Below are 144,179 nucleotides of genomic sequence, written 5' to 3'. Positions count from 1 at the left end.
GTATATTCTGTTGATTTGGGGTGGAGAGTTCTGTAGATGTCTATTAGGTCTGCTTGGTGCAGAGCTGAGTTCAATTCCTGGGTATCCTTGTTGACTTTCTGTCTCGTTGATCTGTCTAATGTTGACAGTGGCGTGTTAAAGTCTCCCATTATTAATGTGTGGGAGTCTAAGTCTCTTTGTAGGTCACTCAGGACTTGCTTTATGAATCTGGGTGCTCCTGTATTAGGTACATATATATTTAGGATAGTTAGCTCTTCTTGTTGAATTAATCCCTTTACCATTATGTAATGGCCTTCTTTGTCTCTTTTGATCTTTGTTGGCTTAAAGTCTGTTTTATCAGAGACTAGGATTGCAACCCCTGCCTTTTTTTGTTTTCCATTTGGTTGGTAGATCTTCCTCCATCCTTTCATTTTGAGCCTATGTGTGTCTCTGCACCTGAGATGGGTTTCCTGAATACAGCACACTGATGGGTCTTGAGTCTTTATCCAATTTGCCAGTCTGTGTCTTTTAATTGGAGCATTTAGTCCATTTACATTTAAAGTTAATATTGTTATGTGTGAATTTGATCCTGTCATTATGATGTTAGCTGGTTATTTTGCTCGTTAGTTGATGCAGTCTCTTCCTAGTCTCGATAGTCTTTACATTTTGGCATGATTTTGCAGTGGCTGGTACCGGTTGTGCCTTTCCATGTTTAGCGCTTCCTTCCGGAGCTCTTTTAGCGCAGGTCTGCCTGGTGGTGACAAAATCTCTCAGCATTTGCTTGTCTGTAAAGTATTTTATTTCTCCTTCACTTATGAAGCTTAGTTTGGCTGGATATGAAATTCTGGGTTGAAAATTCTTTTCTTTAAGAATGTTGAATATTGGCCCCCACTCTCTTCTGGCTTGTAGGGTTTCTGCTGAGAGATCCGCTGTTAGTCTGATGGGCTTCCCTTTGATGGTAACCCGACCTTTCTCTCTGGCTGCCCTTAACATTTTTTCCTTCATTTCAACTTTGGTGAATCTGACAATTATGTGTCTTGGAGTTGCTCTTCTCGAGGAGTATCTTTGTGGCGTTCTCTGTATTTCCTGAATGTGAATGTTGGCCTGCCTTGCTAGATTGGGGAAGTTCTCCTGGATAATATCCTGCAGAGTGTTTTTCAACTTGGTTCCATTCTCCCCGTCACTTTCAGGTACACCAATCAGACGTAGATTTGGTCTTTTCACATAGTCCCACATTTCTTGGAGGCTTTGCTCATTTCTTTTTATTCTTTTTTCTTTAAACTTCCCTTCTCGCTTCATTTCATTCATTTCATCTTCCAGGGCTGATACCCTTTCTTCCATTTGATTGCATCGGCTCCTGAGGCTTCTGCATTCTTCACGTAGTTCTCGAGCCTTGGTTTTCAGCTCCATCAGCTCCTTTAAGCACTTCTCTGTATTGGTTATTCTAGTTATACATTCTTCTAAATTTTTTTCAAAGTTTTCAACTTCTTTGCCTTTGGTTTGAATATCCTCCCGTAGCTCGGAGTAATTTGATCGTCTGAAGCCTTCTTCTCTCAGCTCGTCAAAGTCATTCTCCATCCAGCTTTGTTCCGTTGCTGGTGAGGAACTGCGTTCCTTTGGAGGAGGAGAGGTACTCTGCTTTTTAGAGTTTCCAGTTTTTCTGCTCTGTTTTTTCCCCATCTTTGTGGTTTTATCTACTTTTGGTCTTTGATGATGGTGATGCACAGATGGGTTTTTGGTGTGGATGTCCTTTCTGTTAGTTTTCCTTCTAACAGACAGGACCCTCAGCTGCAGGTCTGCTGGAGTACCTGGCCGGCCGTGTGAGGTGTCAGTCTGCCCCTGCTGGGGGGTGCCTCCCAGTTAGGCTGCTCGGGGGTCAGGGGTCAGGGACCCACTTGAGGAGGCAGTCTGCCCGTTCTCAGATCTCCAGCTGCGTGCTGGGAGAACCACTGCTCTCTTCAAAGCTGTCAGACAGGGACATTTAAGTCTGCAGAGGTTACTGCTGTCTTTTTGTTTGTCTGTGCCCTGCCCCCAGAGGTGGAGCCTACAGAGGCAGGCAGGCCTCCTTGAGCTGTGGTGGGCTCCACCCAGTTCAAGCTTCACGGCTGCTTTGTTTACCTAAGCGAGCCTGGGCAATGGCGGGCGCCCCTCACCCAGCCTTGCTGCCGCCTTGCAGTTTGATCTCAGACTGCTGTGCTAGCAATCAGCGAGACTCCGTGGGCATAGGACCCTCTGAGCCAGGTGTGGGCTATAATCTCCTGGGGCACCGTTTCCTAAGCCCGTCGGAAAAGCACAGTATTCGGGTGGGAGTGGCCCGATTTTCCAGGTGCCGTCTGTCACCCCTGGAAAGGGAACTCCCTGACCCCTTGTGCTTCCCGAGTGAGGCAATGCCTCGCCCCTGCTTCGACTGGTGCATGGTGCACTCACCCACTGACCTGAGCCCACTGTCTGGCACTCCCTAGTGAGATGAACACGGTACCTCAGGTGGAAATGTAGAAATCACCCATCTTCTGCGTCGCTCACGCTGGGAGCTGTAGACCGGAGCTGTTCCTATTCGGCCATCTTGGCTCCTCCCCAGATACAACTCGGGATCTTTAAAAAGAACTAAGCTACACTAAATTAATCAAAACCAGTAATAAATGTAAATATCTAAATAGATAAATGATAGAACAATCAAGATAAATAAAAACTTATTTGGTGCAAACTTTTCAGCACTTCCTATGCTCCTGATTTCATTTAGGCAGAGAACACCCCAGCATTATTTTGTAGAGTATTAAACTTATATTATCATTTTTCTCCAGCAAACTTTTTTCCCTGATACTCCCTGAATAAGAGCCAGTTTCAGCCCACTCAAGTGAAATTTTAATTCTGAAGAGGCATAAGTCATTCTGACCATAAGCCATCCTTAATCTGGGCAGGCCTGAAGAGCTGGACTGTTTCCTCAACTGTGTGGAGGATTGTAAGGATGTTTAGGGGCCAGGGCCAAGGGTCCAATGTGGTTCAAACCTCTGAGAACCCTCAAGATCAGCCCTGTAACAGTCTTGGGTCATGTATCACACTGGCTTCCCTGAGCATCAGACTAAGTTGAACAATCAAATTTGTGTCCAGTCATTGTCCATCCACCTTCTCCCACAGCCGGTCCCTGGACCCAGAGCACATTTGTGAGTTTGGGTCAGTACTTGCCTGGCTTCTGGGTGGTTGAAAATCTCACAAATAGCAGGACAATGTTGAACACGCAAAGATAATCATTCTCCAAGGGCAACATTCTTAACATAGTTGATGGTGCAGTTTTGGAGGAGTTGAGGTAACATGCAGTCATAATGGATAATCCTTCAAAGAGTTTTACATAAAATAGAAAATATGTCACTGGCAGAAAATCCCCCAAAAGCTAAGGTTTCTCTGCAAAATCCAGAACAGACATGATGAATCACTATGAAAACACTGAAGAAATCTTGTACCTGTGATTAACCTTACCTGACACCTTATCTCTACCTCTCAGCTCAGATTAAAGAGCCCTTTCACACATATTAACGCATTTGATCCCACAACAAATAAGGGACATCGCACTGGGCTTATTGCCAAGTTATCCCATTACAGCAGAGAAAACATTATCTCTAGAAGGTTTTAATTGCAGCTACAAGGAAAGTCTTTTCCAGATGAAATCCTACTGTGTTTCCCCTTCCCACCAGGTTTTTCCACATGTTCGTTTTTATACATGACATATTTTACCAAATCCTAAATTCTTGGGTTTATCATTATCTTCTGCCTTCTTGCCCTTCTTACAAGAATTATCTTCTGCCTTCTGGCCCTCCTGGTGCCACAGACATTAGTGAAAAACTTCATCAGAGAAATTTACTCATCCTCTCACAGAGTTCCCCATTGTCTAACCCAGTGCTGCCAATAGAAATACAATGAGAAGGCGGGGTGCAGTGGCTCACACCTATAATTCCAGCATTTTGGGAGGCTGAGGCAGGCCAATCACTTAAGCTCAGGAGTTCAAGACCAGCCTGGACAACATGGCAAAATCCCATCTCTACCAAAAAAATACAAAAATTAGCAGAGCGTGGTGGTGCACCCATGTAGTCCCAACTACTTGGGAGGCTGAGACACGTAAATCACTTGAACCTGGGAGGCAGAGGTTGCAGTGAGCTGAGATGGCGCCATTGCACTCCAGCCTGGGTGACACAGCGAGACTCTGTCAAGAAAGAAAGAAAAGAAAGAAAGAGAGAAAGAGAGAGAAGGAGAGAGGGAGGGAGGAAGAGAGAGAGAAAAAAAGAAGGAAAGAAAGAAAAAAAAAGAAAGAGGGAGAAAGAAAGAAAAGAAAAGAGAGGAAGGAAGGAAGGAAAAAAAAAGAAGGAAAGAAAGAGAAAAGAAAGAGAGAGAGAGAAAGAATACAATGCGAGAGCCATATTACTCGTTTATTCATTTTTGCAGTGCTACTTTATTTGACAATCAGCAGTTAGTTCTCATCCATATTGACTGTAGATTTTTTAAAAGTTGTGACAGGTACATAGCTACCAAAATACAGAGCTTATTTGGTGATTCTTCATCCTCATTACTTTTTTGTGGACAACTGCACATGGATATGGTATGGGACATTCCTTAATCTTTTGGGCCAGACAGCTTTGTGGAGCCTGATACTAATATGCACATCTGGAGTTCTCACCTCCTTCATGGCAAATTTCCAGATTTCTCTGGGTTCTGGAGGCGCATGCTTTTTGAAGTTCACTCCACAGGTGCCCTTGTGAATGTTGATGATGTGTTCTTGGGTCACCACCTCATTGATGGTAGAACGGACCTTTTTCTTCTTGCTACCTGTCAGGCCCAAGGTAGAAAGCCGCATATGTAATTTAAATTTTGCACCCTCTGAAGCAATGGCCCAAGCTGTACCTTGGCAGTGGCTATAGTTTCTAAAAATAAAAAGAAATAAACTAATTAAAAAATTTGTTTATTGTGGTAAAATGTATGTAACATAAAATTTACCATTTTAACCATTTTAAAATGTATAATTCAGTGGACTAACTACATTCACAATGTTATGCAACTGTCACCACTGTTCATTTCCAGAACTTTATCATCATCCTAACAGAAATTCTATACTCATTAAACAATAACTACCCATTCCCTCCTCCCTCCAGCCCCTGGTAACCACTATATTTTCTGGTTCTATGAATTTACTTATCTAGGTTCTTCATGTAAGATGAATCACAATACGTGATCTTTTGCATCTGGCTTATTTCACTTAACAATGTTTTCAAGGTTCATCATCTTGCAGCATGTGTCAGAATTGCATTCCTTTTTAAGGCTGAATAATATTCCATTGTATATTTACCCATTTTGTTTATCCACTGATATGGTTTTGTTCTGTGTCTCTACCCAAATCTCATCTCGAATCCCCACGTGTCAAGGGAGGGACCTAGTAGGAGGTGATTGGATCATGGGGGTGGTTCCCCCCATGCCTTTCTTATGATAGTGAGTAAGTTCTCATGAGGTCTGATGGTTTAAAAGTGTGGCACGTCCCCCCTTTACTCTCTCTCTCTCTCTCTCGCTCACTCCTGCTGCCATGTAAGATGTGCCTTGCATCCTATTCACCTTTTGCCATGATTTTAAGTTTCCTGAGGGCTCCCCAGCCCTGCAGAACTATGAGTCAATTAAGCCTCTTTCATTTATAAATTACCCAGTCTCAGGCAGTTCTTTATAGCAGTATGAAAATAGACTAATACAGGCCAGGCGCGGTGGCTCACACCTGTAATCCCAGCACTTTGGGAGGTCAAGGTGGGTGGATCACGAGGTCCGGATATCAAGACCATCCTGACTAATGTGGTGAAACCCTGTCTCTACTAAAAATACAAAAAATTAGCCAGGTGTGGTGGCAGGTGCCTGTAGTCCCAGCTACTCGGGAGGCTGAGGCAGGAGAATGGCATGAACCCGGGAGGTGGAGATGCAGTTAGCCAAGATCATGCCACTGCACTCCAGCCTGGGCAACAGAGCAAGATTCTGTCTCAAAAAGAAAGAAAAAAGAAAAAAAAGAAAAGAAAATAGACTAATACAGAAAATTTGTATCAGGAGTGGAGTACTGCTGTAAAGATATCTCAAAATGTGGAAGTGACTTTGGAACTGGGTAATGGTCAGAGGTTGGGAGAGTTTGGAGGGCTCAAAAGAAGACAGGAATATGAAGGAAAGCTTGAAACTTTCTGGAGACTTGTTGAATGGTTTTGACCAAAATGCTGATGGTGATATGGACAATGAAGTCCAGGCTGAGGTGGTCTCAGATGGAGATTAGGAACTGATTGGGAATTACAGTAAAGATCACTCTTGCTATGCTTTAGTAAAGAGACTGGTAGCATTTTGCTCCTGCCCTAGAGATCTGTGGAACTTTAAACTTGAAAGAGATGATTTAGGGTATGTGGCAGGAGAAATTTTTAAGCAGCAAAGCATTCAAGAGGTGACCTGGCTAATTCTGAAAGCATTCAGTCATACACATTCACAAAGAGATTGTCTGAAACCGAAACTTCTGTTTAGAAGGGAAGCAGGGGCCAGGCACAGTGGCTCACGCCTGTAATCCCAGCACTTTGGGAGGCTAAGGTGGGCAGATCACCTGAGGTCAGGAGTTTGAGACCTGCCTGGCTAACATGGTGAAACCCCGTTTCTACTAAAAATACAAAAAATTAGCCAGACGTGGTGGTGCACACCTGTAATCCCACCTACTTGGGAGGCTGAGGCAGGAGAATCACTTGAACCCAGTAGGTGGAGGTTGCAGTGAGCCAAGATTGCACCACTGCACTCCAGCTTGGGCAACAAGATCAAAACTCCATCTCAAAAAAAAAAAAAAAGAGGGAAGCAGAACATGAAAGTTTGGAAATTTGCAGCCTTACCATGCAGCGGAAAACAAAAACCCATTTTCTGGGGAGAAATTCAAACAAGCTGCAGAATTTGCATAAGTAACAAGGAGCCAAATGTGAATAGCCAAGACAATGGGGAAAATGTGTCCAGGGCATGTCAGAGATCTTTGCAGCAGCCCCTCCCATCACAGGCCCAGAGGCCTAGGAGGGAAAAATGGTTTCATGGGCCAAGCCCAGGACTCCGCTGCTCTGTACAGCCTCAGGACTTGGTGCTCTGCACCCCAGCTACTCCAGCTCTAGCCATCGCTACAAGGGGCCAAGGTACAGCTTGGGCCATTGCTTCAGAGGATGTGAGTCCCAAGACTTGGCAGCTTCCACATGAAGTTGGGTGGGACTGCTGGCATGCAGAAGATAAGAACTGAGCTTTAGAGGCCTCCACCTAGATTTCAGGGGATGTATGGAAATGCCTGGATGTCTAGGCGGAAGTCTGTTGCAGGGACAGAGCCCTCATGGAGAACCTCTACTAGGGTAATGCAGAAAGGAAATGTGGAGTTGGAGACCCCACACACAGTTCCCACTGAGGCACTGCCTAGTGGAGCTGTGAGAAAAGGGCCACCGCCTTCCAGAACCCAGAATGGTAGATCCACCAGTAGCCTGCACTGTGTGCTTGGAAAAGCCACAGGCACTCAATGCCAGCCCATAAGAGCAGTCAGAAGGAGGGCTGTACCCTGCAGAGCCACAGGAGTGGAGTTGCCCAAGGCCTTGGGTGCCCACCCCTTGCATCAGCATGCCCTGGATCTAAGTCATGGAGTCAAAAGAGATTATTTTGGAACTTTAAGATTTAATGAATGTCCTGCTGGTTTTCAGACTTGTATGGGGCCTGTGGCCCCTTTGTTTTTGCCAATTTTTTCCCATTTGGAATGGGAACATTTACCCAATGCCTGTACCCCCTATTGTATCTTGGAAGTAACTAACTTGCTTTTAATTTCACAGGCTCATAAGCAGAAGGCACTTGTCTTGTCTCAGATGAGACTTTGGACTTGGACTTTTGAGTTAATGCTGGAATGAGTTAAGACTTTGAGGGGCTGTTGGGAAGGTATAATTGGTTTTGAAATGTGAAAAGTACATGAGATTTGGGAGGTGCCAGGGATGGAATAACATGGTTTGGCTCTGTGTCTCCACTCAAATCTCATCTCAAATTGTAGTCCCCATATATCAAGGGAGGGACCTGATGGAAGGTGATTGTATCATGGGGGCAGTTTCTCCCATGCTGTTCTCACGATAGTGAGTTCTCATGAGATCTGATGATTTTAAAGTGTGGCACTTCCCCTCCTTTGCTCTCTCTCTCTCTCTCTCTTGCTGCCATGTGAGACGTGCCTTGCTTCTCCTTTGCCTTCTGCCATGATTGTAAGTATCCTGAGGCCTCCCCAGCCATGCAGAACTGTTAGTTAATTAAACCTGTTTCCTTTACAGATTACCCTGTCTCAGGCAGTTCTTTATGGCAGTGTGAAAATGGACTAATACATCTGTTCAGCTACTAATGGACATTTGAGTATTACCACCTTTGGGCTATTATGAAAAATGCTACTATGAACATTACTGTACCAGTATTTGTTTGAATCTCTGCTTTCAGTTCTTTTGGGTATACACCTAGAATAAGTAAAATTAATCTAAAAATATATTGTACTTAACCCAATATATCAAAACTATTACCATGTCAACATATAATTAAAGGAAACAATTACAAGATGTTTTACATTTTTTTCCTAAGGTCTCAAATTCCAGTGTATTTATAGTACTTCTCAATTCAGACACTAAATTTTCACCAGAAACACTTGATCTGTATTTAGATTTCATAAAATTATAGTTGAAAAAGTAGATTCACATACCCAAGTTAGAACATGTAAATTAATTAAAATTAAATAAAATGTAAAATTCCATTCCTCAGTCCTTAGCTACATTTCAAGTGCTCAATAGCTGCATGTGGGGCCGGTGGCTTCTGTATGAACAGCACAGGTCTAACCAATTGGGTAGAAAATCCTCTGAGCCGGGTGCAGTGGTTTACACCTGTAAACCCAGCCCTTTGAGATGCAGAGGCAGGAGGACATTTTGAGCCCGAAAGAAGTTTGAGATTAGCCTACACAACATGGTGAGACCCCATACCTACAAAAACAAACAAACAAACAAACAAAACAAAAGAATGAAAAAGAGAAAAGCCTCTGGCCCCTCATAATCTGGCTCCATCCTACTTTACCCAGCCTGTTTCCCACTATTCCTCAGCATGTGTCTTAGACCGACTGATCTGGAACATTAATTTGACAAGTACTTATCAAGCACTGACCATATGCCAAGCATTGTGCTAAACATTGGATACAATGGGAAATGAAACGATGTCTGCATAGAGCCTAAAAACAGATGGGACCAGCAGACATAAACACAGATAACTGCATAAATACATATGTATTACAAATTGTTATATGCCCTATGGGGAAAGAGTGTCATTATGGAACAGGTGGATTTAAAGAGGTAATCAATAATCACGCAAATAACAGTACCTTACAAATTTCCATAAGTACATGGGGAACAAAGTAAAGGATCTGATGATAGTGGACTTTATTTCCAAGGGAAGCTTCTCAGAGTGAGAGGTGACAACGTGCTAGCAGCCCTTGCTTGCTCTCAGCACCTCCTTGGCCTTGGCGTAGGCTCTGGCCATGCTTGAGGAGACCTTCAGCTTGCCGCTGCACTGTGGGAGCCCCTCTCTGGGCCAGCCAAGGCCGGAGCCGACAGCCTCTGCTTGCCAGGAGGTGTGGAGGGAGAGGCACAGGGGGGATCCGGGGCTGTGCACAGCACTCGCAGGCCAGCGCGAGTTCCCGGTGGGCGCCATCTCGGTGGGCCCCACACTGGGAGTGGCCAGCCACCGCTGGCCCGGGCAGTGAGGGGCTTAGCACCCAGGCGAGCAACTGCGGAGGGGTCACCAGGTCCCCCAGCACCGCCAGCCCGCCAGCACCACGCTCGAATTCTCACCAGGCCTCAGCCGCCTCCCCATGGGGCAGGGTTGGGGACCTGCAGCCTGCCATGGCCAAGCCACGCCCTGCTTCCCCGGTGGTGGGCTGCCGCGGGGCCTGAGCCTCCCTGATGGGCGCCGTCCCCTGCTCCGTGGTGCCCGGTCCCATCGACCGCCTAAGGGCTGAGGAGTGCAGGCGCCCCGCAAAGGACTGGCAGGCAGCTCTGCTGGTGGCCCTGGTGTGGGATCCACTAGGGGAAGCCAGCTGGGTTCCTGAGTCGGATGGAGACTTGGAGAACTTTTATGTCTAGTTGGAGGATTCTATATGTGCCAATCAGCACTCTGTGTCTAGCTCCGGGGTTTGGGGATGCACCAATCAGCACTCTGTATCTAGCTAATCTGGTGGGGACTTGGAGAACTTTTATGTCTAACTAGAGAATTGCAAATGCACCAATCAGCACTCTGTGTCTAGCTCAGGGATTATAAACACACCAATCAGCACTCTGTGTCTAGTTAAAGATTTGTAAATGCACTAATCAGTGCTCTGTGTCTAGCTAATCTATTGGGGACTTGGAGAACTTCTGTGTCTAGCTCAAGGTTCCTAAATGCACCAATCAGCACCCTGTCAAAATGGGCCAATCAGCTCTCTGTAAAATGGACCAATCAGCAAGATGCGGGTGGGGTCAGATAGGTCCCCTTCCAGGCTGTGGAAGCTTTGTTCTTTCGCTCTTCGGGATAAATCTCGGAGCTGCTCAGTCTTTGGGTGTGAGCAGCCTTTATGAGTGGTAACACTCACTGCGAAGGTCTGCAGCTTCACTCCTGAAGCCAGCGAGACCACGAACCCACCAGATGGGAAGAACACCTCCGGACCTGACGCCTTTAAGAGCTGTAACACTCACTGGGAAGGTCTGCAGCTTCACTCCTGAAGTCAGCGAGACCACGAACCCACCAGAAGGAAGAAACTCCAGATGCATCTGAACATCTGAAGGCACAAACTCCAGACACAGCATCTTTAAGAACTCTAACACTCACCTTGAGGGTCCGCGGCTTCATTCTTGAAGTCAGGGAGACCAAGAACCCACCAACTGCGGACACAAGAGGAAGTAATTTGAAGGCAAGATGGGAGGGACAGATGAGCTGGATAAAGGGGTACAAAAGTGGGGTAGGTTGGTAAAGTGGGCAGAGGGAACAGCATGCATAAAAGGCCTAGATGAGAGAAACTCACAGAGAGGAACAATATGGTGCAAGTGTAGAGAGTGGTGCCAATGAGGCTGGGCTGGTAAGCAAGGACCCACCTCAGGCAGGTCTTTAGGCCATAGCAATGATTTGGGATTTTGTACCAAGTGCAATGGGAAAGCTATTAAAGGTTGTTTAAGGATTTGGGATTGGCATGTCTTTTTAAAGACTACTCTGGCAGCTTGTTGCAGAAAAGTTCTAAATTCTCAACTTGCAGCCTAAAGGGATCTCCTTTCTTTGCTTTTAATTTTGACCTCAATTGCTCTGTCAAAACTCATTGCATACACCATAATTCTTGCTTTGTATTTACTTGCATTGTTACTTTATGTGCTGCCTTCCTTTACTAGTTATTCACCGACTTGACTCACTGATGCACCCTACCCCAACTGTAACCTTTTCCTGTGGGCAGAAAAGATTTCTCAGTCATTGTTGTGTGCCTACAGCATGGAGCAGATACACTTGGCTAATCTGTTAAACCAGATTGAGATAAAGGTCCCATCATAGTTTGCTGCTTTCCCCCCATCAAAAAGCATTCTGTGACCTAATTAACTCGGTCTTTAATCCAACTGCTCTATACTCTGCTTGCCACAAAGACTGAAGTCCCTGAAGAAGACCTGGGCAGCCCTCCAGCATCCTAGCAGGCAATACCTAGCAACCGAAAGAGGTCTTGTTTTGTTTCAGGTCAGCCCAGGGTTACAAAAGTCATCAACTCACGTGACCTGGCACTTCAGAATCTCAAGGAACTCTCCTTCTACCTTTCATAATACTGGCATGAAAACTATGTACTTAACAGAGTTCTCAAAAAACACAACCCATCTCCAAGAGGTGCTAGTACTTGGCTAGATGCAGTTTTTAGCTAAGGACTCCCAAATCATCAGATTCCTTTTCACCTTCCATTTATTGTGGATTGAAATTTCATGATGTAAGGGAGAGAAGTATGGAAAGGGCCTGAGGCAGGAGAATAGGATCTGGAGGCAGGGAACCTAAAGCTGTTTCACACCAACTTCCTAGAACTAAATTGAAAGGAGGCAGGGCACGGTGGATCGCGCCTGTAATCCCAGCACTTTGGGAGGCCAAGGCGGGCGCATCACAAGGTCAGGAGTTCAAGACCATCCTGGCCAACATAATGAAACCCCGTCTCTACTGAAAATACAAAAATTAGCATGGCGTGGTGGTGCGCGCCTGCAGTCCCAGCTACTCGGGAGGCTGAGGCAGGAGAATCACTGGAACCTGGGAGGCGGAGGTTGCAGTGAGCCGAGATTGTACCACTGCACTCCAGCTTGGGTGACAGAGCAAGACTTTCGTCAAAAAAAGATAAGAAAAGAAAACCCTAACTTTCCACCCCGAAGTAACGAAAGGATCAGAGGCTACTCCCCTTGACATTTTCTGCCAGGCAGATGGAAAATTGGGAGTTAGCAACAAATCAGACCGATTGCGGGTCCAGTCTTCCTTTGCAACTTTGTAATTTCACCCCAGCCTGTGAATGGTTGTCCACAACCAATCAGACTGATTGCGGGCTACCACTTCATTTACATGAGGTGAGCATGAAGTGGCCAAAGGGAAACAAACCTCTAGAGGGTATTTGAACCCAGGAAGATTCTGTATCCGGGTCCTTGAGCCGCTGCCCCGGTAGCTCCCACACTGTGGAGTGTACTTTCGTTTTCAATAAATCCCTGCTTTCGTTCTCTAGTTGCTTCATTCTCTCTTTGCTTTGCTGGGCGTTTTGTTCAATTCTTTGTTCAAAATGTCAAGAACCTGGACAATTGCAGTCACGACCTTGTACCGGTGACAGGCCCACACTTTGTCACTTACAAACTATGTATGACCTTGGCCAGATGAATCTCAGTCTGTTTCAACATCTACAACTGGTGGTAATACCCATCTATTCCTACAGACTTGTTAAAAGGATTAAATGTTAAGCAAAAATATCTACCAAGACTTTACAAGCAAGCCAAACTTCTTTCTGTGCCTTTAAGGGTTTTTCTAGTTTTTTGTTTTTTTTTTATGGTGAGGCAGAGGGAGTAACCTTTGGCGTCAACAGAAAAGCCACTAGATTTCCTCTTCTTCCCTGGTGAGTGATACTTTTTGGAAGATATCTCAGAATTTTTTTAAAAGCTCATTTATGAAATATAACAAGACACATTTTCAATATCATGAAACTTAGGAGGATACAAAAAGCAAGTATAATTTTAATCACAACAGGAGGAGTCTTTTATTGTTTTACCCCCACTCTCGGGCATCCTGGACACGCATTAACAGTCTACAACGGAGGGCTTATTCACGATTATAAAAGACTGTGAAAGATGCGTAACGATTTAAGGCTTCTCTCCAGAGGCCCTTCCCCAGCTCCAGGTTTAGGCTGAACTGCCCACGGGGAACGTTTTCTTGCTGCCTAATCTCCCCCTCTTCTCCCGCCCCACGCGGTTCCACCCACTCGCGCGTCTCGGGACTCTGAACGTCCTAGACTCCAGCCTGGACGCTCTGGGCTCTGGATCTGAAGGGCGTGGAAGCACCAGGAGTCAAGGCCGCCTTCCATTCTTCCCTCAAGGCCTCGACCACCTTCCGATCCCAAGGTTGCGTGGTCCGGGCCGCACAACCCTCCTCTCCCTAGCTCAGCGCCTCCTCCGCCCCCACCCGATGTCCCCAGGAAGGGTCAGCGCGGGGACGAGGTCTGGTCATTGCCCGGGAATTACCCGGCCCGGGCGCGAGCTCAAGGCGGGGAGGGTGCGAGCGCGCGCCTCGCAAGGCCCCGCCCCATCGCCAGATGCGGCGCTGTTGGTGCGCGGTGATTGGTGGGTGCGGCCGCGGGATGAATGGGGTGACCGCCGCGGGGGAGCGGGGCGGGGCCGCCGAGGGCGCGGGGCGGGCGAGAGGAGCAGAGTGCAGCGGGGGTGGCGGCGGCACCGCCCTGAGCCACGGGCAGTTAACGGTCTCCACGCCGCGCGAGTGGAGGAGGGGGCCCCGGGCAGGCCCTCGTACCCGCGCCTGGCGCGAGTGTGCCCACCGCGTTCCGAGAACCCAGAAGTGATAGTGGCCCTCAAGGGCCTGCGGTCAAGACTGGGGGAAGGGATTGCAAAGGGAAGCCACGCCCGCCCCTCAGGCCGGCGACAAAGGGCGTCCCCGCCTCTGTGGATCCCTCCCGGGTGCTCGGAGCGCGACGTGCCAGGAAGGCCCGGCTCCTTTGATTGGAATTCATGTCTGGACACCCAGTTTTTTTCTGTCCCTACACCAATACCCCTTTTTGACTCCATATTTTAGATTCAGTCACTCAGGCCAGGTGGCTCACACCCCTGATTCCAGCGCTTTAGGAGGCCAAGGAAGAGAATCGCTTGAGCCCAAGACTTCGAGGCTGCAGTGAGTGGCGATCGCGCCACTGCGCTCCAGCCTGGGCGACAGAGCGAGACCCCATCTCGAAAAACAGGAAGAAAAAAAAATGTGCGCACACTTTATGCCCGGCACACCCCAGTAACAAGGTAGACTTGTTTCTGCCATCCTGAAGTGTAATAGGGAAGGTAGGAGGTAAAAATGAGTAAACAAAACAATTACAGATTGTGCTAAGTACTGTGGACAAAGTAAAGTAGTGGCTGCGGGAGAGGAAGTAGAGGAGAAACTGATTTTAGCCAGGTATGGGAAAGACCTGTCGTTTTAAAACGATGACTTCTCAATTGAGACCTGGGAAGGGGAGAGGTGAGCAGTTTTAAGGAGAGGGTATACAGCCTTTGCAAAGGCCCTACTGCTACAATGCCCTTTCCTCATCCTCTTTGACATGTGGATTCCCATAGCACTTTTTTCGCACTTTCTAAGGCACATCGCTTTTTACCATATATATTGGTAAAAAGTTTTATCACCTCAATTCCTAGCACATACCAAGTTTCCAAAGAAGAGTCAGTAAATACGTACTTAGCATCCACTGACTTCCAGATTTCTTGCTATGTGCGGAGGATAATTTAACAAGTGAATTCATTCATGAATGAATGTTTTCTGAAAAGTAATTCTGTCTTTTTATGCCTGTTCTATGCATCCACTGTGCCCCCCTTTATCCCTACTCCGTGGGAATTTTTCTTAACCACAACACAATTTTCCAGGCTTTCAGACTTTCACAGTCTAGTTACTCCTTGCTTGGCTGATCTAAGAAACTAATTGGGTCCACTCATTAGTGAACGAAAGTTCAATATGTTATCCTCCCTATATAATGTCTGTGTTTTGGTTTGTGTTATAGTAAGCTGCAATACCTTAATTCAAAATAATAAATGAAGTGAAAAATTGAGGTACCTGACTACCCCCGAGTTGAGAAAATGTTTGCTGATATTTGGGGGACATGGGTTGAGGAATGAGGGTTCCTTACCAGTAAGTTCCCTAATCAATGAAGAAGCAGCTTAATTTGTTTTCAAAGTCGCTTGCCTTGACCTCTTCTTTTTGAAACTGGGCAACCTATACCCATATGTGTATATATTTTTCATGATATGAGAAAACCATTTTGGGAAAGGTAAACTCTTGTGACCGGTATATTGACATAGTTATCAAACACTAGGCATACCTTGATTGTTTTGATAAGTAAAGTAAATAAACTTTATTTCAATTCATCTGTGTCTGATTCTGTTTTAAAAAGTATTAACTATTCCTACATTACAGATTATCCCAAAATCTAGTGGTTTGGAACAACATTTTTTTGCCTCAAAGATTCTGCAGATGAGGAATTGGGGCATTGTTTGCCTCAGCAGGGTTCTCTACCTCAGGATTTCTCACAGACTGCAGTCAAGATATCCACTGGGCCCAGAGTAATTGCAAGACTTTTCTGGGGAAGGATCCACTTCCAAGTTCACTCATGTGGTGATTGGCAGGATTAGTTCCTCAAGGGCTGTTAGATTCAGAACCTCAGTTCCCAGCTCCCTGTGGACAGGAGACCAACCTTAGTTCCTTGACATGTAGACAGTTCCATAGCACCTTCCTTCATCAAAGTACGCAAAGCCAAGAAGTTACAGAGGGATTGCCAATAAGATAGAGGTCACACCTTCTTTTCTAACAATCTAGGAGGTGACATTCCATCATTTTTGCCATGTTCTATCTGTTAGGAACAAGTTACTAGGTCCAACCCACCAGCATGAATATCAGGGGGCAAAGATTATTGGGAGCCACGTCAGAATCTGCCTATCTTGTCATTAAAGTACAATAAACTGTGATATGAATTGGGGGCTCCAACATTTTTTTCTTGCACATCCTGAAACAGCCTGTGTCTTATTTGCTATCTTTATCATGAGGAAAGTAAATGGTCTTCTGAGAGTCTAGCTCAATAAACATTTATTGAATGCCTACTATGTACCTGTCACAGCATGCTAGAGGTGCAAAGACGAATGACACATATTCTTCACTTGACTTGGGGAGGAGAGGTAATAAGCAAACAATTACAATATTAATATTATAAATGATAAAAAGCCTGCACAGAATGCTTTGGTCATGGGGAAAGAAGGAAGGAACATATTGTTCTAAGTCACATTCAAGGAAGTAAAAGAGGTCAGGGGAGGTGAAGAGAAAAATAAAAAGGTTGTGTTTAGATTAAGACTCAGTAAAGGCCAGGCATGGTGGCTTATGTCTGTAATCCCAGCACTTTTGGAGGCTGAGGCGGGCAGATTACTTGAGGTCGGGAGTTCAAGACCAGCCTGGCCAACGTGGTGAAACCCCATCACTACCAGAAATACAAAAATTAGCCAGGCGTGGTAGCTCACACCTGTAGTCCCAGCTACTTGGGAGGCTGAGGCACAAGAATCACTTGAACCCGGGAGGTGTGTGTTGCAGTGAGCTGAGATCACACCATTGCACTCCAGCCTGGGCAACAGAGCGAGACTCAGTCTCCAAACTAACAAACAAACAACAACAACAACAACAACAAAAAAACTCAGTAGAAGTTGGCCAGGCATCGTAGCTCAGGCCTGTAATCCCAGCAGTTTGGGAGGGTAAGGCAGGTGGATCCCTTGACCTCAGGAGTTTGAGACCAGCCTTGCCAACGTTTTCTACTAAAAATACAAAAAAAAAAAAAAAAAAAAAAAGTTGGGCACAGTGGAATACACCTGTGGTGCCAGCTCTACAAGAGGCTGAGGTGGGAGAATCACTTGAGCCTGGAGGGTGAAGGCTATAGTGAGCCAAAATGGTGCCACTGCACCACAGTCTGGATGACAGAATGACATCCTGTCTCAGAAAAAAAAAAAAAAAGGAGTTAATCTTATGCATCAACAAGATGCAAAAGTATTAACATATTGTATTCTGTATTTTCTAGACTTTAAACCATCTAAAATTGTCCCAATTTTATGCTCATAGGGTATTTGAAAACTTTTACATTTTATACCCTAATTCATTCTATTGAAATACATCTTATAGAGAAGACTGTAACAGTCAAAGCATGTCATTTAACCATTCAGATTAGAAGGCAACACTGCAATGCTATTTAACTCAAAAGAGAATTGACTGAGTGAACTTGACACAAAGGGATATATGAATTTGGGAAGAAAAAAGTGCTTTACAATCAAAGGCCAAGAAATAGTTTTCAAAAATAATTAAACTGCAACACAAACTTGTAGAATTTCACTTGAGTCTTAACATCCCACATTCACTCTTGGCAAAAAGTGAATTTGAGACTGTGAAAATAAATTATACTACCAGTTTTTGACACGCAAAATCATGTCTAATATTGCAGGTGGACAAAAGCACGGCCTTTTATGACACATTATACTGAGAACTAAAACATCGCACAACTTAGAATGACTAATTCACTTATGGCTAAGTTTTAAAAAACTTTTGTTCTACAAAAGACAGAATTAGCACAAAGCATATTCCGTACTGTATCACCGGCTCCAAAAAATCTCATAGAGCACTTTCAGAACATACTGCTTAACAAGAACATACTCCTTAACAATAGAAACCACATCGCTGTTCTTGGTCAGTTGTTCACAGGTAGGTTTTTGGCTAAAAGTTTATTTATCTTCTGCTTTTGTTTACATCCTGGAAATCTTTAGCTATTTAATATGTTACAGAATAAAATAAATCAATTATGAAATATATCTTTTAATAACCAGCAAAGTAAAGACACATTGACCATCTATCTTAGATTAAAATCTTACCTTATCTTCAGCATATCTTAGCATATGAAGTTGAGAAATGAGACTTTTTTTTGCAGTTTTATAACTTTATTTGATGTATTTGAGGTTCAGCGATTAGTTCTCATTCACATGGACTGTCTGTACAATTTTGAAAGTGCTAACAGGTACATAGGTAACCAAAGTATAGAGCTTATTTGGTGAATCTTCATCCTCATTACGTTTTCTGGACAACCGCACACGGATTCGGTATGGGACATTCCTTATTCCTTTGGCGCAGACAGCTTTGTTGAGCCTGCTATCAATGCGCACATCTAGAGTTTCCACCTCCTTCACGGCAAATTTCGGAATCTCTTTGAGTGCCCGAGGGATACGCTTCTTGAAGCGCACTCCATGGATGCACTTGTGAATGTTGATGGTGTATTCTTGGATCACCACCTCGTTGATGGCAGAACGGCCCTTTTCTTCTCGCCACCCTTCTTTGCGGGAGCCGTTCTGCCGCGTCCAAGTTGGAAAGGGAGAACTGATACTTGAATTTAAATTCTAATTCTGCAGTAACTGGCTGTGCAGCCCTGGTCATGTCACTTAACTCTTCTGTGGCTCAATTTGCTTGTCTCATTATAATGTTGAAAGCATAAGGGAAAGAATTGTTACCAACCTGGATTCATCACTGAAATAAATATAACAGTTTTTATGTCAAGAGAAAGTGCTTGATATTCAAGGTAACTGATGCATGCATGGAAAGGGTAAGATATCCCAAATTCATAGCAATTTAAGACTAAATAATGTTTTGTTTTCATTAAAAGTATAGTTACAGTCTTTTTAATAGCACTTTAAAAATGTTAAATATTCCTTTGGAGCATGTTAATTTTTCAGATTTTAAAATTTCAGAAAGGCAAAAGGAGAAATTTGTTGTATCTACTGTAACAGGGAACAGAAAAATTATACTCAGATAATATTTTTAAAACTATTGTAGTGTTTTCTTTCTCTTTGACTAAATTTTTGGTCAAATGATACCTAGTAAAAACATATATTATTGACTTGCATTTCAATTTTACATCAATTCATTTGTTCCTTTACCAAATCAATAAATATTTATTGAGCTCCTACCAAGTGCCAGGCAGTGTTCGAAGTGCTGGGGAAACAGTGGTGAAGAGAACAAAGTCTGTGTCCTCAATGAGCTTATGGGGCTGTGGGGATAATACACAAATATTAAAAAGTAAATCTATACTATGCCAGAATGTTAAATGCTAAGGAGAAACATAAAGTGTTCCAGAGTGTGAAAGGCAGGGAGGGAGGTGTTGCAAATTTAAAGGGAGTGATCCAGGGGAACTCCCTAAGAAAATGACAGTGATGTAGCAAACCAGCATGAAGCAGGGATGTAAGTCTTGGAGATTTCTGGGTTAGGTCATTCTAGGCATGAGGTAAAGAGTAAATGCAAAGGCCCTTAGGCAGTCTAGTGCTTGGTGTGCTCAAGATATTTCTTGAGGCCATTGTGGGTGGAAGACAGAGTAGCTGTTTAAAGTCAGAGAAATGGCAAGTTGCAAAATCATGAAGGATCTTATAGGCCATTGTAAAGATTTTGACTTTTACTCTCAGGGAGATGAGAAGTTGCTAGATGACATTGAGCAGACATGTGACGTGATTTGGCTTTGGTTTTAAAAGGATCACTCTGGCACCTGGTTTGGGAATAGACTGTAGGCAGCAAAGACAGAAGTAGAGGTCTGGTTAGGAGACCATTACAACATTCTAGGCAATGGTTGATAGTGACTTAAACCAGGTGGTCATGTCAGAGATGGTAAAAAGCAAACACATTCTGGATATGTTTCAAAGGTCAAGTAGTAGAGTGTTGCTGATGCACTGGATGTAGTAGGTGAGAAAAAAAGAGGAGCTAAAGGTAACTCTAAGGTGTCCGATCTGAGAAACTGGGTCCATAGAATTGTCATTTACAAACTGGGGACTACTGTGGAAGATCAGGTTTGAGGGCCAGTTAAGAGTTCATTTTTTGTTATGCTTAATTTGAGATGTCTTTTGGATATCTCATTTATGAATATATCTCATTTAGAGAAGTCATTAATAGGTAATTAAGTACGTAAATCTGGAAATCAGGGAAAATGTGTGGGCTGGAGAAATACATTTGGAAGTCAGCAGACTATAGATGAAATCCAAATACATGAAAGGGGATGATATCACCTGCAAAGCAAATGTGGATACAGAAGACTGGGATGTAGATCTCTTTCATTGCCCGGTCACTTCTGGAGAGAGTACTAAAGAGTGTACAAGGAAGTGGAGAAGAAAATCTAGAGAATCCAGAAATTGTACAAATTGTTCATTCATTAATCAAATATTTATGAACATTTGTGATTTGCCAGAAATTCTGCCAGTCATTAAGAAAACAATATAGCAGACCAGGCATGGGCAGTGTCTTCAAGTAGTTCATGTTCATCAAGATGAACATTCAAGGACAAGGATAGAGATAAACTGCAGTACATATTGTTAAACAGCAATGAAGAGAAGGAATAGCAAACAATGGAAGTATGGAACTGACTCCAAGGTCTGAGGAGGACAAGAAACTGCCTTTATTCTACCTCTGCCTCCAACAAAGACAAGCCAGGCCTGTGGGAATTCTGGGCAGCAAGATAATAGAAAACACAAATTAGAACAGAAGAAAAAAGGATTGTAGGGGGAGGCAGAGAACGTAGGAACCAACAGAGACTGCAGTGTCATCTTTAGCATAAAATAGCTGCGACTTGGCCTATATTTTAGTCAACTTTGATATGTCCAGAGGCAAACATTGGCTTATATCTTTTCTGGAAGGATGTGTTTCATTAAGTCATGCAAATACTTCCTAACGAAACAAGTTTCACTAATCAGAATTGTATTCTAATGAAAGTTCCAATTGTATTTTTTAATTCAACTGCAGCTGCTATAACAATAAAACAAATTGCCTAGGATGTTAAATACTTTCCTTTTCAAAAGCAATACTGAAGCAACCTTCTAATGCACTTAGAAGTGTGTGGTTTGAGATTTGAGCTCAATGATGAAAACTAGGAGCAAAAGGAAAAATACTACCAGAATATAAAAACAAATAGAAGGCCAGGCACAGTGGCTCACGCCTGTAATCCCAGCACTTTGGGAGGCCGAGGTGGGTGGATCTCCTGAGGTCGGGAGTTCAAGACCAGCCTGGCCAACATGGCAAAACTCCATCTCTACTAAAAATACAAAAAAATTAGCCAGGTGTGGTGGCAGGTGCTCCCAGCTACTTGGGAGGCTGAGGCAGGAGAATCACTTGAACCTGAGAGGCAGAGGTTGCAATGAGCCAAGATCGCGCCATTGCACCCCAGCCTGGGCAACAAGAGCGAAACTCCATCTCAAAAATAAATAAATAAATAAATAAATGAAGGAGAAAGAAGAAAATACTAATAGTTAGCTATTGAATGAAGATAATTTAACAATCAATCATTTCTTGCGGGACTACCATGTGGATGCTATGAACAAATAGGTAATAATTACAGGGTTTTGTTAACTGTACCTTATCTGGGCTCACATTGTTGGATAGGTGGGTTAGAAGGGCAAGGATGGCTTCAGCACAGTTTCCAGAACCCAGCTGGCCAGGAATCTGATTCTGATGCTACCTAAAACAGGTTCCTTGAGCCCTGTTATTTAGTAAGCCTGGCATTGGATCCTAGGTATTCTTTTGATTTATTTGGAAAAAATCCCACAGTTAAGTTGGGGAGTCGTTTCGGCTCCACTGTTTTTCTTACAGCTTTACTCATGAGTGCAATGATGCAGAAATACGAAGTAATTGTTAGGGTGGGAGGAAGTTTCCCCCAGAGATATATGACACATGATAAACATTACATTGTAATATATAAAATAATACATTTGCATATATATATGTTCTGAGAACTCTAAGTCTCTGGCTGGAGAACTAATGAGAACATGACCTTACCAACATGTTTGAGAGGAGTTAATAATCTAATAATCCTGGGATGTGACTATCTGACAGAGGATTGGAACCCTGGAGCTGAAAAGTGATGGTGATGGTGAGGGGGAATAACAGTTCACAGATTCACTCATCTAACACATATTTATTGAGCCTTTATATGCCAGGGATTGTACTAAGATCCACAGATCAATAAGGAGCAAAATTCAACATGTTTTCCCCTTCAACGGAGTTCACTACCTAAAGACCACTAAAGCAGTGGTCTTTAAAGTGGGGTACATATAACCCAAGGATTGAGTGAGATAATGCCATCAGAAAGCAACTACAGTACAGGGTGGTGATGCTATAATGGAAACCAAGATACACACATCAATAAAGAACTGTGTAAAAAGGCAGCCTTTGGGGGATGGGAAAAAATAGCAAAACGTCATACTTAATCATACAATAAGAAAAATCACTTGATATTTAATGCATAGCTTGACAGTTATATAAGCTTGAACTTAAAGATATTTTGGTCAAATGGGCTTAAAACATTTTATTGGTGGGTAAGCACAATACAAACAAGTGCGGTGTAAAACTTAAGATTTTTGGAATCTCAAATTAAATTAGAAACTTTTAAAACCTGGAAAGGCAAAACTTAGATGGAATGACAGAGATGAACCCTGGCCTTGGACTACTGGCAGAAAAGTGAAGAATGAAGGAGATATCTCAAAAAAAATAGTCTATGCCACCAGCATATGCTTTTCACATGTCCCTTGATGTCCATAGCAGCATTTACCACTCTGCATTGTAGTTGCTTCCTGACTGTATCATTTTCCAGGCCCAAGAAGTCCTTGAAGGTTTTAAATTTTGAATACCTAACATAGTATCTAGCAAATTGAAGTCATGCAGTGTTTGTGGAGCTCAATGGCAACTGACAATCTCGATTATTTGTATATGTTTAATTTACTTAATTTGTACATGGTTTGTATACTTGCATTCCTATTGCAATGGCCCACTGCCTGGAACACAGCTGGCACGTGATAAACATTACATTGTAAATATGTAAAAGAATAAATTTGCCGGCCAGGCTCGGTGGCTCACGTCTGTAATCCCAGCACTTTGGGAAGCCGAGGCGAGCGGATTACCTGAGGTCAGGAGTTCGAGACCAGCCTGGCCAACATGGCGAAACCTCATCTCTACTAAAAATACAAAAATTAGCCGGGTTTGGTGACGCGTGCCTGTAATTCCAGCTACTTGGGAGGCTGAGGCAGGAGAATCGCTTGAACCCAGAAGGTGGAAGTTGCAGTGAGCTGAGATCACGCCACTGCACTCCAGCCTGGGCAACAGAGCGAGACTCCGTCTCAAAAAAGAAAAAAAAAAAGAAAAAAAAAGAATAAATTTGCCTACATTAAATAGCCGACTGTTAGGTGGATGGACATAGAGGAGTAAGAATACAGCAAGAGGGGCACACGAAGAAAGGCTAAATCTCTGGGGTTTGAATGGGGAAACAGTAGGATACAAGGCTAATGAAGGTCTTTAATTATCCAAATATCAGTGAAAAACAGCAAGGATCTTCCGTTTATGCCCTGAACCCCCTTTGTCTTAAGTGCTTAAATATGCTTAGCTGAAAAGACACTTATTCCATCTTTCCTCATTTAACAATCCTTTAGAATAATTTCTAGAGCAGAAATGGAGTTGATAGTGGCTTCCAAAGAAAAATCAGAATCCCTAAGAAAAATACACGGTAAATCCTTTGCAAAGGAGTTATGGTTACAACAATTTTGAGTCGTTTTGTTCTTGTTGTTTTATCTTGTTCAACTGCAGACCTTCAAGCTCCGGCGGTCTCCGTGGGCATTTAATCCTTTCAGCTTTAACGATGAAGTGGATCCCCTTCAGAATGACATAACTCATAGAGGAGACCGTAACGAGGGTGGGCCTCTGCCACCCAAATGCGGCCACAGACTCCTGCCACGCCTGGCAGTAAAAAAAACCAGAGTTTGGGGCATCGAGAACTTCGCCGGGGCTATTGCGCAGGCTCTGCGTTCCACGCAGGCTTATTAGGAAGAAACGGGAAAAAAATTTCCCAGAGACACGTGAAACGGAGGGGGCCAACCCCGGCCTAGGCTCTCCACAGCATCGGATTCTGGAATTTACAATCACGAAAGTTCTATTGTCCCGCGATTGGCTCCCGGGCCGCATGACATCATAGCGCTTGATTCATCCCTCGGGTCCCGATTGGCTGGCCGCGCCATTGTGACGTCACGGTCAGCCCACGTTCTGATTGTAGATAGCCGGCGCCTTCCTCTTCCCATCGCGGCGGGTCCTGGCCACCGGTGTCTCCTTCTACATCCTCCTCTGCTCCGGCTGCCACCCGCGCTCCCGCCGCCGCTGCCTTGCTGCTGCTCAAAGCTGCTGCCGCCCCCTGGGCTAAAAGGTAAAGCCATCAGCTCCGGGAAACTTCGCCGGGGGCCGCCGCTCGGCCATGACACCCGCGCGAGCGCGCGGCCAGGAAGCGGTCAGAGAGAACTGCCGTTAGGTCTCCGACCTGGTGCCGAGAAAGAGCTGCCGGGGCAGCCCGCGCTCCGCCCGCGGCCTCCAGCTCCGCCGGCCCCGGGGTACAGCCCGGCTCCTCGGGCGCGGGGAAAGGTGTGCGGGCGCTGGCGGCTCGCCCCACGCCGAGGCTGAGGCAGGGCGCTCGGCAGCGTTCTCTGTGCTGCGGTCGCACCTGTGCGCGCTGACAGGCGCCGCGGGGCACGACACCGTGGCCAGACCAGACGCGGAGGGATGGGTCTGTCCGCCTGGGTCCTCCCGCCCTGCCGGCCGGAGCGCGCGGCGGGAGAGCCGGGGGAACGCTCTCGGAGGGAGCGCGCTTTCTTTGGAGGCGGCGAAACCCGGGTGAGTTCGAAGAGCCTGTGCGAGGGTCCGCGGGCACCGGGCGCCGCTGGGGGGACCCTCCGGCCTTTTCTTTTTCTCCTGTTCTCTCCGCCTCCGTTAACCCTGCGGACCTTTCCTCCGCCCCTCGGAGGGAAGCCTGCTAGCTCGGGACCACTTCAGTTTTTATTGAAACCAGACAACGGCAGTCCTCGGTACTCAGGGAGGGATGAGGCTGGTGGGAAAGCGAGAGGGCGGGGACTCGGGGGCGACCGGGGCGGCCCTTTCTGGGAGCCTGATCCCTGGAGAGGCGGGAGCGGTTGGCTGCGAGGGAGGCGCGCGGCGCGGGGGCGGTTGTGCTCTGCGCCGGGGGAGCTGGAGTGTGTGTTGTCTTGCGAGTTGTAAGGAAAAGTGCCTTTTTACTGTTTCCACGCCGGTAAGACTGTCCCACCCCACCACCTCGGGTCGACGGAGCAATGCCTAGAGCAAGAGTTGTTCTTGCTGAACTGTGTCTCGCAACCGTTCCGTCTTCTTGCACTTGGCGGTTCCCTCCGCCCCATCCACAATTGTGAATTAAGCTCCTTGATTGCAAATTTGGAGAATGCATTTGGCCAAGTTATGCAAAGTGGCGGAGGTGGCGGGGTGGCGGGGGGGAGGGGGGTGGAGGGGGGAGGTCTCTTTCGGAAGAATCCAGTGCATGGTTTATTAGCTAGACTGAGGAACCGAGAGGTGCTAGACGGGATTTGTGGGGAGCGAGCAGCCTAATTTGTTTTAAATAGCGGGACCCGTGGCAGGAAGTGCTTCATAGAATTGTACGGAAGAGCTAATGTTGCTTGTCAGGTTTTGTAACTCATTCTCCTAACCGCTTGGCAGATAACCTGTTGGTCTGCACTTGTTTTGCTTGCATGTCTCAGCCAAAAGCATTTCGTGCAGAATCTACAGATAGAAACAGGCGGTTTTGCATTAGATGGCCGTGGACAAACATTTTAGCCTTCCATCTGTGTTTGGGGACAAGTGGGTTACTTTTCTAGTAGCTCAGACACTGCCTGGGATTCTCCAGGAAAGCTCTGCACTTGAAAGGGAAATGTTACTCATTTTCCTTTTAGATTTTTACCCTAGATTCTAACTTCTTATTGCCGGGAACTTTTTCTGTACTGTTTCTCTTTTTGCATTTTCGTTTCTATTTCTAATTGAAGACAAAGGGGAAATTTTTATTGATAGTTATAGATAGGTAATGTTACAGAATGTAGTGCAGAACTTTGCTGAAAAGTGACAGTAGAAGGTTTACTAAAATTTGATGTTTCTCAAGAAAAATATCTTGTAACTTCAGATATTGACCTCACCTCCTTGACTCAATTTCCTTGTCTATAAATGGGGATTTTATGTGGCAGGATCATTGTGGATTTCAAGAGATAATGCAAATGAGAGCCCAGCATTAGATCTGCCAAATGGTGGTTTGAAAATGTTTCCTTTTCATTCCCTGAAATCAACAGAGCTGCTTCTTGGTTACAGACCTTAATTTTTGGATGTTCTGTTTGCAAGAATCTTTTTTTCCACTACCTCCTCTTTTGCTCCCTGCATAGTTGTTGCTTGTCTTCCTGCTTCTAGAGGTGAGCATCCATCCTTGGTGTCTTATTTCCAGCTTGAATTACACAAATCAAAGCAAAACTGTTTACTTTTCTTGAGGGTAACTTTGGTGCCTATGTGGGTAGTTAGAGAGTGTGAAGAGAGAGTTTTACCTCTTTCTTTCCTGGCTAGATTCTTCTCTCCTAAAACATTTTGTAATTTTTTTTTTAATTCCTCCTCTTTGCCTACCAGCTCTTCTGTTATCAAAAGGATAATCCTCTCATTAGTTACCTGTAAATAAGTCTTTCCTTGAATGCTTTCTGTGTCAGGTACTTATTAATACGCACATATACATAAACGGTTGCTTTCCACACATAATTCTTATAACACCTCTGTGAGGTTTTATTCCCCAGTTGTTTTTTAAGAATTGAAGAGCACTATGAAGACACATGCACACGTGTGTTTATTGCAGCACCATTTGCAATAGCAAAGACTTGGAACCAACTCAAATGCCCATCAATGATAGACTGGATAAAGAAAATGTGGCACATATACACCATGGAATACTATGCAGCCATAAAAAAGATGAGTTCATGTCTTTTGCAGGGACATGGATGAAGCTGGAAACCATCATCCTCAGCGGACTAACACAGGAACAGAAAACCAAACACTGCATGTTTTCACTCATAAGTGGGAGGTGAACAGTGAGAACACATGGACACAGGGAGGGGAACATCACACACCTGGGCCTATCGGGGGGTGGGGGGCAAGGGGAGGGAGAGCATTAGGACAAATACCTAATGCACGCAGGGCTTAAAACCTAGATGATGGGTTGATAGGTGCAGAAAACCACCATGGCACACGTATACCTATGTAACAAACGTGCACGTTCAGCACATGTATCGCAGAACTTAAAGTGGAAGAAAAAAAAAATTCTCTAGGATTAAGGCCTAGAGATGACAAGTGACCTGTCCAAATTCCTATAGCTCTGTCTCCTGCAACATCTCTGCTCCTTCATATATCCCTGTGCTGCCAGGATTATTTGTCCAGTGGGCTCTGTGCCATTATGTAACACTATTACTCCGTAACTTAAAAATCTAACCTTGTGTTTAAAGGTTCTTGTTAATCCATCCAAGACTGACAATTTATTGTCTCTTAAATCTATCTAAAATCTGTTCCCTTCCTTGTAGCCCACACTTGATTCTCATTTTTTAAATTAATTCATTGACTTCTCAGTTACTGATTTTGGGTGTTAGGGGCTGGATACAAAGATGAATTACAACAGTTCCTGATTCCAGAGGGTTTCCTGATTTAGTATATATTTTAAGCCTCTATACACATACTTAATCTACACCTTGGACCAAAAGAGAGTCAGAAGCAAATTTCTGGGACACTTGTATCTTTATATCTGAGAAAGCTTTATGGCAGAGCTATCCATGTTAGACCTAAGTATCAGGGCCTAGCACTCCTGAATTGGTCAGGATGCTTTTGGTGCAAGAAACAGAAAACCCAACTGAGACTTACCTGTGCATCTGACCTGAAAAGTCCTGAGGGCAGGACTTTTGCTCCATTTCTCTGAAGTCCCCTCAGATGTCTGTTATGTCCTAGGCTGATTTTCCAAGATGACTGACAGCAACTGCCACCATAATCTCACATGGGGATTCCCTGACTTCCTGCCACCCTCCAAAGAGTCCTTTGCCTTAAGGTGATTGACTTAGGCCTTGGTTACTTGAAGCAATAACGGGAACAATGGACATTTGATAAGCTGGGGGCCCATCCCAGAACCAGGGAAGTGGAGTTAAATCTCCTCAGCTAGCTGCTTCACCTTTAAGAAGGACCTGCAGAACACAGGAAGTCAGCTACAGTGTCTATTGTAAGGACCGAATGGATGATTGGATTAAACTAAATTGACTTGAATTAGAATTTAGCCTTACATTTCGTAAAGGACTCTTAGTTGATAGACAGGAATAGGAGGACATGCGTTCTAGGCAAGAGGGAGTTTGGAGAGTAAGCGAGTGTGGAATCATTGGGCAAAAAGCAAATAGCACAATTGGCAGAAGCTGGTTTAGAAGGCAGGAGTGGAAGAAAAGGTGAGAAAGGCAAGTTATTGATGTAATAATAATGGCTAACTTTTATTGAGCTATTGTATGTCAGACCTTGCACTGAGCCCCTCACAAGGACTTATTTCTATTATTAATGGATGCTACAGCATTCCCATTTTACAGGTGGAAAAAGGCCCAGAGTTTAGACACTTGATTTGAGGTCACAAAGCATTCCAGCTCAGATCACCTTGACACCCTGGCCTGCTCCCTCTCCTAAGGTGTTTGGTAGAATACCACCGATAAGCTTTTGAATAAGAATGAGGACATTATGAGTGCTGTGCTCCAGAAAGACAGTCTTGTTAGAGTGTAGGGTGGATTGTTGTGGGTTTGTTAGAGATGGCCAGGGCAGTGAAAAGGCCTGACCTGAAGCCACAGCCATGAGCACAGACTTGAGAGAGGTAATTGTGGGAGACTGTGTCCAGGATAAGACTTGAAGATCAGTTGGATTTGAGGGCCAGCAAGAGGAGGGGTACTTTTCCAAAGAGAAGAGGGAGCTTTGTGATCAGATGAAAATAGCCCCACAGCCTAGATAGATATTCAGACTAGCCATTTCTTCCAATTCCTCCTCTTCACGGCCAGCCTTTGTCTTAGCTATTTTTTTGGTTGCCTTTCTGCAAGAACATGTTTCTACCACATTTCATCTATTGTCAGCTTTTCACATTTCACATCTGGGTAGAGATGGAGCTTATAATCGGTGGCATCTTCAAATCACTGCAGGTAACTTTCCTCATTTTAATATTACAGAATTGAGATGCCTCCTACACTTGTCCCTGGTGAGAAAAGGAAAGCCTCAATGTTACCAAAGGTGGTGCAGCCAGATGCTGGCAGAGCCAGGCTTCTGGGCTTCTTCCACCAGCTGGGTTACCTCCGCTCCCATGATAGTTATTAAAACACATGTAGCTTCACGTTATAGGTTTATAGTAAGGTACATACATGTTTGTGTGTTTATTAAAACTGAAGTAATTTAAGAAGATTGGAAGGCATGATTGTTTAAGTAGGGTGCCTCATTCTTGTATAGAATCTGGCTGCCTTGGTTTCTTGTCCTAACTTGAAGAAAATCAACTCTGAGCATTGGTCTCTTTTCCTTTAAAGTGAAAGATTAAATTTTATTTTCATTTTTGCCTAGAGCAAATTTTATTTTTTATTTTTGCTTTGTTTCTGTTTGGCCAGGGATAGAGAATGAAAGTGAGATCATTTAGATCTTAGAAAGGTAGATGTTGGCTGGGCACGGTTGCTCGCACCTGTAATCCCAGCACTTTGGGAAGCCATGGTGGGCAGATCATTTGAGCTCAGGAGTTTGCAACCAGCCTGGGCAAATATGGCAAGACCCCATCTGTACAAAAAATACAAAAATTAGCTGGATGTGGTGGTACATGCCTGTAGTCCCAGCGCCTTGGGAGGCTGAGGTGGGAGGATGACTTGAGTCCAGGAGGCGGAGGTTACAGTGAGCCATGATTACACCACTGCACTCCAGCCTGGGTGACAGAGCCAGACTCTGTCCCAAAATAAATAAAGAAAGAAGGAAAGGAGGGAGGGAGGGAAAATGTCAGAACAGGTGATGGAGATTGCAGCAGCAGCCAGCTGCTGGCTTTCTCTTTATGAGATTAAAACATCACTGCTGGAGATGTTCTGGCCTATCCTGACCTGATTTTCAGTTTCTGCAATAGGAACCCTCACCGCCAACCCCAATTTCAACCCATAAATGTTATTACCAGCCTTTTTGGTTCCCACTGGCATGTTTGCTCCATGGTAACATTTTTAGTTGACTTGTAGGCATTCATTTTTAGAATTGTGTAGTCTCTGGATTTAAAATATTCATACTTGGTGACCTTCTAGAAAGACTAAATTCCCACTCTTGCCCCTCCATCCTCTTCTGCCAGTTCTGTGTGAAGTACAGTTGTAATTGCATTCAGGCATGAGTATGTCTTAGTATTCTTTATTATTAGATTGGACTTTTGTACCTTTTATTTGATGTCTGCTGGCTGACTGGGATTTAGGGAAAAATTTCTGATTTATTTTAAGATTTTTAGTGCTGATAGTGGCATGCTTTCTCTAATTGGGAGAATAACAATTTTATTGAAATATACCTGTGATTTTAAACTGTAATCTTTATGGTTATATTAGGTAGGCACCCTCTTGCGAGCACAGGTTCCATCTCTGTTAAGTTCCATATTTACCCCATCCTTTTCCTCATGTCAACAATTTCATCCTGTCAGAATTAATCTCTTATAAGCCCATGCTGAACAGACGTAATTGAAGCCATGCTGGCGAATTGGCCACTCAGGTCTGTGTTTTATGAGTTTCTGAACCCCAAAGTAGTACTTGTTCCTCTTTGGTCTTGGCACAGCAAATGCTACAACAAAGTGAGTGTTGTGAATTTCTCCTTCCCCGAAGAATGGTATTCATGATACCAAATTCAGTAATTATTCATTTGCTTCCAGGGGAGTTTGAAAATGTGGTGTATCTCCCTAGGGGTAGTATTCAGGGTACTTCTGCTTCAGTCTTTGGCAGAAGAAATAATACTTCAATATTTACAGAAGTTGTTGACGCCTCCATCAGCTGTATTTGTTAGAAGCATCTGTGTGAAAATTTGAGTTTGCTTCTGTCCGCACTTCTGCATATTAATCTCTGTTATGGATCTGAGGTGCATTTAAAAGAATACCTCCTGTACTTCTTTTAAGTAAGGACAGCTGTAGGAAGCAGATTGGGATGGCAGCCATGCACCTATGCGGGGTTCCACCTCTGCCACTTAACAGCTGTGTGGGCTTCAGCAGGTAAGTCACTCTACCTCCTTGAGACCCTAGAATCTGTCTAGAACTTGGAAGGTGATAATCCTGTGCCTACTTTGGAGGGTGTTAAAACTATCAGTATTGTACATGAAAGTTAGGTGGGGCACTGACTTAATTTGATTAGCACAGTAAAAACATCTCTCTGTTATACAGGATGTTTATTGAAGCGTTGTTTCTAATAGCAAAAGATTGGAAGAGTTAGTAGACTAAATGTCCTTGAAAAGAATAAATCATGCTACAGCTGGGCAACGGAATATTCTGCAAATTTTAAAGAGAACAAAGCTGTTCTATGGGTACTGAATATAGCTGCTTGGTACCACATAGTAGGCACTTTTCTGAAGTGTTCAACATATATTAATTCACTGTGGCTTCACAAAAGCCTACGAGGTAGGGACCCCAGTTTTACAGATGAGGAAACTAAGATAAAGGTTAAGTCACTTGTCCAAATATCCACAGCTAGTGGGTGGCAGAGGCAGGATTCAAACCCAGGCAGACTGGCTTAAAGACTCTAATCTTGGCCACCCTGCTATGCTGTACACCTGTCAGACCTAAGTAGTGATCTTTGTATTTGCAGCTTTAGATACATGAGAGGAAACAAGGTTGAATTTCTTATTCACCGTTACATTCTGGGAGGCTGACGGTATAATCAACATATAGCTTCTGTTGACAGTAACTAAATAAAGGTTTAGATAAAGAAAGCTAATAGGGAATAACATTTATGATCAATACTTGAAAGAGTGACCGTTTGTTTCTTCCATTATTCCTTATTTTAGATATTTTGAACTTAAACTTCTTTTTTGGGGAAAATCAGAAGTGTACACACTGAATAGGTTATAATTGTTAGTGTAAGAAATCAGTGTTCAAAAGCCCAGTTGAATCAGTCAGTGTTCACTAGCCTGACTGGTCTAGTGTGGCTGGATTAGTATGACTGGTCAAGGGCATCCAGCATTGGTTTCCTTACCGGGTCCTAGCCCCATCTGGTTTAATTTACAAGGTATATATGCTCAGAGAAATGCAGACGGGAGGGAAAGACACCCAAATTCTCTAGGGAGCCTCTATCTCCAGATCGCCTGATCTCCGTTGGGTGAAAATGTAAGTCAGGTGTACAAGTCGTACAAGTTGTGTATAGCTTGACAATGGGAATACTTTTTGAGAAATGTATTCTTAGGCAATTTTGTTGTTGTGTGGTCATCATAGAGTGTTCTTACACAAACCTAGATGGTTACCACATACATAGGGCATATGATATACCACATTGCTCCTAGGCTACAAACCTGTACAGCAAGTTACTGTACTGAATACTGTAGCCAGCTGTAACACAGTGGCAAGTATCTGTATATCTAAATGAAGAAAAGATATAGTAAAAATATAAAAGATAAAAAATGGTACAACTATGTAGGGCACTTGCCGTGAATGGAGCTTGCAGGACTGAAAGTTGCTCTGGGTAAGTCAGTGAGTGGGGAGTGAATGTGAAGGCCTAGGACTTTACTGTACACTCTAGACTTTATAAACACTGTATACTTAGGCTACATTAGGTTTATAAAAAATATTTTTCGATTAGGTGTGGTGGCTCATGTCTGTAATCGCAGCACTTCGTGAGGCTGAGGTGGGACCAGGCATTTAAGACCAGCCTGGGCAATATCACAAGACCCCATCTCTACTTATTTATAATAAAAGTTTTTTTAAAAATATGTATTATTTTAATATATATTTTTCTTCCTTAATACATAAACTGTAGCTTATTGTTTTACATTTCTATTTTACATTTCTATTTTACAAACTTACATTTTTTAAACTTTTTGACTGTTTTGTAATAATACTTAGCTTAAAACACAGGCTGTATGGCTGTATAAAAAATATTTTCTTTCTTCGTATCCTTATTCTTCGAGCTTTTTTTCTCCTTTTAAAGTTTTTAAAACTTTTTTGTTAAAAACTAAAACATACACATTAGCCTAGGCCTGTACAGGGGCAGGATCATCAATGTCACCGTCTTCCATCTCCACATCTTGTCCCACTGAAAGGTCTGTAGGGGCAGTAACACGCATGGAGCTGTCATTTCCTATGACAACAATGCCTTCTTCTGGAATACCTCCTGAAGGACCTATCTGAAGCTGTTTCATAGTTAACTTTTTAAAATACGTAATTAGAAGGCGTACACTCTAAATTAATGATAAAAAAGTATAGTATACTAAATACATAAACCAATGACATAGTTGTTTATCATCAGCATCAAGCGTTATGTACTGTCCATAATTTTATGTGTGATACTGTTACAGGTCTAGCTATGCAGTAGGTTTATTTACACCAGCATCACCACAAATGTGTTATTGTGCTATGATGTCACTAGGCAATAGGAATTTTTCAGCTCCATTATAATCTTATGGGAGTATCTTTGTATATGTGGTCCATTGTTGATTTAAAGGTCATTATGCGATGCGTGACTATATTTTGAAAACATTCTGATAGAGAATGATATTAAGTAATTTTGATACAAGGCCCCATTAAGGGCCACTGTGCTGGGCCATGGTGTTCAGGCTATAGACAAGTCTGCCACCACCTTCAGTTCTCTTAGGATCCTTAGACTCTTTCAGAACTGAGTTTTCTTTCTGGGTGTGGGACACTAGGTTTGGCGACATTGTAATGTCTATAAGTATCAGCATTCCTAAAATAAGAGAATCACAAAATTCATGGGGTGGCTTATATATTCACATGGAATCTGAACAGGTGATAAAACAACTGTTGGTTTCAGAGACATGCTATAGAGGAGATGAATACACAATTGCTAGACTGTGTGTCCCTTTAAAAAATGCTGTATTGTAGCAGGATTTTCCCCCATTTTTTACACATTTAACTTTGCTTCTCCCTCTCCTCACTCACCCTCACACCCAAACAACAGTTATAAAATGTGGGCGTGTAGATTAAGTTTTAAAAAAGAAATGTGTTTTTGTGTTATATGCCTTATTTATGTTACATAGGCTTGAATTAAAATCTTTTAAGACATTTTCGTTTGGGGGGTTGCATAACTAATCTTTATTATGTTTCTCCACCGTCTTTTAATTTCAGCTTAAGGTATCACTGCCTTTGTATACTTTGCACAAATTAGGTTGGAGAACTCGATAATTTCCTCAAATGATAATTTATTTTGAATATTCAAGTAATCACATCAGTTAAGAGACTGCACTCAGATAAGAATCATCAGCAGTTGCCCATAGCAGAAAATGTTGCTTAAAAGCCTTTTGAATATTTGTCTCCCTGTTATTTGCAATTGCAGTCTTTTGGTTTAGATGTTTAGAATATGATTGAAGTAGAGCCCAGACTGCTTAAGCTCAGGCTTTAAGGGAACCATTAGAGGCGTGTGTAGTATCTTGGTGTCTGTTACCTGCCTTGGCCATTGATTGTCTTCTCTACAAGATGCTTCATCCAAGAAGGAAGTTGCCCTTTGAAACAGGTGCCCTTTGAGCTTCTCCAGAGAGACCCATAAAGACATTATCCCGGGACCTCATGTTTCTAGGAGAATGTGATAAATATTGTGATGGTTTCATTTTCAGAGCAGCTCCCTTTTCCTCCTTTTGCAAGGAGTAGGAACAAAAAGCAGCTCCTTTTTGTTTCCTTTGTTCCCTTTGCAAGGGCTTAGAATAGGCTCAGTGTGACCCACGGGAAGTTGGATGTGACTAATGACAGTAAGGTAAGTACTTTTCGTTGACCCCCTGGTACAGAGTTCAGGCTTGAACTTACCTTCTTTTTAAGAAATGGGACTGGCGTATTAAATTTAAAATGTAGGCAAACAGTTGCAAAGTACTGTCAGAAGACTAAATCTCATTGCATGATCTACTTGTCCCATGGATTCAAATATCCATCCACCCACCCACCATCCACCCTTAGATATTTATTTCTAGCCCATCTATTTCTTTTGAGCTCCAGACTCATAACTTTTCATCATTGGGTGCCCCACATACCTCCCCTGTTGGCCAGCGTAGTCAGGAGCACCATCCTCCACCAATTTGCCCAAGCCATTAAGCTGGAAGCAATGCTTGTGTTCTCCTCTGTCATCAACCATGCTCTTACCAAACTTTGCTCAACTGTCGGTCACCAAGTATTACTCATTCATACTCTCTGTCCTTCTAAGCTTATTCCCTTTCCCCACATTGCCCCAGCCTTCCATAGCACGTCAGATCCTTCCTGGACAACTACAATTTCTCCTTGGCTCCTTGCCTCTGTTTTCTTGATTCCTAAAAATTAGATGAGGTTGTACCTGTATAGTGCTTTGCATAGTGTCTGGCATGTTTATCTGGCACGTAGTGTAGGTATCTAGCAATTATTTGCCTGAATGTTTCTCTAAATGCATATGTACCTTTCAAATATAATCAGTCCTATGATATGTGCTAATGGCTGTGTGAAGCTGAGTATGCCTTGATAGCCTGAGAATACATAATGTTTCACAAACGAAGAGCTTACCTGGGCAGGAGACTTTAGAAGGCCAGTTGCCTTGCTTCCAGCTGAAGGAGTAGAACACCAACAGCTCTCAGACCATACAAATTGCTAGACACCTTTTCCTGTTGTGGCATGGTGCAGTGAGGAGCTCTTACCTATGTCTGGAGACATGCCATCTAAGGACTTGTTGGCTGCAGTCTGTGCAGATCTTCAGATACAAGGAGATGGCCATAGCTGTGGTGCTCTGCAGATGTGGCAGTGGCTTCATCAAGATGAACAAGGGGCCCCTGGAGATGATCAAGCTGCTCACACTGCAATACAAGCTGCTACTGGAATTAGGTCTGCTTCTGGACAAGGAACAGCTTGCTGGAATGGACATCCATGTTCGTGCGAAGGGTAGTGGTCATATGGTTCAGATTTATGCTGTCCTTCAGTACATCTCCAAAGCCCTGGTGCCCTGTTACCCAAAATGTGTAGATGAGGCTTCCGAGGAGATCAAAGACACCCTCACCAGGCCTTGCTGGTGGTTCACCCCTGTTGCTATGAATCCAAGAAATTTGCAGGCCCTGGTGCCTGTGCTCACTACCAGAAATCATACAAGTAAGCCCATCACAAAGATCAAGGTTTACCTTTATAGTAAACAATGGTTGAAGGTCTTTAAGGTTAAAAAAATTGCTAGACATCCCAGCTGCCCTAGAAGCAGAGATGACATGTGCTGTTATTTTAAAGGGCCTTGCTTACCTGCATATTACCCGTTAGGGCTTTCAGGTAGAATATATCAATGATAGACCAGTCTGGTGGCACTGTTCCCAAGAACAGAATAGGGTGAACTTTGATGCCTAGGCACTCAAATGCTCCATAATAAAATGATCGTGGAAACTGGCACTCTTACTCCCATTGCCCAGGATGGAGTGCAGTGGCACCATCTCAGCTCATTGCAGCCTCAAATTTCCCAGGCCCAGGTATCCCTCCTACCTCAGCCTCCTGAATAGCTGGGACTACAGGCAAGCACCACCATGCCCAGCTGATTTTTTATATTTTTGGTAGAGACAGGGTTTCACCGTGTTGCCCAGGCTGGTCTTGAATTCCTAGGCTCAAGCAATCTGCCTGCTTCAGCCTCCCAAAATCCTGAGATTACAGGTGTGAGCCATTGTGCCTGGCCTGGCCCTCTTATTTAACCTTGTTTTGGTTGGCAGCAACATTGAGCCCAGGCTAAAGTACATCATACATGTCGGACAGAGCTTATCTGCCTCAGTAGCCACTTGGTCAGTATTTGTTGATCACTTAAACCCACTCAGTGTTGGTCATTTGTCTGTGTTAGCCTCTGCTAAGGAATGTGGACCCTACACGTGACAATACAGTTACCAGTAAAAAGACTCAGTAGGAATTATGAGGTATATACTCGAATCAACAGGTAGTTTATTATTATACTACGGGTATGGCTGTGTATGTTGCAGTTAGGTTCATCTGCAGTGATGGACATGCCAAAATAGTAGTGGTTTGAATAATGGTATCCCAAAACAAAGTAGAAGTGTATATCTCTCATGAAAGGCAGGGTGGATTGTTCAGGGCTAGTATGACCCTGCGTAAATTCCTTGCTCATCATACGTCTGTCAGGCTTAGTGTGGCCTCAGTCTTCCAAGCAGCAGGATGGAAGAAGAAACGGAAAGTAGAAGCGCGGATGGTGCTTTCTTTTACGGGAAGTTCCCAGAAACAGCCTCCTGATAACTTTGCTTACGTCTCATTGGCTAGAACATCACCCCATGGCTGCAGGTGACTGGAAAATCTCATCTTTATTCTGGGTGGCCATGTGCAGCTAAAAGTACTGCTAGTGTTTGTAGAGTTTGGGCAAGAACCGGCTGTCTGTGCCATGAGTGGTAGACGAGACCAGCAGTCCCCACTCACTTGGAACTGAGAGTCCGGGGGAAGGATAGTGACAAAATAAACAGATACTTACAGTGACAAGGCCTCTGAGAGGTCTGCGAAGGCGTGCCCTGCGAGTAAACAGGAAGGACACCTAAATCAGACTGGTGGGGTGGGGGAGGGGATCAGGAAACGTTGCCTGGAGACTAAGCAAGAATCTCTCTGGACTGAGGAAATGGGCAGAGTATTGAAGCAAAGGCTGGGAGGCAAAGGGGGCAGGTAGTTGGGTGATGGAGGAGCATATGAGGAACAGAAAGTAGACCAGGGAAGCCAGAGGGAGACAGGGTTCTGATCACATGGACCCTGGGGCCACAGGGATGGGTTTGGTCATTTTCCCTGGAGCCTTTAACTGGTTTCTGGAGGTGAGTAACCTAGACAGGTGCTTTCAGGGGGTGAGGAGCAGCACAAGACTACAGGCAGGAAATATCCACTAGGAGAGAGTGTACTAATCTGGTTGGGAAATGATGGTGGCTTCAACTACGTAGTGGCTTTGGGGATCAAGAGAAGTGGATGCAAATCCTGTAAATCCCATAGAGCTTGGAATTTAGAAATAATTTGGCCTTTTCACATAATAGGTGATGAAACCAAGAATGAGAATTTAAATGGCTGCCCAGAATCACACAGCTAGCTGTGGAGCATCACCGGATATAATTTCTCTATCTATCTCTTTCCTTTATGTCACTGTTGAATGTGCTGATTTGGGAGAACAGGGCATTGTGGGCATTTTGGAGCCAGCAACAGGACCTGAATCCTGGTGTCCATTGCAGAGGGAGGAGTCCACCCTGCTTTCGGGGCTGGATTCCTGGTAAGGTTATGGGGCAGGTCACAGAAATGAGGGAGTTGGAAGGAAAAACCAGGTGTGAGAAGATGATGGATTCAGTTTTTGGTTTGTTGATTTTGAGATTCAGGACCACCATCTGTAGGTGGAGAGAGATCAGATGGAAACTGGTCCTTGAGATTGGAATTGGGGATGCAGGATTGGGTGGAATTGGTCAAAACTTTTCTATACCCTTTCTTTAAATCTCTCCAGTGAAAGGGATGCAGCAACTGTTTTTGAGTCCATTTTTGAGTCCATGTACCTTAGAGATTTTTCCAGTGTTTAGCCCTGAATAATTTTTGCTGCAATTTGAATTCTGTGTAACCACAAAAATTTAATAAAAATAAAATAGGTTAATACTTAAAAATTAGTAAATTAAAATAAATTAAGTAAAGATAAAAGTTATATGGCCCTCCCTTGCATATTTTACCCTGTGCTGCAGGTCTTCTCAGGAGCCTCTCTGGCTCTGGTTGGTCTCTTGGTCCAGGCTGTGGCCTCTGTCTCCTGGGATTTCATACTGTAAGATTTCTCCAACTGAGTTTGGGAGGCTGAAGCCCCAGACAGAACTTGATGGCTTGTGCTGAAAAAGGGGAAATGGGTTCTGCTTGCTATAACGTGTTAAATTCTGTTTTTAAAATGTCAGTTTGGCATCAAACACTTTTTTGGACATGTTTACATCCTAAGAGTTTTTGGTTTCAGAAGTTTTTTGTCCTTCACAATTAACTTGGCTGCAGTGATTAAAGTATAGCCTATTTCCTGGGAAATGGGAGAGAAACAATTTCAGAGCCACTGTAGACCATATTGACATTAGAGATTGTTTTCTAGGATACCATAGACAGGGAGGTCAATAGACAGGCAACGTGGTATCATAGTTGTTTTATCTCTCCCTGGTCACTGTCCTTCTACCTAATGTTGTTTCACCATGGAATTTGAGCTTACAGGTGAAAAAGACTTTCAATGAATACTGCACCAAGTATAATTTAAACATTTTAAATCCTATATAGATATGGGGCATGACTAATAGAGTAATGACTTCCATAAACCACACATGAAAACTGCTTTAATTATAATTATCATTACTTTTATTCCCCAGAAAGGGAAATACGGTTAAAACAAGAGAGCCTATTCATTCTAAGTTGACCAGTTAAATTTCTTGTTCTCCCTTCCCTTTGTCCTTTGATTTGATAAAAATAAGATTTTTGTATGCTAAATTGTGAGTATTCATTTACATTAATCAGTATCCCTATAAGACAGAGCCCCAGCAAACATAAACTGAGTGCAGCACGATTTAAAACAGAGAGGGAGGAGACAGTCTTGGTCCTGTTCTTGGTGCTCTGCCCATTACTAATGTCTCAGTTGTACTGTCCACTATAAACAGTCATGATTTTTTTCCCCATTCTTCAGATCAAGTCGGTTTCCTCTAATGAGAAGGCATTTCTCTGTAATGTTTTCCAAATGAATAAAGCAAACAGCAAGCATTTTGTTGGGAGAAACCTGCAAGTGTCCCTTCTGTGGCTGTGAACTAATGATCTTTCAGAGGTCTAGTTTAAAAGCACTGAGTTTCTTCATGACCCATGAGAATATGTAATACACCTTTATAGCAGGTAAGTGTTGAGGTTCACACAGGATTAACACTCTCTTTAACACCATTCTCTTGCAAAGGGATACTCTTCCCAACCCTGAAAGGCATGCTTGGAGAGGTGGAATGTCACTCCCAGATTCTTATTTTAGAGAAGGGAGTGTCATGTAATTTTCTCCCTACCTTATTTATTCATTCTCTCCCCTCTCCCCCTTGCTGACCTGCTTTTCTTCCTTCAGCCAGGTCTTCGCTTTAAGGAGTCAGCTGAGCTTCAGCCACTGATGCTGGGGGCACATAGTGGCCCAAGCCACCCTGTAGCTGTACCCTTTTGGGGAGGGTTTTTGTAAAGGGCTTTCGTGTTTTTGTAAAGTTTTGAAGAACCTCTTACATGATACAGTTTGAACTGATTAGCAAACAGAGCCAAAGAAACTAGTACCTGATGAAAACTGACTGACATGGTAGGCAAATGGAAAGTTTGGTTTCCAAAAAGTGTGTGTTGTGGCAAGTTGAATCAGAAAAATGAATTTTTGACTTTGATTCTGAGTGATCACTCCTCTACACACTCCCCTTTCTCTTTCTCTCCTTGCCCTCTCCATTTCACTCCCTCTCCATTCTCTCTCCACCTCTTTTCCCTCCTCCTCCTCTTCCTTTCTGTGTGTGTGTTTGTATGTATAACAACACTTCAGCATTTATGTAGTGGTTGATAATTGAATACATTCTATTTGCAGTACTACCTAATGTGATTTAACCACAGGAAACTTGCTTCTCTCATTATTTATGATTTTAAATTTTAGTTTTTGGTGATTAAGTCTCCATGAGGAGCATCCTCATTTGGAAGGAGAGTTAGTATCATGCTGTGGCTAAAGAAACTCAGTTTTTATGCCTACCAATAATGTGAAAATCACCTCACTCCTGTTTGGCCGATTGGGTTGAATTTCTGTTAATACCATACTGAATGTAACTTGACGAGTTAGTAGGGAACTGTTAACAACTTATTTCACAGAGTATTTCTAGTTATTGATGTAGTTTGGGTGTTTGTTCCCTCCAAATCTCATGTTAAAATTTCATCCCCAATGTTTGAGGTGGGGCCTACTTGGAGGTGTTTGGGTCGTGGAGATGAATCCCTCATGAGTGACTTGGTGCCCTCTCATGGTAAAGAGTTCATGTGAGATCTGTTTGTGTAAAAGAGCCTGGCATCTCTCTCTTGCTCTTCTTTGTCTTGCTTCCTCTCTCACCATGTGACACTCTTGGTCCCCCTTCACCTTTCACAGTGAGTAAAAGCTTCCTGAGGCCCCACCAGAAGCAGATGCTGGCACTCTGCTGCCTGTGCAGTCTGCAGAACTGTGAGCTAAAATAAACCTCTTTATAAATTACCCTGTCTCAGATATTCCTTTATAGCAACACCAAACGGACTAATACAGTTACAATATATTTAGTGTAAGATTTATTCATTATAATTAGCTTATTTCCAAAATGACCATTTTAACAAACTTCAAATATTTGAGTGTTAGATTTTTAAACTTGGTGTACTCCAAGTTTCATTTAACTGCTAAAGGACAAGTTTAGTCATACACTGTATAACCATATTTTGGTCAGTGATGAACTGCCTATATAATGGTGGTCCCATAAGATTATAATGGAACTGAAAAATTCCTCTTGCCTGGTGAAGTAGGGGTTATCTTAATGTCCTAGGGCAGTGTATTACTCATGTGTTTGTGGAGATGTTGGTGTAAACCTACTGCACTGCTAATTCTATAAAAGTATCACACATACAATTACGTACCATATACAGTGCTTGATAGGGATAATAAACAACTATGTTACTGGTTTACGTATTTACTGTACTTTTTATCATTTTAAAAATTTTTATTTATTTATTTTGGAAATGGGGTCTCGCTCTTGTCATTCATGCTGGAGTGCAGTGGTGTAATCACAGCTCGCTGCAGGCTTGATTTCCTGGGCTCATGCAGTCCTCCCACCTCAGCTTCCAAGTAGCTGGGACCACAGGTATGTACCACCATACCTGGCTTTTTAAATTTTTTGTTGAGATGGGGTCCCACTGTGTTGCCCAGGCAGATCTTCAACTCCTGGGCTCCAGCAGTCCTTCCACCTCGGTCTCCCAAAATGTTGGTATTACAGGCATGAGCCACTGCCTGTCATTATTTTAAAGAGTACTTCTTCTACTTACCAAAAAATAAAGTTAATGGTGAAACAGCTTCCGGCAGGTCTTTCAGGTGGTATTCCTGAAGAAAACATTGTTATCACATGTTATTCCCCCTGAAGGCTTTCCAGTGGGACAAGATGTAGAAGGGAAGACAGTGATATTGAAGATCCTGAGTAGGCCTAGGCTAATGTATGTGTTTCTGTCTTAGTTTTTAAGGAAAAAAAAAAAGTTTTAAAAGAAAAATTAGTAGAAAAAAGCTTACAGAATGAGTATAAAGAAAATAATTTTTGTGCAGCTGGACTATGTATTTGTGTTGTGTTATTACAAAAGAGTCAAAAGTTAAAATGTAAAAGTCTGTAAAACTCATGAACAGTGGCATGCACCTGTAGTCCCAGCTACTCGGAGGCTGAAGAGGCGGGATCACTTGAGGTCAGGAGTTCGAGGCTGCAGTGAGCTATGATTACACCTGTGGATAGCCCCACTGGGCAACATAGACTCTGTCCCTAAAAAAAAAAAAGTTTATAAAGAAAAAAATGTTACCATAAGCTAAGGTTAATTTATTATTGAGGAAGAAAAAATGTTAAAATAAATTTAGTGTAGCCTCAGCGTAGTGTTTAGCCTCAGTGTAGTATTTATAATGTCTACAGTGTGCAGTAATGTCCTAGGCCTTCACAGTCATTCACCACTCACTGACTTATCCAGAGCAATGTCTGTTCATGGTAAGTGCCCTGTACAGGTGTATCGGTTTTTATTTTTTATATTCTATTTTTATTATGCCTTTTCTTTGTTGAGCTATACAAATACTTGCCACTGTGTTATGGTTGCCTGCAGTATTCAGTATAGTAACATGCCGAACAGGTTAATTGTAGCCTAGGAGCAGTAGGTTTTACCATATAGCCTGCATGTGTAGTAGGCCGTACATCTAGGTTTGTGTAAATACACTCTATGATGTTCTCACGATGAAATCGCCCAGTGATACATTTCTAACAATGTATTGCCATTGTTAAGTGACGCGTCTGTAGAAGCTCTTTATTTTTAAAGTGTATTTGGGTTATTTGCCATTAAGATAAGAAGCTAAATATATAATGTCTTTTTAGAAATAAAATCTTACAGAAGAGGAAAATTCTACGTGCAGTTTTTAATACAACAGCTCTCAAACTTTTTGGTCTGAAGACACACTATTCTCTCTTTTTTATTTTTTTTTTTTTTCTGAGACAAAGTCTTGCTCTTGTCCCCCAGGCTGAGTGCGATGGCATGATTTCGACTCACTGCAACCTCTGCCTTCTGGGTTCCAGCAATTCTCCTGCCTCAGCCTCCCCAGTAGCTGGGATTACAGGTGCCTACTACCACGCCTGGCTAATTTTTCTATTTTTAGTAGAGACAGGGTTTCACTGTGTTGGCCAGGCTGGTCTCGAACTCCTGACCTCAGGTGATCCACCTGCCTCAGCCTCCCAAAGTCCCGGGATTACAGGCATGAGCCACTGCACCTGGCCAACATACTATTCTTAGACAAAGTGGCCTGAGAGAAAAACATTTTAAAAAGCAAAAGGAAAAAAAGATAAGATTTGTGCTATTAAATGTTACTGAGAAACTCAAAGAGCTTTTGTTTGTGTGGATTATATCTATTAGTGTTTACCTTATTAGAAATCCATTTTAAATTGTTTTAAAATACAGGTTTAAAACAATTATGAAAACATGTAAAAATAACCTATTGTATGATAATAAAGTATATATTTTTCAAAATATATTTCAAAATATAAAAATGTATTTTTCAAAACTTTTGGTGACAGTGAAAAAGTAATCTATAGGAGGAAGTAATCTAGTAGGAGGAGGAGGGGGAGGGGGAGGGGGAGGAGGAGTAATAGTAGTATGAAAATAGTTTCCATCTTACAGAACTCCTGAAAATGGCCTGGGGACTTTCAGAGATGTTTGGACTACTCTTTGGGAATCCATGTAATAGGTCCTGTTTATTGCCTTTTTTTTTTTGAGATAGAGTCTCACTCTGTCACCCAGGCTGGTGTGCAGTGGCGTGATCTTGGCTCCCTGCAAGCTCCGTCTCCCAGGTTCACGCCATTCTCCGGCCTCAGCCTCCGGAGTAGCTGGGACTACAGGTGCCCGCCACCATGCCCGGCTAATTTTTTTGTATTGTTTTAGTAGAGATGGGGTTTCACCATGTTAGCCCGGATGGATCTCCTGACCTCATGATCTGCCCGCCTTGGCCTCCCAAAGCGCTGAGATTACAGGCATAAGCCACTGCGCCTGGCCATTTATTGCATTTTTAAAGGACCACCCTTCTGCTTAGTTATAAAAACATTTTTCCTTCTTGCTTCAGCAGCCATTGCCTCCTGTTTCCTTCTGCCTAAATAAATTTCGTGTTTTATGCCACAGGCTCTATGTGTGTCACCTTCACATGTGAACTTCAGCAGGTGGGCTGGTTTTGGTCTTTTTATCAAATGAACATATCTGTAAGGTACTTTTTGTAGATAGGACAGTATTTAAAAGCAAGCTTATGTTCTCTTAACAACACTGGTTGCTTGCTTTAGTGTTCTATGGGAAGGCTGTAGTGGTCAGTTTTTAAAATAAAAACCCAAAACAGCAAGGAGTAAACGAAGAGATTAAGGTCTCAGTGTAGCATTAATAGCTTTTTAGATGTTCATTTTATTTTTTTAATTCATCCTTTTCTCTTTGTTATCTATACATTACAGTATTTAGGCTTCCAGACTAGCAACCTTTTGGAATAGTTTTAAAATAGCTGATTTCTTTTTTGTTCCCGTCTCTTGGATAGATACTGCTTGACCTTTTTTTAACTGTTGATTTTGGATAATGCCTTTGTTTTAATAAAAAATTGCTGCATCATGTCCCACATCTCCATCTTGTTTTATGTAACCATTTAACCTTTAATTCTATGTGTTACAAAAAGATTTCCTCTGGCCTTTTTTGTATAATGTCAGATCAACTAGAGATCTGCTTTGGGGACTGTAAATAGAGCATTAGCTTCCTCTTGATTTTACTCTAAGGAATTCTTTTAAGATTTTTATAACCTCAGATTCTTTGATACCTGAATCAGGTACCAGTACAATTGAGCTACTGTATTTCCAGATGCTCAGATTTTTTTTAATGGGATATATTTTGCACTATCCAATATAGTAGTCACTAACTACTACTAGTTTTTGAGCATTTGAAATGTGGTTAATACAATTGAGAAACAGAATTTTTAGTTTTTCATTTCAGTTTACTTAAATAGCTATTTGTGCCCTTGTCTGTCTCATTGGGCAGTGCAGTGCCAAAGGTATCTGGCAGTTTCTTTTTAAATTTGTGGGTTCATTCATTCATTTTAACGAGTGTTTTTTTATATGTGTGGTAGCCAGTAGGTTTTTTACTATCTGTGGTTGTCTTATTGCTGGAAACGGAACTAGAGGGATACAGGAGGTGGAAAAGTGGAGGCTATTGATAATTGGCTGACTTTTATGGGGTCTTGGGATCATTGTAGATGAGATTTGAGGGGAAAATAAAGTTCAGGGAAGGACTTTTAGGTTGAACACTGGAGCTGATTTGTCAGCAGAAGAAAAGGATCCAATCGAGAGAGGAGATGGAAGGTAAAAGGCAAATGGGAGATGAATAAATTCTTGAAAGAAATGGGAAAAGATCCAGAGTATAAGCGGAGCGATGGAAAGATACTCTATGAATTGGGAGGGTGAAGAGGGACTTTTAAAAAAGTTATTTGAAACTTTTCAATTGAAGTGTAATTTACATAATATAAGCCATTTTTAAATGTTCAACTCAGTGGCATTTAATACATCCACAGTGTTGTTTGCCACAGTCACCTCTAATTCCAAAACATTTTCACATCCCCAAAGGAGACCACTGCCAGTTAGCAGCAGCCACTTGCCATTCTCCCCTCTCCTGAGCCCCTGACAGCCACCCATCTGCTTTCTGTCTCTGTAGATTTGCCTATTCTGAATATTTCCTATAAATGGAATCATACAATATGTGACCTCTTGTATCTGGCCTCTCTCACTTAGCATAATGTTTTAAAGTTTCATCCACCCCTGTTGTAGCGTGTGAAGAGTGACCATTGAAGGAGGGGGACTTTTAAGGGATTCATAGGGACTGTCCAGATATCAGCAAAACCGTCAATTCTGCTTGCTGGATTTACCTAGCAGTGAGGCGCCACAGGGGTAGGTTGGGCATCAGGAGTATTTGTGACTGTAGCTTCCAGCCTGAGTAAGGAGGGTGGGGACAAAGATCTGCTTTGGTGATGGCAGATTGCCTGCTAGGGAAGGCAGACAGGAGGAGTGAGTGGATAGAAACTTGTCAGAAGAGGGAGCAGAATATCCTGTTTCAAAGGATTTGGGTCCATTTGGAGTCCTAAGTTAGAGAATGCATGTGGAAACATGAGCTCATCTAAAGTAGGGTCATCTTATCTGTTTGTAGGTCAGCGTCACCCATAACTGTCTGCTGCAGTAGTGGTGGACACACAGTTTCTAAAGTTGCAAGCAAGATGAAAAGTTCTGTAATCTTGCCCTGATTGGGTAATGGTGCCAAGCGCTTGTTGTGAGTGCCTCCTGCTCTGCTGGAAGCAAGGTGAGGGAAAGCAGACCTTGGGTTTTTTCTGCTTTCTCGTGAAGGCCAGTATGGCTGAGTCACCGTACTTGCTGGTGCCTAGGGCAAAACTGCTTTCCAGGCTGCTTTCCAGCCTCACAGTCATCCCACAGATACATAACGCCTCAAGGACTTAGATGTTAACCACAGGTTAAATAATTTGTATTTGGGGTATGATTAGAATGTACACAGAGGGACCTAACCTAGTCTGGAGCTCTGCGGGAGGAATCAGGGAAGATTACTCTGGTGTGCACAGATAGAGGGGAAGTAGGACAGGTGGGTAAGGGAGCTTTCCCTGCTTGGGAGCTGCTGGAGTCAAGGACACACTGCAGAACTTGAAAAGGAAACGGGTGGGGTTGGGGGCAGTGAGCAAGAGGGGAGGGCAGAAGTTGGGCTAGGGAAAGCAGGTATGGGCCTGGGTGTGAAAGGGCCTCTAAGCCAAGTGAGGGATTGTAGGCTGTTTCCAAAGAGCAAGGTGACAAAAAGCTTCAGGCAAGAGTGGCCCCACTGATTTTGGTGGTTAAAAAGAACTCAGGTGCAACGTGGAGGTGGATAGAAGGAGGCAAGAATGAGTGCCTGAAAGCCAGCTGGAAGTCCACAGGAAAGAAAATGGGCCTTGATGGTGCAGCTAGGAAGACGTGGATATTTATAAGATGCTCAAGACGATGGCTTCAACAGGCTAAGAGATGACTGAGTTATTCTGATATCCTACCCTTTCTGTCTACTGTGTCCTTTCACACCTCTGTATCTCTTCATGCTGTGCCTTCTGCTTGAAATATCCACCAAGCATTCTGCCTCCTAGGCGTTCCACCCTGCAAAGTCCTTAATAACCTGGCCAAATGCCACTTGCATGAAGTCTTCCCTGATGCTTTGTCCAGAGTTAATTCATTTAACAAATATTTATGGAGCATCCACGTTTTAATGTGCCTTAAATCATTGCTGACTTGGTTTTCTGGTCGAGTGGAATGTTTAACACATGCCAGCCAATTAACATGTCTGCTTAATAAAGTTGAGGTAAAATTTGAGACACTTTTCAGGCCTACCAAGTATCACAATTTTTCCCAGATTGTGGCAGCCCACTCCTGCCTCCACTTCTTGAGTAGCAATTTCCTTATTTCTTTCCCCTGCTCCTTGGCCTACCCAAACCTACCAGTCTCTTAAGTGACAGTGGAAGTCCCCTTCCTCTGGTGAAGCCTCTCCCTTTGTCCCAAGCCTGGATCTCCCTCCTGAGCAAAGCCCTCAGCCCTGTGACTCTCTATCTCTGACTGGGTGCTAGTGGGAAATTAACTTTTCATGTGAGTCTGGTTCTTTCAGTCGTTCAGAAACTCTCTCAGGCTCACTCCATCCACAAGAGTGCTTATGAATACTTGACAGGCATAAATATCTACAGGGTGCGGTATCACATCACCTTCATGGTGTTCCATAAATGATAGGTAAGATACGGGCACTTTTTAAATAAACAACATTTGGACATAAGTATCAGATATTTGGCTTACGACACAGTAATGGGTATCTTAAGCCTAGAAGTTGTGTTTTAGATTGAAGAATCATACATGATTCTCTTTGGCTGTTATTTATCTATAAATTGTCCTGTCCTTGGATAGGATATCTAGACACATGTGAAGTGGTCATTAGTAAATTGAGTGTGAAACGTGGCATTTTGGAGAATAAATTGTGAAGCAACCTCCCTGAAAACTTACCAGTAGGATAGGACATTCATGTTAGCGAGTGGACCTAGGATGTTGGGCAGAGTCAGGGAGACCAGGTGACTTTTAGCACAGTGCTTTTTCTACCTTGTTTCTGTCTAGATGGAACAGGGTTATCAGTGTCCAGGAAAAAAGTCTTTGGCTTCGGGTTAATTTGTACGCCCCAGCCATTGAAGAGAGTGGGGTACTTATTTATGCAATATCACCCTAGGCCTTTTCTAGTGTTTGCATATCATCTCTCTACAAGTTTCTTCTGTCAAACCTCAAGCTAATTCTTCTGTCAAACCTCAAGCTAATTCTTTTCCTTTTTGATACACTTCGGAGGTGAAGAAATTCTGATTTTTTTTGGTATGATAGCCCATTCCTCTACTTTCTCTCCAAACTAAGACTAAGTAGTTATCCTAGAGTCGTTGCTATAGACCAGTGTTCTGTCCTCCTTCCTGATTCTATTTCTTTTCCTTTTTTTTTTTGAGACAGGATCTCCCTCTTGTCACCAGGCTGGAATGCAGTGGTGCCATCTTGGCTCACTGCATCCTCACCTCATAGGCTCAAGCCATCCTCCTGCCTCAGCCTCCAGAGTAGCTGGGACCACAGGCACACACCACCACACCCAGCTAATTTGCCTATTTTTTGTAGAGGTGGGGTTTCTCCATGTTGCCCAGGCTGGTCTCAAACTCCTGGGCTCAAACGATCTGCCTGCCTCGGCCTCCCAAAGTGTTGGGATTATAGCTGTGAGCCACTGTGCCCGGTCCCCAATTCTTTTAACTCTACTTAATCCATGTTTTTAAATGTTATTTTTAGTTATATAAACTTACTCAGTCAATATCCATAGAGATCTGTAACTGTTTTTCTTTTTTTTTTCTTTTTTTTTTTTTCTGAGGCAGAGTCTCGTTCTGACTCCCAGGCTGGAGTGCAGTAGCACAGTCTCAGCTCACTGCAACCTCTGCCTTCCTTCCAAGTTAAAGCAGTTCTCCTGCTTCAGCCTCCTGAGTAGCTGGGATTACAAGCGTGTGCCACCATGCCAGGCTAGTTTTTGTGTTTTTAATAGAGACAAGGTTTCACTATGTTGACCAGGCTGGTCTTGAACTCCTGACCTCAAGTGATCAGCCTGCCTCAGTCTCCCAAAGTGCTAGGATTAACAGGCATGAGCCACTGCACACGACCCATAACTGATTTTCTTAAATTCTGCATATCCATATTTTAAAAGGGATATGGGAAGAGCTTGTTACTTATCCTGGCTTTAGAAACTGACTAATACTGGGCCGGGCGCGGTGGCCCATGCCTGTAATCCCAGTACTTTGGGAGGCTGAGGCGGGTGGATCACCTGAGGTCGGGAGTTCGAGACCAGCCTGACCAACATGGAGAAACCCTGTCTGTACTAAAAATACAAAAATTAACCAGGTGTGGTGGCGGGCACCTGTAATCCCAGCTACTGGGGAGGCTGAGGCAGGAGAATCGCTTGAACTCGGGAGGCGGAGGTTGCGGTGAGCGAAGATCACGCCACTGCATTTCAGCCTGGGCAACAAGAGCAAAACTCCGTCTCAAAAAAAAAAAAAAAGCTGGGTAGTATTGAACATGGTAGAGCCATTTCTCATTCTATGAAGTTTCTATTTGAGGCTTTTTTAGTCATAGCTTCACTGAGATCATGTTATCACTGTATTTGTTTTTATGTCATGTCTAGGCAGGCCTACTTACCTGAGAATTAACATGACCTCGTTTATCCTGTTTCTAGGATGCCAAAATCTGATGATTCATTTGAATGGGGAATAAAAACCAAATTAAGTGTCACATAAACATTGTAATTAATGTAACCATTGACTCACTGACATTCTATATTTTACACCATTGTCTCGGTGTTAGATTGTCTTGGACATAAACTGTTCCTCACCTAAATCTTAGACTACTACTTGGGACCCAGTAGTGTGTTACAGGTATCTGTAGGTTGCTAGTTTGATGCATTTTTGTATTTTCCTAACAGTTAAATTTAATCTCAATATGATTGACAGTTAAAAGTGCAGGTTGTGGAGCCAACATCCAGGGTTTGAATCCCATTTTCCAACTGAGCAAGTGCAGGCTCGGTAACTGAGCTTACTGAGAAGATTATATTAAATAGCGCATGTGAAGTGCGTGGTACGATGCTTAGCACACATTAAGTGTTCAGTGTTAGCTACTATGATTATTATCCTTGGTGTGTTTTCTGTTTTTAATGGTGTTATGGTCCTGAAGCAAGGGACTCAATAAAGGAAGAACATTATGGTTTCATAATGAAATCCTCTTAACTCATTAGTGAAGCATTACAATCTGTAATGATGCAAGCTTTGTTTGATGCTGTAACAAATTAGGCCAGAGTTAATGCCATTTCCTGTTAAACCTTGGATAGCTTATCTTAGTACTTGACTGATGTTTTGCTGGTGGAGTCTTCTTTTTCAGTGTGACATAATTCCCAGATAGTGGGCTGGTTGTCCTCGTGAGGATTTTAATGCCCAGGTAGGAATTGGTTGATTCTAAATGGAAGCTGTTGTGTTTTATGCTGTTTGTTTATTCTAGGTGTGGTGATTGAGCCGAAAAGTGCAGGCAAGAGGACTCTGGGGTTTCTCATTTGTGTCCTGTGACATGAGTATGAAATCTCTCTGTGAGCAAGTAAAAATATTTTTCCAACTGCTCACTTAGTGTCTCCACATGGGATTGGAAAAATCAAGCGGTTTTATGCTGCTTTATTGACAATAATACTAATAACATAAACCAAATTTGGCTGACTCAGCTACTGATTAGCAAAAATAGCCTGTCTTCTGTGAAATGTTGTATATATAATTAAAAAAAAACTGGAAGAGTCTTCTTACTTCAAGTTCTTAAATACTTTAAAAATTTGGCTTTTTTAAAGGTGGTTTTGTGCCTCTCTCACCAGAAGTGAATTTTCTGTTGTTTACAGGGTTCCTGTAAAGCTGTGGATGGGTTTGTAGATTCAGTTTTTTAAATGACAGTCCATGTCCCCAGACAGAATAGATATTTAACAAATGCTTGAACTGTGCTTTTTAAAATCCATACTTCTTCTGAAGGATTGCTGTTGTTTATGTGAAGCATAATACTTATTAGAGGTTTTAAAAATTGGTAACTAGATTTAGCTCCTTGGTTTGAGGGGGAGTTTTTGTGGAATGCAGACAGTTCTATTTACTATGTACTAATAACCTGAGAGAAAGGCTCCTAACATAGGTGACCTGTTAACAAATACCAGCTTATGTTCACAAATTAATCCTTAGGCAAGCAGAGCACATACAGAATTTGCCATTTCACTTTTCTCTTACCAGTGTTAGCCGAAATGGCTCTTTACACAAATTTTCAATGTATATATTTAGTGTTTATTTATTCAGCTGTTGGAATTTCTGTATGATTTATATTTCTGACATACTAGTATAGTGTTTTACATTAGACTAAATTAATGAAGAATTTTTTTCTTCATGAGATTGTCCAGTTATGGCAATGGTTGCAGTTATAAAGGCTGTTTACATAGACCTTGCAAGTAGGAACATTAATACATAAAAATGTTTGAAAAGGAATTTTGCAATGCGTTCTAAGACTCTTCGACCTAATTGGCCAATTTCTGGGAGTCTCACCCATGGAAATACTTTAATATACAGCTAAAGTTTTATGTGTAAAGATGTTTATTGCAATATTATTTGAAAATAGTGAAACCTTGGAAACATTAAATGTCTAATATTGGAGGAATAAATAAAAGTATTTATATAAATGTTGCTTCAGAAGTCAAATTAGGTTCATGAAAATGATTGCTGGCAGCCTTCGTGCAGGTAAATGATCCAAATGCAGAACCGTGGATGGTGATGCGCATGATTTCTGCAGGACTGACCCTGCTTGTGTGATTTAACCCTCTTGTCACAGGTAACGTTATTTGGAAATGTCTCTGCAGTACACATACTCTTTGGTATGGCATGGACTGTCAATTCCGAGTATGACCTCTTGCTTCATACCCAACAGAACATCTTACATAAGGAAGAAGGCAGGGGTCTCTTGTCTGGTGATTATCACAAGCATGGATGAGCTTCTGCAGCAGTTCATCAAAGAATCCAGTTGGTGGAAGGATTCAGTTGGCTATTGCCATTGTAATTTGCTCTTCCCTATTTTTCTCATGGGTCTCCATATACATAAATAAGGAGAGGTGATCCTTCTGGCCACCTTACTGCAAGACAGTAGTTTAAATGAATTCAAGAATCCTGTTTTTTAAAGTGAATATTTTCAGTCATTTAAAAAAAATAAACATTGGGATAATAAGCCGGTTTCTAAGGAGTTAATTTCTGGTAATTACAGCGAATACTAGAGATGGTTTGTTTTTTCAGTCCTAAGAACTTTTTAAGGCTGCCTGCAATTCAATATACGATTGGGTGGGACTAGTAAGAGGTGGGGCCTGATATTCTGTGGAAGGAAGCCTTTTCTACTCTGCTATGTCCTAGCATAGTAGAAAAGACACTAGAACAAAAGTTAAGAAATGTGGGGTTTTGGCCGGGCGTGGTGGCTCACGCCTGTAATCCCAGCACTTTGGGAGGCCAAGGTGGGTGGATCATGAGGTCAGGAGATCGAGACCATGGTGAAACCCCGTCTCTACTAAAAATACAAAAAATTAGCCGGGCGCGGTGGTGGGCGCTTGTAGTCCCAGCTACTTGGAGGCTGAGGCAGGAGAATGGCGTGAACCCGGGAGGAGGAGCTTGCAGTGAGCCAGGATCGCGCCACTGCACTCCAGCCTGGCAACAGAGCACAACTATGTCTCAAAAAAAAAAAAAAAATGTGGGGTTGTTTTGTTTTGTTTTGTTTTTGAGACAGAGACTCATTCTGTCACCTAGGCTGGGGTGCAGTGGTGCGATCTTGGCTCACTGCAACCTCTGCCTCCTGGGTTCAGGTGATTCTTGTGCCTCAGGCTCCCGAGTAGCAGGAATTACAGGTGTGCACCACCACACCCAGCTAATTTTTTTTATTTTTAGTAGAGACAGGGTTTTGCCACGTTGGTCAGGCTGGTCTCAAACTTCTGGGCTCAAGGGATTCAGACTGCCTCAGCCTCCCAAAGTGGTGGGATTACAGGCATGAGCCACTGCATCTGGCCAGAAATATGAGTTGTAATCAATCCAGCTTCATCTCTATGTGACTTGGGCAAATATATAAACCTGGTAGATACATAGGATTCAAACCAAACCTTCGTCTTACTTACACATTTCCAAGGATCAAACCAGATAATATGAGAGTACTCTGAAAATAAAAAGTGTTTACAAAGATGACAAAGGGCTGCACACAACTAAAATAGAGGAGAGCAGGGTTTGAGTAATATATTGAAATAGAAGTTCAAGAGAGGGCCCTAGCCCTGAACTGATCTCATTATACCTAACCAGCACAGTGCAGTGAACTAAATGAGAACTCCAGATGAACCAAATGAACAGGCATGTTGTGGAAAGAAAAGGAAGTTGGATGGAAGAAAGGAATTTGGGACCAATCAAGAAGGAAATAGGGAATATTAATTATATTCTAAATGAGAAATAAAGCCAACATCCATATACATTTTTTAAAACTGAATGTCTAGAGTAACCCTAAGGAGAAGAGCATTTTAGAGCTGCATTCTCAGTTATGGTACCTAGTAGCCACATGTTGCTCCTGAGCACTTGAAATGTGGCTAGAATGACTGGGAAAGTTTCTAATTTTTTATTGATTTTCAACTATTAGAAAACTTTTAAGTATTTGAAACAACTTGAGTATGTGAATCCACTTTCACAGGTGCAAATCATATGAGCTCTAAATGCAGATCAGATATTTCCTTTTTCTTTCTTTTTTTTTTTTTTTTTTTGAGATGGAGTCTCGCTCTGTCGCCCAGGCTGGAGTGCAGTGGCGGGATCTCGGCTCACTGCAAGCTCCGCCTTCCGGGTTCATGCCATTCTCCTGCCTCAGCCTCCCAAGTAGCTGGGACTACAGGCGCCCGCCACTGCGCCCAGCTAATTTTTTGTATTTTTAGTAGAGACGGGGTTTCACCGTGGTCTCGATCTCCTGACCTCGTGATCCGCCCGCCTCTGCCTCCCAGAGTGCTGGGATTACAGGCGTGAGCCACTGCGCCTGGCCTGCAGATCAGATATTTCCAATGAAAATTGAGTGTCCACATGAGTGGACTATAAATGTAAAATATTAGATTTTAAAGACATAGTACAAAAGGAATATAAAGTATTTTTATGTTGCTTACATGTTGAAATGATAGTATTTTAGATGTATTGGGTTAAATCAAATATACTATTAAAGTTGAAAAAAAGGAAAATGACTGCTTTAGTGTTGAAATTTAAGCTTACGAGTATGTGCTTTTTTGTTTTATTTTATTTTTATCTTTTTGAGACAGGGTCTCGATTTTTTGCCCAGGCTGGAGTGCAGTGGCGCAGTCACAGCTCACTGCAGCCAACACTGCCTGGGCTCAAGCCATCCTCTCACCTCAGCCTCCTGAGTAGCTGCAGCCACAGCTGTGCACCACCACTCCCAGCTAATTTTTTGTAGTTTTTGTAGAGATGGGGCGGGGTCTCACCATTTTGCCCAGGCTGGAAGTATGTGCTTTTTTAAAGTGTAGAAAAAGGTAGAAGAAATAAAATTATGTTTACTTATGTAAATATATTTATGTAAATTTATATATGCTAATAGCAAAGCTCCATACTAAATGCTGTACATGAACCATCTCATCTGATTAGGTATTCATGTTATTCCCATTTGAAGAGAATATTCCAGGTGAGGAGATTGAGGTTTTCAGACATGTACTCGCCCAAGATTACTCCACTTAATCATAGATGGTAGAAGGGTTAATGTGGATTCAGCTACACTCTTGGTAGCTTTTTGTTTTTACTTCAAAATGAAACAAATATTTTTTCTCTACTTTCCATATTTTCTATAGTAAACATCATTTTACTATAGAAAAAAATTTATTGTAACGTGGGGAGGCAGTAGAATGTAGTGGTTCAAAGAGTAGGCTCTGGAGTCAGTTGGCCTCCTCTCAGTGTAACCTTGGACAAGTGACAGTGGCTGTCTGCCTGGGTGTACTCATCTGTGAGAGGACTAGCATGAAGACTGAGATTATCCTTGTAAATATACAGCAGAAAGACTGGCACATGGTAAGGATGGAGTGAGTGTTAGTTGCTATTATCATTATGTTCTGAAAAGAAAAGGACTTGAAAATAAGGGGGAAAAAAGCCCATCATTTGAAATAGTGGGCTGGATTAGGTTTTTATTTTATTTTATTTTATTTTATTTATTTTATTTTTTTTGTTGTTGTTCTCATCCTTTTTTTAAAAATTTTGTTATTATTATACTTTAAGTTTTAGGGTACATGTGCACAATGTGCAGGCTTGTTACATATATATACACGTGCCATGCTGGTATGCTGCACCCATTAACCCATCATCTAGCATCAGGCATGTCTCCTAATGCTATTCCTCCCCCCTCCCCCGACCCCACAACAGTCCCCGGAGTGTGACACTCCCCTTCCTGTGTCCATGTGTTCTCGTTCTTCAATTCCCACCCATGAGTGAGAACATGCAGTGTTTCGTTTTTTGTCCTTGTGATAGTTTGCTGAGAATGATGGTTTCCAGTTTCATCCATGTCCCTACAAAGGACATGAACTCATCATTTTTTATGGCTGCATAGTATTCCATGGTGTATATGTGCCACATTTTCTTAATCCAGTCTATTGTTGTTGGACATTTGGGTTGGTTCCAAGTCTTTGCTATCGTGAATAGTGCCGCAATAAACATACGTGTGCATGTGTCTTTATAGCAGCATGATTTATAACTGGATTAGGTTTTTAAATGGTTATCTGGTTCTCTTGGAGAGACGTTAATGGGATGAGAGAAATCACTTTGGAAAGCTTCCTTATAAGCATTCAGTCATTAGCAGACCATTTAGTGAAGGAAATAGCAATTTGCTAAATAATTCAACCTCCTGAAGTGTGTAATTCATGTTTGAGCATAGCTGGCTTAATGTTTTCTTAGGACAGCAGGAATACATGAGTCCCTAAACAAATGTGTGGGTTAGGTCCTAGCTTAAGGATGAACTTCTTACATTTAACACTATGAACTTAATGTACAATTTATCTTTCTTATTTTTCCCTGTAAGAGAACATGTCAGTACAGTGAATTTCCACTAACTTGCACTCCACTAATTCAAACTATATGACACGCCTCCTAATCGAACAGGTTATGAAACATACACATGAGACTATAATCAATTTATTAATAAAATTAGTAAAGTGGTGAAGTTCTAGGTGAACAGAACTTTCCATATTCTCTTCTTGCAGTCTGCTTGCCACCCCTCCACACACCCGCAGCCCCCATGCTTCCTCACTCACTACATGGCATCCCCCTCCAGCGTGAGAAGCCAAGAGCTTGGACTCCCCCCTCTCCCTCACCTTGCCCACCCTGGACATCTCTCCCATGTGACCCCTGCATTCCCTCTCCTGCCGTGCCTTTGGAGGGCCCCCATCTCTCATCTGGACTCTTGCAGTCCTTTTTTAACCAACTTGATGCTGATGTCACCCTCTTTTCAGCCTCTCGCCCCCACTGTCACCCCTTCTTTACCAACCCCCCCAGTTTAAAAACAAACTCTGGAGCTCTTACCTCCTTCTCCAACATCGTTTTTCACTTTTTCACCTCTGCCTTCTGTCTGATCCCCACTAGCAAGCCTTAAATAGTACTGTCTTCGCAGAGCTTCATCTGACCCAGTGGTCCCCATACAGAATTGACTGCTCTGTATTAATCCCCCCACCCCTACCCATCCTTTTCTCCTGTACATACTTTGTCATGGCACATAGATCACTTTATTACAGTTATTTACTGTTTCTCCTTCCCTTGCTAGAGACTTTTGACCTCTCTGAAGGCAGATTTGTGGTCTTGTGGATTTCTGTGTCTCCAGTGCCTGTGACAGTGTGTTAAATGTATGTTTGATGAATGTGTGCTTCTGATGATGATAAAAATAGCAGCCACGAATTGAGGTGTTTGTGCATTATGCCAAGTACTTCATACAATTTTATTATCTCATTTAATCCTCACAGCAACTCCATGAGGTATAAGCATTATTGTCCCCATGTTTATGAGTTGGGAAACTGAGGTCTATATAGTTTTAGCTGCTTGCCCAAGGTAATATTACAGCGTATGCTATTACAGTATAGTTTCAGAGCCTAGAGAACTCTAACTGAAATTATGCATATTACAGATTACATTTTTCTCATAGAAATGGTGAAAATCTAGTCCTATTGCTGCCACTTCATTATGAGTTAAGTAGTTTAGGGCTGGTCTGGAGATCTGTCCACTGACAGCTAGGGTTTTTAACTTGGGGACTACTGGGATTTGGGGGACCCTGTAAATGTCAGTCAGTTTAATCCAAACTCTCTGTCATTTTGAGATGGAGAGAATTTCCCTTTTGCTTTAATCAGATTTTCACAATTGATATGGAACCCCCGGAAGTTTAAGAACAACTAATATAACATTTCTCCAAAAAATTATTTTCCAAAGGCCAGATGACTAATTTGCAATAGTACAACCCTTTCATAAAGTGGAGATTATGTGTTTTGATAACTTGACTATATAAATGAAAATGATTCACCTTAGAGACTAGGTTTTTTAAAAGTGTCAATTTTCTTTAGACTCTGTAAACAGTCATTCGTTTATCTCTTAAATGGAAAACTGCTTCTCTGTTACGGACCGAAGGTTTGTGTCCCCCCACTCTCAATTCATATTTTGAAACCCTAACCCCCAAAGTGATGCTATTAGAAGGGTGGGGCCTTTGGGAGGTAATTAAGTTTAAATGAGGTCATGAGGGTGGAGTCCCTATGACGGGATTAGTATTTTTATAGGAGGAAGAGGGACCAGTACTCTCTCTACCCGTCGCCATGTCCCCAAGTCCCCAGGAGGATACAGCCATCTGAAGCCAGGAAGAGGACCCTTACCAGGAGCCTAATTTGCTGGCACCTTGATCATGGACTTCCTAGCCTCCAGAACCCTGGGAAGTAAATGTTGTTTAATCTAGCAGCATGTGGTATTTTCTTTATAGCAGCACAAGCTGGCCAAGACCCTCTCCTTTTCTTCTCCAACCCAGTTGCAATTTGTTAAATTGTTCAGGTATATGAAAAAAATCATTGGAGAAAAACATAATACATTTTAAACATGTCACTGCTTCTGTAGTTACATTAATTTTCTTCAAATAATTGTTTTCATTGGATTTTGCATAGGAAATATGTGATAGCTTTTCCAAATCAAAGTAGGATATTATGTACTATTTTATATCTATCCCCTAGCTCCTGACCAGTAAAATGTTCTTGCCTTTCAAGGGTGGGTGTGTGTTAAGCTGTTGTTAATTTGTGATTTTTTTTTCTTTTTAATTTTATTTTTTTCACTCAAATTATGACATAAGACATCAATTTCTGTGTTTTGAAATGAACTGAAAATATGGGTCATGACTGGAGGAATAGCTAGATTTCTGAGCTGAAGGGAAGGGACCAGGTTCTCTGTCCCTACCACTTGCCACAGTGCCTTACACATTTGGTGCTCAGTAAAGGCATATTGTTAAACGATTATATATGCCATTTTACAATCTCAGTTCTTTTCCTAAAATTTTCACATGATTGACTTCTCCAGGAATGCATTTCTATAATTTCCATACAGGAATAGGTATTTGTTTCTCCTTCACTCTGTCCTTAATTTTCATTTTGGAACCTGTTGGTGTCTCTCCCTTGGTGTTCTGGCTGTAGGTGGGAACTGACTTCATGTTAATTTGATCACTGGCTTTCCTTCGTTTTGTTACAGCTAACTGGCTCTATGACAGCCTAGAGTTGAATTTTGGTACTTGCAGAGAATTGAAATGAAGGAAAAATCATATTAGCCAGTCGGAATATTCAGTTACATTAACGTGACTTGCTAAAATCCTTGCAGTTCCACTAAAATGTAATCACCTTAGGACCCAATTCTCAATATTTCACCTTTAGTGATTATCAAGGAGGTTTTAAACACAGTGGCTCATTTGTTGAATGTAGCACTTGGTGAAAAGAAGAAAAGCATTGCCAAGAAGAGATCTAATCTTGCTGGATAATTTCCAAGGAGGGTTACAGAAGACGTCACCTCAGCCTTTTCTGGGAAACATCCACTGTGCTCTGAAGAGCTGTGGGGGTTGAACAGCTCTTTGCTGATGGCAGGCAGCAAAAAGCCCAGAGCAGAGCACAAACGTGGTGGCATCACTCTTCAGTAAGCTATAGTCACATAGTGACTGCACATTGTAAAAGTGCTGCTTAACCCTTTTTTGCTTCTCAGTGCATTGACAAGAAAATGATCCAAAAGATGGAAGAAAGCACAGTTTTTTTGTTTTTATAATATGGTAAACTTTTATTATTTTTCACTTTCAAAAACATCTGGAATCTGACAGTCTAAAACTAAGTTTTTAGCCAGGCATGGTGGCTCATGCCTGTAATCCCAGCGCTTTGGGAGGCTGAGGCGAGAGGATTGCTTGAGCCCAGGAGTTCAAGACCAGCCTGGGCAACATAGCAAGACTCCTTCTCTACATTTTTTTTTTTTTAATTAGCTGGGAGTGATGGCACATGCCTGTAGTCCCAAGCTACTCAGGAGGCTGAGGTGGGAGGATTGCAAGAGCCCGGGAGGTCGAGGCTGCAGTGAGCCATCATTGTGCCACTGCACTCTAGCCTGGGAGACAGAGTGATGTCATATCTTAGAAATGGAATAAAACTAAGTTTTCTATGTACCATGTATTAGAAAGGAAAATGGCAAGGAAACTAATTGCAGGAACTTATATAAAGCAGTAGAGTCATAATAAATTTATAAACTTTTCTCCCAATTATCTGTGCCTGCTCATCTACAGTACTGTAAAGTGAGATTTGGCATTTATAATTCTGACTCTGAGATACCTCAAGATCACAAAATGCCTCTGAATAATCAAAGATTACATTTTAATCAGGAGGATTTTATTTGGTATCTTTCATGATTTTCTTACTGTTTGACAGTGGGCCTCTTTGTGAGATGTATGATTCCTCGAAGTTAATTAGATCATTGGGTTGATCAAAACAGTATCCCCATCACCTGAGTAGTCTGGATAAGAAAATGTTTACTGGGAAGCTTCATCAGACCACTGTGAAAATGAGTAGTTGAAACACCCGTATTTAGGTAAAGTCTTAAACTTTTGTGAATGGAGTCATAGTTCAGACTATTCCTTTCCAACATAAACCTTCCTTTACAGTTACAGGTGCCAAAAAAGTCACCACCACATTTGATTGGGTTGGGGAAGTTGATTGAATTTTTAAAAAATCAAATGCTCAGCCTTGTTGGTTTTTCTCATGGTCGTAGTTTTTTTAAAAAATTGAACTTTTTGAGAGAATTGTAGATTCATACGCAGTTGTAAGAAATAATACAGAGATCCCAAGTACTCTTTACCCTGTTTCCCCCAGTGGTAACGTTGTACAGGACTGCAGCACAATATCACAACCAGCATGCTGACATTAGTATAGTCCAGATACACAACATTTCTATCAGCACATGTGGCCTTCATAACCACATCCTCTTCCATCCTGCCTTCACACCTTCTGTAACCCCAGGCAATTTGTTAATCTCTTTTCCATCTTTATAGTTCTGTCATTTCAAAAGTGTTTTATAAATGGATGGCCCTTTTCACTTAGCTTAATTCTTTAGAGATTCATTCAGGTTGTTGAATGTATCAGGTTTGTTCTTTATTGCTGAGTAATGTTCCGTGGTGTGGATATACCATGGTTTGTTTTAACAGTTCACCTGTTGGAGAGTATCTTCTTTGTTTCTAGTTTTTAGCTATTATGAATAAAGCTGCTGTGAATATTCGTACAGGTTTTTATGTGAACATAAAGTTTTCATTTCTCTAAAATAAATAAATGCCCAATAGCTTCATTTGAATTGTGGCACGATATTTAATTATATTCCTATACTATAATTTCTGTAGTAGAAGGCTACTTCTAGGTTACCGAAGGTTTCATCTAGAAGGTTACTTCTAGATGGATACTTGAAGGCTAACCACCTTTCAGTTTTTGTTACAAATGTCACTGATGACAATCATAAGTCAATCTTAGTGCACATCTGCTTTTATTTCCTTAGTGTAGATTGCTAGAAGTGGGCTTGAGTGTGTAAAATATTAAACCTTTTTTTAAAGTACCTCTCCTTAAAGTTATTTTTAATTTTTAAGTATATCTAATTGCAGAGCAATGTCATTACCTTAGAAAGAAACATCATAAACAGTATCAGTCACTTCCCATTCCTTTGTTTCCCCAGCCCCTGGCAACCACTGATGGATCTGCCTATTCTGGACATTTCATATAAATTGAATCATCTGTGGTCTTTTGTGTCTGGCATCTTCCACTTTGCATAATGTTTTCCAGATTCATTCATGATATACCAAATGTCAGTACTGTATTCCTTTTAATGGCCGAATAACATTCCATTGTATGAATGTACTACATTTTGTTTATTAATTAATCAGTTGATCGACTTTTGGGTTGTTTTTACTTCTTGACTATTATAATGTTACTATGAATATTTGTGTACAGGTTTTAGAGTGAATGTATGTTTTCATTTCTTTGGGTATATACCTAGGAGTGGAATTGCTGGGTCATATGGTAATTCTGTGTTTCACTTTTTGAAGACTTGCCAAACTATTTTCCACAGCAGATGTACCATTTGACAGTCCCGCCAACAGCAAGCACCTGAGTATTTCGCTTTCTCCATATACTCGCCAGTATTTGTTATTTTCCGTTTTTATGATTATAGCTACCCCAGTGGTTATTACATGGGTCTTTTTTTAAAAAGAGCTGTTTTGGCAACACTGCCTTGCTTTACCTACCAGGTATGACAGCCACAGGAGCGCTGTTTATGTTGAAGTTTCCAGTGGTGTCAGTTGGCTGTCTCTAGGCTTTTGTGGAAGAGAAAATTGTGTAACTGCCTACCTCTCCTGCCAGAGCACCAGACTTGATGTGAAGTTCTGTGAAGAGCCCACCCAGTCACCTGTCAGCTCATTTAGCCACACTGGAGAGTCTGTTGAGGTACAGAGAGGAGTCACCAGTGTCGTTTGTGGACTCAGTTGCTATTTTGGAACAGAAATTTGCAGAATCCTTTAAGCTGAAAAATTTCCATGCTAGTATGTATCATATGAATAGCAATTATTTACCCTTTCACAGAAAAAAACCCAACAGTCTTTTCTGTGTGTATTGTGAGATAAAGTCTGGAGGGGTTTGTGGTTTTCTTTTTAATAGGTAACAGTTCGAAATTTGTTGCAGATCATAAGCTGCCAAATAATAGCTTTAAGATGTACTTTTAAAAATCAGCTGTGTGATTGGCTGGGTGCAGTGGCTCACTCCTGTAATCCTAGCGCTTTGGGAGGCCAAGGCAGGCAGATTGCTTGAGCCCTGGAGTTGAAAACCAGACCAGCCTGGGAACAGAGCGAGACCCTGTCTCCAAATTAACAACATCAACAAAAAAATCAACTTGTGATCATTGTAAAGAGCACAAGTTTTGGACCAACTACAAATTTAAGTAACTTAACTTTGTGAGCTACTTAACAGTAAGTAATGTGATTAACTCTTCCGGTGTGCCCCAAAATTTTTTGATTTTAGCCCTGAAAGCCTTACATCCCGGGAAATCCCCCAAGAAAAACAGGACAGTTGCCTACCCTAAGCCGTATAAACCTAGAGTTAACTACTTAAGATCTCTGAACTTTAGTTTCCTCGTCTAGAAAATAGGGATATTTCCTTAGTGAGTCTTTGAAAAGCCGGCTACATAGTAGGCTCTTAGTAAATGTTAGATCCCTTGTCTCAGGCTAGTAAAAAAAGTGTATTGTTTTCATAACCAAATTCTATACTTTAGATAATAAGCCTTTTCATGTCTCTTCCCAGTTCCAGTTAAATCAAGGGGGAGGGTTTATATTTTATTAGGCCGTGCTTGTAATTGGTGTCTTAATTATGTGTGGTAACCAAAAGGAAGGCTAGCAAGGGGAAGTAGAGTTGTCTTGTAAGAACCTCTTCTTCCAACCCCACTGACCTTGTTAATTTCTAAGGTTTTTATCTATTGTTAACAAATTACCCCCAAATTTGCCACCTTAAAATGCAGAAACATTTACTGTCACATACGTTTTCTGAGGGTCAGAAGTCCCAGCAAGGCCTAGCTGGGTGGTTTTGTGTCAGTGTCTTTCATGAGGCTGCATTCATCTGAAGCTGACCAGGCCAGAGGATCTGCTTCTGAGCTCATTCAGGTAGCTGTTGGCAGGCGGCCTATTTCCTGCCACATTGTCCTCTCCCTAGGACTGTTCACAGCATAGCAGCTGGCTTCCCCCAGAGCTAGTGGTCCTAGAAACACAGACGGAAACATGCCAGCTGACCAAGATAGAAGCCACAACATCTGTTATCACCTAATCCTAGAAGCGACATACCATCCCTTTTGCTTTATTCTGTTGGTCACACACACAACCCTGGTTCATCGGGGAAGGGCACTACATAAGGGTGTATCAGGTGTACCAGGATCTTTGGGGGCGTCTTAGACTCTGCCTCCCATAGATACCGTATTTACTTGAAGAAAGCTTGAGGTCCTGTAGTCTAGGTAATGAAACGCATATAATAGGAAGCAGCTCAGTTTAGGATTGATGATAATAGAGCCAGAGCCCACATTTCCCAACCAGTGTTCAGGTTCTTCCTATCACCCATCTTGCCTCCTTCCAAGGAATGTATGGAATTGTCCTTGGCCAAACATTTGATTTGGCAGCAGCAGCAGCAGCCTGTCAGCAGTGTTCCATACTGCCCCAGTTCAGTATGATGAAACAGGGAGTTACTAAATTCCTTTCTGTGTCCCAAGAACAGCTACTAGGGATTACAAGGGGCAAGACAGATATGTTCCTTGTTCTCACAGATCTTTATAGACTTGGCCACTGTTGACTCCTGGTAGTAATGGTGTTATGGATCTCCTCTACTGATAGTAATATTTCTGCAACAGCATCCCCCAAAAAAGAGCTTACCGATAAAAAATCCATGAGGTGGAGGATGGATTAATGCATGCTTGTTATGTGTGATGTGTACCATGTCACACAGTGTTTGAAAAATATGAGAACTGATCTCTATCTTGATACGAGGTTTTATTTCAGCTTGAGAGATGGTTTGAAAAGATATGATTACCCCCCCCCCTCCACCGCCCCACCTGCGCATCCCCTCCCCCCAGCTGGTGGAATTAGAGGAAACAGGGAATTGCTGTAGAATTTGTTGGAATAAAAAATAACTTGTCCTCGAGACCGTCATCCTAGTCTAGGCTCTGTCTCTGTAATACAGTGTATGGATACCGTCTGGGTGATAAAAATTAAAGGATGGCAGGGGATTTTAGTAAGAGTCTAAAAGCTTAATTTATATATATATAGCAGTGGTTCCCAAAGCAGGCTGTTTCCCAGAATTACCTAAGAATCTTTTCAAAAAGATATTTCCTAGCATCTATTGAATTAGAATTTCTAGGAGTGGATCCCAAAAACCTGATTTTAAAGCTGTTAGGTGATTTTAAGATGCAGCCAGATTTGAGAGTCCATTGATATGAAACTCTAGAAAGTCATTCATTCATTGATCCACTGATTATTCATTCATTCACTCATAGTTTCAATGAGCAATCAATAATTGGTCAGGCACAGATCCAGACATTCTAGCGATAAAATGTGAACACCAGAGGTTCTGCCGTTGAAGAGCTTAGAGCCTAATAGGATGTGGACAGATAAACGGATAATTACAGTATAACTGATAATCACAGCACTTAAAAAATAAGCCTGTAATTTTGTCACTGATTGAGATACAGTAGAAATGATGATGAAGAGTATGAAAATGAGGTCAGGGAGGATTGCTGCCCCTTTACTTCCCATCTAGGTCGTAAATACAGAGATCTTAAAGAGCTCTGTTACCAAACATCTTCCAAACAACTTTTTTTTTTAACTTGATAATGTTATTTTAAAACTACATAGTTCTGTATCTTTTTCTCGTAAAACGATATGAATTCAGGCATACTAACACATGTTGTCACCATCTTTTATGTAAATACATGAAGATGTCCTCTTGAGAGACTGCATGGGGTATTTTAAGAATGGTAGGCAATAGAGTTGGAGATGTGGTTCAAATTCTGGCTCCACCCAACCTCTGTGACCTTTGGCAACTCAGCCCCCTTTTCAGTTATGGTAAATGAATAAGTTTATTGGCCATCTATTATATGCTAGTTGCCAGGAGTACAAAAAAAAGGCTTATCAGATGCAGATTTATTTCTGCTCTGTACTAAGGTTGGGATAGACACTGGCCTGCTCTTCTACTCACAGAGAAGTCAGTGACCAGCATCTCCTTGACATTTCAGAGGAATTTGTCTAGAGTCTTTTACAAATCCCCAGATTCACAAGTATCATTTGTGAGTCCATGCCAAATAGAGAATAACAGAGCTGTGAGGCATGGATGTGAGCACGTTTCACTGCCATGGACCTTGCAGGGAACTCCAGTTTATGCCTTAGCAAAACTCTTCCATAAACATTGAATATGAAATTGATCATTGTCAAAGGTCTGTGTAATGATGATAATAATAGAAACATTTTTATGGTACTTTCTGTGCCACACACTATTCTAAGCATTTCACATATCTTAACTCATTTAATCACATGAGGAAGTTAATGTAATTACCCTCATTTTACAGTCTGATAAACTAAGGCACAGAATGTTAAGTAACTTGCCCAAGGTTACACAGCTAGTAAGTGGTGAAGCAGGGATTTGAACCCAGGCTCTCTGGCTCCAGAGTGTGTGTTCCTAACCACTACCACCCAAAAGTGGTTGAGCCACAGATGTCTTTGCACACTGCTTACTAATTTGTACTGTGGCAGAGGTCATGTCTGTCTCTGTCACTTTCCTGTTCCTCACAGGCAATACTGCTTGACACAAAGTAGACACTCATTAAGTAGTTTTTAACTCAGTGAGTCAACTGCCTTTCAAATGGCTGGTAGCCTGAAAAGCAGTCATTCTGAGAATCACTGAACACACAGAAATAAAACCAGTCAGGAGGATGACTGACTCCTGCACCTGATGGATTTTTTACCTTGCTTCATTGCAGCCTTGTGGGCATTAATTAGTTACTGTCAGCAAAGTTCTATGTGAAAGTGGAGTTCTAAGTCCAAATGCAGCAATCTGGCCTTCACCCACCAGCAAGGAGCATTCTGTGTGTGAATTACCGTTGTCTTTTTCCAAGTAACAGTGTGCTTCACTCAATTAAAAGTTATCACCACTTCGTCTTCTAGTTTCAAAAGAAAATTAAGTTGGCAGCTTTAAGATGATAAAACTCTACAAGAGTAATTTTCTACAGTGGTGAACCCTTTTCTGAATGCTCGTTTGTTGTGTGGATTGTTGTAAGTGGTCCTTGTCTTGACTCTGCTGAGAACTGGGGGAAGAACTTTGAACTTGACTGTACATTCCGTCTTTAGCTGTGAATAAGAATTCCCCTAGAATAAAGTTCTAAACTCATGTTGCCCTCCCCTCACCAACTGCTGAAAAAATGTTCTATATCTGAGTTTTTTAAGATCAAGTGTATTTGTGTATTGCCTTTCAAGACTAGAATACATCTTTGTCTCCCAGTGGGGAAGAAATTCCCTTGAATGTTTAAGAGGTGTGTGTGTGTGTGTGTGTGTGTGTGTGTGTGTGTACATGCATTTTTTGTTTTTGTTTTTTATGGGCTCACACTTTACAAATTGTCTTTACTGATCATGTAGTAGATGAGAAGAGAGCATGTCTGTTAGAGTTCCAGATAACTAGCACTGAGAAAGTTTTCCCCGAGGAAATGCCATCTGTAACTAGGATTTAGTCCATGTTTTAGGATGCTGCCATTGTGGAGTCAGGTGTGCCATTTTCTTTTCTTTTTATTTTGTAGTAACAGGTGTATCTCCTCATTTATAGTATCACCAATAGGTAATTATTATACTCATAGGACAGATCTGGACTCTAAGGAGTTGCAGAGTTTGTTCCCATAATACCTGAACACAGAAGTATCTAGCTCATATAAAAGTTGAAGTTGCTGTATACTAAATAAGTTGTCTAGACAGCAACAAGAGGGGCAGTGGAGTGGAGGTAGGCTTTGTAACACCTAATCTGGGCCTTGGAGAAAGGGTTGGAAATGAAGGCAAGAGGACAGGGAGGAAGGACCACAGATAACAGCCACTGGTGTGACTCTCCACTTGTTAGAAGGATGTTAGAAGGTGTTAGAAGGATGTCCTTCTCCAGCGATGGTTAAAAAGTGCTTTTTAATTAACTAGTAGCAGCCAAGGAGCAGGAAGTAGAGGCTTCTGTTTTGACCCTAAACTTATTTTTGTACAACAATTTGATTGTTGCAACATTTAAAAATTTCCCCTCCAATTATCCATTATACCAGAATGAGGTTGTTCTGCCTTCTTCAGCCGTGGAGCTAACCTGTGGCAGTGCTTTGTAGAACCTATCAGTGCCCCAGTTTTGCAGTTACTCATCTAAAACCCCAAATAGAACTGTGTTTTTTGCCTTCATGTATGATATATGGCAGGAAAAATAACTTTATCAGAGAATTACAAGAGTTTGTCACTTCCTTAGAATGGAGGTTAGAAAGTATAGGAATTCTGCAGGGGGAAGAAAGAGAATAAGCATAGATTCAGAGTGTTAGGATGACAGTACACAATCAGATGTACCACTGTTGGTGCGGTAGATATTTTTGAGCCAAGATTTAATCCAGAGTTATCATTTATTTAAATGCCAACACTTTAACATGAATTCTGTTGTCAAGTTACTTTCATTTCTAAAGCTTGTTAGTACTTGGATCTTCTTTCCTTTATGGTCTTCACGACATTTTGTATTTTAACATTCCTCAGCAAGGTGTGGTTTTATTTGGGAACTGATTTTCCCAACCTAGAAAAATCTTTTTAAATTCTAGAATCAGGGTTGTGACTACCAAATTAAAGCACCATTTAATTTTTCATTTTGTGTAACTGGCAGCCAACTTGAAGAATGTTCCCATGCCTGCCTAACACGAGTTGACTGATAAAAGTGATGGATGGGAATGAGAGAAGAGAAAATGCAAGGAAATCTCAGTCTGATCCCTTGCAGCACATGGGTTTGTAAACTCAGCTGACTCATTTTTAGGTGAACAATAACCGTTAAAAAAAAGTAAAGCAGGATATGATGAAGTTAAGCTAGACAATAGCTGAACGTTTTTAAATCAAAAGGAATGTGACTTGACTGATACCACAGGAAAGGGAGCTTTCAAAGCAAGCTGACTGCTGCCTTAGAAGCCAGACAAACCAAGACTTGGCCCTACAAAGATCTTTACTGTTTTAGAGTCAGCAAACAGCCTGGTTGTGGGTTTAGGAAATAAACTTTTCTTTAATATAATTCTTATACCAACTCTTTAATATATATTTTTAAAAATCTTGATACCTTTTAAAACAGATTTGCCTTAAGATCCCAGTACTTTTCCTTTTCTGGGCAGCTTTGTCACTCTCTCCTACTCCAGATAGAAATGGCCAAGATGCTTAATATTTGCATTCTCCTTGAGACGTACTTCATCTTGAGAATTGTGACTGTGCCTTTTCCTCATTAACCCCAACCACCTCCTTCCGTTGTTGCCACCTACCCCCATTCCCTCATATTCTGTTGTCCTTGGGAGCCAAGTGGAAAGGAGGAGGAGGGAGACTGATTTGCTGTAAAGCTTATTGTAGTGTCTTTTTTCAAACATGCTTCTAGCAACTAGTTTGATTATTAGTTCAAAGTGAGCACTGATGTTGACTTAACCTCCCACACATGATTCACCTGGACATATACTTGCCCCTGGAGGGAGTTGAACAGTGGACAGATGGATTTTCCACATGAGCAGGACTCTCTTTAGGGCTTTGGGTTTTGTTCTTTGTTCTGCTCGTGTTAGTATTTCCAGGTTTTTGTATTCCAGGCTGTGGTAGTTCCAGTCTTTCTCTCGAATTCAGGCCCAAGGATCCTAAAATTCTACAACACTTAGTATAGTGCATGGGGAAGGAACTAGCCAGGAGCGCAGAACTGATCCATGGTGGTGGGGGTGAGACAGACGAAGGTGTGCTGAACTCCCTCACACTCTCATGCTCCTTTCAGCTGTATCTTTAAATATAGGGTAGTTTATAAAGAGAATGATCAGCTCCAGTCAGTTTTTTGTAGTGAGATACTTAAAATGAGACACAATTATAATATAGTTGCATGGTTACCAAAAATATTCCAGAATTTTATAATGGAAGCAGCTTTTTAAATTAGGAGTGTCTTTTGGAAAATGTGCGTTAAAAAGGAATTCTTTAAAATTGGTTCTAATTTACCTGCCCGTAATCCATTTTTACTGTCATTATTTTCTGTGTGTGGCTCTTGAACTAGTGAATAGCTTTGGGAGACTGTTTTCATTGGGACTTTTTTTCACTCAGCCCTGTTACTACTCCCTGTTGTAACCTGTAATTCTGGGAAGCCCCCTAGGTTGAGTGCAGGTCAGAGACTCCTGGTTAAAGAGGATGGGAATTGATGCTTTGGCTTGGTGTCAGCGTGGTCTTTTTCCTGGGATGTGCTGGCCACTCCCGGCCCTGTCCATTTTCCTGTCAGTGTGTGGGGAACCAGCCAGATCAAAGAATAGCTTATTCTTTTGATGCATGTAGGACTAAAGCTCCTTTTCCATGGAGCCTAGTGCCTGGGCTTGGTCCCTGCTAGTACAATTGTACAGAGCAGCTGTGTTCCCACTTGACCCAGCTCACCCAGGCTGCCTGTAGTGTGATTCGGGTTATTGAGAAGTTATGTCATTGGCCCACCGTAGCTCAGAAAATGGGAAACCGCACCAGTGAGGCCAACCACAGACCTGGCAGTGTGATTGGGCATCTTGTGCAAAGTAGGTCATGCCGTTCCCATAAATCCAGATTACTAGGCAAAGTGTCAAGACTTTCGCATAGCCCTGTGCCTCCCATTCCTTTGGTACAAAAGAGTATAGCTCAGCCCACAGACCACTCAGCAAGTGCCCAATTTACTTAACAGGGCAGGCCAGCCTAGCCTGGTGATGAAGAATTCATTTGCTGAGACCTTTGTACTGTTCATGTGGCATAGCAGATGAGGCTCAGCAAGGAAGATGGGAATGAAAAGGGCACGTTGCTAGCAGGAGGGCTGCAGGAAGGAGGGTTAGGAGATGGTAGCAGTGTGAGCAGATAAGGATTGGCACCCTCTTCTGTTCCTAGCCCATTGGCCACATGCTCTCTGCACGGTGTATCTCGTGACTGACCTCTGTCTACTGCTGAGCAAGGCCTGGGCACCAGACAGGGAGTGGAGGACAGAAGGCCTCCCATTGTGCTGCCCACTACTGTCGTGGCTTCTGGTCCTTGTGCATGCCAGCCTAGCCCTGACCCCAGGGCCATTGTGCTCATTTGTGCCTCTAAATGGAACACCCTTTCCCTTGGTAGATGTGTGGCTTGCTGTCACCATTCAGGCTCTGCTCTGTTGCCGCCTTCTCAGGCTGCCTTCTCTATGTTTTCAAAAATAAATTCCCACTCCATGATTCCAGCCCCTTTATTCTGCTATTTTTTTTTGCTAACAGTTATTTTGCATATCATATTGTACGTGTGTTTCTGTCTGTAATTAATATATGTTTATGGTCTTTCTCACCAGCCTGCAATCCCAGGGCCTTCAGGTCTCCGTGCCTAGCACGTGGTAGGCACTTGGTGTGTGGTATGAATGAAAAATGAGTACATGGTATTGAGGGACACTAGTTATGGGGCTGCCTTGACAAACATGACGTTGTATTGAATAAATGATGAAGCTTTTGGTGAAGGTGTCTCTTAGTAACCTGTGCAGAAACAGTCTTGCCTGAGAAGATTACAGTATATATCCAATTGTGGGTGTGGTAGGGGAGAGTTTGGGGGAAATATTGAACATGCCAGAGTCCAGCCCAGAATCAAGCTTGGGATCCACGGATCAGGACTCTCCTGATTAGGGCCTGTTGTCCAGGGCCTACCTCTACCTACCCCGTCTCCCTTTTCACTGTAGTCATTTCAGAAACAATAAGCAGGAATAATAATTTGAAAATTATTATTATTTCCCCCCATGTATCTGTTCTTTTAGAGAATGTTTTGCTGGCCCTTTCAGTATATTCCTGTTTGATTGTGAAAAGTTCTGCAAACCTAGGAGAAAAATTCTCAAGCCGAGAAGAAATGCAGTCTAAGAACAGATGTACCGTTTTTGACAAAAATCGTTTCTTGTGTGTGCTTTTGTAGAGAACACATTTCATTTTATAAAGATGAAAGAGTGCTCCTGTGCCTGCCAGCTTCTGCAGGGCCTCTGTTCAAGATGGTTTAGACTCAGATTATTTGGGACAGATGGCTTGCAACAGGATTCTTCAATATCTCCAAATACTAAATTCCACAGTCTCTTTTGGTAGCTTGCTGCTGGTTCAGTACTCTTGGACTGAAATTTTACCTTATGTTTAATCAAGCTGCTTTTCTGTTGCCGTGATGTTAGCCTAGATTCTCAAATTGGACTATGTCCTAGGCATTTGTCCTTATAGTAATAGGTCATTTATCACAATTCCTGGGCTTCATATTTTTCTGGGGCCACAACTGTTGTCCCTCTCCACTCCTGCCCCACCAATCTGTATTTTCACTTTGAAATATTTCTTCACTCTTGTTTCCAGCTTCTCTATTTCCTCCTTACATAGAAACTGACCCTGACTACAGCCCTCTGAAAGATCTCTTAATTAAAAAGTGAAATGATTGATTCCCTTATTTTTGTTAGACATATTCCTCCTGTTTGATCTCAGAATACTGTTGTTTGAATTTTGTTACAGCGTAGTTTTGAACATATATTCAGCTTATATTCGTATCATCATTCTACTGTCTGCTAATTTGCAAACTGGATTTTGTTTTTGCTTTACTATATCTGGCTTCTTTTCCCCATTATGAATGTCTCATTTTTTCTAGGTCACCAGGTATGCTCCTTTATGTTCATCTGTATTTTGGCAATCCTTTGTATGAATATACAGTAGGTGCTAGATATTTGTGTATTTAATTAGTACATTCCTTTTAGTTTTGTCTTTCATGTTTGGGTAATATCTGTTTCTGACAAGTTCCTCTCCTGATATATTATCAACTCCCCCCCGCCTTGCCCCCACCTTCTCTTGCTGTCTCTCTAGGGGTGTGTTAGGGCTTACAAGTGGACATTGTGGGTTGTCAGAATGATTGGAGCTCACTGATGGCATTTAGTGGACAGGGACCAAGGACAATTAATGATCCACAATGCACAGGACATTGTTTCCACTGGAATGCCAGCAGTGCCCCTGCTGAGAAGCACAGACAGCCGTGGGTGGTTGACAGTATTCATCATGGAGCCAATCCTGTGGCAGACATACATTCAGAAACATCTATTGGGGGCTTCCTACATGCCAGACACTGCTCTAAGGGCCTTATTTATATTACCTTATTTAATCTTTTTAAAGGCAGTTACTTTGGTCTTTTCCCCATTTTTCAGAAAGATTAAATAACTTGTCCAAGGTCACATTGCTAATAAGTGAAAAAAAATGGGGGTTTCAAACCCTAGTTTCTTATAGTCTAGCAAAAGTCCCTTCATGCTTAATACCTGATTATTGTACATTTAATGTGACCCATAAGTAAGTAAGTTAATATTACCCATTAGGTAATAGAATCTAGGTTTTAAAATGCCTTGGAGGAAGGTGTCTGTCCCCAGTGAGCAGCTTGTCCATCAGTTATTCAGTCCATTAGTCATAGCCTTTATGACCTTGTTCCTCCTTATTTCCTTTCATTTGGCTGTTTGGGATGCAGCCTAGTGGGGAGCAGGGAACCCTGTGACCTCCATATACATGGCCCACCATACATCATAGATGAAATTAAATTGTGTTAGTATGATTTCCATGTCACAAAATCATGATGTTTGTCTTTCAAAACTTGGATTTTCTAGATGATTTTCAGTAGATGTTGAAAAAATAGACACAGCCAAATTGTCTTTTAGCCAGTGCCCTTCCTGAACCCACCTCGGGCAGAACTTTTAATAGCCTTTAATAGATAAAACATTTCTTATTTAACTGTGTTTTAAAGAGGAATTCTCTTTACAAAACATAAGGCTAAACCTATTCTCTTCAGCACCAGGATTTTCTATAATTTCTTGTCTCTCCTGAAGTGGTTCAATCTAGGGCAGGAAAGTGGCTTAGGACCAAAATGGCCTTTCTTAGGAATATAGTACATTAATACCCCCTCATCGTCAAGGAGTACATTCTAAGGCCCCTAGAATGGAAGCCTAAATCTGCAGATAGTACCAAACACTATATTATATATAGTGGGTTTTTTTCCTATGCGTACATACCTATAATAAAGTGTACTTTATAAATTAGGCAAAGTAAGAGATTAACAACAATAACTAATAATTAAATAAAACAATTAAGTAAAATAAAAGTTATCTGAACATGAGCACTGCGATCCTGAGGCAGTTGATCTGATAACCCAGAAGATTACAAAGTGACTCAAGGGTGAAGAAGTGTCTACAGTGAGGATATGCTGGACAAAGAGATGATTCCCATCACAGGCAGGATGGAGTGGGACTGCGGGAGATTTCATCACGCTACTCAGAACGGTGTGCAATCTACAACTTCTGAATTGTTTATTTCTGGAATTTCCCACCTCGTATTTTCAGACTGTGGTTGATTTCAGGTAATTGAAATCTCAGAAAGCAAAACTGTGGATTAAGAGGGTACTACTGTATGTTAAAATCTTAATTGTTGGATTGCAGAAGTGACCTTGTGCTAAGGTTGTATAACTATTGAGGGGCAAAGGTGGCTGACCTGGTTATTGGCAGATGGGTACGGGGAGCTGGTGCCTTCATTTCCAGCTATGAATTGGTGTCAGCACCCTCCCCAGTCCCCCTTGGGCAGGAAAGCTGTCAGGACAGAACCCTGTTAACTACTTTGAAAGTGTCATTGATGGCTCCTCCTATCTCTACGTCCCATCTCATCTGGATTGACTTAATTGTAACTACTACAACCATTAGATAATTTCGTGGATAAAGTAGTTTATCTTAAAATTAGCTAGAGAATGCATAACACTTCAGTGTGGCAAGCCAAGGAAGAGAAGTATTGCTAAATGATTAACAGCTTAGTTAATAAAATCAGTTCTGCCTTTGCCCTTGGACGTTATAATATTGATGATTATTCCTGTAAGAAGAATGGCCAGGAAAGTTGGAAATGTATGTCTTTAATAGAAAATCTAGTCAGTATGCATATGAAAAGTTGATTAGCTACCCTCTAAATGTAAATCTTAAATTGGAGAAGGTAGGGAGCTATAGAATCTTAGAAGATGGAGGTAAATCTTTAACTGGTATCTCTAGATGTTTTATTAAGTGAAAATAAGCAAGTAATACATACACACTTCTATATATAATAGTGTTTTTTTAGTTTAACTGTGATCCCTACAGTAAGAATATATTTTACATCATAGCTAAGTACATTATACTTATAAATATGATATAATAAAACTAAAGTTTTATGAAACTATATTCATTCTCACTGAGAGCAAAGCATTCTGATTCTCTATTATGATCAATTATTATTTTTAATGCTAAGTTGACATGATCATCTACTAATGGTAGATTTCACCCACAATTGTGAAAACATCCATTTAGCATGACCTCTTTGTGCTCAAAAGAGGAGAAATCTCTGGAAGTATACTGAAGAAATGTTACCATTAGGTTCCTTGTGATGCGTGCCTTGGGGATTGTGGTTGAGAGAAGTAATGAGATTTTTGCCCCTTTTTAAAAATTTTTAATACTTGAATTTTTTTTACTGTAGACATGAAGTACTGTAAAATAATAATTGATAAAAGTAACAAGTGGAAAAAACTGTCTTGTCACTGTGGCATTCTGTTCCCTGATATGGCTCTTCCTTGTCTTACCTCAAGTCCTCAGTTGTTGCCCAGACAGGATCTCTTCCTGTCTGCCACCTCTCATTCCAGTTAGTTCCACTTTTTTCCCCACTGAGATTTCAGCTTCACGGAAAGAGTTTTTATGGAACTGAGAAAAGTTCAGAAAACTGGCACTTCATTTATAAAGTGAACTCACAGAATTGTGTCTTTCCTTTTGATCTTCAAGTTAGATCTAGCACAGAAGTCACTTTTGTGAATTAAAAAAATTCTTTTAACGTAAGGAACTGAACTTAACCTTGTCTGTAGCATATTCTTTGAAAAGAATTTATTTTTATGAAAAAATACTATATAAAAAACATTTTGAGTAGAGATTAATCAGTATCTTTTTTTTTCTTAATAGGTTTTCAAATGGAACATTTTGATGCATCACTTAGTACCTATTTCAAGGCATGGCTAGGCCCCCGAGGTAAGGTGGTTTTTGGTTTTGCTTGCCTTCTGCAGCATCACTCCCTGCCTATAGTCACTTGTAAATATTGCATGAGGAGATAGTAGAAAATGTTAGCATTTTCTATGATAAGTCTAAAACATTATCCTGGATAACAAGAGATTTGGAGAAGTCTCTGACAGAGACACCTGCTGTGGGTGGTCCTCTGTTGACGTTAACTGGAGTTTAAAAATATGCCGTAAAGCTTGTAGCCTGAGAATACTATAGATTTCACCGTTATCAGTGGCGTGTTTTTCTCAATTCTTGGCAGTCTCTAAGAAAAACTAGTTTCCAAAATGCAGGGTTGCAATAGGAGTTTAAAACTCTTCCCCTTTTACAGTTTTAAGGGCTTTTTAAGGTCTTCTCATTTTGTATCATGTTAACTCACTGGTAAATATGCACCTGAACCTTACTTGTTGTATCTTTTAGAAAGTAAATCAGCTCCATATTGCCTTCTTTTGATGTTATCTGTAAAAGTCTTTTAAAGTCTTTTCTATAAAGAAAGAACTTCTTAGGCTCACAGAAAAACTAGAAATGGCTTTTAAACAGACAGAAAGAATCTCAGTTTCTCATGATTTTTAAAATACAAAAGAAATAACAAAAGGACTTAGTTTATTAGCATGGCAGAGATGAAATAATAGGTTTCATGTCACCTGCGATAATAGTGATAATAGTGAAGGCATGGAGAAAGAGTACAACCTCTCTGAAAGGCTGTTTTGCCTTCTGTTGGAATTAAAATGCACATGCCCTTTTACCTAGCCATTCTACTCCTAATACTTTATCCTGTGGCTAGCCTTGATCAGTTATGCAATGATACATACCAGGATGCTCATTACAGCATTGTTTTTCAAGGAATCATCTGGATGCCTGTCAGTAGGGGACAGGTTCTGTAAAAAGAACAAAAAAGAATAAGTTAGATCCATCTGTATGTGCTTGGGTTGGGATAGTGCCTTACTTTAGCTGTAAGGGACAAAAAATCCAACTCTAAATGGCTAAAATAATAATAATTATTATTAGCTTGCATTACCAGGTGGGGCAATTCCATAGTTATTTCAGGGACTGTATGATGTAACCAAGGATCCTTGTTCTTGTCATTTTCTACTTTGCCACTCCCAGGTATTAGCAGCTCTGTCCTCAGAATGGGTCCCCCACTTCACACAGTTGTAGGATGGCTACAGCAGCTCCAAGCAGCACATTCAGAGGAAGAAGAAAAAATGTTTCATTTGTGTGGTTTTAAGCATAAGGAAGCCATTTCCCAGAGCTCTTTGCCAGCTGTCATCCCTCAAAACTCACTGGCCACAATTGCTTCACATGCCCCTGCCTGAGCCAGCCACCAGAGAGGGGGTTAAGACCACCACAGATTGACTAGATCCTAAGGATTCTCTACCTGGGGCTGCAGTTTGGGTCAGGTGCCCGGGAAGCACTCTGCGGTGTGGGAGGATGAATACGTGCCAATTTGGAAAGATGAATATTTGTGGGAAAATGAATAAAGCAAAGTGTAAATCAGAGGTTTAAGTTAAAAAAAAGAGGGAGATTTGTGTGTATTTATTGTTTGTGATATATATGTTCATACAAAATAACAGTCTGATGTTAGTTGCTAAGTGGGAACTGGTTTTCTTAAAATTGACAGCCAAGGCCCAAAGCTGAGAACAAAAGGTGTTAAGCATCCCCTTAAAGTCCCTGAGGCCAGCCATTTCCCTGAATGACTTCTAAGCACAACCAGTTCTGCCGGACTGACAGTAACACCCTCCGTGACCATACTGACAGTAACAACCTCGCTGACCATAGCATAACCAGTGGGGAGGGTGTGGAGGGCATGTCCCTCTAAAGCCAAAGCAAGCCAAAGCAAAGAGAGAAGTGCTGGGAAAGTTTAATGTGTACAGTGCAAGAAAGGAAGACTGACAGTCAGTTCCCCACGTGGACATATGCTTTATTAAGCCTGTTCTTGTTCTATGAAATCAAGGTGAAAATGACTGGAGAGAGTAGCAAGATGGTCCAGCCTGGGAGGGATCAAAGAAAGGGCAGAGCCGGGTGTGGTGGCTCACTCCTGTAATCCCAGTACTTTGGGAGGCCAAGGCAGGTGGGTCCCCTGAGGTCAGGAGTTCGAGACCAGCCTGACCAATATGGTGAAACCTGGTCTCTACTAAAATTACAAAAATCAGCGGGGCGTGGTGGTGTGTGCCTATAGTCCCAGCTACTCTGGAGGCTAAGGCAGGAGAATCGCTTGAACCCTAGAGGCAGACGTTGCAGTGAGCCGAGATCACGCCACTGCACTTCAGCCTGGGCGACAGAGTTAGACTCCGTCTCAGAATAAGTAAATAAATGAATAATAAAAAAAATTAAAGAAATGGCAGAGGCTGTCCTCCCAACTGCTACTTCTCTGAAGACGCGGTAGGTGAATGCTGCATGTGCCTCATGTTCTGGAGTTGTGAGCCTTGGTGGGTAGTTAAGATTGAGGAGCCACAGGTTTTCGGGGATCATCATAGCAGGGTTCAAAGGGGAGCATGCTTTTCAGAGGTTGCTTCCTGGGGTCAGCCAGAGTATGTAGCTGAATCTTTCAGGGGACACATAACACTTAGGGGCTCTGGCTGCCAAGGAGTTTCCTGCATTCCAAGAAGAGGTTGTCAGTTTGCTGCTGGCAGCTGACCTGTTTCCCTCTCCCTCCTCCCTGCCTAAGAAAAGGAATGGGGGCATGAGAGGCCCTTCCTATACCAGTATCTCCTCTGGATCTGCCTAGGTCTTTGCTCTCACGCTACTACTCCTCAGTTTGTTAAATACTGCACTTTAAATAGGCACTTATCTGATCATTGCTGCTTTACCTTCAGGTTTTGTTTTGTTTTTATTTTCATTTTTGAGACAGAGTCTCACTCTGTTGCCCAGGCTGGGGTGCAGTGATACGATCTCAGCTCACTGTAGCCTCTGCCTCCCAATTTCCAGCGATTCTCCCACCTCAGCCTCCCAAGTAGCTGGGATTACAGGTGTGTACCACCATGCCGGGCCAATTTTTATATTTTTAGTAGAGATAGTATTTTGCCATGTTGGCCAGGCTGGTCTTGAACTCCTGACTTCAGGTGATCCACCCGCCTCGGCATCCCAAAGTGCTGGTTTTACAGGCATGAGCCACCACACCCAGCCCTTATTTTGTTTTTAAATCATTGTCCTCTCTGCTGTTGACCATTACACTCATAGCAAAGGCTGCCTGTCTAATGAGTGCCAGTTTCACTAACCTGGCTAAGCAGCACGTTTTCTGAGTCTGCGTGTGCTGGCCACACTTGCCGACTGACACACAGCTGAGATGGAGGACTTCAGAGTTCAATGACTGCCATTTCTTGGGTTTTATCACCCTATGTGTAATCTGGTAAACCTGGTTAATAAATCCAATTAATGGGAAATGTAGCCTTCTCCTTGTTTTCTTCTTAAATTCTTTGGAAAGAATATTTTTATTATGATTTTACTTAGCAAAAATCATGAATAATACATTGTTATTCAGAGCATGTAACAAGGAGCTTCACCTTGTTTGATATGTATTGAAAATCTATGCCTCCTCTCCTGATTGCTTTATTGGAATTAGGAACGTGAATACCAGGTGACTTTTATATCATCATGGTTAGAGAAATTTTTTCGACGTTTGAAAAGTTTTGAATGTTTTTATATATCATTAATTTTGTTTAATTTTTCAGATACTAGAGTAAAAGGATGGTTTCTTCTGGACAATTATATACCCACATTTATCTGCTCTGTCATATATTTACTAATTGTATGGCTGGGACCAAAATACATGAGGAATAAACAGCCATTCTCTTGCCGGGGGATTTTAGTGGTGTATAACCTTGGACTCACACTGCTGTCTCTGTATATGTTCTGTGAGGTAAGTCAAAGGTTAACACAGTCTTCCTTTCACGTAAATGCACTTATATTGCTGTCCTAAATTGTATTCCTAAATGAGGAAAGGTGGCCGCTTGGGGTGTAGAGACAACTGGGCAAGGAAGTATCTTAATGCATTTTGAGTGTGTTTTAAAATCGATTTTTCAAAATGTCAGAGTTGTTTGTACAAGTATGCCTTCTAGAATATTTAAAATAGAAGCCTTTGTTATTGATTCTTCTATTATGTTTCATATGATACTCAAAATTAAAATACTTTCAGAAATACTCTCATGGAAGCAAAATACAGAGTAGAAAATGAACAAAATGTGAAAAACACATGTGAAAGCATTTTATTATTAAGCATCTAATAAGTGCCTGCTTCTTGTTTGAAGGTAGGGGAGGAAGGAAGTGGGTGGTACTTGTGTTTGGTATGTTTTGTGGCACATCACCCTCTCTGATTGGATAACCTGGCAAAACTCAGTTGTTTTCTAAAAGCTAAGAGGAGTGTGACTGGTGAGATCTGCATTTAGGTTTTGAATTGTCTGTCTGAGTTCAGGCCCAGTTATTTCTTTTATATCACTGCAATGTTGAAAATCACATTTGATGATCTCAAAGGCAAATGTTATAGCTTAAAAATGAAAGAAAAATCAGAATCAACCCTTCTCCCTATTTTGAAGGGGTAACACTATAGCCTTTAAAGCTAAAAGGGGGAGGAAAGCTTCCCTCCGGTGGTAGGCAGTTTGGGTACATTTTTCCGGGAAAGCCTACCCACTTTTCATTCTTGCAACACAAACCTATTTCTAACTCTTCTGGAGAATTAAGCCCTGGATAAAACAAGTGTTCAGGCACTCCTGTATAGGTTTTCAGTGTTTCATTTTGGTTTTAGTTCTTCAAGGAGTAGTAAAGAAGAAGGTAGAGGTGGGAGGAAAAGGAGAGATAGAAACATGAATCTTAAAGTTAGTGTTCAGGGGACAAAATGAATTCTCCATCAGCCTCAGGCCATGATGGTGTCTCCCTGTCCACGTGTGGTGGTGTGCAGGAGTGTGGGCGTGTGCAGGCATATTTGATTATCAGAGGTGTTGCAGCTGTGGGATATCTGTGTCTTGTTCTCCCATGTATGTTTCATAAGCCAAGGTACAGATATTCTGACTAGAATGGTAGATGCTCCTAGCATTACTTTTATGCTTGACATGCCAAGAAATGCTTACAACTCCTTTTTTTGCTTTTTTTCTGTCCTATTCTAGAATGAAGTCAGTTTAATTAGCCTCCAAGATGGAGAGTTCAGGACTGGAGCCAGGGGAAATGCACAGGAGTGATTCCTGGCCCCAGCACTATGCACATTTCTGTGTTCAAGGGACAAAACCACAGCAAGCTGTCAGGTTTCTGAGTGAACTGCTTACTTTTCCATAATTGATAGATAATACAGCCATGTCTTTAAGAGAACTCTTACAGAGTTTATTATTATACATGGCAATATTATAGAGAAAAATATTTCATATGATTCTTAGAGAACTTAAGCATTTGCCTTAAATGTTTCTTAAGCCCTAGAAATATAGCTATAATTTCATTATTTATCCTCTCTTAAACAGATGATTCCCTGGTAAAGAGGAGAAGAAAAACGCTGTATAAAGTACAGCTGTGTGCATCTGAGTGGATGTGGGGGGTTCTGAACACATTGTAATAGAAGGTACAGATTTTCCTCTGATAGCTTGGTGAGAAGGGAAGACTTTGAGCAGTGACTAAGCACTGAATACAGAAATTTAAGAAATACACAGAATAGGGAAACTACATTTTTAACTCACAGTTTAGAGTACATAGAGAGGTAATAGACAAAGAGGCAATGTTTCCTTAAATTAAATCAAGTTTACAAAAAGCCATCCAGGTCAGATATGCCCAAGGTGAAAATAAGCTCTAGTGCTCCAAGTTGATGGTATTCACATTTGGTTTTTGTCCGAGTTTTCTCCTGTACATATATAAAACCCATCAATAATTCCGTTATCATGTGTCCTTTTTCAAACTTTGAATATCATTTTAGCTACACGTTTTTCTGTTTGTTTGTTTTGAGACAGAGTTTCACTCTTGTCGCCCAGGCTGGAGTGCAGTGGCACCATCTCGGCTCACTGCAACCTCCGCTTCCCAGGTTCAAGCGATTCTCTTGCCTCACCCTCCCTAGTAGCTGGAACTACAGGCATGGGCCACCACTCCTGTCTAATTTTTTGTATTTTTAGTAGAGACAGGGTTTCACCATGTTGGCCAGGCTGGTCTTGAACTCCTGACCTCAGGTGATCCACCCGCCTCGGCCTCCCAAAGTGCGGGGATTACAGGCGTAAGCCACTGCACCTGGCCATTTTTCTTTTTATACTTAGCATTTCTACTCCATTGAATGCTAAGACACAGAAGAGCAGTCATGGAGTTTTACAATGGAACAAACTGGGGAGATCATGAAGCCCCATGGGGCCCCTCATTTTAGAGAAATGTCCCAGGAGTTAGAGCCATTCTTCTGTGGTCACACACCTGTAATGGTCATTATTTTAGTTTTTATTTACCTTCCTGCTTATCTGCATATTTGGGGCTGTAAAGAATTTTTTAAATAAGTAGTCTTTGGTATTTTTGTTTATTTAATTCTTTGGCATAAATTCACGGCTGCTTTAGCAAGTTCTAGATTAATACAAATAAAATTAACTGTCACTTAAAGGAGACAGGAAGAAGCAGGTTTTTTTGTTTGTTTGAGACAGGGTCTCACTCTGTTGCCCAGGCTGGAGTGCAGTGGTGCTCACTGCTTCTCGCCTCCTGGGCTCAAGTGATCTCCCGCCTCAACCTCCCAAGTGGCTGGGACTACAGGAGCATGCCACCACGTCTAGCTAATTTTTGTATTTTTCGTAAAGACAAGGTTTCATCATGTTGTCCAGGCTGGTCTTGAACTCTTAGGCTCAAGCAATCCACCCGCCTCTGCCTCCCAAAGTGCTGGAATTACAGACATGAGCCACTACATCTGGCCAATAGGAAGAAGTCTTGAAAGAAGGGAGATGATCAGAAGGAAATGAAAGGAAGTCACTGAAACTTTAAATTTACTAGAAGGAAAATAACTAAATCCCAGTTTTAAAACTGTGAAACCGAGTTTAAAATGTAGAAGGAATATAGACTTGCTCATAGTTTGTGCACTTGGTAGAAACAAAATTAAAAGGAGAGAAGAGGTATTACTTCTATATCTCATTAACTTTAGTGTTTATTTCCAGGAAAAAGGTCATAGATCCCTGATTTGGAGCATATTTGAATTAGTGGTATGTTTTAATTTGAAAGTATTGGACTTTATAGCAATCCTTTTTGCTTTTGCTTATTAGGGGTTGTCTAATATCACAGTCCATGGTGAAGGCTTGGAAATGAAATTCCAGGTTATAGAAGAGAAACAACTTAGTTTGCATTAGTTACTTAGCTTTGTAAAATGATGCCCTTACAGCAAACTTAAAAATCTTGTGTGCCTTTCAGCCACCTGAGATTCAGGGCATTTGTCCTCTGAAGAGAAGCCTGATTTTTCGCACTATCCATGTGTCTTTTCTCTTGTCTCCAGTCCCAAAATTGAGAACCTCTACATACATGGTGCCAAACAGTGGCTTTCCCTCACTCTGCCTTATCTACCTGACTGGATCAGGTTTCCCCTGACCCACCCAGTGAGCTATCAAAGCCACTTTTAACTCCTTTGTTAGAGTGTTACAGGTGGTTTCCCTCTTAGGCAGCTGCTCTGTCCTCATGTGAAGCCATTTAATGTGTCTACTCTTCTCCTGCTGTGCCTCTGACCTCTTAGACCCTAAGCAGAGAGGATCTAATTGCGTTTGTTACAGTCCAAAAGGGAGCATCCCCGTCGATCTTCTTGTGCCTCACGCGCACTGATCCTTCGACTCAGCAGCAGCTGCCAGAAAATAGGATCAGTGTTGTGCAGTGCACATGGCTTTGAATCCCCCAGGAACACTGTGTTGAAAGGATGGCTGGCTCCTTTCCTCAGAAGGAGGCACTCTGGCCTTTCTTAGCCCATCTGTTATGCTCAGCTCTACTCAAACCCCAGCAACACCAGGCTCTTTCATTCTTCTGGGCTCTACCCCTTAAAACTCCCACTTCTGCCTGGCAGTCTCCCTCTCACTTTTGAGGACTGTGTGGAAGGATCCAATTCCTCTGTGAAGCCATGAGCGTACTAAGGAAGAGGACTCAACTCTAGAGAGTGATTTTTTTTTTTTCCCCAACCTCTTTGGCTATCCCATTGTTCCCAGGGACTATGATGCATTCCTTTCAAAGTACTCTCATGATGTGCCCCTTAGCATCCCATCCTTGCCCCACTGACACTCACTGGCTTAGGCTAGAATGAAAAGTTGTTTTCCCCACCTTTTTCATCCCACTGTTACTATAGCTGATTACTCCACCAAATGGATCCTGAGTATTAGAATACAAAAATAAGCGAATGTCAGAACCACATTTTCAAGTTATTTAGTAGTCAAAGATAAATCATGGGTTATACAGACAAGATTATTTTTTGAGTATCTGTGTATGTTTCCTCCCTTGCAGTTAGAACTACATGTTGTGAATAGTGTGAGAGAATGCGCTTTAAAATATTCAGAGCATTTAAAATGTAATTTTGAAAAAAAAATTTTGTAATTTTCAAAAAGCTGGATGGATGCATCTGGCTTGGCATAAATCCAAACTTATCTTTCTTCCCCTTTTCAATTTTTATTTTAAATTGTAATTTTGGAACTATTTGAAAATATTTAAAATAAAATTATATAGATGATATCTGTGCACCTAACAAATGCTTGATTTTTGTTTGTTTGTTTAAATAAGAAAACATTATAAAAATGCATCTGAAGTGCAGTCCCTTTCCAGACTTCTTCGGAAGTTTGTACAGTTTTTCTCCGGATGTATTTTTACTACATATATATGTATACATGACAATACATAGTACGTTCTAAGATAGTTTTTAAAAACCATACGTGAATGGTATACTAATTAAACTCTTTTTCAAATAGATTTTTTTCAGTCAGTATATTTTTGACCAATTCATCTTGAGTCGTATAGATGTAATTCATTAATTATAATTATGTTAATTATAGTTAATTAGAAATTCATTTTAGTTGCTTTGTATTATTTCAGTGTTGGAATTTATTACACCATTTTATAAGTGTTTCTTTGGATGGATATGTGTGTTGTTAGATTGTTTTTTGTTGTTTTTTGAAACAGAGTCTAGCTCTGTTACCTGGGCTGGAGTTCAGTGGCACAATCATACCTCACCCACTGCAGCCTAGAACTCCTGGCCTTAAGCAATCCTCCCACCTCAGCCTCCTGAGTAGCTGGGACTACAGGCATGTGCCACCATGGCCGGCTAATTTTTTTATTTTTGGTAGAAACATTGTCTCACGGTGTTGCCTGGACTGATCTCAAACTCCTGGACTCAAAGTGATCCTCCCACATCAGCCTCCCAAAGTGCTAGGATTACAGGTGTGAGCCAATGTGCCCAGCTATGTGGGTTTATGCAAGTTGTTCAATTAACAGTGTGCCAAGAATCTTCTTAGACATATCTCCTTATGCAAATATGGTAAGTTTTTTGACCAGATAAATGCATAGGGGTTTAATGACTGAATCCGACAGTCTCTTGTCTTTTAATGGGGAAATTTAATTCATTTTCATTTAGCATGTTAATAGTTATTTTATACCTCAGATATTGTAGCATTAGTTGCAGATCATTGCAATAAAATGAGTATTGCAATAAAGTAAGTCATAATATTTTTGCTTTCCCAGTGCATATAAAAGTTATGTTTACATTATAGTCTATTAAGTGTGCAATCGCATTAAATCTTTAAAAAACAGTAGACATACCTAAATTTAAAAATGCTGGCCAGGCACAGTGGTGTTGTACACCTGTAATCCTAGCACTTTGAGAGGCCAAGGTGGGAGAATTGCTTGAGGCCAGGAGTTTGAGACCAGCCTGGGCAACATAGCAAGATCCTATCTCTACAAAAAATTTTACAACTAGCCTGGCATGGCTTGAGCTTGTTGTCCTAGCTACTTGGGAGGATGGCTTGTGCCCAGCAGCTCAAGGTTCCAGTGAGCTATGACTACACCACTGCACTCCAGCCTAGGTGACAGAGTAAAACCCTATTTGTAAGAAAAAAAAGATAAATTCAAAATAAAAATGCTCCCAGGCGCAACGGTATGTGCTACAGTTTAGTGTAGCCATGTTCATCAGTGATCTTAGTTAAATCTTCCAGATAACTGGCTGCAGCTTCTACAGCAGCACTTGCTGCTACACCTTGCCCTTTTGTGTTATGGAGATGACTATTTCCCTTAAACCTTATGAGCTATCCTCTGCTATTTTCAAGCTTTTCTTCTGCAACTTCGTCACCTCTCCCAGGCTTCACAGAATTGAAGTGAGTTAGTGGCTTGCTCTGGATTAGATTTTGGCTTAAGGGAATGTTATGGCTGGTTTTATCTTCTACCTAGACCACTCAAACTTTCAGCAATAAGGCTATTAATGCTTTCTTATCATTTTTGTGTTCATACGAGTAGCACTTTTAATTTCCTTCAATAACTTTTCCATTGCATTCACAACGTGGCTAACCTGGTACGAGAGAGGCCCAGCTTCCATCCTATCTCAGCTTTCCACCTGCCTTCCTCACTAAGCTTAATCATTTCTAGCTGTTGATGTAAAGTGAGAGACATGCTACTCTTCCTTTCACTTTAGCACTTAGAGGCCATTGTAGGATTATTAACCCAATTTCAATATTGTTGTATCTCAGGAAATAAGGAGGCCAGAGAAGAAGGAGATGGTTAGGGGGAACAGCAAGTCTGTGGAGCAGCTACAATACAGACAATATTTATTGAGTTTGCTGTCTTATATAGGTGTGGTTCATGGCACCTCAAAACAATTACAATGGTAACATCAAAGTTCAGTAACCACACGCAGATCACCACAACAGATACAATAATAGTGAAAAAATTTGAAATATTTTGAGAAATATTTTATAATTGTGAGAATTACAAAAATGTGACACAGTAACACATAGTGAACACGTGCTGTTGTAAAAATGGTACCAATAGAGTTGCTTTATGCAGAGTTGCCACAGACCTCAGTTAAGAAAACCTGTAATATATACAAAGTGCAATAAAGCAAAGATGAGGTATGCCTGTACTTTCTGTCACCTTTTTTGTGTATATATGTTTTCTTTGGCCTTCTTTTCTCCTTTACTGCTTTGTAGAATTTTTGTAATCATTATTTTTTATTGTACTTATTCAAAAGTTATTCATTCTGTTGAGTGGTTACCCATAGGTGTTTACCATGCATTTTTAACTTACGACAGTTTCAGTTGAGTCAGTATTTCTATTCTCCTAAACAATACCAGGGACCTTAGAGGATTCTAGCTCTGACCCCTCATCTTTCATGTTACTGTTGTCAGGAGTTATTTCTACCTTTTTTAAAAAAAAAAAAAAAAAAGATGGTCTTGCTCTGTTGCCCAGGCTGAAGTGCAGTGACATGGTCATAGCTCGTTGTAACCTCAAACTCCTGGGCACAAGTGATCTTCCTGCCTCAGCCTCCCAGGCAGCTGGGACTACAGGAGCATGCCACTGTGCCCAGCTAATATTTTTATTTTTTGTAGAGATGGAGTCTCACTTTGTTGCCCAAGCTGGTCTCAAATTCCTGGGGTCTGGCAGTCCTCCCACCCTGGCCTCCCAAAGCACTAGGATTACAGGTGTGAGCCACCACATCTGGCCTCACTTTTTTCTTTTTTTAAGGTCCTATATAATCACCATTATTGCCATCAGTGTTTACTGATTTTCTTTGCTCTGTGAAATTTATTCTTTCCTTTTTCATTCAATTTTTTTCCTAAGTAGTTCTTTCTATGAAGGGCAATATCTTAGTCTGAGTGTCATGTTATTTGCCTTTACACTTGAATAATATTTTATCAAGGCATAGAATTCTAGATTAATAGTTATTTTTCCTCAGCACTTTGAAGATTTATTCCAGAGAAGTCTGCTGTGGTCCCACTTTTGCTCATTTGTAGGGTAATCTGTTTTCTTTCTAGGCACTTTGAAAATTTTGCGTTCTTCCATTCACTCCTACTTCCTTCATTTGTTTTTAATCTGTTTCATCCATCTATTGTGTTTTTAGTTTAAATGGCTATGTATCTTTTACTTCTGAATGTTCACTGCTTGCTCTTTTTTTATTCCATAACATGGAAGTATTGTCCCCCCCAGTGATATAGATTAGATGACAGTGATCTCCAAATTTAACCATTTGCTGTGTTGCCTTTTTAAGTATTCTATTAAAAGTTTGCTTACAGATATATCTGTGAGATAATGCCTCTGGAATAATTATTGTCTGTGTTAAATTTCTTTACCTCCTAAAACAGAAATAAAGGTTTGCCTAGTGTTCTGTGTAAGCATCCCAAACTCGTATTGTTGGGGGTCGTCTCAGGTAAACATGCCTTTCCCACATAAAGATTTTGGAAGGAGTTGAATTTAAGCTGACTTCTCTTTTTCTAAAGAATAATTTGTTGTGGGGACCTCACATTATAGGTAAGAATTGATTGTGTTGGAGTTTTTGCTGTGTTTTATACCACATTTCTACCTGTGTTTATAGTGAGAGAGTTGGTTCTGCTTTTGTTCAGTTTGCCATGTTGCTAGAACCAGAAGTCAGTTTTTTTTCCTTTGAATTTCTTTTGAAAATTTGTGATGCTTTTTTATTGGAAAGATGAAAGAAGTTGAGCATTTGGTGACTGAATGCTTTGTTTGTGCTTTCTAACCTCTGTAATTGTGGGCTGTGAAAGCATCTCCCCAGGCTCTGGCTTTGAAGGCCATCTGATGGAACCACAGAGCAGTTGCTTTGGAAACATAATATTCTAAACTGTCTCGTTGTTTTTCTTTCCCTTCAGGCTTTCCTAAAATAGATATGTTATTGTGGGAAAATAGGATTTGGAAAAACACTTAAGCAACCTGGCAATTGATGATTGAATTTTATTTGAAAAATTACTTTGTTTACCAAAATACTTTGAAAAGGCTATTTGCTGTTCTTTTTCCCATTTAGCAGAGGTATAGAGCAGTTGAAACATCTGGTGAGATCAGTACTTAGAAGATCTCATTGCCTAAAATACTTTTCACTCTTAGTTTCCTTACAACTAAAATTCCTTGCTGAGAAAGAAACTTCTCTCAGGGCCTGAAAGGAAACAGTTAGTTGTCCCTAGTGTATCTGACACTGCCCTGAGAGAATGCCTCACGGTAGGGAGAATGGAGAGAAGGATGCAGCTCAGACATCCTTCATTCCTCACCCGCACCCAGGGGAGGGGAAGGGAATACTTTCTACAGAGAGGAAGCCTTCTGGCTTGTCCAGAGCCAGGCCTCACTCCTCTAAATTTGCCCCTGCAACACCTGGAGAGCTTGGCTCTGCAGCTGGTGTAGCTAGGAGCACATCACTCTTCAGATCCTCAACTAAAGTGGACTTAACCCTGCAAAGCAGGAGTCAGTGGGTGGGCTGGAGACCTTCCTTTATATGACACAAATTATACTTTGGCTGGGACATCCAGCACCACCTTAGCCCTAGTTGGAAGCAAAAGTACTTAACATTTGCCTAAGATCATAGCAAAGACAGATAGTGCCTACCTTATGTCAGGTATTGGGCTAACTCATCTAATGCTTATTGCACTCTTACCATCTGCTTTCTACAGAGGGAAAGTTCTGGGAGGCCTGAACAGGGAGAACTGCTAGCATAAGAGGGCAGGGCTTGAGGATTCAGGGAAAATGCCAGACATACCTGTTTCAGCTTGGATTGAGGACAGGCTGTTTCTTTGTGCTTTGTTTTAAAGACTTCTCAAGTGTACAGAACCTGTCTTTTTTAACTTAGCCAAGAGTATTACGTTCAGCTGTAACCCAGGGGTGTTCCTGTTCACAAGGAGAAGGAAAAAAAAAACACCTGTGGAGGTCATGGGTGTGAAATTATCTTAATGGGCATCCTTATGCTCTGGACATGAAAGATTTGAAATTTAAAAACCACATGCTTTGACCTGGCACTCCCTAATAGCACTGCCACAATTGGCCAACTAAACCCTAGAGGAAATAGGTACTTTCAGTTTTGAGTAGTTCATGGTTAATTTTAAACCAAACATCTGCGAAAGAAAAAGATGCAGCTAAAGGTCTGCCTTTCCACAGAATTCTTCATGGACAGAGTATCCCTACCATGTTCTTACTAAGAATTCAAAAACAGATGAAGAAGGGCAAAGATGCTTGGAACTGCTGTTTGAGGTGCATTTGGACTGAGAGTCAGGATTCCTTTGTGCTAATCCCAGTGGTACCAAGACCTGGGCCATCCTTATCACTTCTCATTCCGTTTTCTCATTAAAAATACGAGCTTGTACCAGATCTAAAAAATACACACTTGAGGACTCACACAGAAACAAAGCTATGAAAAGGGTCAGCCCTACGTATTGGAGATTTTGCTTAGAAAAGCACCTTAGGTCCTGTGATGTAGTTGAACTTGAGTACGGATAGTCTGTTTTTCGTTACTTTTTACCCCATTTCTGTGTAGGAGGTAGTAAACATACAACTTCATCAAGCTCTTATCACCAGAAGCAGCCAGCCTTCTTTGGAAAGGGGTTATCTTGTTGCTCTGACATCTTGGGATGCTGATGTTAATGGCTGATAAGGGCCACCCAAGATGATGTTTTCCTACTTTTTCTTTAAGTGTTTCAAGTGACCTTGTTTCCTGAGATGTTACAGTAGCATTCCAGAAAGTGCCATGGAAATGGTTATTATGCTAAAGGTTACAAGTTGTTTGTGGTTAAATGTGTTATTAGATGGGAAAAGTCAACTCACCATTAAAAGTGATTCACTCCTGGCTGGGTGCGGGGGCTGACACCTGGAATCCCAGCACTTTGGGTGGCCAAGGCAAGCAGATTGCTGGAGCTCAGGAGTTTGAGACCAGCCTGCGCAACATGGTGAAACCCCATCTCTACAACAAAAATATAAAAATTAGCCAGGCATGACAGCGTGTAACTGTAGTTTCAGCTACTTGGGAGGCTGAGGTAGGAGGATGGCTTGAGCCCAGGAAGTAAGCTGAGATTGTGCCACTGCACACCAGCCTGAGCAACACAGCCAGGCCCTGTCTCAAAGAAAAAAGATTCACTCCATGAATTATGTCATCCAGAACCAGGTGTGAAACTCATCTAAATTTTTTTCTTTCATTGAAAAGGTGCATGAAACCATTAGGGTTATTGACTTTATCTCATATGGAGAAAAGAGCTTGTAGCTAGGTTTTAATTATAGCTCTGCACATCCTCTTGGCCTAATTAAAGTTTGCTTTACTCCAAGGAAGGAGGAAGTGTATAAAGCTTTGCAGTGGTACTGTTTGTATCTCAGTTCCTCAGAAAAAAGCCTGCAAATAATGCCCCTGGGTGGTTCTTGGAGTTGGCAGTGGTATGGAAAATTTCATCAGGTAATGGTTAGCTGTTTGTGATGGCCTGCTTTTTCATTATAGTATAGTCCTGTCCTCTTTTGATCTGATTCTCAGAAGCCCAAGGTAGACAGACACCTGCCCTTATTTTCAGTACTTCGCCTTCTCCAGCCTACTGGGTCCTCTCACCCTGTGGTGTCTACTTACACGCAACTTGAAGAATTTCCAGGAAATTGACCAAAACAGCTCTTTGGAAAGAAGCTAGGCCTCAGTCCCAAAGGGAAGGGTGGCTAATATGACTTTGACTTGAGGATTGTCTCCTGTGATGTGCTCCTAGTGGGGCTACAGTGGTCAGTCCTTTGCTTTGAGCACCTCTGTAGTCCACTACCCATGGACACATTGCTATTCTCTGAGGGGGATGGAGGGAGCAGAGCCCTCTACTGCTAGCCCATTTTATGGAGGTTTGATGAGGGTCTTAGGTGAATAAGCTTCAACTCAGGTCCTTGGTCTTGGTTTGTTAAATTATTCTGTCCTTTCTGAAGCCAGGGAGATTTGAGAATTTCCATAACTCCATTATGAAATTGATGATGAAGAGTTTTCATCTTGTGAACAGAGTTCAGATGAATATGATCACAAAGTCAAGCCTCGTTTAAAATACTATGAAGCTCTCTTTGTTGCTGCACATGAAACATTAGGCCTAGATTTAGGGGAAAGAATTGGCAGTCTTGAACTCTTTGTCATTTGTTTAGCAAATATTTGTTTGACATCTCTGGTACACTAATCCCTGTGCTGGAATATGTCGATGCGGATGCAGGAGCCACAGTCACCACCCTTCGAAATCTTACAGAAGAGCACACAACAGGCCCATTAACAAAGGGAGCATGTGAGCAAACAGAAAGGTGAGGGTAGAGGAAGGAGAATAGACCTCAGGCTCTAGTGCTCAAGGGAGTAATCATGAAGAAAATAGAATTTTAACTGAACTTTGAAGGATAGATAGGATTTTGAGAGCTGGAGATGGGGTACATGGGTGCAGAGGGTATTCTAGTTGAAAAGAATAAAACAGTGGTCACTGCCAAGACTTATGTTTAATCCAGTGAACCACATTGGGTGAGACAGGCATTATGTACTTCGTGGCGGGAGCCTTATGTTTATCCCATTTGAGGACTGAGAAAACTGAAGTTTAAAATGTTGGAATACCTTAGCTAAGCTCACGTAGCAAAACGTGAAAAAGGTAGGGTTTAATGGGCTAATGCCCAAACCCATGCTCTTTCCCCTTGGCCACTGTGTAGCAGTTAAGGAAGGGCATGTTTGGAGAGTGGGAAGAGGTCTAATTTGTGTGCAGGTAGGGGAGAAGTGAAAGATAAGCTTGGGACCACGTTGTGGAAGACTAAATACCTGGACACTGCACCTAGGATTCACGGTTTCATTCTGAAGGCAACAATGACTCACTGGAGGGTTTTAAATAACGGAAATGTGGAATTCAGTGGTTTGAGGGGCACAGCGGCCCCAGTAGAAGTGTGGTAGGTGTGAGTAGCAGTGGAGGGAGTGTTGCATTGAAGCATGACAGAGCTCCTACAGGGAACCTCAACAGGTGGAAGAGGAGTGGTGGGCCTAGGTCAAGTGGAGTGGCACCGAGTGAGTAGCTGCTTGTGTGTATACCTGGTTTATGCTTCAGGAGTGAAAAGTTCACCACCCAACACCGAGGTTTGAGTTCTTTAACTAAACTCCAAAGACAGCGGGTGTTTTATACATGGATTCCCCTGCCCCCTTTATGGGTGGGGAGAGGGCAAATGGAATTTTAGGTTAACTAGTTTAAAGAGTCAAGGCAATCCCACCTGGATCCCTTCTTAAAAAGGAAGCGTGTGTCCAAGAGTCCCTTCTGCTGAGTTAACAAGACCCCTTCAACCCATTCTCATCTTTGGGATTGAGGCGCCTGCAGAATTACAAGAGAGGATTTGTCCTCCTCTTCTCCAGAGAGCTCCCTTGATTTTCCCCACCCCTGCCAAGGTAGACATTCATGAATGTAGTCATCCACACCTCCACAAATGCACACACACCAGCCATCCTATTTTAAAACAGACAAAAGCAAAACCAACCTAGGATGTCTCAGGACACCATAAACCAAAATAGTCGCTGGAAAAAACAGTGATGGTAGGTTCCAGATTTAAGATTCATAAAATGATAACATTTCCAAAAATATCTCTGATGAAGACAGTCATATGTTAGTACGTTTTTAATTTTGCCAAGAGAGGCTGCTGTTTTAAAAAAGAGGATCTTTTACATTGCACGAATTTATCTTCATGAAAACCTTACTGCGTTGTCCTTATTTTTCTTATTCACGGTTGTCCCACGAACATTTCATCAAGAAGCACCAGTTTCCTTTCTGTACCCTCAAGCCGCAGGAGGTAGTTCCTTGGTTCCCTCCTGGGGTAGAAAGAAGGGCAGCAAAGAGAGCACTGTGCTAAGCTGGCGCTTCCCTCTCCATCCCAGGTCTCAAGAGTGCATGCCAGCTTCCTCCCCCGACCTCCACCGCACTTTGGATTCAGGCTTTGTGTCTTGCTTCTTAGGACTTCTGATCAGCCTGCATGGATCCTGCTTGACTAGCCATGACTTTAGAGAGTAGTATAAGACCGAAAAGTTAATACACCATCTAATGAATTACCATGTGGGTACTGGTCTTTCAAAGATAGTATAGAATAGTTTGTTGTGTGGTCTGTTTTTAAAGTCTGTTAACATGAAGCTACAGAAAATTGGAACAGACCCTTTAGAGATAATTTAGTCCAACCTCATCGTTTTACAGTAAAAACAACAAAAGCCCACAGGAATTAGCTGGCTTGCCCCGGGTGCTGGGCCTGGCACTCAAGCCTTCCTCCTGATTCCATGGCTCTTCATCATGAGCTGATGCTGCTCCCATGCTAAATCCTTGTGCTCTTCTTTGGCCATGAAAAGCCTGTTAACTCTCAGTGCTTTTTTATGTGTAGAAGGTGACAAAGCAGAAGGAAAATGGCAAGAAGAAAGATAACCAAAGAAAAATCAGATAGAAGGCAGGATACCCAGCGTGAGTGCAGCGGCTGCACCCATTTTTGCCATTTATTTCTGAGGTCAGACCAGGTGGAACTATCACAAGGTGTCTTCAGATCCTTGTAATCACCTCTTGTTCCCTGGGGGGAATCTGTGTTGCTCACCAAGCTAAACTCTTGTGTTCAAGGACAGGGAACACAAGAATTGGGGTGCAGGCTCTACATCACAGCCCTGCAGTTATCACGGGCCCGTTGAGGGGAGGGGCCCGTGATAACTGCTGGGCTGTGATGTAGAGCCTGTACCCCAATTCTGGGGTCCTCTCTGTGACAGCGTAGGTGCCTACTGTGCTGCAAGTGATTCTGAGGCATGGGCACAATTTCAGTCTGTGAAGCCTAATTCATGGATCCAGAGGATTGTACATACAACAACAGGAAATAATGAAGATAAAGTTGGACTAAATTATCCCTGAGCCTACAGCAATGGTTCTCAAAGTATGGTTTCCACATCAGCAGCATCAGTATCACCTGGACCTTGTTAGACATACAAATTCTAGGCCCCCAGACCTACTGGAACAGAAACACCCCCAGGGACCCATGTTTTACTAACTCGCCCCTCAGGTAATTCTGGTGCTGCACACTCAAGTTTGAGGAGCACTGGCTTAGGGAAAGCAGCCAGAGGCTTCTGTGGGGCAAAGCAGGGAGCCTGTGATTGGCTTGGTCTGGGCACTTGTGCTAGGACCAAGGGGGTGACGGGCTGAGCGTTCTGCAAAGAAGCAGCGTGGTAAAGGAAGGTCTCTGAGGGCAGCAGCCTGGGAGTGACTTTTAAGCCCACCCCTTAGGAAATTGAGGCTCAAGTCGTTAAAGCTTTCCTTTTGTTTACACTTCCCTACAATTGTTTTTTCTCAGAGCAAACTTGGCTCAGCACAGCCCAAGGTAAATTATCACAGATTCTGCAACTAATAAAGTTCAATCAGGACTTTACATGGCCCAGATGCTGTTGGTGACTGGCTTTTTCTTCTTTTTTAGTTAGTAACAGGAGTATGGGAAGGCAAATACAACTTCTTCTGTCAGGGCACACGCACCGCAGGAGAATCAGATATGAAGGTACTGTCTCTTTTTCAGAAACTTTATTATTATAAGTGTTGAGTTTTTTAAAATAAATTGTATAAAATACAAAATGGCCCATAACCTCACTGCCCAGGCAATCCCTGTTGATATTTTTAAAAGAATAAAAAAGGCAATATATACACATCATATTAAAATTTGAACATGAAAGGTATAAAATAAAACCTAAAGCATCCCCCTCTGTAAAAATAACTCCGGTTAACAATTGGCAGGAAAAATCGCATGCAGTCAGTATGTTATATTTACACAATCAGGATCATAAGAGCAATGTCTTAAATTTTTAAAATCATTCATCCAAGTACTTTTTTCTGAGTAGTGGTGTTAAAAATAAAATCTGACTTCCACTCATGAGGTTTCTTTTAAATCACAGGCCAACAGTCACGGCTCAGCATGGGCAGTCATCTCCTTAGAGCACTTGTTTGACATGTTTAATTGGGCAGAGACCTGACACTGCAGGTTATGATTCCTTTTCTTCTGTGTCTCTTATCAGGTCGGCTGCTCCATGCTAGTCCCTGAAATCAGTAGCGTTTTTCAGATGGTTTTCCTTTGCTAATTGGCTGTGCAGGCTGCTTCCAGAGGGAATAGGCAGACTTCAAGGTTTTGAACCTTGAGCCTCATGTTTTTGTTAGTCTCAAAGAGTGTCAGGGACCCTTTCAAAAATATTCCCTGTAGTCATTTCAAACCCCTCCAGCTGTCCCAACCCAATCACATTCTTTGGTTAAAGGTACTTGGAGAGTGACTATAGCTCCCAGCCACTGATGGACATTAAGAGCTCTTGGGGCACTCGGGCTTCTCTGAGTTGACATCAGATTTTTGGATATTAGTGAAACATGTCAGAGGTGATATTCCAGAGAAGCCGTGAGGATAAGCCTTAAATCTTTGACCCTTTCCTCTTAGATTATCCGTGTCCTCTGGTGGTACTACTTCTCCAAACTCATAGAATTTATGGACACTTTCTTCTTCATCCTGCGCAAGAACAACCACCAGATCACGGTCCTGCACGTCTACCACCATGCCTCGATGCTGAACATCTGGTGGTTTGTGATGAACTGGGTCCCCTGCGGCCACTGTAAGTATTAGAGACGGGGACTTGGGGAACAGGTGTGAGCAGGGAGGAGAGTTGAAACTAAGGGCTTTCAGAAAAGGTGCTCTTTCTGTAAATGTCTAGGTCAGGCTTTCAGCTTTGGGTTCAAGTTGCTTTTAATGATAGTTTATGTACCTATGCACACAAAACCCTTTTTTAGTTAAGTGAACTTTCTGTGCTGATTGGGTGAGATGAGGGAGATACCACTGGGGACATATTAAGGAATAGGTACAATATTCTCTGACTTAGAGGGCAACTTTCCAGGTTATTTCTGGTCCTTCTGTATGGTGTGGAAGGTTTGAGACGGGCAGGTGAGGAAAATAGGATCACACTGTTGCATGAGTACCAGGGAGCAAGGCTCATTTTGAAATACAGCTTTAGCTGTCATGCATTAGGAAGTCTCCACATGTTCTAACAACCCTCATATTCCCTGAAGCAATGGTGATCGAGGTGTCTTCCTATAACAAGCACCAAAACTTGATATAAATTTTCTAAGGTTGTACTTGGTTTTTGGAAAGCTTGTAGTCCAAAGTTTCTTACCATTTTCAGAGATTGCCACCTTCAGATTCAGCCTGGGAGTTTTAGCAAATGTCTCAGTCAAAAGTCCTGTCATCCGAACACTGACGAATTTAACTGAGAACCTATGGATCTATTTATGGATATTTTTTCTCTGGGATAGCACTGCCCTTGATTATCTGAGCCTACTAAGATTCACAATGTCATGGAATTCCAGAGCTAGGAAAAAAAAAAAAAACCTTTCCAAATACAGATCCTTTGGGTTTGGGAGGAAACTAAGACCACAGAAAGGTGGGTAGAGTTGGGGCTTTCTGCTCCTTCTTCCTCCCACTGTCAGAGCTCATGATGATGGATTAACTGACCTAACTTTCTAATAGAAACAGCCCCACCCTACATTTGAAGAGTGCTTTCAATTTTCAGAGAACTTTCAGGAGGACAGATTTAATTAGCTCCACTTGGCCCATGAGAAACTGAACCAGGGAATGGATGTGATGTGTCCAAAGTCAAACAGCCAGTTCCTATCATAGCCAGGAGTAGAAACTTCCCTAACACCAGGCTGTGCACCTCCAACTGCACAGGGAAAAGCCAGATGGCTTGGTTTGGTTTGCTGACTGTTGGGGAGGAGGACAGAGTCTGGAAAAAGAACTAGTGGTCCTACTGAACATTGAAAATGATGTGATAAGATGGCTCTTTTATCTCTAAGGAGCTAGACTCTTGACTCTATTATTAATAAAAATGTATGACCTCAGCACTGCAGTCCTGGGAAATAATTAGAAGGTGGCTTCAGAGACCTCTCCACACCCCAGCAAATGTATAGAAACAACCATTTTTGAGCATGTTGCCCATCAGCTGTCTTCCACAGTCTTCAGAGAGCATATTTGAGGCAGTTGTGCATGTAAAGAAAAACAGCTGCCTCTGAGAGTTGGGGGGCATCTGCAGCAAAGCCTGTAGGTGCCGGGATGGCGTCATGGCTTCAGTGTCAGATGCCCCCCTAGCAGCTACAGCTGACCCCTGGGCTCGGAGCCTCCTGGTGGCTGCCTGCCCAAGTGGAAATTGAATTCTCATTACACATCCATGCAGTGCTTGCTGTTGCAGTGTTTGTCAGCCCTGTTGGAAATCATCTCTCTTTCTGATTCAAAAAGAATCTTGTATTTTTTTTTTACCACCTGTTCTGTTTAAAACACTAATACATTCTCCTTCCCAAATCCCTCTGTTCCTGCAGCTTATTTTGGTGCCACACTCAATAGCTTCATCCACGTCCTCATGTACTCTTACTATGGTTTGTCGTCGGTCCCTTCCATGCGCCCATACCTCTGGTGGAAGAAGTACATCACTCAGGGGCAGCTGGTGAGTGACTTGGCCTCTTTCCCCAGGACTTACTTCCTGGTGGATACAGACCTCTTCCTGGCTTTAGTGTTAGGTAATAGCATCTAAGATGCCCCTTCTCCACCCTTTTACATTTGCTATAATTAAATTCCTTGAAGTAGGTAGATTGGGGAATTTTCTTATTTTGAACTGATAGTGAACTGTGACCATGGGCATACAGCTAGTTGAATTGTAGAAAGAGGGCTAGAATCTAATTTGCCAACTTCAAGTTCAGCTCTTCTGAGTTTTTGCACATAAGCACATATGCATGTATGTGTGTGTATATGTGTGTGTGTGTGTGTATGTATGTGTGTGTGTTTTCTAATTATAGTCCAAAATCCAAAATGAAAATTGTGTTTCCGGGGGTTTTAGAAGGAGCTGGAGAGTAGTATGGAGTCCAGGGTATGTGTAGCCCATTACTAGGCAGCAAGGATATTTGTCTGGCAGGTATGGGTGACCCCTCAGCCACCATGCAGAGGAGCACCTGTTTGTTGGTGAGGATGGCAGCTATTTGCTTCAGTTAACAGCTCCCTCCCCTGGTTTACTGCCAGGGCCAGGCCACTTCGCCTGATACTTCTCACCATCCTTGATTAAGCCTTCTGCATTCATCAGTATATTATAGGTAACCTCTTTCTCTCCTCTCATGAATTCTTCTATGAACTAATTAATACTACTACTGCTTATATTAAACACTGACATTTCCTAAGTGTTTAGCACATGTTGGGTACTCATACTAAGTACATGATTTTACCTAGATTGTTCCAGTAGCCTGATTTCATATTATTGTCCCCAAGCCAGGCACAGTGGCTCACGCCTGTAATCACAGCATTTTGGGAGGTTGAGGCAGGAGGATCACTTGAGGCCAGGGGTTTAAGACCAGCCTGGGGAACATAGTGAGACCCTGTCTCTACCAAAAAGAAAAACACATATTATTGTCCCTATTTTATAGATGACACTGAGTCAATAGGCCAAAGCTAGCTGACTGAGGGTGTGGATATTAAACCCTTTGCCCTGTCCTTGCATTATTAACACATTTTTCTAAACAGACCAAGCTGATTCAGATCCCTTCAAGTCAATTATGATTTTTCAATATTTAAAAATAATAATCTGAAAAAAGTCTGAGAAAATCTTAGAGACTGAAGTGTTTGATATTTCATTTTCACCTCTCTGCCAGCTGCTATACGGTCCTTTTTAATTTTTTCTCACCTACCTGTGAAAAAGGAAAATTGTTGATTAACCTCCTTGTTATACTTGAGGAGAAATGATGCAGAAATTGATTTATACCACACAGTTTTGGGTCTGGCGGAAGCAGAATTTAAAAGAACAGACTGGCAAAGTTGGTCTCCCGTTAGGCTCTGTACTTTGAGGTGGAAGATTAAACCTACCCAGGTTGTCAGGATTTATTTTAAGCACCACTCCTAGTTATTCCTCAGTCTGCAGTACTAACCTTAAAAAAGAGAAGGCAAACAGCCAGGCACAGTGGGTCATGGCTTGGAGTCCCAGTCACTCGGGAGGCTGAGGTAGAAGGATTTCTTGAACCTGGGAGTTTGAGGCCACCCTGGGCAACATAGAAAGACCCTGTCTCAAAAATTAAAAACAAAAAACTCTACATAGAAACATTGGAGCTGCTAGAAATACAGTGTGCAGAGCCTAGCCCTTTTTTTTGTGGGTGGGGGGCGGTTGAGATGGAGTCTCGCTCTGTCACCAGGCTGGAGTGCAGTGGCGCGATCTTGGTTCACTGCAGCCTCTGCCTCCTGGGTTCAAGCAATGCTCCTATCTCAGCCTCCCAAGTAGCTGGGACTACCGGCGTGTGCCACCGTACCCAGCTAATTTTTGTATTTTTAGTAGAGACAGGGTTTCACCATTTTGGCCAGGATGGTGTTGATCTCTTGACTTTGTGATCTGCCAGCCTTGGCCTCCCAAAGTGCTGGGATTACAGGCGTGAGCCACCGCACCCGGCCTGAGCCCAGCCCTTTTTAAAACATCTTTCCACCATTTCTCTAACCAATTCACATGCGTTTCAAGGTTTATTCATCAAAATTAATCAATGCACTTAGTGTTGTTTGCCAGTAAAGGTTTAAATCTACTCATCAGCCTTCACCAAACCAGAAGCGTCCATGGATAAGGAGTTGGAAGGATGTCCAGCCAGGTGGCACATCCTGCAGTGATGTTATCAGTGCCCTTTCAACATACACGCTTGCTCTTCCTTCTCAAAAAATAAAAACAAAAAGTCTTGGATGTCTCTATAGTGTATCCTTGAATTTTGGAGAAGGTAGTTTAAATAGCTTGGAGGGCAGAGGAAGAATATATATAAGACAAACACACCTAGAGTTTAGGATAAGTATAATGTATGTGTTGTGTTCATGAAGTGACTGCTGTACCTGCAGCAAGGGTAGTAAGTGTTAATTCAGAAATTTAGGTGATGCTAGTTAAAAAGTCTGCCTGGTGTGGGGCCTCGTCCATGCACTGTCCCTGTTCAGCTGCGTCCCCTCTGTTCCCCTAGCTTCAGTTTGTGCTGACAATCATCCAGACCAGCTGCGGGGTCGTCTGGCCGTGCACATTCCCTCTTGGTTGGTTGTATTTCCAGATTGGATACATGATTTCCCTGATTGCTCTCTTCACAAACTTCTACATTCAGGTAAATCTCACCCTTCTCTGGGACTTGGAATCTGGGGCCTTTACCAACAAAGGCTCTCATCTATTCACTTAATGGGCATGTGGAGCCCTTGCTGGGTGACAGGCTCTGGCCTCTAATGGAGTCACTATGACAAGAGCAGCCCCTGCCTCTGGGGGGCTCACAGCTCACTGGAAGACACTGTAGAACCCTGTTCTAGAGCCTTGGTGAGGGAGTCTTGGGATTCCCCTGGGAAATGGACAACTGTGCAGCAGGACCCTGTGTTGCTTCCCTCTGACCTGCAGCAGAGACATGAGAGGTGATTTCAATCAGAAATCTCTCAGTTCACTACCCTGAACGTCATGGCCAAATGAAATTTCAGAAGAGATTTTTATCACAGTTCTCAGATACGGAGATCTGCTTTTTTGTCCTGGCTTTCTTATACATTCAGTCCTCAGGTGTGAGGATTCGGTTCATTCCTAAGCATATGATATGGTGATGTAGGTCTTTGCTCACAGAAAGGTCCATTTAGGGCAGATCATTTCCAGTGGAGCCTGACCACGTTGCAGCCACTGCTGATTCTCCTGCCATACGTCACTCCCCAGATGACATCTGTCCTGCCTTTGTTGCCAGTGCCTGGTAGCCATAAGGCCTTGCTGATCTGGGCAAAACACGGAGGTCAGGAGCAAGGGCAGAGGCTGCAAGTCCTGAGGCTCAGACATTTGTCCTATCCTCTTCTGTGCCCACAGGCACCTGTGTGTGGCATGTTGAGTTTGAGTTGAAGTCATATACTTCTGGGCTTCATAGTTTATGGCTGCACTGTGGGACATACACCAGGTACAGGGAAGGTGAAAGGATAGGACCTGATGAAGCTGAAATCACATTTATTCTAACTGCTTATAGCAGCATAGCACTTTGTTCATGAAGGCTGAGATAGTCGCTGAGGCAGTGAGGAACTTTTGAAGATGAACAGGGGATGTGGGTGTCAAGAGAGCTGCTGCCAGGTGGGAAAGACCAATTTGGCCACATAACCCCTGTCAGCTGCCATCCAGATACTAAAAGGCAAAGCAGAGTAAAGTGTAAATTGAATTTTCTATGTGACATTTTAAATAGCATTTCTGTTGCAGCCTGTGATTCAGTTAACTTACCTCAGGCTAAGCCTCAGAAAAAAAAAAAGGAAGAATGATTGAAACCAGTGACAAAAGATTTAGTCATGAGGACTTGACCTCAGGAGTTTCTCCTTGATAAGATTTGATCTTAAAAGGAAACTAGGCCTAGTGTTAGGGATGCAATTCTCAGTAAAGTCCCCTATAAAGAAAACTGTCTGTGGTCATTTGGTCTCATCTGCCCTTACACATTTTAGACCTACAACAAGAAAGGGGCCTCCCGAAGGAAAGACCACCTGAAGGACCACCAGAATGGGTCCATGGCTGCTGTGAATGGACACACCAACAGCTTTTCACCCCTGGAAAACAATGTGAAGCCAAGGAAGCTGCGGAAGGATTGAAGTCAAAGAATTGAAACCCTCCAAACCACGTCATCTGATTGTAAGCACAATATGAATTGTGCCCCGATGCTCGTTAACAGCTGCTGTAACTAGTCTGGCCTACAATAGTGTGATTCATGTAGGACTTCTTTCATCAATTCAAAACCCCTAGAAAACGTATACAGATTATATAAGTAGGGATAAGATTTCTAACATTTCTGGGCTCTCTGACCCCTGCGCTAGACTGTGGAAAGGGAGTATTATTGTAGTATACAACACTGCTGTTGCCTTATTAGTTATAACATGATAGGTGCTGAATTGTGATTCACAATTTAAAAACACTGTAATCCAAACTTTTTTTTTTAAACTGTAGATCATGCATGTGATTGTAAATGTAAATTTGTACAATGTTGTTATGGTAGAGAAACACACATGCCTTAAAATTTAAAAAGCAGGGCCCAAAGCTTATTAGTTTAAATTAGGGTATGTTTCAAGTTTGTATTAATTTGTAATAGCTCTGTTTAGAAAAAATCAAAGACCATGATTTATGAAACTAATGTGACATAATTTCCAGTGACTTGTTGATGTGAAATCAGACACGGCACCTTCAGTTTTGTACTATTGGCTTTGAATCAAGCAGGCTCAAATCTAGTGGAAGTCAGTTTAACTTTTTAACAGATCTTATTTTTTTATTTTGAGTGCCACTATTAATGTAAAAAGTGGGGGGGGGGGCTCTACAGCAGTCTTGATGAAACTTAAATATATATTCTTTGTCCTCAAGATTTTAGGAAGGGTGTAGGGTGAGTAGGCCATTTTTAATTTCTGAAGTGCTAAGTGTTTTTATACAGCAAACAAAAAGTCAATTTTGCTTTCCACCAGTGCAAGAGAGGATGTATACTTTTGAAGAGAGATGATTGCCTATTTACCATTTGACAGAGTCCCATAGATGAGCAACGGGGAACTGGTTGCCAGGGTCTAAATTTGGGTTGATTTATGCACTGTTATCTGTTTTGACACAGATTTCCTTGTAAAATGTGCCTAGTTTACCAAAATTAACAAAGAGTGGGGGAAAGGACCTTAAAACTTTTTAAGGTAAAATCAAGTATAGCTACAGCATAAGAGAATCGAGAAATTTGATAGAGGTAACTTGTTTAATGTAAATCTAATAGTACTTGTAATTTCTTTCTGCTTAGAATCTAAAGATTTGTTTAGAACCTCTTGTTTAAAAATAATAGACTGCTTATCATAAAATCACATCTCACACATTTGAGGCAGTGGTCAAACAGGTAAAGCCTATGATGTGTGTCATTTTAAAGTGTTGGAATTTAGCCTCTGAATACCTTCTCCATTGGGGGAAAGATATTCTTGGAACCACTCATGACATATCTTAGAAGGTCATTGACAATGTATAAACTAATTGTTGGTTTGATATTTATGTAAATATCAGTTTACCATGCTTTAATTTTGCACATTCATACTATAGGGAGCCTGTTGGTTCTCTGTTAGTCTTGTGGGTTTTCTGTTTGAAAAGGAGTCATGGCATCTGTTTACATTTACCTTATCAAACCTAGAATGTGTATATTTATAAATGTATGTCTTCATTGCTAGGTACTAATTTGCAGATGTCTTTACATATTTCAATACAGAAACTATAACATTCAATAGTGTGCTGTCAAAGTGTGCTTAGCTCACCTGGATATACCCACATTGTTAAATGTCTAAACAGTAATCATTAAAACATTTTTGATTACCTGTGCCTGCATTTTACATTTTTTGTGCTGGCAATTCTGAAGAACTGGAGAAAAATCCACTTAATTCACTGTCTAGGAACTTACACAAATGGATGTAAATAATTCAGTTAGGAAGGCCATATTATTGCTTAGTTCTCAATGAGGAAGGACCCTGCATAATAAGGCATAGTGGTGGTTCCACCCTAATGCTGTCCTCTCTGTCTCCTCCAGGTAATCCCACTAAAGGTTCCAGCTCTAAACATGCTCCTTTGTCCTTCCTCCCATTGGCGCCAATCTCTCCCCTTACCCTGAGAATGTTAGAATTACTTTCCTAGGTCTAGACCATAGGTCTTCTGCAAAATTTTTTTCTGGAAAGAACCAGTTGGAAAATATTTCAGGCTTTGCAGGACATACAGTCCCTGTTGCAGCCACTTGACTGTGCCATCGTGGAGCACAAAAACAGCCATAGACAATATGTAAATGAATGGGCATGGCTGTGTTCTAATAAAACTTTATTTACAGGCTTGGAAAACATAGCAAGACCTCATCTCTACAAAAAAATTTTAAAAATTACCTGGGCATGGTGGTACATACCAGCAGTCCCAGCTACTCAGGAGGATGAGGCCAAAGATTGCTTGAACCCATGAGTTCGAGGTCATGGTGAGCTAGGGTCATGTGACTGCACTCCAGCCTGGGCAACAGAGTGAGACCCCATCTCTTTAAAAAAAAAAAAAGAAATTTACAAAACAGAAGGCCTGTGCCTATAGTTTGCTGACCTCTACTCTAGAGTAATGAGGTCCCTTCCCCTTGGACCTAAAGCTCAATCATTTTATTTACCAAACATCATTTTATGTCCCAGATTGTGGCTCTTCCCAGCATACCCCACTTATTTTGAATTTACAGATAGATTCATGTCTACAACAGGAGAGATGACATGGATGGTCCATCTTCCTTCCATCTACTTCATACCATATGGTCCCTAGTATAGGCTCTTAGGTACTAAACTAGAAAGCACCTAAGAGCCAAGACTGAGCCTATACTGTTTTAAATGAGTGCACATGAAAGACATGTTAGTTGCTGAAACTACCTGCGGATGTGACTGCAGAATTGTCAGAACTCCAGAGAAATGTCACCTAAAACTGCATTTAGTACTTGGGATATTATCCAGAAGGTGTAAGAGGATGGTTGGGAAGTTGATGGTAATAAATTATATCCCTGTCTTTCCCCTCTAAGTTCAGAACAAATTGAAAAAATACTGGAAAGTAGACCAGTAGGAATCAAAATAGCATGTGTCTTACTAAGAAGGCTGGATTGGTGAAACTAAGACCACAGTGTGGCTCTCTGATTAACCCTTGCCAATAACTATTAACCTAACTTACCAGGGCTCAGTAGCACACCAGTGGTTGCTCTGAGGGTTGGTCTGGTGATAAAGTGGTTATTAAAATATATTAAATATCAGCCTGGAATTTACCTACCTTAAATTGTAAACTCCCCTTGTGGCAGATTGTACACTGATGACCTTACCATGCCAAGAAAGTGTGCTTAGCTGCATCTCCCAAGCAGCAATCAAAGTCTTCCCTCCTCCTGTCAGAGAAGTGAGTGGATAAGAGGCGAGAGAGAGGGCAGATGTGTTCTGCTGTCCTTTTTCCTGTATGGAAAAGGAAGGATTCCCATTTCTCCCTCTAATTTTGGCAGCCTTGCTAATCATGTGAAGGGCATTGTAGACTAATATGAGAAGTACAACTTGGAGACCACATTGGCTGGGTTGAAATCCTACCTGTATGACCTTTTGGCAAGAAAACTTTGCCTTAGTTTTCTCATCTGCCAAATAGGAGTAATGTTAGTTTCTATGTTACAGGGTCCTTGTAAGGATTAAATAAATGACTAATGATACTGTATATATAAAGCCTTTGGAACCCCATCTAGCTCAGAGTAAAGTATAAGTGATAACTTACCTTCAGGATTGTAATCTCAACTCACCCCACTGGTCTCTTTCAGCTGTAAGCTATTGTTTCACTGTTATTTCCCTGGTTGGCTGCTCTAGTAATCCTATCAAAAAAAGGGAAGAAAGTTATTTCATATGACATTTTCTTTGTTAAATCAGTGTTGAAAAGAAATCAGCAATTCTTAGGAGTCAAATGTTCACCATCTATATTATTCCTGATTTTGCCAGAGTTTTACATTAAATTCACCATTCTGGAGTTTTTAGAATCTACTTTGGAAAATAGGGCAGTGATTATCAGTATCTGGACTTTGTTCATTATTTCTCTGGAGTTCTGACAACAATTCTGCAGTCATATCCACAGGTTGTTTCAGCGACTGACATGTCTTTCATGAGAACTATTTAAAACAGGTGTCTCCTGCTATCCCCTTATCACTCTTGGACTTCAAATCCCAACCAGGTTTTTCTTTGCACCCTTTAATTTGGAAATTATTGTCCTCAGTGGAGCAGATGGAGCCAAATAGTGGTTGCTGTCAGTTTTTTGCTCTGCTCTTTAGCATTGCTTCATTGGCCATTAGTTCTTACTCCAGGCATAGATTTAAAACCTGCTTTTGTTATCCTTGACATTTTTGTAATCCTTATCTTCTCTCTTTCTTCGGTATGTTTATGGCTCATGAAAAGAAAGTTCCTGGGCCAGTTTTTGCCATAGTTTGCAGAGGATGTCTGGATTCGACTCTTGATCAGATCAAGGAAGACTTCTGGGGTGGAAATTGTAGGAACAAGCAGTGCAGGATCCAGTGAATGGCTAATGTAGTGGTGACAGAGACCCACTTGTAATGCTTCCCTTTCTCACATAATCAGGACTCTCCTGAACAGTACCTACCACCCTGTCTGTTGCCCCATTTATGTTATTCTGTTGGCCAGGCCTTTGCAGAATGTGACCTTGTTCACTGGGAGAGTGCTCAGTACAGAGGACTGAGCTAGGTGTATTGAGCAAACAGGGATCTGTGAGAAAACAACCGGCCCTCGCAGGAGCCTCTACTGAATTGGGATCAAACATACACACGTGTGCCTTCGGTGTAAAATGGTTTGTGGTGACTGCCGTGAGATTGGTATAAACCAGCTACCATGAGAGTCCAGGGAGGGAGAACCCTTCTAGCAAGGGTGGGTAAGAAAAGCACTGTAAAGGAGTTGGCTTTTAATCTGAGCATTCAAAGACCATCTGGGCTTCAGTAGATGGAGCCTGAAGGTGCTGGGAAGACAGCATTCCACATACAGGAACCAGTATGAGCAAATGCATAGAAGGCCCAGAGGGAGATGACACATTGCACTCGAGTGGATGTGTGGGTGAAACTGCTTGTTTTAAAAATGAGGTAAAGTGGGAAGAGAGTGGAATTTGTCTGGGTGTTCTCCTTGATGAAATGTGTAGAATGTTGTTTAGAGCTCCCAGAGGAAGTAGTGATTATACGTAAAGGAACCATTCTGAGCAGAGCCTCCTGTCACTGGCCTGTGCCCTAGCCCTCCTGCTCCCATCACTAGCAGTGCCAGGGAGGAGCCAGAACATGATAATAACAAGAACCAGGACTCACATTAGTCTCAGTCATAACTGATGGAGTCTTCTGTCAGATAGGGCAGGTTCAAAGGGGACCTCAGACCTTTGCCAGAAAATTGCTTCTCACCAAAGAGATGGCATTTGAAATCTGAAAACGGGACCCCTGATGGGATGAGTCGGGATTGAAATCCCACATTGGCTCATAAACAAATATTTCTTAAGTGCTTATGTCCACACATTCCTACTGGTGTTCTTTGTTCAAATAATAGGCATAGATGCAGGTTTCCCTTGGATGAATTTGACAATGTTTTAACCAAGCTACCACTTTTCAGCAAACTGTGTGCTTTCCCCTTGACAGTGTTCCCAGTGAAACAGGTGCCTGTTTGTAGGAAAGCATCAGCACCAGGTTCCAACAACCTTGTGCTCTTCCCTGCTCCCTTTTTTTTTTTTTTTTTTTTTTAGATGGAGTCTCACTCTGTCGCCCAGGTTGGAGTGCAGTGGCCCAATCTCGGCTCACTGCAAGCTCCACCTCCCGGGTTCACGCCATTCTGCTGCCTCAGCCTCCCGAGTAGCTGGGACTACAGGCACCCGCCACCACGCCCAGCTAATTTTTTTTTTTTTTTTTTTGTATTTTTAGTAGAGACAGGGTTTCACCATGTTTGCCAGGATGGTCTCAAATCTCCTGACCTCGTGATCTGCCCACCTCAGCCTCCCAAAGTGCTGGGATTACAGATGTGAGCCACTGCTCCCAGCACCCTGCTTCCTTATTAATTGCTGTGGCGCTCAGTCCTCCAGGAAGGCTATAAGGTTAGGGATTGACCAAGTCCCACCTGCCTGCTGCCTGTGCCATTCCTGCAGAGCTCCAGCCCTGTAGGAGTACTGGGTTAAGTGTATCTTAAAACCAAGGCCAGGGCTGGGTGTGGTGGCTCATGCCTGTAATCCAAACAGTTTGGGAGGCCGAGGCGGGTGGATCACTTGAGGTCAGGAGTTTGAAACCAGACTGGCCAACATGGTGAAACCCCGTCTCTACTAAAAATACAAAAATTAACTGGGTATGGTGGTGCACACCTGTAATCCCAGCTACTCGGGAGGCTGAAGCAGGAGAATCACTTGAACCCAGGAGGAGGAGGTTGCAGTGAACTGAGATCACGCCACTGCACTCCAGCCTGCCTGAGCGACAGAGCAAGACTCTGTCTCAAAAAAACAACAACAAGGCCAAATGTCACCCCATGATCTTAACAAGGGAACAGTCAGAATCCAAATCCTAAGCACACAAAGCTACTTTCTTAAGGGCAATAGGAGAGGGAAATTGTGATGGCCCCAAGCTAGAACCTAAATTACACCTTTACTTTAGAACTGAGTATAGAAGGATACATATCCTAGGGCGCAAATGGGACACCTCTGTCCATGCTAGAAGAATTCTGTGTATGTTTGGAGGTGGCATAGCATACCTGTTAGAAAGGCTTTGCTATTTACTACTGTGGGACCACAAGCAAGTTATCTCTTTTCTGAACTTCAGTTTCTTCAACTATAAAAAAGAGATACGGATGCTTAGCTAATATGGCTGGAATTGAATGCAGAAATGAAACAAAGCTTTTAGCACAGGGCTTTACCCTAACAGGCACATACTATTAAGAGTGGTTTATTACCAGGTAGGTAACTAAGCAAGGAAGATGTGTGTTAATCAATTTGGCATGAGATTTAAAATTTTATTACCCAACATATTATTTTCACTAAAGTATCCTTGGTTAAAGCTCAGTTAATACTAGCATTTAATAAGATAACTCAAATTTCTCAGAAAAAATCGACGAATTTGATGTCTTCAGTTGACTTACAAAATGATTTTAATATGAGAATTGTCTAGTCACAAGTTGTCACTCAACAAAAATTATCTGTTCTGGCACTAACTGGCATGTGATTCTGGTGAGGCACATTATGACTCTGGGTCTGCTCTACAAACGAGGGGGTTGTGGGAGTGCCCTGGTTCCTTCCATCTTGAACATTCTGTGATTCCAAAGTAGCACTCCAGCATAGCCCTGATTTACTTCTAGTTCCTTTCCTTTTCAGGACATTGACATAAAGTAGAACTTGCTTCCAATACGTCTTAAAGGTTAAACGTTACACACAGCGTACAGTCAATGCAAGGAGGCCTGCACACAATGAACTTCTGTCTAGGACTGCGGCCGGTAAGACCTTCCTGTGTGGACCGCAGCGCTGCTCGGGAAAGCTGCCTGCAGGTGAATAAGTGAATGTGAAATTAAGCGAGACGCTGCAACCGTATTCACTATATCACACTTTCATTTGGCCTCTTTTGCATTATTTCCTAATGTTTGGAGAACACATTTGAGAAAGAATGTTACATATTTTTTTACAACTCATTTTACATTTACCTCAATTGGGGAAAAAATTGATGGGAGGTGATTTAAATGTGTTTCTTTATGGAATGAGATCAAGGGATTAAACAGCCTCCCAAGTGTCCACACTGGCCCAGGATCCAAGTGAGAATAGACTGTGTCCCAGGACCTGTGGTGGGACTTGAAGTTTCTGAAGAAGTTGAGGTAGGAATAGAGTAGATGAAAGTATAAAATTTGGATAGAAGGAAAAAAATGAAAGGTTGATGAAATAACTGTACCAGAGAAGGAGTACTTTTCTAGAGATAGCAGTTTTTCTCATGGTCTGAATTAAATAGCATGGTGTTCTCAGTGGCCTTCCAAATCACTGAGACTCACTAGCAGGCTCACCAGGGATTCACTATGGGCTCAGAAGGTGTTCTAGAAAGCAGTTTCCAGAAGGTGTTTTAGAAGTCAGATGCAGAGCCCCTCAAGTGTGAGACGCCAAGGTGCCTTCCTCCCAGTGTCTAGGTATTGGCAGCTGTCTTCCCCGTTTTACAGATGAGGAAGTTGAAATCCAGAGAGGATAAATGACCTGCCCAAGGTAAGCCTGATGCCAGAGTTCAAATGGGCTTTCCTGGTGCAAAGCTGATGCCAGGCATTGGCGCTCACTAGGCAAGGAGACAGTACAGAAAGCGGCCCCTCAGACCCGGCCCTCTAGACACAATTACAGCTACAGGGACTCACATTGTCCTGGCAACTAACCAGAACAATGTGACATTTCTAACCAGGACAATAGTCTGTCTACGGTGACATCAGTGTGATTGTAAATTATTTATAAAGTCCGCATTATCTAGTGAGGATGTTCCGCTCACGGGTTAGCGAAGAGACATAGGGAAAATCCTTCAAATACTATTTCATTAATTCTGTGATGCCATTGAGCAAAAGAAACGGCCAAGTCTTAAAAGTACCAAATAATATCTATAAATCTAATAAACTTGGCCAGGCACAGTGGCTCACACCTGGAATCCCAGCACTTTGGGAGGCCAGGGCAGGTGGATCACCTGAGGTCAGGAGTTCAAGACCAGCCTGACCAACATGGTGAAACCCCACCTCTACTAAAAATACAAAAATTAGCTGGGTGTGGTGACAGGAGCCTGTAATCCCAGCTACTTGGGAGGCTGAGGCAAGAGAATTGCTTGAACCTGGGAGGCAGAGGTTGCAATGAGCCGAGATCGCGCCACCGCACTCCTGCCTGGGCGACAGAGTGAGACATCATCTAAAAAATAATAAATCTAATAAACTTTTTTGAGATAACACATTACATGTTCATAATTCTGTATTTAAAAACTGAATAGTATCATGTTTATACAACTATGTAGCACTTTTTTAATAATACAGTGAAGCTTCTGAGATTAAGCTCCTGCCAGACATTAAAGACAGTTTGAAATCATTTTGGCCTTGGTTAGGCCTACAGAATCTCAGAAGCGTGCTGCTGTCCCCAGCCCCTGCTTGCAATCCTGCAGCATTCACCAAGGGCCTACGCAGCTCCAGTCATCTTGCCAGTGCTGGGGACACAACAAATGAAAAGATAACCTCATTTTGGGTGAAAGACAAAGACACAATTACAAATTACAGGAAGTATGCTGACGGCAACAATCAATTCTGATGTGAGAATAATCTCTTAGGTACTTGTAAAGATAATTTTGAGGCACGTCAAAAGATATTGGAGTTTTACCTATGTGGTTAAATGGGTAGTTCCCATTGTCTCAACCGAATAAGATATTCCTGGAAGTTTCACATCTCTAAAAAATCATCTGGAAGCTTCTGATTATCTGAAGCTTCTGTTCTCCACCTAAATGATAGTCCGTCATGCATGAGTCAGGCCTACACTTGGCCCTAACAATTCTGTGAGTACTCAGAGACTTAGCAATTCCCACTGCCTTCAGCTGCATTGTCCCTGTGTGATGGGCAACTGATGACTTTTCAGTTTAGTCCTGAATCACAGTGTGATCTCTTTGAAAGTTACAAGGATCCAAATGTAAGTGAAATGCACAGAATGGTAGTACATGCCAACGGTAACTAAGGACAGATGGATCAGCGGATGATTTTCATGCATGACAATGGCAGATGCACAATGACAGGTATGGACAAATACCTCATGTCCTGCCTGGAAGCTGGCAAAGTTCCTTTATGAGGATAAGACAAATCTCCATTCAGAAAGTCCAAAAGTGGGGCTGTGTGTTATAATCTCACTTCATCCTGGAAGATAGAGTGTATATTCTAAACAACCCACTTGATTCCAAGACATTCGAGGGCAGGAATTGTCTCATTTGTCTCTGCATCCCTGGAGTGTGCCCAGCACTGAATACATAGCAGATGTTCAATAAATGTTTTGATGAATGAATGGAAGTATTTGGGAAATATTAGTGTGGTGCATAACAGGGAAAACAAGCTTTCCAGCTGTATCAGTCCGTTTTCACACTGCTGTAAAGATACTACTCAAGACTGGGTAATTTATAAACAAAAGAGGTTTAATTGACTCACAGTTCTGCATGGCTGTGGAGGCCTCAGGAAACTTACAATCATGGCAGAAGGGGAAGTAGGCATGTCTTACATGGCAGCAGACGAGAGCGTGTGAAGGAAGTGAAAGGGGAAGGGCCTCTTATGAAACCATCAGATCTCGGGAGAAGTTACTCACTATCATGAGAACAGCATGGAGGAAACCAACCCCATGATCCAATCACCTCCCACCAGGTCCCGCCCTCAACACATGGGGTATTATGGGGATTACAATTCAAGATGAGATTCTGGTGGGAACACAGAGCCAAACCATATCACCAGCCAATTAGATCAGAGATGAAATCCTGCCATCACTCAATAACCATGTGCCCTTGTTAAGTTACCTAACCTCCTAAGCCTCAGCATGGTTCTAGGATTCAAGAAAATAGATACAGATCATATGGTCTCCGGGGGGGTCTCTTAGAAAGAATTATGATCCCCACGCAACAGTTAATGGTCACATGAGGCCATAAAAGCCTGCTGGTGGCACAGTGGGAATAACATCTGCTTCTGTTAAAAATCCCATCAGCTTCTAGTGGACCCGGAGTGCCAGAACAGCTCATCTGAATCATAAAACCTCCAGGAGGGTGGGTCTTGCAGCCACAGGGACCTTATCACAGGACCCACAGGTTCTCCCCAGAATCCCTAACTAAATGCTTCCAGTTCCCTGAGAATCTAAGGTTGTAGCTGCTGGGATCAGGGACCGCAAAAGTCTAATGAATCAGCTCTTCGGATGGAGCAGGACCAAGGCCCCCTTGAGGTCACTAGCTTGCCTGTGACCTGTAGCTTGCCTGCCACCTCTAGGCAGTTGCTTCACAGAGAATAAAATCCTATGCCTTTCCATGGCCTACAGGCTCCTGGAGCTGGCCCTGACCTCTCTCACATGTCCCATCCTCTTCCTTGCTCACCACATTCAGCTGCCCTCACCTCTTGCCTGGTTCTCTAGAGGAGCCACTTCCATCTCAAGGCCTTTGTCCTCACCTCCAGATATTTATTTGCATGGCTTGTCCCTGCACTTAAATGCCACCTCCCCAGAGAGGCCTCCCCAACTACCAGATCTAAAATATCATCCCTCACATCCCTCCCCACACACACCTCTCTTTGACTTGGCTTTATTTTTCTCTGTAATATTTCCATTGTGTTGTATCTATATTTATTTGTCTCCCTTGAAATCAAGGGCTTTTTCTTTTGCCTGCCACATAAGAGAGTCTCAAATATTGGGATAAATGAATCTGTGAATGAATGAACATGAGATGATTAACGCTGATGTTGCCCAAACCCTCCCTTGTGGGAGCCGTAACCTTATCTCACATATGAAGGGCACTGTGTTTTTAATAGCCCTGAGGTTGTCAATAGGACATCTTAATCATCTCAGAAAAGTGGACCCAGACGTATTTCGGAACAGAGCATATGATGGTGAACCATCAAATCCCACCAATGTTAAGAATTAATGAGCTTTTTGTTCTCCTATGAAGTTAATGTATAAATTTGCTGCTCTGTACCTTTCACATTTAGAACTGAAGACAAAAATAATTGTGAAGGTGAAGGATGGCGTTGGAAACTATTTTTAGAACCCTGCAACAACTGAGATGTTTTTTTAAAGGCACTCAGTCTAACCTTATTTGATTTTATGACCTCTCAACTGTTCCTCAGATTATAGCTTGGGACTAATGATCACCACAATTTTTCGAGTTGTTATTAGAACTAACAAACAGCTCCTAATAAGAAGGGAATGGAGAGATAGTAGCTCAGTCCAGTGAAGAAATGAAAGAAATCCGTAAGTCACAATACTGGGAATAATCCCTAAGCTTATTACCCTCCCCACGAGGTCAACGATAGCTGGGTTGTGGGGATGTGCCCACAGGTAAAACAGTGCAATGATTTGCCAAAGGGCTTTATGGGCATGACTTCAGATATTGTGATAAGGATCCCTCATTGCCTGCCCTGAGAAATAAGTTTTCAGGCACTGAGCAGACAGAAAACATCCATCAGCAGCTGGTGAGACCTGGGAGGTAGGTTCCAAGGTGATGAGTAGGTCAAAAACAAAGAATTGGAGCTGAAGGCAGTGGCAGGATGGAAAGCTGAGGCTACAGGGATGATAGTGCAAGAGCCAAGTTAGCGGAAATAGAACTAAGAGTACGGGGGAGGAAATGACCTTTACAGAGGAGACATTTGAAATCAGTGGCCTTGCTCTTTTCCCTTCTCCAAAAGACAAAAATCAAACTAATGTCTATTAACTTTGTCTGTTTTTTACCCAGTTTTTATTTTTCTCCAAGCAAGATCTAGACAAATCACTGAGTGGAAACAACACTAAGTTTTTATAAGACCAAGGATGGTCATTGCAGGGTGGTTCTTTGGTTGTTTTTTTCTTTGTTTTGTTTGTCGGTTTTTTGTTTTGAGATGGAGTCTTGCTCTGTGGCCCAGGCTGGAGTGCAGTAGTACAATCTCAGCTCACTGCAACCTCCGTCTCCCAGGTTCTAGTGATTCTCCTGCCTCAGCCTCCCGAGTAGCTGGAATTACAGGCGTGTGCCACCATGCCTGGCTAATTTTTGTATTTTTAGTAGAGATGGGGTTTCACCGTGTTGGCCAGGCCGGTCTCAAGCTCCCAACCTTAAGTGATCTTGCCCATCTCAAGCCTCCCAAAGTGCTGGGATTACAGGTGTGAGCCACCGTACCCAGCCTGTAGTGTTATTTATAATAATAAAAAAATGGGTAATAATCTCAAAGTACCAATAGGTTATGTGCAGTAGATGTATCATTCATAGGTTAGACACTATGCTCTGATCAAACATATTTTGGAAAAAATTTAACAATGTTAGAAAATGGTCATGGAAATATCATTAAATAAAAAAGTAAGTTATCAACCATTTTATAGCACATTTCTTCCAATTTGTTAAATTACATTTACATGTGTATGAAAAAGATAGGAGGAATACATATCAAAATGTCAACAGCAATTATATCTGGGTGGGCGAATTATAGATGATTTTTATTTTTCCCTTTGTGGCTTTCTAACTTTTTTAAAGTTACTGCAATGAACATTTATTGTTTGTATAATGGGGAGGTCATTAAATTTTTTTGAAAGAATCAGCCCATCACCTAGTGATTCAATCTATTTGAAATAAATACTTTTTTAAATAAAAAAATGAGAGCAAAGCTCTTTCCACTGTAGACACTGCTCTTGGTTTCTATAGAAAAAGAACATTTTGATTTTAGAGGGAGGCATGAAGCCGTGCAATCTTGCTGAAGTCATTAAATATTTTTCAAACAAATTGACAACCCCTAGTGTGTTAGAAAAGACAAATAAGAGGTCCAGATTTATGCTTTGCCACTTACTACTCTGGAAACCTGAGGCAAGTCAGTTCTCTCAGTCACTTCCCCTATCTGTAAGATGGAGAGCATGGTCACTCTTCTGTTTAGCTAAAAGATTATTACTAGGTCTGAGCACAGTGGCTCATGCCTGTAATCCCAGCACTTTGGGAGGCCGAAGTAGGTGGATTACTTGAGGTCAGGAATTTAAGACCAGCCTGGGCAACATGGCGAAACCCTGTCTCTACAAAAAACACAAAAATTAGCCAGGTGTGATAGCACGTGCCTGTGGTCCCAAGTACTTGGGAGGCTGGGGTGGGAGGATCACCTGAGCCTGGGAGGCAGAGGTTGCAGTGAGCGAAGATCCACCACTGTACTTCCAGCCTGGACTACAGAGTGAGACCCTGTCTCAAAAAAAAAAAAAAGATTATTATTAGGTATGAAAAATCCCACATTGCATGAAAAGTAAGATAGAGAAACTCTCTCATAGAAATACAGTCAAGACTCTTCTTTTGACATAGAATATATTTTAATAGAAGGCCAGAGAGGAGGCTGGTTCAGAAAGATAAATCCCTGCAAAGAGTGAATTGCCAGAGATAAGCACCGAGTCACCCATGATCAACTGAGGCAAAAAAGGCAGAGAAGGCAGGAAACATTATTAGATGGGAGCCCACTGAGGTCTGCGGCAGGGATGCAAGTTCAGCCTTTTCCAAAACAGTGTGGGCTTTATAGCTAACTGTTTTGACTACTCTGCCATCTGGCAGTATCAGTTCCCAGCCAGCCTGGTTCCCAATGAATTCCCCTTCCATGAGAGCTTCTTAGCCATCTCACCACAGAGAATGGGAGAATTGGATTTCTTTTCTACTCAACAAACACTCTCACTCTCAGGGTCACAGGTATGCAAACTATCCAAGCTGCCAGCACTTGGCCAGCACTGTCAAATTTCTCTTTTTCATTATTTTCTCATCCTCACCTAATCTAAACTATATGCAGTCTAGTAGTCACTTACCTTCTAGTAAGAATTTGAGTCCCTAAGTCTTTTCTCCCAGTAACATTTTAAGCTTATTTATTAAGGTTTTGTGAAATGGTGTTAGGAAAACTGAAGAAAATGTGAATGGGGTGGAGGGAGAGAAGGGAGGTCAGGTGGAGTTAGAGGGGATATCACTCTTTTTCTCCCAGGGCAGGGGCACCTAATCTCTCCTATCGTAAAGTCTGTTCCTAATGTCAGTGGCGACTGCTTTGGGAAATACAGTACTATATTGGAATATCCATGGAAATGAATACTTTGCAGTACTGAGAGCTTTCTTTAAAACTCCAAAGATCAGAATAAAATGCAAACTCTTCACACTTGCCTGGAGCCCCACAAGATCTGGCCCCTGCCCACCCCCACTGGGTCGTCTTTACCATCCCCAACCCCCCACCTTTCCCCGTCCCCATTCCCTCTATTTCAGCCACACAGGGTTTCTTCCTGAGCAAACTAGGATCATTTCTGCCTGGAAAACTTTGTGCTTACTTTTATCTCCTGGGATACAACCTCACCTCATTCATGGGGGCCTCATGGGAGTAGAGAGAGTTATATGATAAAATTCAAGACATCTGGTTAAATTTGAATTTCAGATAAATGAGTAATATTTTTGCACATGTATTTCCCAAATATTGCATGGGACATATTGATACTAAAAAAAATGTCGTGGCCACAAACATGAAAAAATGCTCAACATCACTAATTATCAGGGAAACACAAATCAAAGCCACAATGGAATACTACCTTACTCCTACAAGAATGGCCATAATCAAAAAATAATAGATGTTGGCATGGATGTGGTATAAAGGGAACACTTTTACACTGTTGGTGAGAATGTAAACTAGTACAACCACTATGGAAAACAGTGTGAAGATTCCTTGAAGAACCAAAAGTAGAACTACCATTTGATCCAGCAATTCCACTAGTAGGTATCCCAGTGGAAAAGAAATCATTATACAAAAAAGACACTTGTACACGCATGTTTATAGTAGCAAAATTCGCAATTGCAAAAATATGGAACCAGCCCAAATGCCCGTCAATCAATGAGTGGATAAAGAAAATGTGGTATATAGGGGGCCGGGTGCAGTGGCTCAACCCTGTAATCATCCCAGCACTTTGGGAGGCCAAGGCAGGTGGATCACTTGAGGTCAGGAGTTCAAGACCAGCCTGGCCAACATGGTGAAACCCCATCTCTACTAAAAATACAAAAATTAGCTGGCCTGGTGGCAGGCGCCTGTAGTCCCAGCTACTCAGGAGGCTGAGGCAGAAGAATGGCTTGAACCCGGGAGGCAGAGGTTGCAGTAAGCTGAGATGGCACCACTGTACTTACTCCAGCCTGGGCAACAGAGCAAGACTCCATCTCAAAAAAAAAAGAAAAGAAAACGTTGAGATATATATGTATGTATATATACATATATGCATACATACACCATGGAATACTATTCAGCAATAAAAAGGAATGGAGTAATGTCATTCACAGCAACCTGGATGGAATTGGAGACCATTAGTCTAAGTGAAGTACCTCAGGAATGGAAAACCAAACATCGTACATTCTCACTTATAAGTGGGAACTAATCTATGAGGAGGTAAAGGCATTAGGATGATACAATGGACTGGGGACCCTGGGGGAAGGGTGGGAGGGGGTGAGAGATAAAAGACTACACATTGGGTACAGTGTACACTGCTTGGGTGATGGGTGCACCAAAATCTCAGAAATCACCACTAAAGAACTTACCCATGTAGCCAACCACCACCTGTTCCCGAAAACCTATTGAAATAAAGAAAAGAAAAAGAAAGAAAAAGCATTTGTCATCTATCTAAAACTCAAAGTTACCTGGTGTCCTGTATTTTTATTTGCTAACTCAGGCAGCAATACATAAGAACCTTTCCTAACCCCCTTATCCAGCTCCATCACCCTCTCATCTCCTTTCCCTGTTTTACTTTTTTTCAAAACACAACCTCCTGAAATTGTTTGTTGTTAGCCTCACCTACTAGCCTGAGAGAAAGTTCCATGCAAACAGAGATTTTATCTTTTTCCTGGCTATCTCTTTGATACCTGGAACATAGTAAATATGATTTTATATGAATGAATGAATGAATTAAATAATGAATGAGTGAATGAGTTTTATACACACATTTGCTTTTCTTGAATCTTTTGCTTGAGGGAAAAAGCAAATAGCTTTCCATATGAGCTTTTGTTCAAGGTTTTCTGCTCTTCATCTCCTTAGTTTCATGGTCTGCTTCATCAGGTGCTGGATACCTTGCTAATGACTTCCGCCTGCCTTTCTGGCAATGCCTGTCCTGCTGGGACCCTAACTTTCCTGACACTTTCCTTAACACTCCCTGCCCTGGCACAGGTTTCACCTCTCTTCCCCGTCTTCTCTGTTGCCTGGAATTGCACACTGACACACTACTTTTGCTTTAAGACTTTCAATGTGAGGGCTTGCAGAAGATAACAGTTTGTCCATTCTCCATGATGCAAATGAATTTATCAGATTATTTCCTGGGAGCAGGTTTTGGTTTGGAGAAATAAGAGAGGAGGAAAGCTCCCCAGGGCCCAGTGATTGCATAAAGTTAACTTTGGACAGAAAGAAAGGGTTCAGACAAATGAAATTAGAGGTGAACTTCCATTTTGTCTACGCTGGCACCTTCAGTCTGCACCAACTCTCTTCAGCCCTGGCCGCATTAAGGATTATCTGCAACCCTGTCTCTATCCTTTCCCTTCACCATTGGCCTTCAAGAGAATGCTCCTGATCATGGCTTCAAACCTCTGTTTGCAGTGGTTGGTTAACACACTACAGTGGCATCTTTGCAAGAGAGGTTAGAATAGCATCTCTTTACTGCTCTGGAAACCCAGGTGCAGAGAGAACAAGTGACCCAAGGTCAGTCTCAGGTTCCAGCTTGGGACTCAAGGTTCCTTCCCAACAGTTTCCCAGGCATAAACTAGAACACTAAATAAATTTCAAGTGATAAAGCATTGCAGTGGCTGAAAAATGAAGCTTGCATTCCCGTAACCCACTAAATTGTTCATATAGAGCCTCCTGATTGATTTTGGTTTTCTTTGTGTGCAACTTTGAATCCCTGTCTGATATTTGGGTCAGAGCAATGGGAGGGACACATGACTTGCTTTAAAATTAGCCTCAAAACTCATTGTATAACAGCTCTCATTTTCACTAAATGGAATGATTTCTTGAGAAGACAAGCACAGCATTTGTAATAAGCCTGCATAGTTGAGTCGCCATGGAGAAAATCGTTTAGAGTCACCAAAACACTCAATGTTTCCACCTGTAAAATGGGGTGTAGATTTTGTTTGAAAGAAAAGAAATAAAGGATAACAAAATAAAAGTAACCACCTCACCCACAACCCCCATACACACACACTTACACAAAAACACACACAGTCTTTGGGCTGGCCAGCAGATAGAGAACAATCTCTTCTAGTCCCCAATAGACTGGACAAAGACCAGGAAAGAAATTCTGTGTAACTCATATTATTACCAGAGTCTAGACTTCATGTTCTGATAGTTTAATGAGCTCAGAGAACATATTTTAAGTCTTAAGAAAACAAACTTATTTCTGACTAAAAGTTTCTCCTGGGAGAAGAAACTAACAAAAAATCATTCTGATTGCTGTCCTTCTCCAAAGACCATTTCCCAAGATTTCTGATTCATTTGGCAACATCTGCAGATAAACCCAAATGACCCAGAGGCGAAATAGCTGCAAAGAACTGTATGTGACTAAGCATGGCTAAAATGTTTCTTTATAGCAAGGAAAGATTTCCCTTGGTATTCTGAGTTAGATAAATGGTTGATTATAATTTATGTATCACTTCTGAGGGGTGGTACAGAGCTGAAGGTTGAGGGGGCAAGTGCTAAAATATTTGAACCACCCTTTAAGTAGGGGGCCAAAGAACACAGAACTATCAACCCGGAACCACCAAGAATAGAGCTTGTCTATAACAGCTCCATATGTGACCAGGCAGCGAGGCTTCAGCGTGTGCTTCAAGTAGGTCTTACCGTCACACAGATCTAGGTTCAGATCCCAGCTCAGCCACTTGCTAGCCATGTGGCCTCAGGCGAGCTGCTTGCCCCGTTTGAACCTCAATTTCCTCATCTGTAAATTGGGGTAAATAATCACACCAATCTTATGAGGCTGTTGTGAGATTCAAGTGAGATAATGCTTGTAAAAGGGGCTTCACAGAGGGCCTGGCACATGGTTATTAGTCACTGTTAAATGACATGGTAAATGCTCATTGTTATTAGTCATTGTTATCATCAGCCCTAGTTGCCTGTGGCTGCAGTAACAAATTGCCACAAATTTGGTGCTTAAAAAAACAGACATCTATTATTTCACAGTCCCAGAGGCCAGAAATCCAGTATCAAGCTATGGGCAGGGCCTATTCCCTCTGAAGGCTATAACTTGACTCTCATTCTCGGCCTGTGGCTGCATCACTCCAGTCTCTGCCCCTGTAATCATATGGCCTTCTCCTCTTCGTCTCCCCTCTGTCTCTTATAAAATCACTTGTCATTGAATTTAGGGCCCACACAGATAATCCAACATGAGCTTATCTCAAGATTTCTAATTTAACACATCTGCAAAGACTCTTTTTCCAAAAAAAGGTTGTATTTATAAGTTCCAGGGATTCGAATGTGGACATTCTAATGGGAGACACCATTCAATCCACTACAGTAATACTTGTATGGTTATTTAGCAAGGGGTGCAGCATCGGCCTTCAAGGACTAGGGTAGGGGGTCCTGGGCCCTCACTTTAGAAGGTCCTCGGTCACTTCACATTCACCATTAGCTCAGTGCAACTTGTAACACTGAACACCACTCATGACTAACATCATTTAGGTCCCAGGGGATCTCTAAATCTTCTGCCCCGTGTTCTCCAAACAAAAGGTAACGACATCCAGAGCTGCGATGGTTTGTAGGTTGTACTTCTGCTGGCATCAGACACAGACACTGCCTTGGGGAGTGAGGAGAGCTGGGGTAACAGGAGCTCCTTGGTAAGAAGAAAGACAATTAGCTCTCCAAAATCTTCCTCTCAGCCTGAATGCAAGAGTCTTGTTTCCCTTCATGTTCCAATTTAAGATTCTGGAGTTACTCATCAATTAGCACAATATTCACAACAGTTCATGTTAGTCTTTAGTCTTTTTTTTTTTTTTTTTTTTGACAGAGTCTCACTCTGTCACCCAGGCTGGAGTACAATGGCACGATCTCGGCTCACTGCAACCTCCACCTCCTGGGTTCAAGTGATTCTCCAGCCTCAGCCTCCCGAGTAGCTGGGACCACAGGTGCATGCCACCATGCCTGGCTAATTTTTGTATTTTTAGTAGAGACAGGGTTTCACTATGTTGGCCAGGCTGGTCTCAAACTCCTGACCTCATGATCCACCTCCCAAAGTGCTGGGATTACAGGTGTGAGCCACCGTGCCCAGCCTTCATGTTAGTCTTAAAGGTGTGTATATGTAGGTCTGCACATGTAAGCATGAAACATGATAGCAACCCTTCACAAAACTATATAGGTATAGATTTTTAAGACATTATTATAAGAAATCTTGAAAATCATTATATAAGTGATAGTAATTTATGGGATGAAATTAAACTATTTTGTGATAGTCCCTGTGGTAATGGCAATATACCGTTTGCAACCCAATTATAACGATTGACATAAAATTCATGATTCATTTCCAAATGGAAGGGTGCTTTAAGAATTTTAATGACAATTGCAATTGCTACTGCCTCTGCAGAGCAGTTTCTCTAAATGGAAACTTGAAAAAATGAAAAGAAAAACTAAGATTCAAGAAAGGTAATCTAATTAGGTATTACTGTCAATAGAACACAAATTATGTGAAAATATTGGTTATAACAACATAATTGTAATTTTCCTGAAATGAAAGCAAGAAACATTAATTTTATGGATAAATATATAATGCATGAATTGTATATGTCTTTAGTATGCATTCACACATGTCAGCCCATTAACAGAACACCCACAGGCATGTAATAATGAAGTCCAGTTATTTCTTCTTGTTTTTGCCAACTTTCAGTCATATAAAAACCATAAATTTCACTTTTCCCCCATTTTCTTGCTATGAAAGTATATTTGACAAAGTACAAAGATGGAAGAAAGTTTATTTAAATATTAGACATTTGCTGGTGTGGTGGCTAATGCCTGTAATCTCAGCATTTTGGGAGGCCAAGATGAGAGGATTGTTGGAACCCAGGAGGGCAAGGCTGCAGTGAGCTGTGATTGCGCCTCTGCACTCCAGCCTGGGTGACAGAGCAAGACCCTGTCTCAAAAGAAACAAAATTAGACAGTTGTTGTGTAGGTCTCCATTCACACTCTCACCCTCTGCAACTCTGCAATGTTAGGGTTAGTCTGACCCTATGGTTCAAGGTCTCCATCTATAACGTGGACACATCTGCACTTAATGGGCGTTTTCTTGACTTAGAATCTTTCTCTGTCCTTTGGCTGCATGATACCTTCCTTGCCCTTATAGAAAGAGGGCTAACATGTCTAGTCTTCCAAGGTCATCAAAGGAAGATTTTTCTACAACATCCAGTGCATAGGAATTTATGCAGCAGATCATGATTTACTTTATAGAACACATCCCCTGAACTAGATGCATTTAATAGCCTTGGGCCATTAGTGTTTGAACCTTAGAAGGAATTTTAGAGGTCTGCCCTCACTTGCAAAAGTGCAGTGCTTTTGTTGACCACCTAGGTCCTAAATTTATCAATGAATAGGCTCATCAGGCCAGATGCACAGAAGCGACCTTGCACAGTCTCTCCTAGCTGTCCATTTTGCTTTTTTCTCCTTTAGAATATTCTTAAGCCACCTTACACTCATTCCTACAGAATAAATTGCCTTTGTTTCTCACCATGTATCATACTAAAATTCTAATCCTGCTGGTAAGAAAGTTTAGTACCCCTCAGAGCTCGGGGGCCCCATATGTCATCTCTGCCCCCCAAGGTTTACATGAGTAAGCCTCTGCCTCACAGGCTACGTAAGATGTAGTGTGTATGGCGGAGGCTTGCTCCCATAGGAACTCTGCAGGTACTCACTATGGGGGCGCTGACACGCAGCTCTGCGCTCCCAGCTAGGGTTGGAGATAAGGTGCCATCCACTCTCCTAGCCTAGCCCCACTCCTGATCCTCCCTGAGGGGACATTCTTTCCTAATTCATCCAGCCAGAGATGCACCTTTTCTAATTCTCATAAAGGCACTTGTAAAGGCTGGAGGTGGCACTACTTGCATCCAAGTCTCTCCACCATCCTTGTTTCCTCCCTCCTCTACAAATCAGGGGTCAGGAGGACAGACAGTGAACCTAGATGAAGTGAAACAACCATGTAAGATAATAGGTTCCAAGCTGTTTATATTGCAAGCAAGCATATCCCCTGCCCAGGTGAACTGCCTTTTGAAACCTGTGCTTGCATAACAAATGGAAAACAACCAGAGTGCAACCCCTGAACGAATTAGACTTGAGCTCTTCTGACCTGGATCCTGCCCCAGCCAAGTTACAGACCAGTATGCAAACCAGCTGGATGCTCTTGGTGGCTCCCAGCCAGCCCACCAGCTCCAGCAACAGGCCCCTTACAAGGTTCCCTCAGTTTTTGTGTCCTTGCAGCCTCAAAGACTCTCTCCAGGCTTGCAGGCTCCCCCTTTCTGGTGTGTTGTGTCCCCTTGCCTATTCTTTCAGTCTATACCAGTGGTTCCCAACTGGGGTGATTTTTGTCCCCTCCCCCTGGGGACATTTGACAAGGCCTGGAGACATTTTTTGTTGTCACATCTTGGGGAAGGGTGCCACTGCATCAGATGGGTGGAGTCCAGGGATGCTGCTAACCCTCCTACAATGCAAGGGACACCCACACAACAAAAAATTATATGGTTCGCAGTGTCACTAGGACCAGGACTGAGAAATTCTTATTGCACCCCCTCTGCCTGGATCATTTTACTTGTATGTGATTCTTACTCTTCTATTGACCCTTGGACTAATACTTCACCACCCTTTGTCCCAAGCCTAATTCTCACCTGGATGTAGATGTCATGTTCCTTTTTATTCCACATCCTGAAGCCACTAAGCAAAGGCAAGGGTGCCTTCACCTCACCAGGTTCCTATACATTCTTCAAACACTGGAGCTCTGCAATTATTTCAGGCCATTCTGCAGCTCTTCCTTCCACCTCCACACCTGAAGGTCAAGCAGCACCTGTAGGATCAATCTGGTTAATGCTGATACATTCTTGGTTTTTAAATAGTGTGATTTTAGACTTTTAGTTCTATTGGTGAAGGTACAATATATAATAGAAAGAAACTCCAACAATCCCATGCTAAACCTTTGCCCTTTGCTCGGGCTCTTAAAGGATTCACGTGCTTCCAGCTCGTAACTAGTGTTATCCTACTTTTGCTTGTGTTGTAATTGATTTCCTTTCTTGGGTTTTTTTTTCTTTTCTTTTCTCACATAAACCTTGTCTACCTTTTTGTACTGCTTGTCTCACATACTATTAAGTCTAATTTGAATTTTTTGTTATAGTCTTTAGTTTCCCAACACTGTCTATACTTCTTTAAACAATAGATTTCATCTGCGTGGTAGGCAGAATACCCATGAGTCCCAAGATGTCCATGTCCTAATTCCTAGAACTTGTAGATATGTTACCTTATATGGCAAAGGGGACTTTGCAGATGTGATGAGATGGGGGGGATTATCCTAAATTATCTGGGTGAGCTCAATAGAATGCATGAGCCCTTAAAAGGGGAGAAACAGGCCAGGCGCGGTGGCTCACACCTGTGCTCCCAGCACTTTGGGAGACCAAGGCAGGCGGATCACCTGAGGTCAGGAGTTCAAGACCAGCCTGGCCAACATGTCAAAACCCCAAGAGTTCATCTCCAGTGTTTGAGATGGGGTTTCACTCTGTCGCCCAACAGGAGTACATATATCCTCTATCTCCCATTACCAAAGATTGATTCAGACATCCCTTCTTGATCTTTCTAGGAGCTGTGAAGTTGCAGAATTTTGGTTTATTGGGATGCATCCTGGTGCTTGCCTACAGATCTTGTTTTGCAAGTAAGAACAGAAGACTCTGGCCGGGCGTGGTAGATTACGTCTGTAATCCCAGCACTTTGGGAGGCCAAAGGGGGTGGATCACCTGAGGTCAGGAATTCAAGACCAGCCTGGCCAACATGGCGAAACCCCATCTCTACTAAACTATAAAAATCAGCCAGGTGTAGTGGCACACACCTGTAATCCCAGCTAGTCTGGAGGCTGAGACAGGAGAATCGCTTGAACCTGAGAGGCAGAGGTTGCAGTAAGCCGAGATCGCACCACTGCACTCCAGCCTGGATGACTCTGTCTCACAAAAAAAAAAAAAAAGAAAAAAAGAAAAAAAAAAACCCACAGGAGACTCTAGGGAGGCCACCAGGCCTGTCAAGGTTGCATGGTTCTGAGGTGGCAGGCTGGCATCACACCCCCTGCCCTGACTCACTAACTGTTCCTATTTTCATTTCCTTCCCCTTAAAAAAGTAGAACTATCTCATTGATGTAAGAAGAACATACTTGGCTTTTTTTCTCATAAGAAGTCTTAAAAAACACACTGATAGTTGACACTATATATATCAAGGTTTTCTGGCAAAAATTTCCATGGAATGTAGTTCAGGGAAATGCTCCAGAAAAATTTTTAAAAAGCTTCTGTGGTCAAATAAGCTTGGAAAATGCAGCATGTTTGTTCCTGCCTTGGAATGTCATCACATACATAAGCTTAATAAAACTTCTCAGAAGTCTATAGTAAAGAAGTTCTAGTTCAGTTTTCCCTTTTCATATAACACCCATTAGCAGGAGGCAAGAAATGCTAGTATAGAAGTGGCTTCATGTCTTTTCTCTGTCCCTTTCACTTGTTGCGTGGCTGGTTTAGCACTGTAGGTGGCTCTGGCCTGAGTACGCAATGTGACCCTTTGGGAGTCAAGCAGGTGAGTGCATCCCAGAGCCTGCTGGTTACCACCCATTCTTCCTTCCTTTCTTATCAACAGAACCCCATTTTATATGGGTCAATGAGTGCTGAGGCCCCCTTGAAGCTTGGTGTGGCCATGTGACATAGTTCTAACCCGTGAGATGGGAACAGAAGTCTCTAGAGGGACTTTCAGAAAAGCTCATACATGCATTTCTTCTTCATCATTCATTTTTCTGCCTAGAGTGCAGAGGCAATACATGGAGATGCAGCAGCCATCTTGTGACCATGAGGACAAAGACCATTTACCAAGGATGACAGAAGAGAAAGTTAGCAAGAGCCTTGACCCCTGATGAGGTGAAGTCATTTCACCAGCCTAGGACAGCTTCTAGACTTCTTGGGAATGTGAGAAAAACAAACTGTTATTTGCTTAAGCTCTTATAGCTAAGTTTCTGTTCCATGCAGCTATTATTCTGATCAAAATAATGTTTCAATGTTTATTCCTGAGTATCATATAATTTTGCTCTGTAGGTGTCATCTTGGCTTTCTTTATGAATGGCAATTACTGGCTGGGTGCAGTGGCTGAGGTGGGTGGATCACTTGAGGTCAGGAGTTCGAGACCAGCCTGGCCAACATGGTGAAATCCTGTCTCTACTAAAAATACAAAAAAAAAATTAGCCAGGTGTGGTGCCACATGCCTGTAATCCCAGCTACTTTGGAGGCTGAGGTAGGAGAATCACTTGAACCCAGGAGGCGGAAGTTGCAGCGAGCCAAGATAGCACCATTGCACTCCAGCCTGGGCAACAAGAGTGGAACTCTGTCTCAAAAAAAAAAAAAAAAAAGAGAAAAGAGAAAAGAGAAGAAAGGCAATTACTGGGTAGGGTCTGTTTACAAAGGTCTGTTTACAAAGCAGGCCAGCAACAGCATCAAGTCATTCAAGTCAGTGTTTCTCAATGTGGCCCCCAGACCAGCAGCCTCAGCACCACCTGGGAACGTATTAGAAGTGCACATCCTCAGACCTCGCCCTAGACCTGCTGAACCTGAGACTCCAGGGGTGGGGCCTAGCAACTTGTGTTTCAGCAAGCCCTCCTGGTGCTCCTTATATATGAACATTTTAGAGCCATTTTAGAACTTAGTTTAGAACTAACATTTTAGAACTTAGTTACACATTCAACCTCAATGAATTTGTAAACCCAAGCAAGGTCACTTTGAATGAAATAGTTAAGTTTGAACAGCAAGACTCATGCCCACACCTAACAACACAGCACAGGCTCTGTGAGAAAAGGTGTCTGGCTTTGCCTTGGAAATTCAAACTGAGATAGAAGTACTATAAAGGGGCCAGGTGCGGTGGCTCACGCCTGTAATCCCAACACTTTGGGAGGCTGAGGCGGGTGGATCACAAGGTCAGGAATTCAAGACCAGCTTGACCAATATGGTGAAACCGTGTCTCTACTAAAAATACAAAAATTAGCTGGGCGTGGTGGCATGGGCCTGTTATCCCAGCTACTTGGGAGGCTGAGGCAGAAGAATTGCTTGAACCCAGGAGGCGGAGGTTGCAGTGAGCAGAAGGAGCAACTCTGTCTCAAAAAAAAAAAAGTACTATGAAGATAACAATGACAGAAATGGAAGCTACCACCACTTAAAGAGTGTGGTTAATTGTGGTTCATGTCAAGGTACTAAGAGGCTAGTGTTGCAGTTTTCTTTTCTCTTCACTTTGCTTTGCTTTGCTTTGAGATGGAGTCTCACTCGGCTGCCCAGGCTGGAGTGCAGTGATGTGATCTCAGCTCACTGCAACCTTTGCCACCTGGACTCAAGCAATTCTCCTGCCTCAGTCTCCCGAGTAGCTGGGATTACAGGCGTGCGCCACCACACCTGGCTAATTTTTGTATTTTTAGTAGAGACAGGGTTTCACTATGTTGCCCAGGCAGGAGTCTCGAACTCCTGACCTCAGTTAATCTGCCCACCTGGTTCTCCCAAAGTGCTGGGATTATAAGCATGAGCCACTGCTCCCAGCCAGTATTGCAATTTTCATAGGAGGCTTTCACTTTACCTTTCCTTAATAACATACTGTTCCCTTGCCTCCAACTTGGTTCACCGTACAATTAGAGTATATAGATAGGATTTGTACAAATCTCAGCAATTTAAGAATTTGCAAATGTGCATATGAGTGAAGACAAGGTAAGAGTGCGATTAGAAATGCTCAGTGTGGCTGGAAATGTAATGGGCATACTTTATTCTCACTCTCAACTTGAGATCTCCAGACTCACTCTATTCCACCCCAAGGTATCTGCTTTCTCCCTTCTATTAAGCAACCAACCATTACTGAGCACTCTCGATTTTCCAAGAAAGGTGCTCATATATTTTGGGTGAATCCCATGAAGCCCGTATTTGTAGCGGACATGTACTGTAATCCCAGAAGCAGAAGGGACCTTGTCCTCCTTTCTCCACTCTCCTCACACTGTGGAAGCTTCAGGGCACAGAGGCAATTGAGAGTTGTTCAGCAGCAGTGGTGCTGAGCATTTAGCTCTGGCCACAATATCCGGTGGCCAGTGCAGTTGATGTCAACATCAGTTTCCCAACCAGACCAACCCTGAGGCTTTGCCCTGCATGACTTTCCCTGCTCCCTGAGCTCCTTTAGGTTCTGCTAAGCCTGGTTCTATAGCCTTCCCTTCTATTGTGTGAATTGTCCAAAACTGATTCAATAAATTCCTCTTTTGCCTAAGCAAGCCAGAGTCACTTTCTGTTTGCTTTCAACTTAGAAGTCAAAGTAACATAATATTATTGCCATCTTTTTTAAGTGAAGACACTGACATTTGAAGGTCAAGGAACTTGCCAGATGTGTAATACCCAGCCTCCAAGATGGCCCCCAGTGATCTTCACCTCTTAGGTATTTATGTCTTTGCATAGTCTCCTCCCATGTTGAATTAGGACTGGTCCGTGTAGAGTTCAGGAGGGATAATATGTGACTTCTGAATTGAGAGCATAAAGGACACTGCAGCATCTGTCTTGCTCTCTTGGATTGCTTACTCTGGGCAAAGCCAGTACAATGCTGTGAGAATGTATTTACCATGTCTTTCATTTTTGTATTTTTATGCCTGTCCCAGGACTAGCCAGTTTTTAGAAATAGCAAACAACCATGAGGGTGCGTTACAAATGTAAACCGATCAATCCAGAGCCCACACACTGCCACCTCCTTTATGGGCTCTCACCCTCCAGGCCACTATCCACCTGCCCTAATCACCCCAGGAGTAGGAACTAGACAACTAGGGATAGCCCATATGGCCTAGAGCCTGCTGAAATAATTCGAACTATTCAATCCAAAGCCCAATCACCCTCCCTCACTCATTCCTTCCCACAGAAACCACAATAAAAGTTTGTGCCCCTGGCTGGGCGCAGTGGCTCATGCCTATAATCCCAGCACTTTGGGAGGCCAGGGCGGGCAGATCACAAGGTCAGGAGAATAAGACTATCCTGGCTAACACAGTGAAACCCCATATCTACTAAAAATAAAAAACATTAGCTGGGTGTGGTGGCACGCACCTGTAGTCCCAGCTACTCGGGAAGCTGAGGCAGGAGAATCACTTGAACTCAGGAGGCAGAGGTTGCAGTGAGCCAAGATCTCACCACTGCACTCCAGCATGGCGATAGAGCGAGACTCCATCTCAAAAAAAAAGTTTGTGCCCCTGTTTTCACTCTGCTCCCTCTGCCTCCTGACTGACCTTGGTACTTCCCCATGTGGCTGGTGTGACACACCCCTTCCTCTTGAGATCTGTGAGCATAACAAACTATCTTTTTATTAGCAGTCGTTCCTGATCCGATGGCTTTGCCATACCTGAATATTAATAAAACCTATATTTTAAAACAGAGGACACTCAAGTACCATGTGGTGAAGCCCATATGGAGAGGAACTGAGGCCTCCCACGACAGCCATCCCCCACTGGCCAGCCAAGTGAGTGAGCCTCCTTGGAAGCAGACCCACCAGCCCCAGTTGAACCTTTAGATTAGGGCAGCCCCAGCCCACACCCATCTGCAGTCTCATGAGAGGAGAGAATCTAAGCCAGACTTCCCATTCAAAAAGCTCCAAAATTTGCAACCTACAGAAACTGAGAGACAATGCTTATTGTTATTTCAAGCCACTAAAGTTTGAAGTAATTTGTTTCTCAGTAATGGCTTCTAAGTGGAGGAACTGATTCCTCCACTAACCCCACTTGGGGTTTCCTTGTTGTCTCTCCAGTGTGCCAGTATGAGAAATAGAAAGATACCTTGGGCTTCTGACTCAAACAGTAAGAAAAAAAATTGTAATTTCACATAACAAGAATTCAAGATGTAGAGAGCATCCAGGGTAGATTAACAAAGCAGCCCAGTGATCTCACTCAGGCCCCAGATGATTCTCTTCATTTCTCTGCTCACTCAGCCCGTCAGCTGATCGTTCTCTTTTTCAAAAGATGGCAGCATCATTGCAAGCCTCTCATACAGACAGGACAGTGTGAAACTTCCCAGAAGCCTCTTAACTGACTCACTCCCGCTGGCCAGAATTGCAGTGTATGGCCATACCTAAGACAATCACTGGTAAGTAGATTGGGAGACAGAGTGCAGTGATTGGCTTAGACCAATTACCAATGGGAGCACAGTGATTGGCTTAGATGGATTACCAATGGGAGCGCAGTGATTGGCTTCGACTGATTACCAATGGGGGCTCAGTGATTGGCTTAGACCAATTACCAATGGTAGCCCGGTGATTGGTTTAGACCAATTATCAATGGGAACACTGTGATTGGCTTCGACTGATTACCAATGGGAATGCAGTGATTGGCTTGGCTTAGACCCATTACCAATGGGAGCACAGTTATTGGTTTAGACCGATTATCAATGGGAGTGCAGTGATTGGCTTAGGCCAATAACCAATGGGAGCATAGTGATCAGTTTTCCTTTGGGGATGAAGCTTGGGAGTTCTTCACTTGATCACATAGGGCTAGGGACACCCTTGAACAAAATCCAGGTTCTGGCAACAAGGAAAACCTATGCACAAGGGTTGGGGTGATGAATGATTTAGGTACATTATCTTCTACATAAGCCATCAAGGGGCCAGCTGCACTATCGAGAAGGGCAATAGAGGCCCAGAGAAGGTGTTGGGAAAGCAGAAGAGTCGGGGCAGGTAGGTCGGGGCCAGTTGGAGGGCCTTGGGCTTTACACACACAATGAATAACCTGAATGAGTCACTACCTAAACCACTGTTCCTTCACTCCATTCTCCCTCCTGAGGATGGGTTATGCACCTGCTCACACATGTGACTGTTCTTTCACATCACCAGTTTGGGTTGGGATGACATGACCCAGCTGCCTCCAGAAGCCTCCCAGCCAATGGACCCAGAGCAGGCTGTGGGCAAATCAGTCAGGTGGTGGCTGCTGATTGGAATTCATCTGCATTCTCAGGGTGGAGAGCAGCAGATGTGTGCAGCCTCCTCCCCTATGGAGGGGATGCTATTTGTTTAAATGGTGGTTGGTGATGCCAGAAACACTTGGCCTCATTTATCTGGATATAGAATAATCCAGCACAAATAGATCAGTAGTAGTAGTACAGCAGAGATAGTAGCCCAACCCTTTTATTTTGTAGACATAGAAAACCAAGTTCATGTTGAAGTGACTTGGCCAGGATCACAAAGGCCAAACTAGAACTAAGACTGGGTCTTAAGACTCTTGCTTTCATTCTCTTTCTCATTATACCTTGTAGGAAGAGTTTCTATGCTAAATTCTATGCCAGATATATAACGTCATTTTTCTGAGAAACAAAACTGCTTTAGGTAAGTTGTTCTAATAGTTCCTCATGTTCATCTGAAATCTACTAATTATGTTTGATATGGAGACTTATTTTTAATGTTGTGTAATTAGACTTGCAAGTTCCACCCTTAAAAGTTTTTATCTGTTGTTTACCAAAACAGGCCAAGATTCCAGCTCATAATATTTTCAACCACTTTTGTCATTCTCCAATAAATTACATAGAAAATTGTCAGGAGTAATTCCTGGCCGGGCATGGTGGCTCACACCTGCAATCTCAGCACTTTGGGAGGCCGAGGCAGGCGGATCATGAGGTCAGGAGTTTGGGACCAGCCTGACCAACATGGTGATACCCCGTCTCTACTAAAAATACAAACAAACAAAGAAAAAATTAGCTGGGCGTGGTGGTGCGCACCTGTAATCCCAGCTACTCAGGAGGCTGAGGCAGGAGAATCACTTGATCCCAGGAGGCAGAGGTTGCAGTGAGCCAAGATTGCGCCACTGCACTCCAGCCTGAGCAACAAAGTGAGACTCTGTCTCAAAAAAAAAAAAAAAGTAATTCCTTTCCAGTGACGGCAGAAATCAGAGACTTTAAGTTTCCGGTTCAAGTTCACTGGACTCATTACTTCAAAGGGAGTATAATAAGCCCCCTGAGATTATCTTTCTGAAGTAACTCTTTTCTGTCTATCAGCTGACTTGCAACTAATTGTGTACTTGACACAGATCCACATGACTCGGTACAATGGGAATAGTCCAGCAGTTTTGAATTCTTAGATGATTTTCGCTCTTTGTTTCTTAGCTTGTTTGAAGAGATCAAAAGGGAGCTCTATCGCTGTGTGATAAGTGTCTTTCTATCACTGTTTTCCATAGCTTTCCCTTCCAAGATCCATTATAACTTTGGAAATGTGGTGAAATGTGTCTTATAGGACTCTATTAAAGACTAAATCTGGTAAGGTTTAGTCTAGGGGTGTGTGTGTGTGTGTGCACGCACGCATGCCTGCATGTATGCTGGGAGTAGGCAGAGAGGGGAAAGGAGGTAATGTGGGGGTTGCAATTGTAGCACTTGGATCAAAACATGGATGTTTAGCACACATCTACAATAAACATGATCTTCATTATTTTTAGTTAGCCACATTATTATACCCAGAAAAATAATTTTAAAAGCTTTCAAAGGTTAAAGAAATGATTCACAGCAGATAATCAGAATCTAAGTTGGCAGTCTGTTCAGTACCCATCACTACTTCTCCCACTAATTTTCAGATTGCCAACTTGCTATCAGTAAAACATCCTTAGTCAAGCAAACGATTTAACAATTATTTGTCCTCATCCACTTTTGCACACAGGTGAATAAGCTAATGTGGGCTGGAAACAAGATTAGAAACAAACTCTGATTAAACCATTCATTCATCAAATGTACATTAAACACTTACTATCTGACAGGTTTTGTATTATGAGAAAAGAAACAGTAAACAGGAGGCTGGGTGCAGTCACTCACACCTGTAATCCCAGTACTTTGGGAGGCCAAGGTGGGTGGATCACCTAAGGTCAGGAGTTCGAGACCAGCTTGACCAACATGGTGAAACCCTATCTCTACTAAAAATACAAAAATTAGCCGGGTGTGGTGACACATGCCTGTAATCCCAGCTATTTGGGAGGCTGAGGCAGGAGAATAGCTTGAACCAGGGAGATGGAGGCTGCAGTGAGCTGAGATCGCACCACTGCACTCCAGCCCGGGCGACAGAATGAGACTCTGTCTCCACAACAACAACAAGAAACAGTAAACAGGAAAAGACAAAAGGTTTCCATTCAGTAGAACCCTGTGGTGGAGGCCTGGACAGCATGCATGCGCACACACTGGTGAAGTACCAGTCTTGGTGTGAGCAAGGAGACAGTGCAGGAAAGCCTTCAGGAGGAGGTGATGTCAGAACTAAATGTGGAAGGACAGGTGAGAGTAGACAGACATGGAGGTAAGGGGAAGAGGAGAAAGAAAGGCTTGGGGGTGTGAGGAGGGAGTGTGCATGTCAAGGACCTCACAGTTAACTTGGCGGGGGGCGGGGGTGGGTTCAGCGGAGAGTTAGGGAGTGAGAAGGATGGAGGCAGAGGGTCGGGGGCTCATGCGGGGCTGGGTTGGCTTTGCCAGGAGATCAGACTAAATCCTGATAGCCATGAGAGCTATTGTAGAAATCATTTCAAGCTGATCAGATTTATTTGAGTTTACTGAAGGAGGGAGGAGGCTGTTTTTGTGTATTTGTTTGATCTTTTTTGGACAAGCCTTAAGCTTAGTAAAGGACTATACGAGGTCCTTAATATTGAAAGAGCCAACATATACCGTCATACATTCTTCCAACATTCTCGTTATTCATGTACTGCATTCAGATAAACATATTCTCAACAAATATTTCCTTCATTTGTAACATCTAGGCAGAGGTGGACAAGAGCAGACAAAAGAGATGGCAAACTTTGATGACCTTCTTTATATGCCTCAAGGCCTCACCACTGATATGTCATTGAGTATTTCACACTGGCTTCCTCCCACTCTTTTCATCAAGGTCTTAACAACCATTGTGTCAACGTGTGACCTTATAAACTGTACGCAAGGACCCTTTTTGGGACAACGTGATCATGGGAGAGAAATCTCTCCCCTTGCCTCCCTCTTCCTACCCATCTGTGCTTCTGCCTGAAGTCATTGGTATTTCAGAGATCGAAACTGTGTTCTTTAGGTCTTAGCCACCAGTTTTTATTTGCATGAGCCATACCAAAGAAACTGAGAAATTCCTTTTGTGGCTTGTCTACTCGGAACTTTGAAAAGAATGAACAGTAACATTCTCAGTCAGATTCAGATTTCATATAAAACCTGCTTTAGAGAACTGAAGGATAAGACATGCTTATTTAAAACTTTTAAATTATTATCCTCTCGATAGAGACAGCACCAGGGCAAGTGAGAGCCAGACAGGCACTGGGCGACTCTGTGCCTCACTGAGGAAAAATTACTCAACATGAGCAAAGGAGATCCTAAGAAGCCAAGAGGCGAAATGTCATCGTACGCATTTTTGTGCAAACTTGTCAGGAGGAGCATAAGAAGAAGCATCCAGATGCTTAGGTCAACTTCTCAGAGTTTTCTAAGAAGTGCTTAGAGAGGTGGAAGACCATGTCTGCTAAAGAGAAAGGAAAATTTGAAGATACGGCAAAGGCGGACAAGGCCCGTAATGAAAGAGAAATGAAAAGCTATATCCCTTCTAAAGGGGAGACAAGAAAGAAGTTCAAGGATCCCAAGGCACCCAAGAGGCTTCCTTCAGCCTTTTTTTCTATTCTGTTCTGAGTATTGCCCAAAACATCCTGGCCTGTCCATTGGTGATGCTGCGAAGAAACTGGGAGAGATGTGGAATGACACTGCTGCAGGTGACAAGCAGACTTAGGAAAAGAAGGCTGCAAAGCTGAAGGAAAAATGCGAAAAGGGTCTTGCTGCATATCGAGCTAAAGGAAAGCCTGATGCAGCAAAAAAGGGAGTTGTCAAGGCTGAAAAAAGAGCAAGAAAAAGAGGAGGAAGCTGAGGAAAATGAAGAGGGTGAGGAGGGGGAAGATGAAGAGACGAAGATGAAGAAGACAATGATAATGAATAAGCTGGTTCTAGTTTTTTTTTCTTTCTTGTCTGTAAAGCATTTAGCACCCCTGTACACAACTCACTCCTTTTAAAGAAAAAAAATGAAATGGAAGGCTGTGTAAAATTTGTTTTTAAACCATACATTGTATTTTTTTTGTATAATTAACACATTACCAAAATGTTTCTTTAGATAGCAATGTCTTGGTGGTATTTTTTTCTTTTTATATTTTTAGACTGAGTCTCCTCTGTCACCCAGGCTGGAGTGCAGTGGCACCATTTTGGCTCACTCCATCCTCTGCCTCCCAGGTTCAAGCGATTACCCTGCTTCGGCCTCCTGAGTAGCTGGGATTACAGGCGCATGCCACCATGCCCTGCTAGTATTTTCAATAACCACTAACCTTACCTGGTAAAGTATGGGGGTTGTAAATTGGCATGGAAATTTCAAACAGGTTCTTTTTGGTGCACAGCGCAAATTAGTTATATATGGTGATGGTAGTTTCTTCATCTTCAGTTGTCTCTGATGCAGCTTATACCAAATATTTGTTGTTCCGTTAACTGAATACCACTCTGTAATTGAAAAAAAAAAAAAAGTTGCAGCTGTTTTGTTGACATTTTGTTGACATTCTGAATGCTTCTAAGTAAATACAATTTTTTCTTCCTTTTTTTTTTTTTTTTTTTTTTTTTTGAGACTGAGATTTGCTCTTGTTGCCCAGGCTGGAGTGCAATGGCGCGATCTTGGCTCACCACAACCTCCGCCTCCCAGTTTCAAGAGATTCTCCTGCCTCAGCCTCCTGAGTAGCTGGGATTACAGGCATGCACCACCATGCCCAGCTAATTTTGTATTTTTAGTAGAGACGGGGTTTCTCCATGTTGATCAGGCTGGTCTTGAACTCCTGAACTCAGGTGATCCATCTGTCTCAGCCTCCCAAAGTGCTGGGATTACAGGCGTGAGCCACCACACCCGGCCTAAATACAATTATTTTTAATAATTAAAAAAAAAAGTATTATCCTGTCAAGAGCCACCCTAACTAGACTCAGTACAATGTTAATACACATCACCCAGAAGAGAAGGCACCTTCAGTTCATGCCAGAGAATCTCTCTTGCCGGTAAAAAGTTAAAAAAAAAAAAAAAAAAAAAAAATCACCCAATTTGGGCAGTGTTACCAAATGCACCCATTTTTCTTTGCAAGTTCACAAGTTCTTCTTTTTCCTTTTTTCCTTATTTATTTATTTCTTTTTTATTTTTGTTTGTTTGTTTGAGATGGAGTCTTGCTCTGTCACCCAGGCTGGAGTGCAGTGGTGCAATTTCAGCTCACTGCAACCTCTGCCTCCCGGGTTCAAGCAATTCTCCTGCCTCAGCCTCCCCAGTAGCTAGGATTACAGGTGCCCGCCACCACACCCAGCTAATTTTGATATTTTTAGTAGACACAGGGTTTCACCATGTTGGCCAGGCTGGTCTTGAACTCCTGACCTCAGGTGGTCTGCCTACCTTTGCCTCCCAAAGTGCTGGAATTACAGGCATGAACCACCATGTCTGGCCAATTTATTTCTTTTTTAAAGGGACAGGATCTTACTATGTTGCTCAGGTTGGTCTCAAACTCCTGGGCTCAAGCCATTCTCCAGCCTCAGCCACTGCCCCACCTCCCCTGCCCCTAATTGCTGGGATTACAGGTGTGCACCACTTAAGGTTTTGCATTTATTTTCATTTATTTTCAAACCTTTTTTTTTTGGCTCCTTTCCTGGTCATCATAGTCACATTATTTAAAAAAAAAGAAATAATACATTTAGATAAATCAACATTAGGAACTACTTATTACTCCCATAGAACATATTCTATAGTTTTAGGTACAAATATTTCCAAAATGTAACTATTTGTATGTATTTTTCCTCTTAATTTACCTGAAAGACGCTCACAAGTATTGAACTCAATGAAGGAAAATTATAATTTTCTCTTTGTGATTTTTTTAAAGAGTAGTCAAGGGTAATTTATTATAACAAACCACAAAAGGAGTTTACATTTTAAAAGTATTTTGTTGATTTATAAGTCAGCAATGATTTCATCTGCCTAGTCAATGAAAGACCACAAGAGTTTTAAATAAACTCCCCACACACTGAGCTGTGTGCTTCCCTTATCCTATCACCCCAGCCTCTCCAGTTTAATGACATAAGGTGAGTAATGCTACAATCTATTGAAGACTCAACAAAGTCACGCTTTGTAGACACAACAAGGGTTAAACTGAACTATAATAATAACTTCAGGCTGGGGTGCCGGAGGAGGGAGAGCACCAGGAAAAATAGCTAGTGCATGTGGGGCTTAATACCTAGGCGATGGGTTGATAGGTGCAGCAAACCACCACAGCACATGTGTACCTATGTAAAAAACCTGCACATCCTGCAAATGTACCCTGGAACTTAAGATAAAGAAAAAAATAGGCCGGGTGCAGTGGCTCACGCTTGTAATCCCAGCACCTTGGGAGGCCGAGGTGGGCAGATCACGAAGTCAGGAGTTCGAGACCAGCCTGGCCAATATGATGAAATCCCATCTCTACTAAAAATACAAAAATTAGCTAGGCATGGTGGCATGCGCCTGTAGTCCTAGCTACTTGGGAGGCTGAGGCAGAAAAATCGTTTGAACCCGGGAGGGGGAGCTTGCAGTGAGCCAAGATCACGCCACTGCACTCCAGCCTGGGCGACAGAGAGAGACTCCGTCTCAAAATAAATAAATAAATAATAATAATTACTTAAGGTTTATCTTACAATGCTGCCACTTCCCCCAACAAGTCTGGAGATTGAATGGACATGAGTTTAATAGGAGAGGGGTGGAGGGTAAGGGCTGCAATTGGGGAAATGGGTAGAGGAAGAGGAGGCAGACTGAAAATAGCTTTTTAAAATCCTGGTCACTGAGTGGAAAGCGTGCTCACATTCCTAGGAGCAGAGGGGGAATATGGGTTAAACTTGAGGGACATACTAGGAGTTAATCATTCAAGGTACAGGGTGAACGCAAGTAAGAATTCTAAAAATAACGACTTCTCCTTCAAAACTGAAGCAGTCTGCAAGAAGCAGAATTGGAGAGCTTATTAACTTGACTCCTTTGCCCTCTGCAGCTGATGCTCCCAGTTTCAATCCTGGCACAATCCTAAAATAAGAGTTAGCTCTGCACAGGTAAAAAGAATTGAGGACACTGAAGAATATATATCAGGTGAGTTTAGTGGCACAAAACTAGCTCACAATTCCACATTGTGTTAGGGCAGCTCTGACCTCTGCATTCTTGTGTCTGTCCACAAAGGTAACTGAAAAGGAAGCAGCCAGGTAAGTCATTGTTGCGAGCCTTTCTCCCGTTCCACCTCTTCTCATTTTGTGGTGTCAGTTGCTTCGGAAAGAACAAGGGGAAACGAAAGGTGGCCAAAGGAAGGCATTCCATTGTGTGTACATGTCAGTTTCACATTCTGGGCCCTTTATGCCAAAGAGGCCCTTGCTAGATACCATTTCCTCCTAGTGTGCCACCAAGAAGGACAACAGACCTTTTCAACAAAACCTGCAAACTGTTTTAATTAATATTGCTAACACCAGGACAGATGTTACAAGATAAATCTCTTCCTCCTTTATTCTCCTCCTTCCCTAGTCATTCCACCCTCAAACATTTTGGGGCCCTGTACTAGATACTAGAGACACAAAGGAGACTAGAACATTCTCTGTCGTTGAATTATTCTCAGTCAAGTGAAGACAGAAACTGGGGTCTGAAAATTTTGAATAATAAAGCCATTTGTGACAGAGATGCAACTCATATTGGAAGTGGACTCATAATGAAGACCTCTATGCTCAACAACACATACAAAACATGTGCGATGTATAAAATGGGTAAATTCTATTAACAAATACATTTATCATTTCGGGATAGGCTATTTGTGTCAAGACAGCAGAATTTCAAGTACTAACTCATCTTCCCCTTCCACCTTCTTTTTTAATGGCCTTATCTGAATGACTCTGTGCCCACCACTAGAGAGGCGGTCTAAGACTTCTTGCTTTTTTTTTTTTTTTTTGAGACGGAGTCTTGCTCTGTCACCCAGGCTGGAGTGCAGTGGCATGATCTCGGCTCACTGCAACCTCTGCCTCCCAGATTCAAGTGATTCTCCTGCCTCAGCCTCCTGAGTAGCTGGGACTACAGGCGTGTGCCACCATGCCTGGTTAATTTTTGTATTTTTAATAGAGACAGGGTTTCGCTATGTTGGCCAGGCTGGTCTCGAACTCCTGACCTCATGATCTGCCCGCCATAGCCTCTCAAAGTGCTGGGATTAGAGGTGTAAGCCACCACGCCCGGCCAACTTCTTGCTTTTTTCACTGAATGGTTTGGAGCACACACAAAGGGCTCACACCTGGCACTGTCACTTATGAGCAGTATAAATTTGGGCAAGATTCTTAACTTTTCTGAACCTCAGGTTTCATATCTGGGACCCAGAGCTAATATTTCTTTCCTTATGGGATTGTTGTGATGTTAAAAATAAAATACTGGGACACAGTAAGCATGCAATAAATAGCAGTGGTTGTTATTAACAAAGAGACTGTCTAGCGTCTCCTCTTGTTTTAAGCCCCCATCCTCAGAGAGTTGGAGAAAGAAGACCTAACTAGCAAGCATGGCTTTCTGGAGGGAACAGGACTTGCAGCTGTTGCAGCATGAGACAGTAGAAGCAGAGCTTCAGCTCTACCAGGACATTCTTCCATTTTGATACGACAGAGTGTCCTGATGCAGCTGGGCTTTTGGGGGTAAGCACCCAGCAACCCCAGGAAATTGGAGTTGAAGCTGTGAGTGCCAGAGACCAGGAGAGGTTCCAGGAATCATAAGACGTTTCTAATTTAATAGATAAGCTGGTGACATGAAACCAGGGAATATCGGGTTGTATTTATTTATTCCCTTTTGAGCAACTCTCAAATCTTTTTGCTTTCAGATGTTGCAAATTCATCCCACCTCCCGCTGCAGCTATGATTCTCAGAGAAAGTAAGTCTCCATTGCTTGGGTAAATAAATCTATTGCCTCTCAACCCTACACTACTTTGAGCTGTTAGGCCTCTTCCCCTTTCCCCACTCTTCCTTAGAGGTCCAAAAATGCTTCTAGAAAGTACAACTTGAAAACCACTGCCGTGATGCAATGTTGGGAACCTTGTTCACATGCTAAAGCTCAATATCACTTCTACTTCAGCTGAAGATCACTAAAACTCAATATCACCTCTACTTCAGCTGAAGATCACTTCTCTCATGGCCTCTTTAATGTCTGCTTCACAACATTTATCACAGGTTAGTTGTGTGATGAGCTGTCTTCCTCACAAGAGCCTTATCTCCAATGAGGGCAGGGAATGAGGTGAATCTATTGAGATTTGACACTGTGTCCCCAGTGCCTAGGCCAGTGCCTTGGGCATTGTAGGCTCTGGAAAAAAACGTTTGGGACTAGGATAATCAGAGGACTGGGGGAAAAGTCCAGTCCTATTCTCACTTAGGGGGAATCAGAATAACATAGTTCACATTGTATAGTTCTTTGGAGGTGAAAAGATAGGATAGTAAACCAAGCCTTTGAAATCATTCTTGAGGCCAGGCCTGGTGGCTCACACCTATAATCCCAGCACTTTGGGAGGCCGAGGCGGACAGACGACTTAAGGTCAGGAGTTCCAGACCAGTCTGGCCAACATGGTGAAACCTGTCTCTACTGAAAATTTAAAAATTAGCCGGCCATGGTAGCGGGCGCCTGTAATCCCAGCTACTTGGGAGGCTGAGGCAGGAGAATTGCTTGAACCCAAGAGGCAGAGGTTGCAGTGAGCCAAGATTGCGCCACTGTACTCCAGCCTGGGCCACAGAATGAGACTTGTCTCAAAATAAATAAATAAATAATCTTTCTTGATACCAAATCTCTCATTAAGCATCTGGAAATCTCATACTTTCTGTCTCATCTACTATGGAGGAAAGCACCTCGTATGTTCTGCCTAAGCACCCCACTATACTGTTCAGAAGTTTCTATCTGTCCATTTTTTATTTTTAATTGTGGTGAAATGTGCATAACATGAATTTACCATCTTAACCGTTTTGTGGGTGTGTGTTTTTTTGTTTATTTGTTTGTTTTTGAGACAGGGTCTCACTCTGTCTTCCAGGCTGAAGTGCAGTGGCACCAACTCAGCTCACTGCCACCTTGGCCTCCTGGGCCCAAGTGATCCTCCTACCTCAGCCTCCTAAGTAGCTGGAACTACAGGCACGCACCACCACAGCCAGCTAATTTTTTTGTTTTTTGTAGAGACGTTTTGCCATGTTGCCCAAGCTGGTCTCAAACTCCTAGCCTCAAACAATTCACCCGCCTCAGCCTCCCAAGGTGTCGGGATTACAGGCATCAGCCACCACACCCGGCCTCTTAACTGTTTTTAAATGTGCAGTTTGGTAGCGTTAAGTATGTTTACATTGCCATGCAACCAATCTTCAGAACTATTTCATCTCACAAAACTGAAGGTCTGTAACATTGAACAATAACTTCCTATTATCCCCTCTCCCCAGTACCTGGCAACCACCATTCTATTTTCTGTTTATAAATTTGCTCACTTTCAATATGCCGTATAAGTGGAATAATACAGTAATTTGTGTGTGACTGGCTTATTTGACTTAGCATAATGTCTTCAAGGTTCATTCATGTTATAGCATGTCACAAGATTTCCTTTCCTTTTAAGGTTAAATAATATTCAGAAGTAACTATTTTTAAACTATTTTTAAATTTTTAATTGTGAAATTAAGGGCATCTATTCTAAGGATACCTAAGAATGACAATGCCTAGAAACATTAAACCTGTCTACCCATCCACACTAGGTAGCCTCATTCTTGAATATGACCACCAACATATTTGTATTAGCTTCTTTAATTCACCTGAGGACATTTAAAGTGTGTCAAAATTGATCTGTATGTGGCAGCAAAACACCCGCCTTGAAGATGAGTACTAACCTATACTCAGGATCAATCTCATGCAGAGCTGAGTACAAAATGAAAATGCAGGTCCCTGTGTGAGTGCACAGATTGTATGTTCTAGAAGCTGGCACTGCCTGTCTTAAAAGTGCTTCTCCAGAAAAATACTGCCTTGTCATTTCTGCCTATGTCTAAAACCTTGACTTTTGTTTTTCCTACTGCTATCCTTGAAATTTATCAAAGTGGTGCCCTTATATTGTCCTATTAGGAAATCCCCCTTGGGCCCCTGCTCTTGTGAATTATATCTTACCCAAGTGGGATGAATATCACAGGGTTGGTACCTGTACCCTAGCTCCAAGGGTGCCAAGGAGAATTCCCCAAGCATGTTCTGGTTTACTTTGTTTTGTTTTGTTTTTATTATATCTGCCAGCTGCATTTACCAAGTGCCTTTTATTTTTTGAGACAGGGTATCTCTCTCTCACCCAAAGTTGGAGTACAGTGGCATGACCATGGCTTACTGTAGCCTTGACCTCCTGGGCTCAAGCAAATCCTCCTACCTCAGCCTCCTGAGTAGCTGGGGCTACAGGCGCACATTACCACAACCAGCTAATTTTTTGGTAGAGATGGAGTCTGACTATGCTGCCCAGGCTGGTCTCAAATTCCTGGGCTCACGCAGTCTTCTGGCCTCAGCTTCCCAAAGTGCTGGGATTACAGGTATGAGCCACTGTGCTTGGCCTAAAAGTTTTTTACATGATAGATCTCTGAATACCTTTTGAGTCTCTTCTCTGATAGTTTATTCGAGTTATTTTATGTTTCCTTGGGACAAAATTTGAAACATATTTTTCTAACTGGTGATTTCCTTCAGGTTTTCTCATTAGTTTCTATGAGATTAAATGTTACAGTTGCTTATAATTTCATTCATCAGTGAA

General features: G+C 42.3%; 1 protein-coding gene and 1 pseudogene across 1 annotated transcript; both read left to right on the top strand.

Annotated features, from left to right (window-relative positions):
- Nucleotides 1-24,390: 24,390 nt before the first annotated feature.
- ELOVL5 (ELOVL fatty acid elongase 5) lies at nt 24,391-104,306 on the top strand. The gene is given in 8 exon segments (NM_001133675.1): nt 24,391-24,511; nt 75,977-76,042; nt 79,741-79,928; nt 95,393-95,470; nt 96,389-96,560; nt 98,314-98,438; nt 100,960-101,094; nt 102,434-104,306. Coding segments are annotated over 7 exon segments (900 nt in total). The 5' UTR covers nt 24,391-24,511; nt 75,977-75,984; the 3' UTR covers nt 102,578-104,306.
- A 22,629-nt stretch (nt 104,307-126,935) lies between these two features.
- LOC129059960 (high mobility group protein B1-like) lies at nt 126,936-136,356 on the top strand (annotated as a pseudogene).
- The last annotated feature ends 7,823 nt before the right edge of the window (nt 136,357-144,179 follow it).

Source organism: Pongo abelii, chromosome 5 (genome assembly GCF_028885655.2).
Source record: "Pongo abelii isolate AG06213 chromosome 5, NHGRI_mPonAbe1-v2.0_pri, whole genome shotgun sequence".
In the NCBI taxonomy this organism is placed as follows: Eukaryota; Metazoa; Chordata; class Mammalia; order Primates; family Hominidae; genus Pongo; species Pongo abelii.
The sequence above is the reverse complement of the archived record's forward strand: the minus strand, read 5'-3'. Positions and strand labels throughout refer to the sequence as shown.